Source organism: Terrapene carolina, unplaced genomic scaffold (genome assembly GCF_002925995.2).
Source record: "Terrapene carolina triunguis isolate 2854851 unplaced genomic scaffold, T_m_triunguis-2.0 Scaffold234, whole genome shotgun sequence".
In the NCBI taxonomy this organism is placed as follows: Eukaryota; Metazoa; Chordata; order Testudines; family Emydidae; genus Terrapene; species Terrapene triunguis.
Window position 1 is genome coordinate 18273213 of NW_020664585.1, and position 139781 is coordinate 18412993.

Here is a 139781-nt window from a genome sequence, read left to right on the forward strand (position 1 = left end):
TAATAGTCTCTTACTATACTAGTGTGTTCTTTGGCTAACTCAGTATTAGTCAGGGCTTATATCTGTCTTACCTGAGGAAAAGCCCTTCTACCCATGCAGCACTAACAGCTGACTCGAATCTAGTTCTTGGTAAAAGACTCAGCCCCATAATTTTGGGTCTCAGGAGCGTTCTTTTTAGCCAGGCCCTAGTGACACACTGAGGTGTGTGTATGTATATATAGCCTGTTAAGACCACCTCGTATTAGGTTCACAGTGTATGACGTTGACTTTTTCATAGTTTGTTGAGGGGGAAGGGAGCGTCCTGTTTAGAAATCATCATTTTACAGCTTGTGAAGGTTGAGAGGGGCACAAATGTGTTGGTGGTGGTGTCTTCTATGGCCTTGGAAACAGCTGTAATGAGAAAAAAAAAAAGGTTAAAATGCTTTTCTTCAATCAGTCACTGCAAGCACTAACAAACCAGCCTGTGTCCAACAGCCAGGCAGGAACATTCACTAGGGACCAGGACTTAATTTTTAAGCTTCTACGAGGTTGTTTACAAGCAGCAGTCAGAAAAACAAATGCCTAAAAAAAATAAAAAATGAATGCCTGGATGCTTGCAGGTGCCTCTTTTGTTTAATTTACGGACAAATATAACTCAGTGCAGTTTTCATCAAGGAGCTCTAGTGCTGACATTAAACCCCATGAGCTAAGTTGAGTGGCTTAATAACAACCCTGAGCTGGAATTAAACTGCTCTCAAACTTCCATAAATGAAGGTAGTAACATACTGGTAAAAAAAGTTAGTGAGAGGAAGATGACACACTCCCTGGCAGAGGTGGGGTATGTGTGTGCAAGGTAGCTGTACACAATCTCTAATGTCCTAATCCTACAGCTACTTAGAGGCGTGCTTAACTTGAACTATGTCCTTTAGGATGAAAGTTGCAATATAAATCAATTATAGATAAGACACCTGCCTCTCTATTACCAAACAACTTCATGCAACAGTGCCATGGCCCCTTATCTAGACCCCCTCAAAACGCTGTCTCATCTACGGTCCTTGGCAGATGGCATCTTAATAAAGTTGCAAAAGCCTGGATCAGCTTGCCCTAGGTGTCTATTTCTAATAATTATTTACAGTGCTTTACAGAGGAAGTTGCTATCATTCTCCGCATTTCATAGCTGCAGAAATGGGGGGATAAAGGGACTTGCTAAGTAGCAGACACAGGGATTCTTAAGTCCTAGGGCCCTGTTCGATCTACTAGGCCACTATACCCTCCCGTTAGGGCACGGATGTTACCGGGCTCATGGCTTCTTCCCCTGAGGGCAGTGATTGTGGTTTCAGGGTTTCATCCCTACTGCCCCCCACATGTGATTCCACAGCTGGGAAGCAGCAGGTGCTGAGCCAAGCCGCTGCAGTAAGGCCAGGGCTTAATTTGGGCCAGGGCTTGCTGAGTCCCGGCACCCCTGGGCTGGGCCGTTCCTGACCCCGGCACCCCTGGGCTGGGCCGTTCGTGGCCCCGGCACCCCTGGGCTGCCTTCCTCAGTTATGAAAGTAAAAAACTGCTTGAGCCCTGGGGCTGGTTGAGTGAGGGGAGCCCCTGGGCTGCTGGAGCTGAGGCTGCACCGGGGCAGGGGCAGAGCGGAGCCCCCGAGGGAAGGATTTCATAGCCCCCCCGAACAGCAGCCGCCTGTCGCCCCGCAGGACCCTGCCCCCCACTTTCTCCCGGCGGGCGAGGAGCAGGCGGCGGAGCTGCCGCCTGAGTCCCGCCCCCGCGGGCTGCCCGGGCCCGCCCCGCCCCGCGTGTTCCCGAGGATGTGACGCCGCCGGCCCCACCCCTGCTGCGGGCGGGGACCGGCTGCCGACCAGCCGCTCCAGCGCGTAGCCAGCCCGGGCGTCCGCGGGGGGCGCCGTGCCCTGCTGCCCGCCCCCTGCCCGGGGACCCGCCCCGAGCCCAGCCCCGCACCGCTTAAACGGGGCCAGTCCGCCGGCCTCTCCCGCCGCCGCAGTCATGTCCGCCCGCCCCGCGTTCACCAGCCCCTTCCCCAGCCCCCGCCGCCTGGCTGCCGCGGCCCCGGCCGGCAGGGCGAAGCTCACCCACCCCGGCAAGGCGATCCTGGCAGGTGAGTGCTGGGCGGGGGCTGCCCCGGCCAAGCGCTCGCTGCACCCGGGGGTGGGGGCCGCGCCTCGCCTGGGGCAGGAGCGGCCGCCTGGGTGATGGGACAACAACCTCCCCTGTTCCCCGTCCCGGAATTCCCCTCTGCTGCTGCCCTGGGGGGACAGTCGCCCGGCCCCGCGAGTTGTCTGGCTCGGCACCCCCAGGTCTCCTGGGCTGCTTGGAAGAGTCTGTGCACAGTGCGTGCCCTGAACTCTGTCCCCCTGCGTGTGTCTGACAGCGGCCCTCGCTCGGCTGTTCGCGAGGAGCTGGGCATCCCTCCCTCCCGGGCAGTGTCGGGTTTCCATGGCCGTGCTCCCCGCTCGCTATTTTGCGGGCTGTTCGCAGGGCTGGTGACTGAGGTTTGGCAGCGGTGTCACTGTCTGATGCAATTGCAAATTGCAGCCCTGCTTTGAGAAGTGCCCGGCCCCTTCCTGGCATGTCCAGCTCGGGCCTTTCAAATTTCCCGGGGACTCAGGGCAGTGCGAGTGGTGATCGCTTTTCTACCCGGGGGAGGTGAGGGGAGATCTGGGTACAGAGCTGAGGGGAGTGTCTGGGCCAAACATCACCCATAGCTGTGAGCACACCCTGGGATTGACTGTGGCACCTTGGCTGCTGTGGGACCTTCCTGTGCTGAATTGCAAGACTCTGTCCTGGTTCTAGATTATGGCTTGGATCTGGGCTGAGCCAGACTTTAGTTTGGGATTTCCTCACCAGGCAAGAGAGCTCCCTGTTTACCCCCTTTGGGGATCTGTCACACTATGGCCTATGTATCTTGAGGTTTAGCACTGCCCCTGGGGGGCAGAAAGGGTCACTGCAGAGCTCTTCACTCAACTCCTGGTGTCTGTGCAATCATGAGTCTGTGTATTTGATACACTGCAGGCCCTTTCAGTTTCCAAGTCATGGGTGCTGACTTTTGTTTTTGCTGGTGAATGCTTTTGAAGAGGGGTGGGTGTGTGTGTTTGGGGAGGGAGGGGGCACTCTGCCAGTTTTGGGGGAAGGCTATTTTCAACCTATTTATACACTTCTTTCATATTCTAGTTATTGAATGTGTCTGTCATTGGTATCTTTACTATTTTAATAATGATTAAATTGTTGTGAACTACATAATTACATTATCATGAATTACACTACATTAAAATCATTGCAGTCACCTACAAGCTGTCTTCACAAACATCCCTGTTGAAAGACATTATGCCGAACTGTAGCTTTCTGGATGAAACGGTCAGCAATCTTATTTACATCTAGTTCCCTGGTATTGTTTTGATGGACATTAAGGACAGTTTGGTTATTCAGTTGCGTCTGTCCCATTGGTGACAGGAGATCACTTTTAAATCTTCTGAAGCTTGAGAATGAGTTCAGGATGATACAGGCACCGTGAGAAGGATTCTTATAAATCTGCAGTACTCTGGAAACAGTACTGCAAATGACTCCAAGATCTCTTTCTGGATGGGAAACAGCTAATTTAGGCACCATCATTTTGTATATATAGTTGGGATTATATTTTGCCATGTGCATTACTTTGCATTTAACATTGAATTTCATCTGCCATTTTGTTGCCTACTCACCCAGTTTTGTGAGATCCCTTTGTAACATTAAGTCCAAAGCTGACTGCAAAATACTGAGTAATTTTGTATCCTCTGCAAACGTTGCCACCTCACTGTTCACCCCTTTTTGCAGATCATTTATGAATAGGTTGAACAGCACTGGTCCAGTACAAGCCCCTGGAGGACACCACTATTTACCTCTCTTCATTTTGAAAATGGACCATTTATTCCTACCATTTGTTTCCTATCTTTTAACTGGAGTGCCTGGCAATGCTTTCAGGATCATCTAACGATCCTTAATTTAATTTAATTTAATTTATTATCTTAATCAGCCTGCCTCTGTTTATAAACAAACTCCCTCATCACATTCCACACACTCAAGCTCTGGGTGCTGAATACCCACTATTTTTTTCCATGGGTGCTTGAGCCCCGGAGCACCCACGCAGTCAGTGCCTATGTTCCAAGTACAAAGTTTTCCCCACTGATTATCTAAATTCACAATCTGCCGATAATCGGGTGAGAGGGATGCAAGGACGTGTAAACACACTGAAATGTTCCGAAATGGGAACAGGAGTGGGGCTCTCCCCACTGAAGTAATGACCACAAAAATGTGACTTCAGAGCCTGAAAGTGCTGCCTAGATTCAACCCCCAAGCTGGTTCTTTCCATGCCCTCCTTGATCCATCTCTGACTTACACAGCGTTGCTGCCTTTAGAGGAAATGGGAGTGCTCATGTTTTTCATTCCTCCGTGCCTCTGGGGGTTCTCTTGGTGACAGAGAATACGGGAAAGGTGTTCTTGGTGGAAGCTATGCAGCTCCCTTTGAACGGGAATTATGCGTGATTATACCAGAGCTGAGTTTGGCACTCAGTGTCTTGGAGAGGTGGATGTTCAGTTTCAAGTGAGTAGCTGCACAGCCCCAGGCAAATGTATGATCAGTACATTACTCTGTGCCCCTCTTCCCCTCCCCCCCCCCCAAAAAAGGTGTGTAGGTGGGGTGGCATGTTAACAATCTCAGTCTCCTCCTCCCCAATGTAATCTACTGATGCCATGTTCCCTTCAAACCTGTGTGGTGATAATGAGCCGAAGAGAGAGATTCTGATTTCTCTTTCATTTTGAATTCCAGGATGCAACAGGTACATCCAGGAAGTGTGCTAGCTCTGTATGGCTGGATGTAACCAACAGCCAGACATTCCATCCACGGGGATGTTCCATTTAAACCCGTTGCATAGACACGTTGGTGGTCCAGCAGCAGCAGGGGTGTTGGGCAGGGATTCTTAGTTTACTTTGCACGTAACCGGGGCATTCTAAATGAATGCGTCAATCAGATGCCCACTCCCCATGGACCATTATAAGTCGACGATACTGACATATGTTTCCAAGTACTTTAGCTGTAAGGTCTTGACTATGAACTGTCACTTTGATATCACAATGTTAGTGATCTCTGTTCAGGTAAACATACCGGCTTTGGATAGGTTTGCTAGAATTATTTCATCTACAAGAACAAACTTAGCAGAGTGTATCAGTGATTAGAAATTAATTTATTTGCAGGGAAAAAGGGACCAAACCCTCTGATGAGGAGCGCAAGGAGCTTATCACATGGAGGGTGAAAAGGAGTGTCGGGGAACAGATTAACACTGTTGTTCTCCTCATAGCTCATTCCTACTCTGCTGCCTTATTGCTCCCTGGTGCGATGGAACAGCTTTTGGGTTCTCGCAACAGCTCCACAGCTGCCCCTCATCTCTTGTGGGATGAAATTACTTCCACAGATCAGCTTGGTTTTGGATCAAAGTCTCTCTAGTTTAACTCCACTGACCTCAGTGGAGCTACTCCAGGGATAAACTTGGCCCATTACATCTGTATCTGTTGAAAAGTGGGAGCCCAGCCAAGGGAAGGCTCGTAGAACTCACTTGCAGTGGCACATTAGCTCACGTTTCCTCTGCCCAACCACAGGGAAATTCCTAGAATGGAGATGGAAGTCTTTCCTCTTAAATGAAATAAATAGAGAGACAGAGAGCGAGAGAGAGAGAGAGAGCCATTTTGATGTGATCTGCATCCTTAGAGCTTTTGTGTTTCCCAGCTAATTCCCTTCCTCCATGATCACGTCCACCTCTTTGTTCTTCCAGCCGACTGTCCACCTTTCCTTGGGGTCTGACAGCGAAGCGCTGGCTTAGCTTAACAGAGACCTCAGAGGGAGCCTTACCTGTCTATTGCTCTTCCTGCATGGCTGCTGGAGCCATTGCCTGCTGCCAGTCAAGTTCTGTTTGCCATCTGTGACCTCTGGTTTTGCTGTCAGTTGAGATGCATTTGTTAACGTCACACTCTCTGATGCTTGCATGGGCCTGTCAAAAAGAAAAACCACTGGAGAAGTTGCAAGGTTGACTCGAAATCAATACTCGAGCTGCATGAAATGTATGCAGCTCCCGCAGTACAAAGGGAGCCTTCTTTGTGAGGTGTGACAAGGAGCTGGGGTCTCAAATTAACTGGATAGTCTGAAAGCTTGTGACTAAACTGTTCACCCCAGGTTATCTGCAGAAGGACTGGTGGTGATATCCACATTACACATTTTGTCTGGGACATAAACCCGTATGCATCAGGGCATACGCCAGCAACTGTTTGCCAGGGGATTGGAAGACATTTCTGTCTCACTGGCAGGCTGTTCCATAGCTGTCCATTGTTCGGTTTATTGAATCTTCCCTTGAAGCTTCTGGCACTGGTCCCTACTGCTGGAGTAGGTCTCTGGTCTGCTCTGCTCTGCCAGTTCTTATGTGCGTATCATAGTTTGGTTTGTCTTGTCTTTTAAAAATGGAGCTTAATCCAACCTTTGGGGGAGAGGGAAGCGGATCCCACCAGCTTGTTCTTGTGAAAAGTAACTGTGCCATACACGGTGGGCCGATTTATCTCCTGCCCCTGGATAGCCACACCCAGCTTGATTGGGAGTGGCTGTGTACACAGCTCATCGGCTGTGCCCAGACTGCAAAGCTCCAGGCATGGGTGAAACGGCTGTAGGGTTATGAGTCGGGCTGGGGAAGCCTGCGGGTCTTCCACAATCAGTCCAAAGATTATGAAAGGTTGCATGGCACATTGAATGTGCCCCTGCCAAAGGCCTTTGCCATTCCCTGGGTCCTTGGGAGCTCGCTGATCACTGGGGAATCAGTGGCTTTCCATTGTTTATCAAGGTGTAGTGGATCCTGGGTCCGCAGGAAAGCAGGAATTACATGGCATAGGTGTGCATAGAACTTTACAGGTGGGGGGGGGCGGTCCCTGTCTTGACTGGCTTCCAGCCTAGGTCGGGGTAGGTCTCTGTAACATAGCCCTAAGTTATATATTGCTTGGTCTGGAGGAGCTCCCAGTTTCCTGATCATGAAGCAAATGAGATGAAAGAAAGGCCCTGTTGAAATGCTGGCCCCTTCCTCACATGCAGTAAATTAAAATGATCTGTAATGTACAGGCAGCGCTGGCCAGCCTCGTCCTGGACATAATTGTGTTAAATAAGCTGATCCATCAGGATGGTACCTGGTACTAACTGCTCTGTTCCTGCCAGCGCAGCGTCATCCGTTCCTTTAGACAGGGAACACAAGGAGACCCATGTATGCCTATTAGATTAAAGGTGCTAGCTGATATTTACAGGGTTTGTCAACGGATCAGGTACCGATCAACTACTTCATTGCATTCCAGACCCTCAAACCCCTTTAAATTGGGGGTGTTAAAGATGGGAAGAAACCTACTTAGACCTTGTTATCATTCGGAAGGTATAGTTCAAACTGTACAACCCCCCTTTGACCAACATAGTTATACCAGCACACGAGCTGGATAGCCCAGGCCTCTCTGCCAATGCAGGGCAGGTCCCTATTCACTAGGGCTTTGTTCATGTCCAAAGGATTGGGGCTTCCAGTACTGCCTGAAGAAAGTGTAGCTCTCCCTATCCGCTCGCTCCTTATAGTCCTCGCACAATGAAGAATTACAACGTTGTGGAAGCAGAGAAAGAACTGACAGGAAGGGGATGCAATGCATGACAGTTCGTTAGCAAGAGTTAGGCTAACTGTAACCCTAATAACGCGAGATTTGTAGAAGCGAGGAATGTGTGAGGCGAGTGGGAAAGAACTGTGTAAGAAGTTGTTGCGACCTTGTGTAGATAATATGGAATGTAGACTAAGAGTCTACATTAGTGAGCAAAACAAGATATCAGAATGACCTATGTATAAACAAAATGCAGCTATTGCTCATTATTGTCTGTAACAAAAGGTATAAATGCTTGCTGTAATTGTTTACCTGTTGAGAGACCTGCTTAGCTCTCTCCCTCTATGCAATTGATATAGAGAGAGAAAATAAGGTATCTGATTTGCTGTACCCAAACAAAAAGTGAGAACTCTGTTATTCTCCGACAATTTGGGGGCTCGTCCGGGATGGCAACGCCCGCAGAGGCACCGGCAGCTGCTACGGATCATTCCCCTTTGAACCCCATGGCGCCACAATAGAGGTAGGAGACCTTTTGAAATCTCTATTGGGGTGTCAGAGGAGGACTGTCTGTGGGGCCGTCTGTCCCTGTTGGGCTCACGCCATCCGAACTTATTGACTGTGCAGCAAGGTCAGATGCTGAGCGGCTTAGGGGAATTGTTGCCGCCCCCTGTATGCATAGGCGAGGTGCATAGGTATGCACCGGTGTTGAGGGGTTGTTACCGCCTCAGGAGGGGTTGTTACCGCCTCGAGTGATGCATCGAGGTACTTGGGAATAGTACCTGGAGGTACTTGGGAATAGTACCTGGAATAAGGCCTTGGGGGGGGTGTGTGTGTGTGTGTGTGTGTGTGTGTGTGTGTGTACACCAGTGTGAATTGAGTGTTACCGGAAGACGCCCAGAGTACTCTGCGAAGTCTTTTGGCTCGTGACCAGAACTACTCTAACGCAAGCCCAGTAACTAGAGGATCTTTTAGGAGATCCGACCCACGGTGGGCTAACTCGGCCTGGCATCGTCCGGCAAGGAGGCTACCTGGGTCTAGGAGTGTGTGAACCCATCTTCCCTCCCCTTTTCCTCTCCGTGTGAGCCACTGACAGTCTGATCATCTCACTGGATGCAACAGAGTAAGCGGCGCCGTCTCTCTGAGACTAGCCGACGCTCTTTACTGAAGGGAGGTGTAGGAGGGTCATGGCCATCCTCGTTAGCCTCTCCTGTGTGAGTACCCTGTAGGGAGAGATCCTTAGTTTATGTGCCGCTAGAGCGGACAGGGCATCCTCCCTGTTTGTGTGATTGGAAAATGGGTGGGGGACAGTCTAAGGATTCCCTCTCACCCCCTAAGGGTACCCCAGCTTATTTCCACAACACCGATCTGCCAACAGACCAGTACTGATGAGAACAAGATCCTGGACTGGCTTCTCTGGCTGGGCATTCAGTGCCACTGTGCTGTATAACAGTAACTCCCCATAGCGTCTCCTCCTCACAGAGAGCTTCGCTCCCAAGGAGCGTAGTATCCAAGGGCCCTATCGCCACAGTATCTCAGTGCCTGCTGTGAATTGCAAAGAGATTCCCAACACGCTCTCAAGCAATATTTTTTTTTTTTATTTATTTTTATTTAAATGGTGTGATTTTTAGCCAGCTCCCACTTCTCTCTCACCCTTTGTCCCAATTCCTTCCCCCCCTGGCTGTGGATTGTGGGGGTGTTTGTGCCTAAAGCAGAGGGTTCACCCTTTAGAACTAACCTCTTCCTTCTGCTGGATTCACTCAGTAGCATCCCTCGGTTGTTTTTTTCACCCCCTGGAACCGCTTTTCACATGTCATTGGCTTGAGGCGTAACTGAAGAAATTGGGCTGGAAATGAAGGAGCATGGCTGCTGATGCACAGATGGCTGGGGTCCCGGGGGGGGGGGGGGAGAGTGTGTGTGTAAAATCCAGGCACCTGATATGACCATCAGCTAAAATGATACTCCTTTTTAAGGAAACAATCTACTCTTTCAGGCTCCATGTCCCATATCACTTGCCCGTTGCTTCTAGCTGACGCTGAAGCCAGCCCCAGTTGATCGGACATCTGGCCGCATGGGGTTCTTCTTTTGTGTGGAATAGTTCTGGCCTTCGTCTGGTTCTAGAGCCGACAGGTGCCTTTGTCAGCTTCACTCCCGGCAGTGGAGGCTCCTCGGGGAGGCTTTCCTGCCCTATACCGGATCCGATGCAATGTGATATTTTACTTGCTGTTCTCAAACCGCCTTTGAGGGCACCTTTGGGTTGGTTTTGCCTACCCACTTGCAGATGTTACCAGCTGCCTTTGATCTTTGGGTACTAACTGGCTCCCTTGCTGGCCATCTCAGCAGAGAGGGCAAAGACTGGATGTGCCAGGGAGCATGAGCCCTAGAAGTGATCATCCCAGGTCTGGAGGGAGGCGCGTTGCTGAGGATGTTCTCCTGGATGCTGCCTTAGGTTCCCATTTATCCTCTTTTGTGTTTGGGACTCTGTCTGGTACTTCTCACCAATGCTAAACTCCTCTGGGAGATTGAAATCTCCTCTCTAGTGATGTGTATGGACAGGCCCCCTCTGAACAACACTGGGGACACCTCTGCTGCGGGAGGAGGCAGGGGCTCCAGCTCAGGGCCTCTCATTGGTGAAGCATATTCCCTTTGCCTGGGATGAACAGTAATGCACAGGGAGTCGCGGGCTGATGAGCTCTCACACCGCTTTGTTGTCTTTTAGTATAAAAAGGTAATTAAGCGTCCTGCCCGTCACTAAGATTCCCAAATCATTCCCTTCAGAAAGCCCTGTCTCTGCTGAGCACGGCGGCACGTCCCACCTTAGAGCAGTAAAACATACGGCTAGCGGCGTTTCTAGAGTAGGTTTCCCAGCGCTCGGCTAGCGTGTGGGACTCCTCTCGGTGTGCTGGGGGATGGCGTGAGACCCTGTGGCGCTCAGTGGAGGTTGAGGTCGTTCTCTGCCTGTCTGTAGGGCACTGCGAACATCCTGCCCATGATCCGCACAACGTGTCTGTGAGGAAAGGGAGCCTTCTCCCCAGATTACAGGTGGGGAAACAGAGTCCCAGACATTCTAGCTGCCAGAGTCAAAGCCAGGCTTTGTACGACATGCGCCATCAGTCGTTTCTGGGCTCATTCGTGCTGTTCAACACTATACAACCATAACTGGCAACACCCTGCTTAAAATGGCCCGGCCCACCCCACGTGGGAGAGTCACTAGCACCAAATCACGGCTAAGGAGAGGCATGGGCTACTCCTCAGCTGTGCAGTTCTGGGGGTGGCTTTCAATTGCATTTCCTGAGAAGCTGTGTTGAGTTGTGGGGAAGGAGGTGGGTGAGGCGTTGAGGGACTGCGGAGGGCAGGGGAAGGAACAGTATTTTATGAGCAAATCTAATCAGGCCAGATTCTCCCCCACACTTGTGATTGACATCAGGCGGCTGTAAGGCCAGGGTCTCTGCTTGGCTGGGGATTCCCTTAGCGTGCGGGAGTCCCCAGCTGGTGTAGCAGCCTCCACTTTCAGACCCCTCTCCATTGTTTATGGATGTGGCCAGGAGGAAGGGGCTTGGCTACTGAGTTTTGATGATCCCTGGCTGATGGGCTGGGCCTTAAGGGCCATAACTAGGTAGTGTAGCTTAGAGCAGCCCTGAGGCTGCAACAAACTATGCTGTGGATTACGCTGGCAGAAAATTCCCAGGATGGGAAGCTGCAACTGGCTGCTTAGCTGCACCCAACCTAACTTCCTGGTGCTTCAGTTCCATATTGATTCAGGTGTGTCTGTGTGTTGTGAAGAAGGGGAGGTTGGGTGGGGTTTGGAACCAACCATTTAAATATCGGGGGTAGCCGTGTTAGTCTGTATCTACAAAAACAACAAGGAGTCTGGTGGCACCTTAAAGACTAACAGATTTATTTGGGCATAAGCTTTCGTAGGTAAAAACCTCATTTCTTCAGATGCATAGAGTGAAAGTTACAGATGCAGGCATTATATACTGACACATGGAGAGCAGGGAGTTACTTCGCAAGTGGAGAACCAGTGTTGACAGGGCCAATTCAATCAGGGTGGATGTAGTCCACTCCCAATAATAGATGAGGAGGTGTCAATTCCAGGAGAGGAAAAGCTGCTTCTGTAATGAGCCAGCCACTCCCAGTCCCTATTCAAGCCCAGATTAATGGTGTTAAATTTGCAAATGAATTTTAGTTCTGCTGTTTCTCTTTGAAGTCTGTTTCTGAGGCCTGGTCTACACTACGGGATTAATTCGGATTTAGCAGCGTTAATTCGAATTAACCCTTCACCCGTCCACACAACAGAGCCATTTAGTTCGAATTAAAGGGCGCTTTAAATCGATTTCTGTACTCCACCTCGACGAGCGGAGTAGCGCCAAAATCGATTTTGTTAATTCGAATTAGGGTTAGTGTGGCCGCCACCACCGAATTAATGTGGTTAAAATTAATGGGGTAGTGTGGCCGCACACCACCGAATTAATGTGGTTAAAAACCGAATTAATGTGCTTAGTGTGGCCGCGCACAATCGAATTTATACAACCTGTTTCCCAAATTCGAATTATCTAAATTCGGATTAATCCCGTAGTGTAGACATACCCTGAAGTTTTTTTTGTTCAATGATAGTGACTTTTAAATCTGTAATAGAATGACCAGGGAGATTGAAGTGTTCACTTACTGGCTTATGTATGTTACCATTCCTGATGTCCGATTTGTGTCCATTTATTCTTTTGCGGAGAGACTGTCCGGTTTGGCCAATGTACATGGCAGAGGGGCATTGCTGGCACATGATGGCATATATAACATTAGTAGATGTGCAGGTGAATGAGCCCTTGATGGTGTGGCTGATGTGGTTGGGTCCTCTGATGGTGTCGCCAGAGTAGATATGGGGACAGAGTAGGCAACGAGGTTTGCTACAGGGATTGGTTCCTGGGTTGGTGTTTCTGTGGTGTGGTGTGTAGTTGCTGGTGAGTATTTGCTTCAGGTTGGGGGGTTGTCTGTAAGCGAGGACTGGCCTGCCTCCCAAGGTCTGTGAGAGTGAGGGATCATTTTCCAGGATAGGTTGTAGATCGTGGATAATGCGCTGGAGAGGTTTTAGCTGGGGGCTGTATGTGATGGCCAGTGGTGTTCTGTTATTGTCCTTGTTGGGCCTGTCCTTTAAAGGTAGTTATTATTGTGTTGTAGTTTATACTCCCTATGGATGCTTGGATTTGTATTCCACAGGGCGCTTCTCTCTGTGTTTATGTAAGCATCTGGAACAAGCCATCACTCTTCCTTGAGTTAATCAGTACCTCTAGCTGACAGTTGAGTGATGTTACAAGCTTCTCTCTCTCTCTCTCTCTGTCTCTCTCTTTTCCCCCCCCCCCCCCCCCGCCTTCCCTCAGAAAGGCTTTGCATTGTGAATGTAAATGATATAATTCTCACCTCTGCCTGGAGACTAGTGACCCTGGATTTACAGTGCAGTGTAGCTTGGGCTCATCCTGTCAGCTGGAGTTCATTTTGGAGCCTCTTTTCTACCACTGTGCGCCAGCTATTAGCAAAGCCCAAAACCCAGCCGTTGGACTCCCTTGATCTTTAGCTTCCACAGTTGCTCTCTGTCCAGGACATAAAAGCAAGGAGCTTTGGAGAGAGTCTCTTGTTGGAAACAACTGGAAAATCAATTTAAAATGAGGGACGAATCAGAGCTGCTGGCTCTGCATGAGTGAATTAGCCAAGGCTCTAGGTAATGTTGTATTCTCTTTCTGCACTGACTTTCCGAGCTGTGCTTTGCAGGAAACACCAGCTAAAGCAGTCTTGCCTGGTAAATTGCATTGTGGTGATGAGTGAATGGATGCCTGGATAGTTAGTAGATCAGTTCATGGCCAAATGCCACTGTATAAATTCAAGGTATATCATTAGCTGTTTGCTTACAGATGCTGGGATTCGGTACCTTTCGTTGGCTGCTGGGTGAACAAAGAATATCTCCTGCAAAGTCTTACTCAACCCTTTCAGTGCTTTTATTAAATCCAGTTTCTGGGTCATTCTTACTAACAGTATTAACCTCTTCCTGTGCACTTAGTAAATTCATGGTGGTTCAGTCTGGCTCCCAGTGCGTGTGTGAGAGCATCACAAAACTGGCCACGTTAATACAATGCCTTTCCTGGTGGTCAGTCCAGGACAGAGTGGGCCATGGAGACTGAACTGCCCTCTGGCCTTTAAAGATGGTGCCCACCAGGTCAGTGTTGAGGCACATTGGCAGGGCGGTTGGGAGGAAGCTTGCCCTGCTGAGGCCCATGCTCTCCCAGCTCTGTAAAGAGCCGCACAGCTGTCCACCTGGCAGCTTGCACCAGCACTGCAGCTCACTCACTCGTGTAAAATAAATGGGGCCCTCGGCTCACGCTCTCTCCTGCTGCTCTGGCTTAAAGAACACACGGAGGGAACCACTCAGATCCTCCAGGCTTGAACCTAAACTACTTTCCATGCTGCTTAGAAATTTTCTTGACAGGTTAAAGTAAGGTAACCATTCGATTCCTTCATGCCCTGCCTCTCCACTCGTTGATCCGTGTTGATGTCATTGGAGCACTGGCAGCATCACAAACGCTTCCAAGGCGACGGAGTGATGTCGTAGTCACTGGAGTACAACTTTACCGTGGAAACCAGCAGAGAGGCACTGGGCTAGATGGGCTGTGAAGGAGAAATCTGCACTGAAGGCAGATGGAACGAAGAGACCGTAACTACTGGCCCAGGAAGTGTCCTTTGAACAAGTCATCCCTGTCTTACTAAGTCTGTCCTGGTTTGAGAGCCGGTTCTTAAGCCTGGAACACGACTGTCTAGAAAGCATCTTCGCTTGCTTTTGTTCTTGTAAAGCGCTCTTGAGCAGATGCCACTCAAACACAGAGATTCTGGAATCCCAGTGCAGCAGCCTGTGCTGTTCTTCCTCTTACTGAGGCTATGTCTACACTGTGCACCTTACAATGGCACGGCCGTGCCGCTGCAGCCGCGCCGTTGTAAGGTGCGCTGTGTGGCCACTCTTTATCGCTGGGCGAGAGCGCTCCTGGCAACATAATAAAACCACCTCCAACGAGGGGCAGTAGCTTTGTCACCCAGAGCGTGTGTTCCGCCGGCAAAGCACTGTCCACACCGACGCTTTTCGTCAAAACTTTGGCTTTCGGGTGTGGGGGGGGGATTTACACTCCAGAGCAACAAAAGTTTTAATGAGGAAAGTGCCAGTGTAGACGGAGCCTGAGGAGCTGCGGAGAATGAAAGTCCTCTCCTTTCTGTTGTTTTTATAAACAACAAAAGCTTCAGCAAATCAGGCCTTTGAGGGCTTTAGATTTTATGTGGCTGTTCAGTTTCGTGTTTATCCCTTTTCTTGCCAGTGAAGTCTATACAATGACGTACATTCTCAGCCGACTATTTTTTCGTTGAAGTTTGTACAGGAGGAAGTTGGGAAATGGCGGAGAGCTGAGGCAACAGAATGATTCCAGTGAAGTTAGGGACAAATTACTCCATCCCGTTCCGTAGTGTTATCGACAGCTCTGTTTACACAGGGCTATTTACCAGTCTGACAACATAGTGTGCAGAATAGTGAAGTCAAATATTTGCAGTTCTGTGTATTCCCCACCTACGGAGTATGAGGATGTTGCTGTCACAACTATATGGTTTTGTGTGTGTGGCTGTGTTTGTAGTGCTGTTTACCACCGGTGAAAGTGATGAAATGTAACACACAGCGCCATCCTTGCTTGCTATTAAATACAAAATGTTCCACCTAATCATGACACAGCAAACAGGATGGACACTTTGCTGAGGGAGGCTGTGGTACGGTAGTAAGTTATTCCCTCCCCCAAGCACTAGCTACATCTTATTCACTTGGCGATCTGTTTTTAAGGGAATGGATGCCATCGCTACATGGATACAATCCTTCCTGTCTTTAAGGCCCCCCCTCATTCATTTTCAGGGAATGGCCCAATGTTAGTTTCCTAGTTTGATCTCAAAGCTTTAAAAAAAAAAATTCCTCTTGTGTGAAAAGCCAGAGCGGGGGTGTGTGTGTGTGTGTGTGTCAAAATTAGACAGTTTACACTCTAAACCAGGGGTGGGCAAACTTTTTGGCCTGAGGGCCACATTGGGGTTGCAAAACTGTATGGAGGGCCGGGTAGGGAAGGCTGTGCCTCCCCAAACAGCCTGGCCCCCACTCCCTGACAATCCCCCTCAGAACCTCCAGTCCATCCAACCCCCCCCCTTCTCCTTGTCCCCTAACTGCCCCCTCCCGGGACCCCCCGCCCCTAACCGCCCCCCAGGACCACACCCCCTATCTAACCCCCCTGTTCCCAGGCCCCCTGGAACCCCAAGCCTATCCAACCCCCCCATTCCCTGTCCCCTAACCGCCCCCCAGGACCCCACCCCCTATCTAACCCCCCTGTTCCTAGTCCCCTGACGGCCCCCTGGGATCCCAAGCCTATCCAACCCCCCCCCATTCCCCGTCCCCTGACCGCCCCCTCCCGAACCTCTGCCCCATCCAACCACTCCCTGCCCCTTATCCAACCCCCCCGGCCTCCTTACCATGCCACTCAGAGCAGCATGTCTGGCAGCCGCGCCGCCTGGCCGGAGCTAGACACGCTGCCGCTCTGCTCGGCCCAGAGCGCTGCCCGCGCAGTGGCGTGGCCGCGGGGGAGAGGTGACAGCAGGGGAGGGGCCGGGGGCTAGCCTCCCTGGCTGGGAGCTCAAGGGCCGGGCAGGACGGTCCCGTGGGCCGGATGTGGCCCGTGGGCTGTAGTTTGCCCACCTCTGCTTTAAGCCTTACAGCCTGAAGTCTAGAGTTGCTACCTTGGTTTTTCAGCTGATCTCCGACCTGTCCTGCAAATCACCTTGCCTGAATGGACTTTCTGAGGGGAACTTGCTGATCCCCAAGGAGGAGAGAACGTGTGTGGAACGAGATGGCCCAGAGGATTGTGGTAACAGCAGAGAGTCGTCCTATCTGCACTTTCCCAAGGGGCATAGTTGTCTGTTCCACACAGAGCCCTGTGATTAGCTGATGTGATTGCAAACCACGTCTAGAACTCAAAACACTCATACTAGTGTCACACTGCTAGCGGTGTATTTCATTCATGAGTGCTCAACCTCTCCATAGCTAGACGTAAGGAAGAAGCATGACGCCAACTGTACGGATGGTTTGGTTTGTCTGTCGGCCCACAAGGCAATGTTGCGTTAAGTGCTAGGTTCAGTGTCTGCTGTGAGGGCCCCTGACTTGGGAATCCCATGAGTAGAAGATGTCACTGCATGTCACACACTTCTCCTGTGCGTAGGACCCCAGCTTGTCTTGCCCCAGCCTGGGTCAAACAAACGTTTTCTCTGTGGAGCATCATTAGGGAGGTTCTCATGGACTGGGACAGGCCTGGTGGAGGGGCTAGTGGTGGTGAAGTCTCAAGCAGGCAGTTTAACAAGTTGCTCATTCTTAATTTGCTTCATGTGCCCAGAGGTGACAGTGTTGGGCACATTAAAATCACTAATTAAAAACAAATGGGAAACCTACTGTGTGCATGCACTGTTGTGTGTGTTACGTGAGTCACAGCTGGATTAAAGCTCTAACCCTGGCAAAAATGCCACTGTCCTGCCAACGCGCTAGAAACGTCAGAGCTTTGTCTGAAGACTTGTCATAGAACGGTTGTCTCGATATTTCGGCCTATAGAGAAATTAAACCCACTTTTGGGTTTGTCAACAACAATTCTAAATTTTCCTGGGGAGAGGGAGGACCCTACTTTTCCCAGCAAGCTCTAGTTCCATGGTGGCCGTGGGGGCTTGTTCACTGACCCTTTCAGTCAAGGAGTTTGCATGCTAACTGGAGACGTGCTGCAAGTGATCCTTCTGCTGGTGCCCGCTCCCCTCCTACCCATGGCCTTGAACTGGGAGATGTCATTGCTTGGCCAACTGGGGGAGCGGGAATCCCTTCGATTGCCAGAGATAAAGGGCGACGACTGTCCCTGCTTCTGACGGATGCTTGCCAGAGTGGGTGAGCTGTGACCTTCACTGAAGGGCATGATCTTTCTCTCCTTTGGCTCCGGGGTGTCCAGCTAATGATTGAGAGCCTTGGTGCAGAGTCCAAGCTGCTCACCCTCCCTCCCTCTCGCTTGCTCTTTCAGCTCCCAAGTAATTAGAGAAGAGTTGACGACTGCTGCTGCTGCTGATTCTGCAGTGTTGCAAGAACTGGCTCTAGGGGTTAAAGTCCTGGTAAACAGGTTACAGAGCCCTCTGCAACCTCACTGGCCATTGGCAGCCCAAGGGAGGGGGAGGTCTGGAAATAAGCCGGTGCTTAGCCTACAGGCTGTCGTAGGCATTGGGGCGCTTCATGCACATAGAATTAATTGTCCTGCATGAATAAAGCGCCACGTGCTGAAGGGGTTGAGGCCATGGTGGGGAGGGCACTGTAAAGAGCGTTATAAATCGTTACCTTATTTTTAGCCTTCCCAATGAATACATCGGACTCTAAGGACCGGAGCGTGAGAGAAAATGGTGGTGTCTGTACCACAGCATGATTACTGCCTCCCAGATCACAATGCATGTCCCCTCTTCCCATCGCGCTCTGTCGCGCTGGTAGTCATTCGGGGGAACCGTTCCCTGGAACTCAAGAGCCACTTCTAAGGCTGCAGATCTGCTCTCCCCACCTGCTAGGATCCAGGATTCAGTGCTAAATCAGCCAGTGAAAACCAAACACCGCTAAGCAAACCTCCCTGACCAGACAGGCCTTGGGGAGGGAGCCTCAGCCGGTTCAGACAGAGCAAAGGGGCTGTGCTAACAGACCCCAGAAATAAATCCAGTGGGTAAGAAGCAAAAGGCCTCCCTGGCATCATCCCCCATATATTGCCCATGCGGGTGTATGCCTATAAAAGGCTTCCATGTGTACCTGGTACATACAACCATCCATAATAAGAGTGTCAGATAAGCAGTAAGTTTATATGTGAGACTCTCATTTCACCAAGCCATTCCAGAGATGACTGAAACCACAAGGGAGGAGTTTGCATCCCTGGAACAACCACACGGCTGAATTGTCTCCTCCTTCTGTATTCTAAAAGTGAGCATAATGATTGCTTACTGCTTTGCACTTCCATAGCAGCGTGGGGTTGATTGTGAAGCAGCAATCTGGCTCTGATGGCCCACTAAGAGCAACGTGGCACTTGGACACCTGTTGCTCTGTAGGAGTTTCAGATCCCGTGTGCTGTAGCTAGAGGAGAATAAAACCATCTGCAACTAACGTTGGGTATCAGAATGGCTTATCCCAGTGGGTGACTGTTAATGGAATATGGAGCCTTTTGCATCTTGCTCGACAGTTTGAATCCAGCCAAGGGCAGTAGTGACTCATTCATTACCACATGGTGGCTGTATAGTGGACTCTGTGAAATAAGCTGGTGGCCTTGGTCCAGTTCCTAGTGGATGGGTGTTTTTAGCAGACCTCCACCTGTCATGTCCTGAGTTAGCCCTGATCATCTCTTTGGCACGCCACGTGCTAGCCGGCACTGGGTGTGTTGTCTGTGCTGCATAGATAAGGGGGAGGTTTGAGGATGGCTCTCTGAGGGAAGCTTGCATTGCAGCGACCCATGCGGTATCTGTTCTGGATGGTAGGTAGCAACCCAGACTGCAGGGCTGTCAATCCAGTACTTGGCCACAGCAAGAAGAGTCACCTCTCTGCTTACCCCTGTAGTATACACAGGGTAGGGCACGGCATTCAGAGCTGCTGGGCATGGGTATGCATAACCCGCTTCAGCTCCCCCATTCTCTATGCTCCCTATTTCCACCTGCAGTAAAGAAGGTCTGACACTTCCCCTCCACCCACCACCTTCCTGTGCATTCTCCAGATGTGGGTGTGGACGCCTCTTTCTCTGTAGTGTGGCTCACTTGTGCACCTGGGAAAATCCTCAGGCCAGTGCCCAGCCTGAGTACTTAGGCTGCTGCCGCCGCCTCCTCCCTGTGTGGGGAGTGGCTACAGAACTGCACCAAGGCACTTAGGATTTGCCATATTTGATCACACCCCTGGCCCAATGGGGCTGACGTCCTTTCTCCCGCAGGCAGCCGTCGGTAGCAGATGTTCCAGAGGAAGGTGTTTTAGAATCCCAGTAAAGGACAATTCTGGAGTAACCTGCTCGTAGTAGTAATTTCTTCCTAACCTGTCCACCCCTCTCCTCCCACCCCCCTGTGAGTTAGCGGGTGGATTTTTACAGGGAGCACATGGGTTTATATGCCTTGTTCTTTATCCTGTCCAACGTAATTGTGGATGATCTCGCTAGCCATAGAAATGGCGAGTGCTTCTGGGAATCCTGTTAAACTCTCAAACTCCCTCTGGTGGTCATGGATGAAGGAGCCCTGTGTACCCCAAATAAGGCTCCACCCTTTGGGTGTTAGGCCTGGAAGCCCTAACCTCACGGTGCCCCACTCCCAACCACCTCCTGGTGTCCAGCCCAACCCATGTGCAGCAGTTCCTCTCATCGGGGGGGGGGACCTTTGTGGCCATGGAGGTGAGGAGTGGCTTTGCGTGAGTGAGAGAGAGCGAGCGAAGTTCCCTGTTATTAACCTCTATGCTTCATCTTAAAGGGGCAGGGATGCCTAAATAGTGGTTCACCGGCTTTGTGCGGGCTGGCACAGGGGCATACATGTACAGCGCGCTAGACTGCCGCAGCCTGCTCCTGTCAGCCAGACTTGCCTGCTGCCACTGCAGGGCAGTGGCCCGTGTCCAGGCTCGGTGGAGTGATTCGCAGCGTGGTTTGTCAGAATAACCATCCCAGCCCACAGGGGCAGGGCAGACATGCTTGGCAGCCCTCCTGGATCCCAGTCGATGCTGGCACAGTTTGGCGGGTAGGGCTCAAACGGGGCCCTAGGAAGCTCTGAGCATGGGCGGCAGCAGTACAGTATCCGTAGGGGCTCTGCCTCTGTGGGTTTGGCTGCTTTGACCTCGGTGCTGGTTTCCCTCTGGGGCTCGGTTTGTTTTTCAGATCAGCTCCTGGAAGTGCCAAGTCAGCAGCTGCTGCTCAGCAGGACGGAGCTGGAGGAGGAGCTGGGAGCCAGCAGCCCGGCCTTGATATTTCAGCTCATCCCCTGGTGGTTCTCCTCAGGCCTCTGTAAACAGTGGAGGGGGGTTGGGTAATGAAGTGAGGGGCCAGTGTTGGGTGGGATGATGCCAGCAGAGAGGGATGCAGGGCTCCAAGGGCCCCCTGGCCCAGCCGCTGAGCTCTGACCCTGAGGGGGGTGGGTGGTAGTCCAGGGACGCTGGGTGGTAGCCTGGTCCCAGTACACACAGCTGTGCCCTTCACCTGTCAGGCCTCCCGAGCTCAACTGGGGCTGGCGGCCTTGGGAGTGGTTGTCATTTGGGGCTGAATTGATGGGGACGGATGAAGTTCTGCAACCTGCTGCCTGAGGGGAGAAGCAGCTTTTCACCCACTGAGCGCTCTCGTCCCCCCCCCCCCCCCCCCCCCCCCCCCCCCGGCCCCTACAGAGCAGGCCTGCAATTAGCTGAGCTGTTCGCTTCCTGCTGTTTCACGTGGCCCTCTGGATTCCATCCATCGCGTCTAGTCTCAAATCCCTGTTACATGGAGGTTTGCCTGCTGCCTGTAATACTTTCCTGTATTCTGCTTTATCGTGCTTTTGTCTGTTGGCTGCAGCGGGCTGAAATATAGTGAAACGTGGGTGCAAGAACATTAGGGTGACCAGATGTCCCGATTTTATAGGGACAGTCTTGATTTTTGGGTCTTTTTCTTATATAGACTCCTATTGCCCCCCCACCCCCTGTCCTGATTTTTCACATTTGCTGTCTGGTCACCCTAAAGAACATGCACTGTGGCTAGGTGTATCGGTGTTCTCTTTAAGGGGGGTCACAGAAGGCTGAAAGGAACCAGATCAGTAATTGCCCCATTTGCTTCTTCTCTTGCTGCTTTCATTGAAAGAAAGCAGAGTGTCCTATCTGTCCAGATGCTAACACCAGCCCTTAGTTTGCCCGGTGCTGGGAGCAGAAAGAGCCACGGGCTGGGGTGAGCCCACCTGGCTGTCGAGAGTCCCATCCTAATAGCATGGGATTGATACTGAGAAACATTGAGTGCATCCCCCAAATCCTAGAGAAGCTCTCAGCTCAGTAAGGGGGTTCTGCTACCTGCTGGAGACTTGCCGGGCACGGGGCTAAGTTCTGCTCCGTTACACCAGTGTAAATCCAGAGTAACTGCATTGACTCCAGGTTGTGTCACTCCGGATTTACACTGGTGTAACTGAAACCAGAATCTAGCCCACATGCTTTGTTCTCTTCAGAGTTAAGACCTCAATCTTTACTCCATAGTAGAGTTTGATGTAAGAAGTTCTGTAGCAAGTGTCATTCCCTTCCTGATGGTGCCAGAGGCTGGCTGGAAATGCTGAAAATCCAGCAAGGAACTGGCAAAACGCACCTCTCCTGCAAGCCTCAAAAAGCCTGCTCCTCTTGCCAGCTCGGTCAGGCCGCAGTGCTCTCATCCTCTGGCTTGGCATTTTAATGTCGCTCCGGCAGCTCAGAAGGAATCGCGACAGCCGAGTGTCTGGGAACTGATGACTCACAGCTCTTAAAATGTACAAGACGAAATCATTGGCTCACGGGGAAGGGTTGGAGAGTGACTTTGGCTGTGCAGAGCTGCATTGTTGCCAGTGTAGGGTGAGATGTGAAGCACAGTCAGTCTGTGCATGGAGCAGTGAAACTCCATTAGCTACTCTCCTTGTTGGCCACTAAGGCTAGGTCTACACTACGGGGGGGGGGAGTCGACCTAAGATACACAACTTCAGCTACGTGAATAGCGTAGCTGAAGTTGCGTATTTTAGGTCGACTTACCTGGCTGTGAGGACGGCAGCGAGTCGACCGCTGCCGCGCCGCCGTCGACTCTGCTTCCGCCTCTTGCTGCGGTGGATTTCCGGAGTCGACTGCAGAGCCATCGGGGATCGATTTTATCGCGTCTTCACTAGACGCGATAAGTCGATCCCCAATAGATCGATTGCTATCCGGCGGGTAGTGAAGACGTGCCCTAAGCTAATCAGCGTCTGTAGGACGGACTCTGCTGTTCTCTTCCTTGCAGTGGGAGCTACTTACCAGGGACCAGTTAGAGCTGGCCCTGACCCAATCTATTGAAAGCCCAGGCTGGACTTGACTAACGCCATTGAAAGCCAAGGCTCTTTGCACGACAGTGCAAACCGCTGTGTTGGGTGCGGTGACCGTGCTGCTGGGTCTTGTGACCCAAGTGTTTGCATCCTCAGACGGTGGACATCTGGGAGTGGGAATCAGTGCCTTCCCCGAGAGGCAGCAGAGCCTAGTGGACGAGGCGTGGCACTGGGCAGCCGGAGAGTTGGGGATCAATTCCTGGCTCTTCCACTAACTCGCTAGGTGACCGTGGATAAGAGACATCACTTTGGTGCCCCATGTGTAAATGGGAATCCTGATGTGCTTGGAGTACATTGGGTGAAAGGCACTGGGTAACTACGAGTATGTGTTCCCGTGACTGTAAAGCCATAGTGGATGAAGCAATCCTACAAGCCAAGTGGACTTCTGCTCCTCAGCACGCTTTGTAGCTGCACCATGATGGACGTGGATGGAGGGGGGATTGAAGGGAAAACAAGCTGCCTTTGTGTCTGTTGCAGCCTCTTGCAGTTGGAGCAGAGTTCTCCAGCAATGTGATTTGCAGGGCTATGCAGTGCTGTTGTAGCTGCGTTGGTCCCAGGATGGCAGAGGGACAAGGTGGGAGAGGCAATCTCTTAGATTGCACCAGAAGACGAGCTCTGTGTAAGCTCAAAAGCTTGTCTCTCCTCAACAGAAGTTGGTCCAGTAAAAGCTGTCACCTCACCCACTTGTCTCTTTATAGGGTTAGGAAGCCTCCTGGTCAGTACGGCTAGGTGGGGGACTTGCTGCAGCAGTGTTGCCACAGCTCAAGGCAGGAGTTCCTAGGGCACTTGGATTTCCATGGACTTCCCAGAGGAGGATGAAAAGAAGCCTTTGTCTGGCCCTGTCAGGCAAACCAGTGTGTGTTTGTGAAGTCAGCGGCAGTGTCTGCAAACAGCAGCCATGGGAGAAAGGAGCGTGGTTTGCAAGGCTGTAGGATTACAGGCTTAAACCTGGCAGGTTGCCGTCTTATGCTAGGGTATTTTTAACGCTGTCTGTGCCCAATTCATCCCCAGAGTAACGTGAGTGGAGTTACACTGGGGAGGAGTCTGTGGGCTGGCCCCATTGTGCTGTCCAAGGAATGTGTCCCCATGACTTTCTAATAAAATAATAGATGCAATGGGCCAAATGCAGTAGAGACAGGCAGCTCTGCAGGGTACACATCCGGGATGGGGTGGTCTGGAAACAGGGGCAAGTGGGAAGACCGTGTTGGTTGCACTGATCTGCCATCCAGCAGGGGCACAAAAGAGTGGGCGGACTGGGCAGCGTGCATGAATAGACACTGGGGATGATGATCATGGGAACCCCACTTAACAGCTGAAGGTCTAAGCAGCTCTGCAAAGGTTCCGAATGGTACCAACACTTTTCTGGATACCTGTCCTGCTTCATCAAGGGAGGTTCTGGGTGGCTGTGGTCCATGTTAAACCACACTAGCCAGCTTCTCCCCTTGCAGATGAGATCCAGTGGAGGATCTGGCTGTTCTGACTTCCGGAGCAGCTGCACTTCTTAGCGCAGGTTTTGCCTGGCCGAGGGAAGAGACTGTGTGAGACTAGTTCTCCAGGAGATAGCTGTGCTGCATTCCTCCCACTGTTCGAAAGGCAGCTGCCTGCCATTTTCCTCTTGGCTGAGTGGAAAAGAAGCTTGTGCTTTGAGGGTGTGAGCGTGAAACCAGTTTCGCCAGTAATTAAGAAGGTGGCGAGTTTGAGCCTGCAGGAAGGTGTGACTGTCAGTATCTCTGGGAGGGGGCCAGCCCCCTTGTTCTAGTTACTCTAGAGTGGAAGAGCTACAAGATAAGGTAACCTGCTTTAAGCTCTCAGTTATCTTTGGCTACATAACAGACTAAGTGACAGCACAGTGTGTAGGAACTGAGATTTGGCATACACTTAGGGCTCTTGCGGGTATTGCCAAGTCAAGAACCCCATGACATTTGATTTTCTGAGAGCTCCACCTCCTGGAGTCATGTGATGACTCCCTGAGAGTCTCCCCTTTCCATTCAAAATAAATGTGTTTCTAGCTCTCATAATTGCAGAGAGGGGCATGGAAAGATGAGCACAAGAGGCCCAAAATCAGAAGGTCCCTCCCAAATTATTTTTAAAAAGCTCAGAATTTTTCAGGGGCTGACTCCTGGTTTTTGAATGTTTGGGATTGGTAGTGTTGCTCCGAGACTGGCAGAGCTCCATTGAGTTAGGGCTGTGATGATTTGGGGTTGTGGGGGTGGGTTGGGGGATGGTGGGTGTGGAGGGACCCCTGAATGAAAGGGCAGTTGAGGGGTGTGCTGCAAGACCAGGAGACCTTGGAAGGGTAGGCTGTGAAAGGAAGTATTAAATGTTGGGCTAAGCATGACACACACACACACACTCTCAGCAAGGAAGGGCAGAAGTTGTTCTACTAGAGAAGTCACGGCTCGTTATCCATCCTGCTCCCTACACTTCCTCAAAAAAAAAAAAAAAAAAGGCATTGATTTTTAGATAGAATGCTTTTTGAGGAAAAAAGCATTTTATCTAAAGATAGTTTTAATTAAGATACATTATAGTGCAAAGATATCTTGTCATGGAATAGGGATTATAAATTCTAATTCTATAGTATGAGACAATATATTCATGTAATGTTTAAGAAAAGTTTTGCACATGAGTTCCAATAGTTCATGGATTAGGGACCCATCTTATGGGGTTCCACAGGCTTCTGTATAGATTATTTAGGTTAATCTTTCTATCTACCCAATGGGTCTCAGTGCTCAGTCTAGAAGATACCATCAGAGATGCTTAGTTTTGCAGTTCTCAAACTGTGTATTTGGGTCTCCAGAGGTAACATGCTTGTTAACAGCAAAAATGTTTTAAAATAAATAGAGGTGAGAAATAACAGACCTCAACTCTATTGTCCCTCTGCAAATTTGTGTACAGAGTCAATCCCTTACCTCTCTAAAAGTGCATAGTTTCAAAAAGTTCAATGAATAGAAGATTGTTGACCGCTCGTGGGGAATATCCTGAGTAATACAAATACATTGACAGATCAACTTCCTTCTGAGGTTTCTGAAGTGCTTTGCCACTATGAACAGGCAGTTTGCCAGCCCAAAGCACCCCAAACTCATGAGTCACAGCCTCAGACACCATGAAATTGACTTTTAAAAAAACAAACAAAAAGACCCCCAAGATTTTAAAATAGTCCTTCAGGGGTTTTATCTGCCTTCTGGGCTTTGAACCTTTTGGGATTGTGAGGGCTAGAAATCTACATCTTCTTTTAATAATAATAATAATAATAATAATAAAAAAAAAAAAAAGCTGAGCTGCTTCTCCCGTAATCCCATGCCTCCAGGAGCTGGGGCATTAAGAAAAACACCAGATGTCACCAGAGTGGGAAAAGCTGAATAGGTTAAGCCAGTCAGTGAGGGAGGCAGTAACTGCAACGCTGGTGAGGTTGGGGCTGAATTTTCAAAAGTTGTCTCTAATTTAGAACTACAGTCTAGGGGAAGGAGGCCTATGAAACGTGCAGTGATGGCCAGACGGATGGAGGAATTATGCTGCACATGGAATACTGAACCCTTCAAGCACTGCGCTCTCTATGCGCCGCTGGTTGGGAACCACAATTCCAGTATTGGTGCTTCCCTTCCCTGACTCTTATGGGGAGTCTGTGTGCTGGGCCCCAGTGCAGTGCACATGCTCCGGGCTCAGCGGTGCAGACTCCGTCCTAGGGAAGGCCTAGTGGCTAGAACACGGGACAGAAGACTTGGTTCTACTCCCAACTCTGCTACTGGCCTGTGGGGTGACCTTGGACAAATCACGGCACTGCTCCATGCCTCTGTTTCCCCATCTGTGAAATGGGGATAATGATCCTGACCTCCTTTGTAAAGTGCTTTGAGATCTAAAGATGACAAGCGTTGTATCCGAGCTAGATATTGTTGTTTTGTTATAGAGCTTGGCCTGCTCTAAACTCCTGTCTTGGAGCAAACCAAGCACACACGTCCAAATGGCAGACTCAGGGCACTGTCTGCTACAGTGGCCCCAAAAGGCTCAGAGTTGCTGCTCTGCTATAGGCAGTGACTTGAAGCGGTGGTGGGTGCCTTCTGAACCCTGTAACACCCACCCCGCCTCCCCTCCCCCTGCAGTTTCTTTAGACTTCCTGTTAGTACTGGGTGTCTGCCTTGCGTTTGCCTCTCCTCCAAGTCAGCAGAGTAAGCACAGACAGAACCTCAAGTTCCTTATTCTTGTTGCAGAGCGGAATGTAATCTCCAAGTGGGCCGGCTCTCGTGGTAAAAGTTTCTCTTTGTTCTTCCTCTGGGCCATTCATAGCTCTGTCCATTATGAGCTGTTCCACATCCCTGCTGACGCTGCAGCCCCGGCAGATCCTGTTCCTTTCATGGGGTGTTTGTCTGTGAGCCAATGACGGGCAGAGGATCTCTCTGCTAAGTCATGCTGAGTAGCTGTTCTCTGTGAATGAGAGCAGCATGGAAAGGGAGCTGGCCGGGGCACTAAGGGGGATTAGGTTCGTTCTTCTTCCCTGACAGTGGGGAGGGAGAGGCTGTGAGAATGAGCTGTGTAGGTGCATCACAGCCTCCTCCACTGCCACAAACCTCACATCACCTCCTGTGCCTGGGGCGGAGAATGGGCACCTGGGACCACGCCCATCTCTGGGACAGCCCCATGAAAATCACTGGACTCTGCGAGCTTGAATTTGGGCCCTTCTTTGAGTCTTGTGACACTAGTCAAAGATCAGGGGAGGAGTCCAGGAGCAGGCCTGCTCTCCACCTGAAGGGTCCATGCCCCACTGGCTGGGGCAGGGGTGAGAGCCAGGCAGGGTTAACACGCGCCCACGTGATGGAGACAATCCCCATGGATCCCCAGGGCTGAAAGATCTGAGTGTTTAACTTGTCCTAGTACTGGTCCCAAGCGCTCTCGTTAGCGTGAGCGTCGCTAGGGGCCACAGCTGCAGGGCTCCATAATGCTCTTGAAGGTTTCTCCTCCTCCTCCTCCAGGGAAGGAATCTGAACTGGGCGGGACACAGAGTGGCAGGAGATGAAGCTCATATGGTCAGTATGTGCCTCCAATGCTGGTAGAAACCAAGGGCTGACACTGACCCTTTCATCGATCACAGGCACAGGAGACTGCAGTTTCAATAAGGCACGATCCAGTGTCTCATCTCTCAAAAGGCAATAGTGTGCACAAGCCTTTGACGGAAATGGGGCTTTTAGGTTGGGCACTTGTTAGCATCCCTTTCTCTGCTCACTGATTGTAGCCCACTGCTCCAACACTAGGAAAGTTCTCGTGTGGATCCAGACTTCACCACTAGGCCAAACCAAAACCCTGGAGCCAAACCATGCTAGAGACCTCCTGAGCTCTGGGAAAGCTCAGATCCAAGCTTGGTAGGCTTCGCTCAAATGTTTGGCTCCTTTGACCTCCAGGATTGGGTTGGGGATCTCATGGGAACAGGCTTTCTACTATGCTCCTGAGCACTGCTCATTTCTACCAGGGCCAGAAATCCAGCGAGAACAGCCTTGCTTGGTCTGATCAGCACTTCCAGATCCTGAGTAAATTCAGAAGCCGCAACTTGAAGGCGCACAAAACATTAGCTCAGACACCACAGATTTAACCTAACTCTTGCCAGAACTGCATATAAGCTTAGGGCTACCGGAGAGGGTAACAAGGCTGGGTCAGGCTAACAGGGTTATGGGTAGGGCCAGTTCCTTTTATTCTATGAAGGCTGATTTGCCCAGTCTGGGTTGAAGTGCATCACGAGTGATCGGTCTGGTTGCATTAATTTCAGAGCTGGAATGTGACTAGGGATCTCTAATTCAGTGCTAAGGGAGTTGGGAGACGAGTTCTGCTCCTTGCTTGTCTATGCTATGGGCACTACAGTGGCACAGCCATAGTGCTGTAGCTACACTGCATAGCGGCCTTAGCGTGGGCACTTCCGATGACAATGGAAAGCGTTTTTTTCTGTTCCTGTAGGTGATCCATTTCCCCAAGCAGCAGTAACTAGGTCAATGGAAGCATTCTTCCATTTCAGTAGCTGTGTCCACACTGTGAGTTAGTTTGCCATAGCTAGGGTGGGGATTAGTTTCACCCCAAACGACATAGCTACGTCGATCTACATTTTAAGTCTAGACCAGGCCTTTTGAAAAGAACCAAATTAGAGAGCGGCAGGGAGTGCATGTGGGTGCAGGCTCGGTTCTGCGCAGGCGTCTTGGGCTGCCTTTTTAATGTAGCTGGAGGGAAATGGCGCAGTCAGAATGCGAAACATGCAGTCGCTTAGCCAGCTACAGGAGTCCTTGTGTCTCGAGGCAGTCTCGTTCTTAAGGTTGTTTTGTTGGAGAATCACTATTACAGGGCAGGAACTGCGGATGCTTTTTATACTTCTGCTGCTGCCCATGGGCAGTTCTGAAAGGGTTTCTTCTTCTTCCCATCCTTTTCCCCCCTGCTACTCTGGGGTGTTTCTTCAGCCATTTCATAGCTATTTTAATATCCCTCCGTACTAAAAGAGCTGTTCCGGTTGCAACACAAAGCACCAGCATCCAGTGAATTCAGGGTCAAATCTGACACTTTATCCTACTTCGCCCTACTGAAATCTGCCTGTGCAAATACGGGTATGGTGCCAAGGAACTGGATCTGCTGACTCTTGAGAAAAGTTTAGGGGTCTGTGGAAAACACATCTTGGCCCCAAATACTCCCGTCGCAAGCTGCCTGGATGCCAGGGACTCTTCACACCGAAGTCTGGAATTTCTTGAAAGGGAAACTCTTTTTCAAACGACTCTAATAAAAGCACATGAACTTCCCACTGCTCTCGACACCAGCTCACCCTAGAATGTCTCTGCAGGCTTATTTACAATTACACGGACGTTCTGGCACTGAGTAGCTGCCTGTCCGCCACAGCACTTGGCTGCCAAACCCGAGTGCCAGGTAGGTTCCTGTTGCTGTTCTCTCTGACGCTAAAAACGTAGCAGCAGGGAGCTGCACTTCTCCAAATCCTGCCCTCTGTCACATACTGACAACTGCCCCTGACTTCAGTGAGAGCTGCACAGGCGTTCCATAGGCAGCCTTGGCCCTCTAGCCATTGGCGGGGGCTGTGGTGTTTGATCATTTCTATAGCTAGACAGGGTGTGCAGGGCACTCTGTGATTGGCCAGCGTGAGTTCTCGACACCTTGCAGTCTAGGAAGGGAAGCGGGGTTGTGACCCCTGTGTTGGGAGCCTGTGGTACAAGGAATACCCAGTCTGCGCCGTAAGGGATGCACAAGCTAAAAATTGCAGTGGGAATGGTGTAAACACAAAGAGCCGAGACATCGCTGTAGACAGGACAGTCAGATGCCTGTGTGAAACTGTGGCTTTGTTTTTGAAGTCGCTGCTAATATTCTATTGGCATCTGGGATCTTCAACACCATCCTTGGGGTGTTTTAATCTTTGTGGTGTTTAAAAGGTGAAAAGGGCTTTTCCAAGTGGAAGCTGTTTTGAGTAATCCTACTAGCTCATCCCTGATGAATGTGACATTTTGTCTGGGCATAAGCTTTTGTGGGTAAAAACCTCACTTCAGATGCATCTGAAGTGAGGTTTTTACCCACGAAAGCTTATGCCCAAATAAATCAGTTAGTCTTTAAGGTGCCACCAGACTCCTTGTTGTTTTTGTAGATACAGACTAACACGGCTACCCCCTGATACTTGACATTTTGTCTGTACTCCTCTTCTTGTTCTTTGCCTTTGCCTCTGCACTACCAGCTTCCCTTTGTATCCTTCCGCCTCACTCACTCTATCTCCTTGCAGATCTGAGCTGCGAACATTCTTCCCCTTTGTCTAATTCCTCCCCCGCTATTTATCAGTTAATACTGGAGTTCTGCATGTGACTCCCTCAGGCCAGTCTGAGCTGCAGTTGGTGTGGAAATTGCTGCCTGGACTTAAGTTGTTTTGTGAAACCGTTACACTCTCTTCACGTTTACGGAGTACCAGGCTGTGTGGGTTGGCGTGGTATCTGAGAGCAAACTGGCCTGTCCCAGCATGGCTCGTGATTGCCATAAGGATTTCACGGTCACGTGGGCCCCATTGTGTTGAGTATGGTGAGAATTCTAGGTAGGGCATTGAGCGGGACAATCTGGCCTCTTTTCTGTTCTCTTAACCCCCCTGCTCGCCCCCCGCAATGGGCTGGAGCAAGGGCTGGCCAGCATTCAGGGCTTTACTGCAGCGATGACGCGTTCAGAGGAGAGCTCTCTGCGCCACTCTTGTTTCATTTTTTTCTGGCGTGGTGCTTCTCTTGCTCTTGTCCTGGTTAGTCATTCTGCAATTATTTGGCAGTTAGCAGTAATGATTTGTTGCTTTCCAACTAAACAGGAGTATTGCAGCCACTAGTTACCTACCTCACGGGACACTCAGATTAAGATATTATTCTCTTCGCACATATAGAGAAACTGAGGCACAGAAAAGGATGTGACTGGGTGGAAGAGGCAGTGTGGCCTAGTGGATAGGGCACCAAACTGGGAGTCAAGAGACCCGGGTTCTGTCCCTGGTTCGGTGGCTGACCTGCTGTGCAACCCAGTGTGGGTCCCTTCACTTCCCGTCTCTATTTCTTCTTCTGCCCTTTGTCTGTCTTGTCTATATAGATTGCAAGCTCTTCAGGGCAGGCACTAGGTCTCCCTGTGTTTGTACAGTGCCTAGCACAATGGGTGGAACCTCTGAGCATCACCCTCAGAGACACAAATAAGAACATTGGCCACCCAACGGGTCCGTACCAGAGCTGGAATTAGCACTTTGGACTTCCTGGCTTCAGTGTCTATATTACAACAGATGTGGCAGGTTTTTCCCATGGAGCATTTATTGTGCACCTGTGGAATCTCGGCATTCCCAGGCTGACTTCCTAAGGCAGGGGGATGCTCAGTAGCCCTTTGGGGGGCGGGGGGTCACTGCAGGCCGACAGGGATGGATGTTTGCTTAGGGCAAGAAAATCCCTAGAGCTAGTTGTGCAGGCAGCTCTGTGCCTGTGAGCTCTGGGGGCGGGGGGGCCTTGCTCAGGTAGCCCTCTTTAAGAGGAGGCAGCCCTGCTTTAGAACCAAGGAGGGGGGGAGATTTTGTCATTAACTTGCTGCCTTTAGGGGGGAGTGCTGGCTTAGGGGCTGTTAACCTATTAACTCCAGGCACTAAAGGGGACAAAGGCAGAACAAGACCCAATGGCTGAAAGCTGCAGCCAGACAAATTCCCATTAGAAATTAGGGCCCAGTTTTTAACAGTGAGGCATGGGATTAACCCCTGGAAGGAAGAGCCGAGGGAAGTGGTGGATTCTCCATGACGGCAGATCAAGTCTGGATGCCTTTCTGGAAGCTCTGCCTTAGTCACTGGGCACAGCGCATGGGTAACTGGGTGAAGAGCTGTGGCTGTGTTACACGGGAGGTCAGACGAGATGATCTAAAGGTCCCTTGTGGCCTGAATCTATATCCTTGGCCCTGTCCCTTCAGGCTTGGGCACTGGGGTGCTAGAGACGGGGGGGTCTAACTTTAAACTACTGTAATAGGAACCAGATGGGAAAAATCCAAGCAGTTCTGTGCTGCTTCTAACTTAGTGTGTAACCCTGGGTGATGCTGGTGTCTGAGCCTTGTGAAATTGCTATGGAAATGTACCAGTCCAGACACTAAATCTACTTGCCCAGCCTCAGCATACCGATTAAAACACAAAGCAGCTTTTACTTGCCCACCTAATATAGCTACTGGCCTGGGGATCAGACAGTGACCAGAATTTCCTGGTGCTGGTTTGTGTCTCCACGTATGGATAGAAACTCCTGACACAGGGAGTGCGGTAAGCACACAGTGCTGTATACCTGGTGAGCTGTGCTGCGCAAACAGATCCTTGGCCTGAGGATTTCACAATCTGAAGGCACAGGCTGGTGCAAGCACAGAGCAGGATGTGTGCTTTACAGCTGGATTGCTTCACACGCGTGTCTGCTGGAGGAGCAGAGGGTTCTTGGGGTGAAAGGAGAGCAATTGGGACAGGGCTTTGGCAGGAACGTGAGGAGCGTTGGAGGAGGGGGGACAGGTGTCTGTCTCTGCTGCAGCTACTGCATACCCAGCACCGTATCTTTAAAGTACTTTATTGACATTAGTGAATTTTCATGCTAACACCGTGAGGCAGATAATTACCATTATCCCCATCTTGCAGGCTGTGGGGGAGCGGGGAGGCAGAGCAAGATTACATGACGTGCCTTTGGCACTGACTGCCTCTGTGGCCAGAGCTGGGACCAGAATTTGGGAGTTCCTGGTTCCCAGATCATAATTTAGGCCTTTAGTTTGTATCTGTGCACGTCTGTCCCCTGCCTGAACTGTCTGTGGTCTGCACTGAAAGCTCATCTGGTGCTATGAAATGATGGCATTAAATCAGGGCTTAAATTCTCCCTGAGTATTTCCCGGAGCCCCGGGGTTCAGGGCTTCAGCCCTGCGGAGCACACGGGGGCTGCTGCAGGTTGGAAAATATTTACTGGAGCTCTGCTCAGGACAGCTCTGGCTGAATTTAAGTCCTGCATTAAATGCTCCTCTGCCGGCAAAATTATTATGATATGAGAGTAGCAGCAAGGGGCCCCAAGTGAGACCAGGGTCCCATGGCGCTCGGCGTTGTACAAACACACAGTAAGGGCTAGTCCCTGCCCTGTCTAACCAGACCACACAGAAGAGGAGGGCAGAATATGTCTCCCTTGCTCTGCTGAAAGCGAGGGCCAGATTTTCAAAGGAGCAATTGTTCAAAAGTGCTCCCATGTAGGCACCAAAATAAGTGACGAGATGCTCAAAAGAGCTCATGAGTTGCTGAGCACTTCTGCAAATCTGGCCCTTACCCAAGTGCCTACCTGGGAGGTGACCCCACTCCCGGCTCTGGCTCCAAGTGCTGAAAGGTGGGGCTTGGGCAATTAGAAACGGGCATCAGGGAGCTGCTACTGAGATGCTGTGCAGTTCCCGGTTCTATCTCCCCCTCCTTGTTCTCCCCAGGTGGTATTGCCGGTGGCATTGAGATCTGCATTACATTCCCTACGGAGTATGTGAAGACTCAGCTACAGCTGGATGAGAAAGCTAACCCGCCCCGGTACAAAGGCATCGGTAAGTCCAGAGCCTGGCAGCCGTGAGCACAGAGAGACTGGAGTAGGGATCAAACAAGGGGACTGGCGATTGTCAGGGGCTATTGGAGCTGCTGCAGCCAGTAGTGGGCTGAGATGCTAGGCAGAGACTGGCACCGGTGGGTGGGGTGGGAGTGAGCTGGGTATTCAGGTGCCCCTCACAGAAGGACCCTCCCTTGGAACTTGAGGGCCTACCTCCTTCCTGTCCCACAAAGGGGGGGGAGTAGGGAAAGGGGGGGGAAGCCATTTCAGGGTACAGTGCGTGGCTCAGCGCGCTGGGCCATCGGGTCTGATGTCCTGCCCCCACCAGTCCCCAGAAGCTGAGGCGTCGCAGTTAGATGAGCGCTCCCTTCTAACAGACCTGGCCAGTTGCGCAGTGCAGCACACCTGTTGTCACTGAGGGAGACGGCATGTGCATTAGAGCCCTGTTGGCGGTAGCCTGGTTGGGTGCCCAGGCTGGAGGAGTTCCAGGGATGACGGCCTCATTCCAGCCCGGGACGACTGGCAGGCGTCCCTCACTGGCAGGATCATAACCTTCTACTTATGTACAGGCTGCATTGCGGCGTGCTGTACTGTATCACCACTGCCCTCTGCTGCTTACGCTGTCAGCTGGGGCCAGGCTGGAGGGCAACAGTCACTGGGGTGAGAGAGAACCCAGCTGGCTGGGGGAGAGACGGCAGGGAGCATGGCTACAGAGCCCCCGGCTTAGTGTCTGGCTTGGAACCGGGTCCTGAGGATCTGCAGCAACATGGCTTCTGACTTGCTGAGTCCAGGGCTGAACAGTGCCCTGTGCCATTCTCCCTTCCTGGAGCAGCTCTGCAAAGGGCTTGGCATTGCCCTGTTCTAGCTAGGGAGCCTGAGTCGTGTAGCCAGGCACCTGCTGCATGTGACTTGAACTTCACTCGGGGGGGGGGACATGAATCAGGACTTCACGTTCCACAGCCGCAGCATGCTGGAGGGGGAGGGGAAATCCATTAACTGCAGCAGTGTTGGGGTCCTGGCCTCCTTGGCTTTAGCGACAAGACAAACACGTCCGCTCGGACAGGGCCGGCGTTCTCTCCGATGGTGCGTTTTCAGCCTGGCGTTGGTTACCCGAGCTGTTCCGTCCTGGCACTCACCCACCCTGCCCTGAGTGCTCTGGCTGTTACCCAAGGACAGCAGGGAGTGCGCGGCGCAGGGAGTGCGCGGCCCAGGGAGAGCCTGAATGGTGGAAGGTGATGCCATGCCGGCTTGGGGGGCTGGCTAAACCCCTCTTTCCGTGCCTTCTCCCCAGCGGACTGCGTGAAGCAGACTGTCCAGGGCCATGGAGTGAAGGGGCTCTATCGAGGCCTCAGCTCGCTGGTGTATGGCTCCATCCCAAAGGCTGCCGTGAGGTAAGGCGCTCCGGCTGTGACTTCTGGCCTTGCCCCTGAGGCGTTTGTGACTTGCAGTTGCCACAATCTGAGCCCAGGTGATCCTCCTGCTCTCCTTGACACCCACCAGGCCCCCAAACAAGCGGATGAGAAACCCCATAGGAGTCCCTTGGAGTGGCCCCTCCTCCTCATCTCGCTGCTGAGGGAGTCTGAGGCCGGGGGTCCGTCTCGCACAGCCTCTCCGCAGAACAGCCCTGCCCTAAAAGCCAGGCATGCAGGGATAAGCTGGTGAGGGCCCCAGGCTAGCAGGCCGGAGGGCCATGGACGTGCCTCCTGCAAAGGAGCACAGTGCAGGGTCTGTCCAAGGAGCCCTGAGTGACCCTTCCTGAGGGCTGCCTGCCATGGAGCGATTGGCATCGCTTGTCTGTGTCCGGAGGTGGCCTCATGTTTGGAGAAGTGCTGAGGCAGCTCGGTCCTGCTGCGGGGAGGGGAGGGAATGACTCAGGGTAGTTTGGGATCTATCCGCAGACTGTCTCCGTCAAGGTGGGTCTGGCCAATCGTTACTGGACAGCGTGCTCAGTTCCCTGGCAGGGGTGGGATTGCCTCCCTGGATGGTCGTTCCCTTTGGGATGGATTGAGAAAACCATCCTGCTCTTAGCAGGACCAGCCTGAGTGGAGGCTGCCGGAGGGCTGGCTCCAGGGATCGCCCTGTCTGCCAGCAGGCCTTGCTGTGGGGAGCTCCCCCAAGGCACTGCTAGCAGTGTGCTCTTTGGGAAGCTCCCAGCTCCTCCAGGCTGAGCCTTTCCCAGCAGCAGGTACTGTAGGGAGTGGGGAGACGTTGCTGGCCCTGGCTGCTGCAGTCGTAGCCTCCCCAGGGAGGAGATGCTGCAGGGGAAAGCGTGTGATTTCTGAGCAGTTCGGGCCCCACCCTCAGCGCCAGCCCAGGCGGGTCAGGGCGGTGGAGTTCTGGCAGATCAGCTTCACTCTTCTCTGGAGCGTGAGGGCATGACTCGGAGACGAGCAGGATGGATGGGCCGGCAGGGCCAGCAAGAGCAGCTTTGCAGGAGCTGCTCTGCTGCCTTCTCTCTACCCGCTGCCAATGAAGAACCAATAGCTAATAGCTGTCAGCAATCCCAGCCTGCTCGGATGGGGGAGTCGAGCGCACTGCCACCCCCCTTCCCCTGGGCTTTCTGGCTTACGATGTTTGCAGGTGCCTGCCTTGCCAGGAGAAGAGTGTGGGCATCTGTGCTTCGCCCAGTGGGAGGCATGAGATGGGCGTAGGGCGGCTGGGTGTTTGGAGCCAAGGAGCTACGGAGGGGCTCGGCCAGGGAGTCACTTCCTGCAGCAGCCTCCCCCCCAGGTCCAGGCAAGGGGAAAGAAGAGTGAGTCCTATTCAGAGGGCTCCTAAGGCACCTTCCCCCTCCTGGGGGTCCCTGGCTCTCTCCCTCACAGCCAGAACCGCCTCAGCCTCTGCAGCTGTGGTGTGGCAGGAGGGAGTGCAGCTAGTCTTCTCTGGGTTATGCAGCCCCCTAACCAGCCTCTGGGGGGCACAAAATATCAGCCCCCAGCATCCCTGGTCTGTTCTCTCCGCTCCCCCGGAGGCGATCCAAAGGCCAGACCTGTGGCTCCATAGCGAGATGCCCCCGGGGCACGGTGGGAGCTTCCAGCCAAGCTGGTTGGCCCAGCTGCACTAGAAGCTGGCTAGCCCTGGCCCCATCTCTGTGCCCAGCAGCTGTGTCTGCCCAGGCCGGTGGGGTTTGCATTGGCTGCCTTTCTCCCCGGCCAGGTTCGGCATGTTCGAGTTCCTCAGCAACCACATGAGAGACGAGAAGGGCAACCTGGACAGCAAGCGCGGGCTGCTGTGCGGCTTGGGAGCTGGGGTGGCCGAGGCTGTGGTGGTGGTGTGTCCCATGGAGACCATAAAGGTACAGCACAGGCCCTCTGATCCCTGGTCTGAGAATAGGGGGGAGACCAGAGACGACGACTTCGGAGGGGATGGCGGAAGCCAAGCAGGGAGCACCATTGCCCTGTGAGCGCCTCCTGCTGTCGGCCCCAGAGCTAGCCTGCTTGTTGGAGCAGGGTATTAACCCAGCAGAGCCTCTGCTCTGCTCCCCGCCTGGCGTCACACAGGGAGCTGTTCTGTGCATTGGTGCTCCTGCCCAGACGAAATGTCCATGGGCTTCAGGTGCCCACTAGTGGTGAACGGTCAGAGGTGCAGAGAAAGTCTGTGTGTGGGCGTTCCCTCTAGTCTCTCCTGTTGATGGGAAATGTTAGCAAGAGCTCAGACAGGATCTGATTTTCCTGGGGCCTGCAGTGAATGGCGGCTCTTCTCTCCAAGGCCAGCCTTTGTGGCCTGACCCCAGAATCTGTCAGGTATCAATGCAATGAAATATCCGCTTAGCCACACCAATACACTTGCTGGCAGAAGTAAATGCAGCACACTGCAAGAAATACCTAGCCAAGGCTCCATAGCAGCAAAAGGCATTTTGCATCGTTGTTGCTTCTAATTCATTGCCAGGCTGCCCCACGCCATGAGGCCATTTCGCTATCTCTGCTCTTTCTCCCCGTGTTATACTCAGGTTTTTTTTCTACTTGCTTTGTAACTCCCGGGCCCAGATTCAAAAATGATGCATTGTCTGGAAATCCTGTTCAGTTCTCAGTAAAATGTGCCCTTCTCAGTGATATCTGGATACAAACGCTTCCTACACTGTGTAACATGAGAGCCAGGGACTGGGCTGGAAAACTGGCCTCTGCTTGCATGACTCTCTTCAGCGTAATCCTGAGAAGAGACTGAGAGCTGTGAGCAGCAGGACTGGGACTCAGCAGTCTGTCCCCAGCTCTGCCACTGATGTGCTGTGTGACCCCAGGCACGTCCCTTCACCTCTCTGCTCCTCAAAGCTCCCATCTGCAAAGTGGGGCTAAATAGATGGACCCTCCTTTGCAAAGTGCTTAGAGATCCTTGGATGAAAGCTGCTCGATAAGGGTGAAGGGACTGTTATTTACTGACATGTTATACGCTCTCATGGGTGACCAATAGGTTAAGCATTGGGGAGAATGCACTGCTGGCCTGAGCTAGCAATAGCTACCCTTCTTCCCATCCTGGGACTTCCAGACTCTCCCCTTCCAGGTGCCGACCCTTGTGTGTTTCAAGTATTCCAGACCTAGCGGCAGTCCTTTTATCCTAGGCTGATCCCTAGGCTGCATGGGTCCCTTCCCTTTCTGACTGCATGTGGAGTGCATTAGAAAACACTTATGCAGTTGCAGGTAAATGCCGGACAGGGGTTTCATTCCGCTCTGGAATGGCATCAGTATGGTGCTGCCCCAGATTAGCAAAGACCCTCGGTGCTGAATCCCTGAGCAGAGCTCGGCTGCCAGGCATCTGACTGGGATGTTTGGGCTCCTATAGCTTGAGGGATGGGGGGTGTCTCTTCACATGCAGATTGGGATTAACAAGTCCTAACCTTCTCTCCCCCCAGGTGAAGTTTATCCATGACCAGTGCTCCCCCAGACCGAAGTACCGCGGCTTCTTCCACGGCGTGCGGGAGATCATCCGCGAGCAGGGTGAGGGCCCTGGCGTGGCCTCAGCTCCGCGTTACCCTGGCGTGCAGCGTGCAAGGCCCCGCAACGCTGGCACTGGGGGCTGGGTTGTGAGCTGCCTCCTCCCACCAGAGTGGCAGACTGGTCTGTGAGCTGCCAAGGCAGCCAGCACTGTAGGGCCTCGAAAAACACTGGCTTCCAACTGTCTGCTCATCCCTCAGGCAGTCTGGTTCTTGGGGGACTTGCTTCCCAGGCCCGAGCGCCTTTCCTCTCCCGGCCCGGCCAGGGGAAAGCAGTGCGGCCCTGTCAGCATGTCCATGGGAGGGCAGGGGAAGCCAAACGACAGGTGGGTTTAGCTTTCTGACAGGCCACCAAAGCCACGCAGAGCCGGCCTCACCCCACTGCCAATGAGAGGAAATGCCTCTCTCCCCCCCACCCTCCTATTAAGAGGGCTGGTCAGGGGTGGGATTCGAACCCATGCCTCCGGAGGAGACTGTGACCTGAACGCAGCGCCTTAGCCCGCTCGGCCATCCTGACGGCAGGGCCAAGTGGGTGGGGCATGAGGAAGAGCTGGGGAGGAGCTGGGCTCTGTGCTGTGGGCCCCGCGGGGTGGGTGTATGAATGGGGGAAAGGGGAGCTGGTGTTGTGGGCCACAAGAAGGCCTGGGGTCGGTGGTGTTCCTGGGGAGACCAGTGTCATGCTGCTTCCCCTCCTTGAACGCTGCCCCTTCTCCCTGCCGCAGGTCTGAAGGGAACCTACCAGGGTTTAACTGCTACTGTCCTCAAACAAGGATCAAACCAGGCCATTCGCTTCTTCGTCATGACGGCGCTCAGGAACTGGTACAAAGGTACCCGCGCTCTGCCTCCCTCCCGCTGCCTCACCCCCACGTCTCCACACCGGGCCCTGCCTCTTCCAGGGGGCGCTGCAGGCGGAGAGCCACACAGCACGGTGACCTGCTGCAGCCAGGGCAGGCTCTGGCTTCTCCAGCCTCAGCTGAGCTCCCGCGCCTCCCTCCGAGTGAAACGCGCCCACCACCAGTTTCTTGTGGGGTCACTTTGACAAGATGGAGGAAGGGCCCAGGGCAGGGCAGAGCTGGGGAGAAGGGAAGCCTGGGTTAAAAGCCCAGGGGGATGCAGACGGCGAGTAAGTGGGTACTCTAATGGGATCTGTTCACAGCCTCTCCTCCACTCTGCCCCTGCTCGCACCTGCCTGCTGCAGTATACGTATCTCCTTTTCCTGTGCACACTCAACGCCCCTACCCCTGCCCACACACACTGGGCCTGGGCCCCTTTTGACAGTCTGTTCAGAACTAAGCCAGCAGGGGGTGCTTTCCCGCCCACTCACTGCTAGGCCAGCCCTGGCCTAGGCTTGCACGTTCCCTGCCTTACCACCTGTGGGGTCTGAGGGCTCTTGTTTGCTTTAAATTCTCCCCAAATGACTCTTGGCGGCAAACAGGCAGCCAGGCCCCTCTGCTCACTGCGCACAGCTGGAGAGAGAGAGCATCTCTGACCCTCTTGGCCCCTCTCCCTCTTCTCCAGCTGCATTGGGGGCTCCCACTTGCAGGGCCCCCGTTCCTTTCACCGCCCCTCATTGTGCCCCCTGCCTGTCGGGGCCTTTGCAGCTCTCACGTGCAGCGTCACTCAGTGATGTCTCTGCGTGCTCCCACCTCTTGGTGCTCATGAGCTCTGTCCTTGTGTCTCTCTCCACCCTTTTCCCCGCCTCCTGCCCCCTTTGTGTCGCTCTCCTTCTTCCCAGGGGATGATCCCAACAAGGTCATAAACCCCCTCGTCACCGGGGTATTTGGGGCCATTGCCGGAGCGGCTAGCGTCTTTGGCAACACCCCCCTGGATGTGGTGAAAACCAGAATGCAGGTACAGCATGTGGTCATGTGGCTCCTGGGCTTCTGCTGAGACCCCTTAATTCGCCTCTAGGTGCTCCATGTCTACTGCTCTCATCCAGACCATAGCTGCTGGGCCAAGCGCCGGAATGGGGACATGGCTACGTGCCCTACGGCGCCTCCCGCTGGAGGAGCAGGAGCTGGAACTGAGACTGCTCTCCACCAAGGCCCTGTCTGCCCTAGAGAATGACAGCTGGGGTGCCTGGCCCGATGAGAGAGCGAGACACACTGCTGCCCTGGGCCCACACTAGCCATGCAGTGCTCTGTGGCTGTGGTCACGCTGCCCTCTGGGGACCTGAATTAATGGCCAGCGATTCGCTCCTAGGCAGACCAGACCCAGGGCTCCCCTGTGCTAGAGGAATTTGGCGTGTTCCTCTCCTGGTGGTCCCGTAGCCCAGTGATGCTCAGACCTCAGTGGTTCAGGAGCCAAATCAGCGTTGCCCGAAAGAGCCACAGTCGTGTGAATTCATTGCTTCGTTTACCAGTTGTATATTATTCTCCCAGCAAAGTGACTGACTACGTATTATTGTTTTGTCAGCCGCAATTGGTTAATCACATAGTAAAAGCATCCTGATTGGTTAATAAATTGGCGAATACTTAAATCACACAGTGTTTTAATAACATGGGCTGCAAAGAGCCACTTGCAGCTTGCAAGCCTCAGTCTGAGCATCACTGCCGTAGCCCGTCTCAACACACCTTGCATCCACCCAAAAACGCCTGCAGTGGGGCATAGGCATGGCCATTGCTATTGGGGTTAGACCCCGTCTAAGCTCCACGCGGCCCTCCTCGGGGCCAGGCTCTCGCACAACCAGGCTGGTGAGGATGGAGGTCACTGCTGTGACCGCTCTGGCTGTGCAAACAGAAGCCCCCCCCGAGCCTTTCCAGAATCTTCCAGTACAGCACCATGGCTTGTGGGAGCTGTGCTGGGAACTGTGGCATAGATCCCACCATTACAGGTCTCTGACCCTTCTCTCTGCTTCCTCTAGGGGCTTGAAGCGCACAAGTACAAGAGCACCTGGGACTGCGCCTACCAAATCATGAAATACGAAGGGCCCATCGCGTGAGTCTGGCATCTCGTTTCCATGCAGGGCGCTCAGGGCTGGGTGACAGTAGAGAAACAGGGACAATCCCTCCCCTGCAGCCGAGTGCTGGCGAAGCAGTTCAGACACGTATGGTGAAACGGGAAATAGTGCCATAGGAGGCAAAGGGATCTGTCACCGTCATGGTTGAAAGGCACCTTACAGTGGGATTTGCAGAAGGGGGAGCAGGTCTCTGGCACACGAGAAGAGGGAGCCTGTCCCTAAGGCGTAGGGGACGAGATGGGAAAGGCAAGGGCCTGGTGAATGGTAGGAGTAGCAGTGAGCCCTGGCTGTGAAGGAGGAGCGGAGATGCACAGAAGAGGGAGGGGAGAGAGACTTGTATGGATTTTATTAGCCTCTCTACACATGCCACAGAAGCACAGGCCCAGAGCCTCAGCTATGTAAAATCAGGGAAGCCAACGGTGACCCACCCCCCAAGGAGCTGGCCTGGAATCTGAAGAAGCGGGTGGTGTGGGGAGCGGATCCTGTGACAGGAGTGGGGCAGTTGGCCAGAAAGCCCTGACTGGGAATCTTAAAAAGTTGGGGTCTCTGGGTGGGGTTTGCTGGGCGGGAAGCAGCCCTTCCCCAAACCCCTTTCATTCCAGCGGACTGGGCCGGTCCCTGCTCATGTTGAGTGTGAAGGTGGAGGGGGGCGGGAGGCTGAGCTGGAGAGCAGGGTGATTCTCACAAAGTGTGGTTGCAGGGCATTGGCACCACTTTCCACCAGGCTGCCTGCTCTGCCAGAGATCGCTGGGAGCGGGTGGGCTAGGCCTGCTCCCACGCCTGGCCAAGCTGTGCCTTGCCCAGGCCTGCATGGGGCTCTCTGCTTACCCCTCACCTCTCCTCTCCTGGCAGGTTTTACAAGGGCACTGTGCCTCGCCTGGGCCGGGTCTGTCTGGATGTGGCCATCGTCTTTGTCATCTACGACGAAGTGGTCAAGGTCCTCAACAAGGTGTGGAAAACCGACTGAGCCTGCCCGCAGCCCAGGGCAGCAGCACCGTCTCCTCCACCACCGCGAGGCAACAGCTGGAGAAAGATGACCAACCCGGGAGGAATCATATGGACATTTCACCAGGAGCGGTGCCAAGGTTCAAGTCCCCCACTTGTGTGAAAGCAAGGGAGCTAGCCCTGTGCTCAGCCAGTCGGGCTCATATCAAACCCTGACCACCTTTATTTATAGGAACGAACTGTGGAGTAGTTTAAATTATTGATCATGTGCTAAAATGATGGTGGGGGGACGGGAATCTATCTGCAAACTTTGCAAAGGCCAGCTCTGCCAGCCTGGGGGCGGAGGGGGCAGGGGAATAGGTCAGTGCCCAAAAGTGAGAAGAGAGGCCACGATTCTCCAGCCAGATTAGAATTCAGTCCACGTTTCCTTTTGCCTTTGAGAAAACAGAGCCAAGCTACCAAAGGTTTCCACTGAGCTCACTGCCATCTCCTGCCTCTCCCAGCAGGAGGCGCTGGAGCGCTGGCTGCAGGGGAGCGATTGCAATGGTGTGATGTCCCTGGCTATGGGGAGCTTGCTGCTACTCCAGTCCCATCCTCTACCTGTAGGAGGCGCTCTAGGGAATGGTGTGGGACCCCTGGCTGCGAACCACGCATGGCTAGTCCAGACCCAGTCTCGAGAAGCAGGAGTCGCTAGCGGGGGAACCCCTGGTTGTGGGGGAGCTCCAGCTGCCCCTACCAGAGCTGCCAAGTGCCTCAGTCACAGCATTTTCCAATGGGAGTCACTAGGGCCAAAGAGGATTGCTCGTGAAGTGAGCTGCGTGACCCACACTGGCCCTTTAGCCTCTCGTTTAAGCCAGAAAGCTGAGTGGAGGTCCCCTGGGGCAGGCAATGTCCCTGCCTCCGTGAGTCAGATAGTGTGATCCAGACCGGTGGCTCTACACTCGCGCGCCTTCCTGTGGGAGCTTTGCCTGCCCAGCCATCTCCACTGGAGGAGAGAGGAAATCCACCCTGTACCGCCTCCTGGGAGCACTGGGGAGCTTTGCTATGGAATCTGCAAGGGACCCAGTGCCCAGAACATGTCCTCTACCATCCCAGCCACTCGCACAGGCTCCTGGCGGTGCGGCAGCTGGTGCGGTAGAGACCCTGCACTGCGCGGTGGTGCCTTCATTTTCATTTTCCTCGCTGAGGAAACTCATTCCTAGGGCGTGAAATTCCTGCCTAGAATGACCAGGTTCCTCACCCCTCTGACAGAGGCACCTTGTTTACATGTGAGATGAGTGAGAAAGGTGAAGTGCTCGCCTGCCACTTGACCTTCTCTGATTAAACTGCCTCCTTCCCCTCTGCCTCACCACCCTCACCCCCTCCGCTCGATATTCCAGTGCTGAGAGCCAGGCAAGTACCTAGCTAGGCTAAATGAACTTCACACTTCATTATTAACACTTGTACTGTATCCCCCGGGGGGACAGTGACCCTGTCCTTGCCCAGTGCCAAGAACTTATAATGGTTCCAGTGCAGATCTGTGCCAAAATCGTGTGTCTGTCTACAATTGTTATGCAGGGGTTTGTCTGTTTGTACTGTCAGTGACAAATGCAGCCTTAACACTATCGTATGCGCAGGCGAAGAAGGAAAGCATAGGGAAGAGTCACTTTCCGGCTCTCTACTCGCAAGCCATTGAGGTTTTTTTGCATTTGCAACTTGAATAAAATAAGAGCCTCGCTTTAGAACACACTTCAGAATTGAACCAGGATCGGTAAAGCCAGCAATCAACCCTTACATGGCGTGTGTGCTCACACCCTGCTGCATATAATATTGCATTTACAGTCATGTTCCTGGCAGCCCCCAGTGATCTCACTGTAGCATCTGCAGTCCCTATTGTACCAGGCTGACTAGGCAGTGGTTACCACGCTGGCAGCCGAGACAGGTGCTTCGTTTTCGTTCCTGCTAATATTTTAGAGTCCAAAGGTTTCTTTTCAAGCTGACTTGAGTAAAACATGTTAATGTTGCGCTTGCAGCTGCATGCTGGAGTGACTCTTGCCATTGTCAAGGCCAAATGGGGGCGCTCTGGCGAGCACCCCGACAATAAACCAAAGTTGCCTGTTAACAAAGTCTCCATTGCTCTGTGTGGGTCAAAGGCAGCCCCGGGTCTGTTGCAATTTAAGCCTTTTGCTCCCATCCCTTCAGCCACTGAGAGCTCCCCACCCCACCCTTGCGTTCTGGATGAGCAAAGGGATCCGGGGGGGGCCCAGGCCCCAAATCACTGGTGAATGCATTTTGCCAATGCAGCTAGCTACACTGCAGCGACACGGGAATGATGATGTGTTCTGTTACACTGGCTGCAGATCATTTGACACGTTAGCCCATGTATGCTGCAGTCTCCTTTGCCAAGTGTCTCCCCTCCTAATTCCAGGGTACTTACCCTGGGATTGCACTGGTCACCATGAGGTTCCGAAAAGGCTGGGAACTCTTTCTCCTCCCCCCTGTTTTGTGTTTACCGTCCAATTCAGTCCATTTCCTCAGCGCTGTGCTGATAAGGGAATGAGATTTGATGTCCTGTCTGGGCCCTGACTCTTCTCAGATGCTCCCGTAGCACATTAAGAATGAGATTCTGAATGACTAAAAACTAAACTGGACTGTTTCTTGGGCTCAATAGAAATGTCCAAGGCGCTGATCCTGTAAAATCCTTGCTCGGGTGAGTAGATCCCTTGACTGTGGTGCTGCTAGTGAGGGGATCTGGAAGCCAAGCTGGGTTCTTCATGCTGGCTGACTTCAATGATGGGAACAAAGATTGTGCCCTAAATCCAATCCAATGAAAATCGGAGGGTGGGGGTGGGTGGGTGCTGAGTGGAAGAGGAGGACATTTGGGAAAGGCTCTTCCTACTGGAGACTAGTTCGGGTCGTCTCCGCCAGGACCAAGGAATTATTTCCTGTGTTGCTTCTCGTTGTTTGGCTTCTTCAGGCTTCAGAGGAGCTGCTCCCTCCCAAAGCTGCCTTTGGGCTAGAAAGAGATACTACCAGACAGCTGCCTAGTGCAGGGCCGAGAACTGCTGCCACTCGGGAGGTGGGAGCCACTGTTTCCTTTAGTCACATGCTCTAGGGCAGACTCTCTACCTGGAGTGACGTTTTATGGGTGCAGGCCATTGCCTGACACCCATCCCTCGGGGTGGGTGCCAGAGCCAGGAGAAAGCTCGGCATAGGAGTGTGTGCACTGTGTGGTCTCTGCCTTGGCAGAGTTTGTGTGCTCTGCTCTCTGCAAGGCTGTGTCTTCTACACATGTTGTGTCAGCCCCTGCTGCTTTCTCAGGTTTTACTGCATTCAGAGATTATGTAATAAACTGAAACCTGCTGCAAGCTGGATGTGTCTGTCTCTCTTTCTCTCCTTTTTTTTCTGGTGTGTCTGTGTATCTGCTTTTTTGTCATGGATGCCTCTGAATCACATGGCATCGAAGCGCTGGTTAATTTCAAGAATGGAGTATGTGTAGTATCAAAGTTCAGAATTCAAAGGAATTCTCTTAATGAGCACACCCTGATGGAGTGGGAAATGTGCTGACTCAGTAGTCTGGTGTGCTGATCGGAGTTCCATGCTGCAGCCATCTGCTGTACTGGTGAGCACTCACTTTTATCTGGGGAATCACTAGACACGGTACCAGTTAGCTAACCGAAGGGCTAATGCCTTCGGCATCTGGAGCAGAGCAGGGATGCGGCATGAAATGAACAAAGGCACGGTGGTGAATGTGATGCTTACTGCAGTTGCCTGTTCTTCCAAGAGATGCAAATTCCCCCCAGAAGTTTGTGGGAGAGACACAGCCGTCTCTCTGCTGCTGTGTGCATCTCTAAGAGCCATGGTCTGAAATGTTCCAGTGTGTACCGGTTCATAGAAGAGTTTTGGCGTGGGTACAAATCTTTGTAAGGTAAAACAGGGTGGAGTCCAGGGAAGCTCTGCTCTGCCAAGTGTATACAAATGGACGGGAAGGGGAGGGGGGCAGGGAATCTGTTTTGTTTACAAATGTTTTTTCCCCCCCAAACTGCCAGCCCTGCAAACTCCCCTGGGGATCTGAAAGTAAAGCTGGGTTCTTTCTATCTTAGTGCATCACCTCCACTAAAGACTCTGCAGGACAATTTTTATCACTACTGCAGCCCCCTGTACTCCAAATATACAGGGGTTCTGTTATCCAGGGGACTGCCTAAGTTCTTTGTGGCTTTGAAATCCTGCCTGATCTTTGTAGTTTCAGACTCGGGTTCCCTATTGGCCAAGGGTAGGAGAGCGTCTTGGCTTGTCAGGTACCTGAGCGGCCTTGTGTTGAGCGATGCAAGTCGGCAGGACAGTGTGTGCTTTCTTTGGTTGTATGATGCTGGCTCTCTCTCTCTGCAACCTCTTGGGCAGCCAACCAGGGAGCCTGTTTTAAATTGTCAGCAAATCAAGCTTCACAGGGGGAACTGGCATAGGGTTCAAAGCACCTAGCCTCTCTCACATCTGAACTTGGTTTCTGCCTTTGCTTTGGGAATAGCTGGGAACTGGTCCAGGCTGCATTTGAAATCCTGGGCAGTGCTCTCTCACAGTGGAAACAATACGACTAAGGAAACTGCTGAATGGGCCGCGTAGGACTTTCCAGCTGCACAGAGGCCACGCTGAGCAGAGATGCATGTACCAGTACCAGACACCACCTCACTAAGCATCTCAGGTCTGGGGCTGGTCCCTGAACCACCCTAAGCTATCTTTGTTCTGCTAGGGTTTAATAGCAGCAGGAGGGTCCTGACTCAACCCCCAGGCTTGCAGTTAGGAAACCATGTAAGGGTCTGAGAGCTGAAACTTGCCCTCTGAACAGCAAGGCAGCTTGGGAGGAACATACAGGTACAGAGCCTGAACCCATCCCCATTGCAACACACAAGTAACTTCTCGCTGTTCCTTAATGCCCCTTGCACAGAGCGCTTCTCAGGGTATGTCTACACTACGAGAGTAGTTCGATTTTAGTTAAATCGAATATGTGCAATCGATATTAGAAAGTCGAACGTGTGTGTCCACACTAAGGACAGTAATTCGACTTTGTCAGTCCACACTACCAGGGAAAGTGTCGACATTGGAAGCAGTGCACTGTGGGCAGCTATCCCACAGTTCCCGCAGTCCCCGCTGCCCATTGGAATTCTGGGTCGAGCCCCCAATGCCTTCTGGGGGAAAAAAAATGTCTCGAGGGTGCTTTTGGGTAACTGTCGTCATCCAATCGTCACTCCCGCCCTCCCTCCCTCCTTGAAAGCGCCGGCGGGAAATCAGTTCGCGCACTTTTCTGGTCAGTGACAGCGCGGACGCCACAGCACTGCGAGCATGGATCCCGCTGCGACCATCGCTGCAGTTGTGGCCGTTGTCAACGCCTCGCAGCTCATCATCCACCTTTCACAGAGGCAGATAGAGAGAAATCAGGCGAGGAGGCTACGGCAGCGGAGTGAGGACCTGAACTCCGAGAGTAGCACACGCCTGTCAGAAACCACGACACCCAGCGCCGAGGACATCACGTTTGCAATGGGGCATGTGGATTTTGTTGAACGGCGATTCTGGGCCCGGGAAACAAGCACGGACTGGTGGGACCGCATAGTGCTTCAGGTCTGGGATGAATCCCAGTGGCTGCGAAACTTTCGCATGCGGAAGGGGACTTTCCGGGGACTTTGTGAGTTGCTGTCCCCTGCCCTGAAGCGCAAGGACACCCGCATGCGAGCAGCCCTGACTGGTATTTACTTCCCGGACCACAAGATAACTGTTGGGGATGTGGAGATGCCTACAGTGATCCTCGGGGACCCATCCTACCCGCTAATGCCCTGGCTCATGAAGCCCTATACTGGCGCCCTGGACAGTGAAAAAGAACTCTTCAACTACCGGCTGAGCAAGTGCAGAATGGTGGTGGAGTGTGCTTTTGGCTGTCTCAAGGGGAGATGGCGAAGCTTACTGACTCGCTGTGATCTCAGCGAAACCAATATCCCCATCGTTATAGCTGCTTGCTGCGTGCTCCACAATCTCTGTGAGAGCAAGGGGGAGACCTTTATGGCGGGGTGGGAGGTTGAGGCAAATAGCCTGGCTGCTGATTACGCCCAGCCAGACAGCCGGGCGATTAGAAGATCCCAGCGGGACGCGCTGTGCATCCGGGAGGCTTTGAAAGCCAGTTTCAAGACTGAGCAGGGTACCCAGTGACTTTTAAGTTTGTGGACACAGAGGCTGAACTTGCCCCCGTTTCTTTACCCAGTTACCCCCTTCACCCCCTTCCCAAAAAATAAAATCTGTTCTGTTTTGCTAATGAACACCGTTGTCTTCATTACTGTTTTCGCGGGAATGTTTTAAACCTGGGTTTAGTGTTGTGATGCTAATGATGCTTCTAAACTGCCCTCCCCTGCCACAAAGTCACAGAGCAACCCCGCCACCTCCCAGACTGACCAGGGTAACTAGTCACTGCACTGTGTATCTACACATCCCGTTTCTACGAGGCACTGCATTCCATCCTAGGTGCGGCCGCCACCACTACCCCACCAGTGACCATGGACTCTGAGGATGGGATATTGTCCACAGCCGGTTCCTCCGACATGTTAGCTGACGGGGAAGATGAGGAAGGAGATCAAGAGGACGATGCAGGGTATGTCTACACTACGAGAGTAGTTCGATTTTAGTTAAATCAGCCGCACTGAAAAGCTCCTGTCATTGTTCTAGTTGGAACTCTCCTTCCCATCTTCACACAATATTCTGTCTGAGATTGACTGAAACGCATGTCCAGGGCATGAGTATTGCTGCATGCCCCAAAACCTGGCCTGCAGTACTGAGAAGAAGGCCTCATTCTGCCACTGCCCAGCACCGTCACCTCACCACCATCATCATGGCTCTAATTAGAAGAGATGCTTCTAGGCTCCTAATCGGCATTCAGCACCTGTTAGAACAGGAACAGTCCTGTTCCTTGTAGTTTAGCGAGCCTACTTCCCCTCTCACGTCTGCGTCAGGCGGGAGTCAGCCAGTAGAGTTGTACTGGTGTCCAAGTTGTGAAATTGACACATGAGGCCAGATTCTGCTGTGGGACAAGCAAGATCAACTCTTCTGACATGAGTAGAACTCAGTCCCTTGACACCAGGACTGTATGTGGCTCAGTGCGTTTAGAAGAAACGGTTCATGTTCTAGAAAAGGGAGGTGTGTTATAATAGTCTGTTGCTGGGCTGGAGTGCTTCTTAGGTGTAGGGCTGGCAATGCTTTACAAACAGCAATTAAACCTCCCAACACCCTTGCCAGGTGAGTGATTGCTGGATCCATTTTATAGGTGAGCATGCTGAGGCAGAGACCCCCTCAAGGCTATGTCCACAGCAAAACCAAAGCAGAGATTAAAACCGACATCTCCTGACTTCCATTCCAGTACTTTAACCTCTGAACAACTGTCTCCTGTCAGTCACCATGTTACGGGTAAGAGGTTTCTGTGCAGTTGGGCTCTTTGCTCTCTTGTTTACCTGCACCACTGCTCTCTACAGGATGGAATAATTCAAACCGTCCTATTCGCTGCCTTCCAGGATACAATCCCCTATTCTGTAGGTATGGCCAGCCATTCCTTGTTCCTAGATCTAGAACTTCGCATTTGCCTGTATTAAAACACATTTTGGCTGGATGGGCCTGGCTTACCAAGTGACCCAGATTGCTTTGTATAACTGCCTGTCCTCATTTTTTATCATGCTGGTAACGTGTATCATCCACAAATGTTATCTGCAGTGATTTTATATTTACTGCCAGGTCATTGATTAAAATGTTGAATAGTGGTGGGCCTAGGACCAGTCCCTGAGGAACCCTATTAGAAACACCCCCATTCAATGATGGTTCCCCATTGACAACTACTTTTTGAGATCAATCAGTTAGCCAGGTCTTAATCCATTGCATGGGTGCCTGATTGATAGTGCATAGTAGTAATTTTTAAATCAGAATAACATGCAGTATTAAATCAAACACCTTACAAAAGTGTATATTACCTCCCTGCAGTTACCTTTATCATCCACCTTTATCATCTCATTGTCCTATTTTCCATAAAACAATGTGAGCAAAGCATCCTTACTGGCCAAAACAGTCAAGCTTGGGTGTCAAACAATGGGCTCCTAACTCCATATTTAGGCACCTAAATGAAAGTGGCTTGAATTTCTGAAGTGCTCAGCCCTCCAAATCTGATTGAAGCCAAGGAGGGGTGCAAATGCTCAACACCTGGGAAAACTGGGCCACTTTATTCGGGGACCTATGGATTTAGGAACTTATTATTTTAGGCACCTAGCTTTGAAAGTTTGGGCCAAAGTTGTTTATTCTCATGTGACCTCTACTCTTGAAACCCTGCACCTGTAGTGCTTCAGTGTAGATACTTCCACAGTGATGGGAGAGGTTCTCCCGGGGATGTAGGAAATCCACCTCCCCATGAGGCAGTAACTAGATAGAGGGAAGAATTCTTCTGTTGACCAAGTGCTGTCTACACCAGGCATTCAGTGGATTTTTCACTCCCTCAGCCATGGAGCTGGGCTGACCTGTTTTAGTGCCGACCCAGCCTTAGCCACTGAATGACTTCTTCCTTTTGTATTAATTCCTTTGCTCCCTGGCTCAGAGGACTGAGTCAGAGGTGAGCTCCTGCCAAAGCAGATCTGTGCAAGGCGCGTCGCGTGCTGGCTTTAAGACCCGGGAGCAACCTTCGCACTGGGCTTGTGTGGGAGAAAGTAGGTGGAACGGAGAGAAAAGTTTGTTCCCTAATGTCCGGCCACTGGGCGTGTGCAGCCGGGGGATCTCGCTGCTCCTATAAAGGACAGTCCATGAGGAGCCCAGCTTGTCACCCCAGCGGGCTGCGCCGGGCCGGGCCAGCATGCGGCGGCTGGGAGTGGTCGCTGTTCCCCCGCTGGGACTGGGAGGCGAGCGGGCTCCGGGGCAGCGCTAAGCGGGCGGCGAGTATGGGAGGAGCGGGCGCTAGTCCGGGCTGCTGGCTGCTCTGCTGGGGCTGGCTCCTGGCGGCCGGGCACCTGCGAGGGGCAGAGGCGGGCTGCGGCCGGCGGGGGAGCCCCCGCTGCTGCCCCGGGCGGAATAACGCCTGCGCTGACCTCAGCGGGTCCCAGGCCCCCTGCTACTGCGACACTTACTGCGAGAAGACGGGCGACTGCTGCGAGGATTACCCGGGCGTGTGCCAGCGAGCGGGTGAGTGCCGGGCTGGGACGGGCCCCACCGCTCCATCCGGAGTGACTCCAGAGTGACTCCGCCGGAGCCGGGGGAGCAACAGCTCCGCATTGGTGAGCTGCGAGGCCGGTCCCTGGAAGGGCTAGTTCGGATTCAGCCGGGCTGGGCTGCTAGCCCCGTTAGCAGTGCCGCGCTGTGCGTATTGCTGGGGGGCTAAGGAGGCTGGTTTTTCAATGGGGCTTCCCAGCACTTTTTTGCCATCTGTTTCTGCCGGGCTTCTGCTGCCTGTGGGCCGATGCTGCTGCCGGCTGAAGTCGGTAGCTCCGCTCCCATTGGAGCCGGCTGTACCCCTGATTCTGCGCGGGGCTTTTCCTCTCTTCTTCCTGCCTAGGGCCGTGGGGGGGTCACCTTGCAGCGGCTTGGTGTCTGCGGCCCCCCAGGCAGAGACGAGCCTGGCAATGTCTCTTGGGCTCTGCGGAGGAGAACCGACGGGGACACTGGTAGGTGTGAACACGGGGCCCAGCTTTCAGAGGGAGTTAAGGACTGGTCTTGTGCCCCTGGTGGTGACAGTCTGTACCTGGGCGCTGGTGGGAGGTGTGGCCCGGCCCAAGGCAGGAGGTGTGGTGGATACAGGCCAGCCGGCTTTTCAGGTGAAGAATCTGCCTGTTAGGAAAGGCAGGGGGCGATTGAAAGTTCTGGGGTCTTGGTTCTGTTGGGGTGACGGCCCGGAGAGACATTCGTGGCACATACAGCAGTGCTGTCCCAGGCCCAAGACTGCGTTCAAACTCCGCTGGTTCTGGTTTCATCACAGTGGGGTCACTGGAATATCCCCTTGCACCAACTGCTCTCTGCCTTTGACTGTGTGGCTTATTTCATCATGGGATTTCTTCCACTGAAGAATCTGGTGCTGGCACCAGTTGAGGACAGGATATTGGGTGGGCCATGGGTTGGATCCAGTACCGGATAGTGTGTTTAAAGCAGAATTAATGGATCTACTGTGTTTTTAAACTGAAATATTAAAAGAATCCAGTTTTAAAATGGAAAAAGTGGAAATGCATTTATAGCTTGAATTTTATCCCCTTACTACTCAAAATACACCTTACTCTGCTAATGGTCCTGTTGATTTCAGTTACGCTAGTGGTGCAAGGTACTATTTGTTGCTATGTAGGTATATGTAAATAGTTACTATATAGCAGCATGAGTGAAGGAATCGGGGTTTCGCCTGTAGTAGTTGTTCTTATACCATGTGCTGCTCTTTTTCTGTTTTGTTTATTTCACACATCTCAGCAAGAGTAACCTCGTCTCAGTTAGGTGATGTCTCACTTTGTTTGGTTTTCCCTTGAATTTTAATCTTCGTAATCAAGAGTTTAAAAAAACTCAGGAGAATTTCACTAAGGTTCTTTTTGCATGTCCTGCTGGTGTTCAGTGCATTGGATTCTGTGAATCACGCAGGACATGAATGACAGTAGTTTAGTAACTCTAGTTGTATAAAATTTAATACTATGGTCAAGGGGTCTCTAATAAAACGGTATTGTTAGCTATCATCTAGCATAATAAGTTATTTACAGTCAGTGTGTTGTATCTAACGTCGTATAGTAAATATTAAACCCAAATATTTGCCATGAAGAATTTACAGTCTGTGAAGTAGACGGATGCTAATCAAAGCCTTGTACCTTAGTAGCATTAAATTGTGTGACCTTATGTCGCATGTAATCATGCTGTTAACTGGGCTTCACTGCAAGCTAGTTCCGGTGACCTCTGGGTCCTAAACTCCGAGGCAGAAGCTATAGATTCACAATGGTATTTTAATTGCTTTCTCTAAGGCAAAGTTTGCCCCAGTGGAGCTGGGTCAGGTTCAGCAGTGAGCCAAGGTGGGCGGAGGTGAGAGGGGACATCTGAGGCTATGGGTAGGAAGCATGCAAAAGGAAATGTGTGCTAGTGCAGTGGTTGCGACCCAGTACTGGGTCGTGGATTGGAAGGCACTGGGCCGCGGCGGCTCTGGTCAGCACCACCGACTGGGCTGTTAAAAGTCCCGTTGGTGGTGCTGCCCGGCTAAGACAGGCTAGTCCCTACCTGACACCGCGCTGTGCCCCAGAAGCGGCCAGCAGCAGATCCGGCTCCTAGGCGGGGGGGCCCACAGGGCTCTGTGCACTATGCCCACCCCAAGCACCAGCTCTGCACTCCCATTGGCTGGGAATTGGCCAATGGAAGCTGAGGGGGGCGGTGCTTGTGGGTGAGAGTGGCATGGAGCTGCTTGCGCGCGCCTCTGCCTAGGAGCCAGACTTGCTGCTGGCCGCTTCCAGGGTGCAGAGTGGTCCGCGGTGCCAGGACAGGCAGGAAGCCTGCCTTAGCACCCGCACTGTGCCGCTGACCGGGAGCCGCTCAAGGTAACCCCGCACCCCAGTCCCCAGCCCTGAGCCTCCCCAAACCTCTCATCCCCAGCCCCACCTCAGAGCCTGCACCCCCAGCCCAGAGCCCTGACCCCCTCCTGCACCCAGACCCCCATGCCAGCCCAGAGCCCCTCCCATGCCCCAAACCCCTCATCCCCAGCTCTGTTGGGTCGCGGGCATCAACAATTTTCTTCTACTGGGTTGCCAGAAAAAAAGTTTGAAAACCACTGTGCTAGTGGATCAAACAGGGGAATGGAAGCCTGTTCTGGGTTCTAAGCCTGGCTGTACCTCAGTTTCTCCGCTTAGGGATGTTTGTAAGGCTCAAAGTTTGCAAAGCAATCTGAGATCTCTCGATGGACGGTGATGGTGTAGGGCAAAGTAGTATTACTAAGAAGGAGTCCAGAAACAAACCCATCTGGAATACAGGGCAGGAACAAAATTTGCGGGCCTTATTTTTAGTTGGGTTCCATTGTCTCCACCCTGTGGTGGGGAGGGTAGGCAGCGTTCAACTGCAGCTTGGGGAGGCACTGGGCCAGCCACCTTTGCAATGCCTCCACCAGAGGGCAGGTGCTCAGAACCCCAGCTGCTGCTCCAGCGAAGGGAAGCCAAAGTCAGGGAACACCGAACAATGGAATAACCCAGTGTAAAAGATAAGCGCCTTGCCCCATGACAGATGTAGATCCCATCATCTAACGCAGTGTGTGTATGCCAACAGGCTTCATGCCTGCTCCATTTCCCCCTGTTAGGCCCTCTGCTGCCAGCGGGGTGGCAGTTCTCAATGGGCCACCCATTCCAATGAACAGAATGGAAGCCCAGGATTGGCACGTTCATGAGATGCAGCTGGTATGGCAGGTGCATGGTGGGTTTTACTGTGTAGTGCAGGGTGCCCATCCTAGTGAGATCCATGCCCCAGAACAACTCTTCTGCGAGCTGAGGGTGACTGTAGCTGGAACTGGACTTGGTGCAATGAAATATATTGGGACTTGGAGACTGCCCTCTATCCCAGCTCACTCTGAGCAGCTCCCACTGTAGCGGGGCGTCTCTCTGGGGCTGAGGTTCTGTTCCCTATGGGCAGAGTGAGAGGCACTCCTTGATGGTTCTGGCTGCATTCGATGGCACTGTTCTGTTGGCCTGAGGACGGATGGACCCTGAGCACAGGTGACAATGTTGCACACTGTCCAGGAGGCTTGAGAGGGATTTGGGGCGGGGAGAGAGAATGTCTCAGGCCCGTTTCCCCAGTCTGAAGGCTGCCAAGATCATGGTTAAATAGCAACGCCCTGGATTCCAGGCACCAGAGCCTTAGCCCTAAACCTGTTTGATATGTGCTGGCATAGTCGGGGGTGTGACCTGCTGCCCTTTCTCATGTAAGTAGTGCCCTGTTGGTTTGCTCACAGGAGTAAGGGCAGCAGGACCCAGCCCCAGGAAGGTGACGGCCTGGGCGGCCGCTCTGTCCTTGTAGATGTGTTAGAGGAAGGGAGACGCTCTGATTCTTCTCACACGCTGGTGTAAACCAGGACTAATTCTCCATCAGAGTCAATGGCATCACACTGGCGTGAGAGCAGAGTGGAGATCAGTGAGACTGTGTGAGGAAAAGAGAGGGGAGGAGGAAAGAGAATGAATGAATGGGGGTGCGGGAACTTGTTGTGTTCATTGAATTAAGCACAGTGGGATCCTAAACTGAACTGCAGGGGGAGGCTATTGATGGGGGTTTGAAAAGATCTATCTGGGGCTGAAGTTCAAGCTATTTTCTCTTGTCAGAGACTTGCCAACAATAGTCTTTCTCTGTGACTTTTTCGATGGCTGAACTGGCCAATGGCTTTCTTGGTGTTGTAACCAAAGAGCAGGAGAGACTCTTAGTTTTGTTTTTTTTGAAGTCCTGGAATGAGCAGAGTAGCCTGCACCTGCCAGCAGCTCTCTTTGGTGGTAGGTGCTAACATTCCCATTCTAGCATAGATGTCACATAGGTGTAACACGTATGATGAGCATGCATGTGCAGTGTAGTGTTGGGGTACCTGAATCTGTGTAAAGTATTCGCATGGCCACCACAATCTGCACTGTGTGTTTATCCTCCCCTTGCCGGGTGAGGTAGGAAGTGCTATTATCTCCAGGTGACAGAGGCATGTAGGGTAAAACTTGCAGAAGTGACTGAGTGACCTAGGAGCCTAAATCACTTTTGAAAATTGGACTTCGTAATTGAGGTGCTTTTGAAAATGTGACCCCAAGAGATGAAGTGACTTGCCTGGGGTCACACTGCAAGTCTGTGGCAGAATCCTCCATGTCTCCAGAGTCCCTGGCTAGCACCCCAACCACTGGACCCTCCTGCCTGTCATCTGAATGAAGGAGATGAGACCACGTCCTCTTAAAAACCCAGCAGTTCTGTAATGCAGCCAGAGTTTTCACACAACAGTGCCCTGGACTGGTGGGAGACAGCACCACATTGGAGAAGAGTCCCTTGTTTCATTTCCCACTCCCGCTCTCAAACAGCCCTGTCTGCAATCCAGCGAATGGGGAAGGGCAATCCATTCCTGTGTAGAGAATGTGTATCTATCTCAGGCTTGGTCTACACTTACCCCCCAAGTCGAAGTAAGGTACGCAAATTCAGCTACATGAATAACGTAGCTGAATTCGACATACCTTACTTCGAACTTACCGCGGTTCAGACGCGGTCCACAAGCGGCAGGCAGGCTCCCCGTCGACTCCACGGTACTCCTCTCGTTGAGCTGGAGTACCGCAGTCGACGGCGAGCACTTCCTGGTTCGATTTATCGCGTCCAGACCAGACGCGATAAATCGAACCCGGAACTTCGATTGCCAGCCGTCGAACTACCCGGTAAGTGTAGACCAGCCCTCAGAGAGCTGGAAGGGACCCCGAAAGGTCATAGAGTCCAGCCCCCTGCCTTCACTAGCAGGACCAAGTACTGATTTTTGCCCGAGTTCCCTAAATGGCCCCCTCAAGGACTGAACTCACAACCCTGGGTTTAGCAGGCCAATGCTCAAACCACTGAGCTATCCCTTCCAGATTCCTGCAATAATATGAACTGTGTCCTGCCTTCCTGTGTCTGTCCTGTACAGGACTGCAGCTCTGGGCCTGGTTTCACACACCTGTATGACCGCATAGCTACAAGTACCAAGTGAGCCGTGTGCTCAGAGTTGCACGTCTTGTGAGCAGCCTAGCTGTGAGGACAGTGGGATTAACGCACGGTGTGTGGCTTAGGGGAAGGAAAGGGAGCTAATGGTGTGTGTTAAAACTGGAATGTCAGCGCAGCCTTCCAGGCTTAACTTGGAATCTGCTGGTTTTCCTTGGTCTGAATGAGACTCTCTTAGAGCCAAATAGCCTCAAATGCACCTTGGGCATTGCTGCCTATTTTAAAAAATCTATCTCTTGCCTCTTGTTGCCTCAGCACCATGTAGAGTTTGTGTCCCAGGGGCTGTGGTGTTGTCGTCTCATGGGGGTAAGGGCTCTGCTGTTGTAGGTCATTTGAGGCTTTGCTGTGGGTGTCTGGGTGATCTGGGCCCTTTGGAGCTCCGTTGTGGGTGTCAAGGCCTTGCTAGCTGCCAGCAGTCACTCCCGGTGGAGTCTGCTGAAGGGCAGTTGGATGAGGAAGCTGGGGGTGGCTGAGGCACAAGCTTCAGGAGAATCCATTGGTCTTGACACCCGCGTGTTTAAGAGCAGAATTGCCCAGTGTCTGTGACCGGCTGGTGGAGGGCGCACTGCACGGAGAGCGGGTGTGGAGAGTAGGAAAAGCGCCAATAGGCCTGTGCATGTCACCGCTCGTCGCCCAGGGACTTGGTGATCCTGTGACAGGGCCACAGCCAGCCACTCCTGATACCTTCCCAGCCTTGCTGAGCCAGCAAAGCGAAGAGCCAGTGGGGCTAGCGGGAGGCCGGCGGGTGCTCCTTGTCTAGCCGAGTCGCTGCTGGAGGAAGTCGGGACGCACCTTGGCCACTGCTGTAGCGTTCTCCCCTTGCATTGAGCGCAGTGATGCTCCCATCCTAGTGACGCAGAGAAAGGGAAAGAGACACAGGGAAGAGGCTGTAAAAGAGAGACGAGGGGAAGACAAAAGGGGAGCAAGAGGGAGGAATTGAAGAGGGGCCGTCTGCGGGAGCATTTCCTTGGCGTTTGCTAAATCGCTTTGCGCTTCCCCTTTATTTCTATTTCTTTCCCTTCTGCGTAGAAGTTCAGTCAGTCGAACCCTCTCCTGTGAGTTTGTGCCAGCGTAGGGTGACCTCAGGAGAGCGAGACAGGTCCTGTGCAGGAGGCTGAAATGCCAAGAGCTGGGGCGCCTTGGGAGGGAGACAGCTCCTAGCTTTGAAATGACAGGGCACCATCTCTGAGCCAGTTAGCCAAGGCCCATGCCACAGGTTGTCACATGTGAACAAAGGCAGCAGGGAGCTCTGAAATACTTTGTCTCATCTGCTTTGTTTCCTTTCTGGGCCGGACAGGAGAACGGTCAGCTGGGCCATAGAGTGCTGCCCTGTTCCCACAGAGCCAGTGGGCTGGGCTAGCTTGGCCCATCTACCATTGATCCCTATGGATACCTCATCTGCTGTTTCCTAGCAATGCTGGGGTTTGTACATCCATCTCTCTCTCTCATTCCTCTTCTCCCCCCCCCCCCCTCCACCCCCAGCCATTTCTGTGGCTGCCTCTGGTCTTCCTGCTTTTGGCCAGAAAACCCAGGACTCTGAGACTCTTGATCAGGACAATGAAGTCCTGGAAATCTTACAAGAGAGCCGTTGTCAGGACACTACAGAGATTGGGAGAAGCACCAAACTTCTGGGGGTTTGTCTGAAGCGAACAGGAACGTGGGACTTGCCAGATCGGAGCAGACCAGCGACCCACCCAGCCCGGTGTCCAGTCACTGACCAGCTGCCTCAGAAGAAGGTGCCAGCAGCCCTGCAGAAGGCAAGGATGGGAGAACCTGTCAATGCCGTTCACACATTTTGGTCTTGTCTTTATCCGGTCTAATATGAAGCCCCCAGGCACTTGGAGGATATTGACCAGCACAAGTTTACTCCATCCAGCAAGTTGTCTTCATTTGGGAACTGCAGTAGTGTTTTGGGTGCTGTGTCCCAGGTTGGCTAACATGCCCAGTGGTAGCCTGTAGCCATGGATAGCACCTGTTACAGGAGGATTGTGTTCCTACTCTGACAGTATACATCCAGAACAGCTCCATCCAGTTCCTTTGGCCCGATCCTCCTTTCTTTGTTCCTCATCTCTTTAGCAGTTCCAGACGTCATTTGGGTAGGATGGTTCCTGCATGAAACCATAACGTCGTCTTTGCCAAACCAAGACAGCTGCTTGCTAGGGCCTTGCGGTGCTTGGAATGCTTGTTGTTTGGTCTCTGTGAGTGACCTTTCCTTAAATGACAGCAACTTCTTGTTGTTGGCACAGGTCTAGAGTCCAGATGTTGAGGGTTTGGCTGCACCCGTACGCAGATGTTTCTTTTCATAGGTCTCCCAGAGCCCTGGAGTTTACAGAGAGGACACCGCTCCTAATGCTGTGGGGATTCACAATGGATTACACAGAGTACACCTCTACCTCGATATAATGCTGTCTTCGGGAGTCAAAAAAATCTTACCGCGTTATAGGTGAAACTGCGTTCTATCGAACGTGCTTTGATCCACCGGAGTGCGCAGCCCCCCCATCCCCAGAGCACTGCGTTACCACGTTATATCCGAATTCGTGTTATATCGGGTCGCGTTATATCGGGGTAGAGGTGTACATTGAAATCCACTAAATTGGCACCTCGTCTTTACCTTTTTTGCCTTTGATGTACTGGACGGGTTCTTAAATCACTTTCTATATGGAGTTGCTAGTGCACGGTTCTGCATTTGCATGTGTAATGACTAGGAGCAATTCTTCCATGCATGAATTTTACTTTGCTCTTTGGAATATCCCTAAGCCCCTTCTTTTTCAGTTTAAACTGATTGATTTTTACTGAAAAAATCCCGGGTATTACAAAAAGTAGTACTTGATTTTTTTTTTCTGATTTCCACCTTACTTTTGTATCATTTAAATATATAACAAATAACTTTGTTTTTATTAGGAAAATACAATCCATTGCGTGAGATCTATGTATTACGACAATACATTAGTCTGTCTGTTGAAATAAGGCTGTGTGTTTATTGTGTGTATCTTCTAGATTAATAAAGTGCATGCACATCTGAATCTCAGTCCCACCAAGTACACATTTCAAGCTGTTAGCGGATAACGGGTTAACGATCTGACCCACGAAAATGGGAAGAAAACAAAAACCGGTCTCAGAATACATTTCAGAGCATCAGGAAGTATTCAAAAGGGTTAAAAAAAACAAACTGGAGGAAAGGATGAAATTGGGTGTATGTGCTGCAAATAGCGTGGCCCAATTATTAAATGTAAATATTTATAGGCAAATAGTTCTAAATCTAAACAGTTTACCAAATGAAAGGTTTTATTTGGGGATTAGAGATGTATTGTTTTTTTAAACTCAGAGGTGACGTTGTGTTTGGAGTTCTGTTTTAATTCTGCAGCAAACCACATTGAATTCCATTAATCAAAGCATTGCTCTACTGAATACTTCTCCCCCCCCCCTCCCCCGTCCTTCCATCTGCCAAAATAAACTGGAACCTGGGGTCTGAGAACTTCCCCCCTTGCTGGGTTTCAGAGCCCAGGCTCTAGCCTGAGTCTACACTGTTCTTTTTAGCCCCGTAGTGCAAGCCCAAGTCAGTTGACCCTGGCTCTGAGACGGGCTCCTACAGATCTTTCTTGGCGGTGCAGACACACTGGCACGCTACTCCATGGTGCACGAACGTCAGGACACTTGCTGCAATCTCCTTAGCTTAACTGAAGAATGAACTAGGAAGTGGAAAGCTCTAGCATCAATGAATAAGAGAACCTCCTAAATGACTGCAATGAGAACGTCCCCTACCCCTTCCTTTCTCCCAAGCCCCCTTGCATAGTGAGAGCTGAGCGAGGATTTCTTGCCCTGGAGCAGTGCCTGTAGGCAAGAACTGATGTCTGCAATGTGCCAGCCACTGGGGAGGGGGACCCTCATCTCCCCAGTGTGGAAATGAGAACAAACACGGAGTGAAACTTGCGCTGCAGGTCTGAAGAGCTGCTAGCAATTAGAAGTTCTTTCTGTCTGTTCTTCCCTCTGTGACATCACTCGCTCTTGATGCTTATTCTCTGTCTCTGTTTCACAGCTGTATAAAGAGCCTGAGCTCACTTTGCAGTTGGCTTGGGTGGGACCAAAGATGGTAGAAGGTCTCCTGGAGGCAGGCAGGCCCTGTGGTTGGGGAATGTCTAATGTCTAAGGAGCCACCAATTAGATGTTCCAACGCGACAGATTGACCAGGAGGCTGACAGCCCCAGGCCGAGGGCTCCAGGCGACTCACATGTTTCATGTTCCAAGCAAGTTCTAAAAACCCCACCCTGGCCACATCCACATTGCTGCCTTCTTGGGCCATGAGCATTTGAACCCTAATGTGTCCTTCATGCCGTGCTTTGTGGCAGTCAGCCATGCGCTTCCCATGAGGGGACAGCCTGGTGCTGTTTGGTTGGCATGGAAGGCAGCTGATCCACAATGAGATAACAAATGCTGGGAATAAGTCAGGTCCGGGCACCACGAAAAGGCCCAGGATGTTCCAGAGAGTTCAAAAGGCAAGAATAGGCCCCAAGCCAGAAGCTCCTGGTTGCAATCTGCAGGTTTATGATGAAGCAGCACACACACCGTTCTCCTCCTTGGGCACTCCACTCCCGTGGCCACATAAAGGGCTGCAGCAGGCAGGTGCTGCAACTTCTCCAGGTGGCCGGGCTGGGAGTTGGCATCTCTGGAGGGTGGCGGTGGATGTGACCTCACAATCCGATGTGGGGTTGCCTGGAGTGACAAAGGCACAGATGATGGTAGGGCCCGTAGCTAGAATAAGTCAAGGGCACTTCCGCTAGCCGCTCCCCTCTGGGTCTGTGTGTGTGAGATCAAGACTGAGGCTATGGGTAGCAGTGAGGCATAGGCTTGGCCCCATATTGAAGAGCTACTCCAGGGAGTTCACCTTTCACGCAGTGTGGAATGCCTCTGGGTATCCAGGGAGCCTGGCCGGGGGTTCAGAATAATCCCCCACCAACGCTGCCTGCTACTTGTGGGTCCCTCTGCTGAAACCCGATATTCCAGCCTGCCCCACTCAACTGTGGAAATCCTCCTCCCCACAACCTGCCTTCTTTCCCAAGACCCACCCTCCTGTCCGCTCCTCCCTTCCCCAGCCCTTCCCTGGTCTGCAGAGCTGGTGAATGGCATTCAGTGGGATAGCAGCTCGGTTCTCACACATGGTTCCTGTGTTGACACGGACGTTGTCAAGTGTGGAACAGGCAGTCTGGGCAAACGCTGTCTCTCCCCTCCCCCCAAGGGGAACAGTGGGAGAGAAGGCAAAAATGCGCTCGACGTGGAGGGGAACTGTGGCGAGTAGTTTGCTACAGTTGCTTTTGATTCCAAATGCATCAAGTTAGGTGCAAACACAGACTGATGTGTCCATTCCTATGCCACCTGTATTCTGAGGGGGGTATAGATATTAACAAGGGGGGTAAATATTAGAAAGATGGGGTGTGATTCCCTCCCTCTGGCCCCCAATGAAGCCCACAGGAGCTGTATGATCCTCAGCCTGCGCAGTGTTTTGACCAGTGTGTCCAAGTCTGGGTGACGGCGGGAAGGATTTGCGGGCTGAGTTCCTGTGAGGGAAGCTACATTTGTGGTTCGCTGGATAGAAGTGTCGGGGTGGAGGGGAGACTTTAGTTCATCCCCGCACTGGAAGTAAAGAGCCGCTGCTGATTTCTTCCCTTATACCCCCCCAAGGAACTTACACTGTCAGTCCTTCTCTGCTCCTTGGGTGCACCAGAATGGGAGCCGAGGGAACAGCGGTGAAGCCCAGCTGGTCCTGGCACTGTGGGTGTTTCAGAGCGACCCTGTGTGATGGCTGGTGCGCCAGGCGTGTGATCTGACCCGGCGTGGGCAGGTGTGATGGAATAAATATGGTTGGTGGTGGGCGTCTCGCACCTCATTCGTGCCCTGCAGTGGTCCCTCTTCTGTCGCAGTCCCATTAGTCTGCTGAGCAGAGACCAGAACTGTGCCAGGCCTTGGGCAGGGAATATGATCTGCCTGGAGGCTTGGCCTGTCAGTCTGGGGGATTTAAGCAGAGGCCTGCAGAGGTGAACGGTTAATGCAGCGTTTTGCGGTGATGCACAACTCCCCCTCCCCCCACTGCAAAGGGGGCCCCCCCACACGCATGCAAAGCTGTTTGGGGGCAGAGCAAGTGCCCATGCTGGGCATGTCAGTCACCGTGCTCATGGGAGAAAACAGTGCCAATAAGCCCTCCCTATTCTCCACGGAGATTAGCCCAGTCACAACTCAGCTGGATTACTGAGCAATGGCCTCTGCCCAAGAATAAAAGGGTCAGGAAACTGTGAACAATGTAACCGCACCTTGTTGGGTTAGAAACAGATTCGCTGTCAAAAGGTTTGGCGAGTTCAGCTGTGAGCCGCTGAGCTTGGGCTCCGCTGGTTTCAGGGAAACGGTCCCCTTGGCGGAGAGGGAGAGCTCCTGGAAATGCTCCTCAGGCTGGGGGCCTCCCGTCTCAGGAGAGACCCCTCTGCTTGCGTGGACCCCCAGTGAAGTCATTGGGGCACCGTACAGGCTTAAGATGCTAGAGAATCCCATTGCAAGACGGGGGTCTAAGTCCACAGCATCCCTTTGAAAGGAAGTTTGTTTGTGGTGGACCCCTCCTTTGGAGGAGGAGCTGGAGAGTCTCTGATCAATGTGCTGGGGGAAGTAGCGAGTTGTCCGGTCACCATGACGCCAGCCCTGCTTGGTGCAAGTCAGCAATGAACTCCTAGGGTGTTGGACACTCTCTCTCTCTCTCTCTCTCTCTCTCTGACTCTGCAACTCTTCCTCTGCATCTCCACATTTGAGAAGAATCAGGAATGGGTTCTGTTGGCTGGGTGGGTGGGTAGGGTTGACTGGCCCAACCGGGTCCTGGGGTCTGTAGGTCCGACTGGAACACAATACAGTAATTCCATTGCAGGCCCCAGTGAGTGCATCCCCTTTCCTTTTGGAAGGGAAAGGCTCCCAAAGAGATCCAGTTGGAAATGAAGCCAGGAGAGTTGGTTTTTCAGCAGTTACAACAGCCAAGTGATGTCAGGGCCTGGTTCCCTGCTCTGGGCATTGTGACATGACACGCGGGGCCAGGTGGCGTGGTCATGTTGTAATGCCACTCACTCAAGTTTGGCTCAGCCACCCCTCCTTCCATCCTGGCCAAACCTGAATGGTACTGTGACCCCATGCACCAGCTTGCAACGCCCAGAGCGGGGAGCCGGACTCGGTCCTGCAGGACAGGAGCTGCTGCTGCTTCCAGGTGTGGGGCAGACTCACTCTCCAGCCTTCTCTCTTCTCCCCCACTTCCCTCCCCCCGGGGGCCTCCCCTCTGCGCCAGGCCAGGATTAGAGTTGTGGTGCAGGGCAGGTGGCTGGTGCCATCTCAGTGGGGGCGGAGGAGGAGGCACCCAGTGAATAGTTGCTGCACTACTGTGTGTGTTTGGTGATAATACACAGGTATGGTAACGTGTAAAATTAGCAGGCCAGTGGGTATAATTGAAGGTGGCACCATCGTGTCCCCCCCTCTCCCCCCCGCCCGGCTGGTTCCACCACTGCTCCCCATAGGACACCGTGCCCTCTCTAAGCAGTCATGGCAGCATAGGCCGTTCACCACAAGTCAATTCCTAAGAGCCCTCCCTTGTTACTGGTAGAGACCATATGTTAAATTGTTCTCCTCCGATTTCTGTCCAAGTTGTAAAGGTTGTTAGGAACCCCTTTAACCTGCAGATAAGTCAGGTATCTAAGCACCTGGGCTTTTATTTGCCATTGGGGGCCACCTGTTTTGATAAGTGAAATGATACCAAATCAAGGTGGTGGGGGGGTTGCTACTCCCATTTCAAAGTTCACCTAATGGGTGTTTTTGTGCCTGTCCATCTCAAGGCTCCAGAGGAACCAAAGTAACATCCACGTTTGCTCAGGACGGTCATTTTATATGTTTGTACAGCACCTAGCACGATGCGACTCTGACCGCTTTGGCCTCTAGACAGTCCCATGGTATAAATGTTCAATAATAATCATTTAATGAAGTTGCATTGGTAGGGCCTGACTTGGACAAATGCGTGCATACAACTGCATGTGTGAAGACGTATGTGAAATCGGATGCCCAGTTAGAGTGCACAGTTCTCATGGAAAGTGGGTGCAAGTTGAGTGTTTATAATTGCAAAGGGACATTTATGTATCTAACCATTCTCTTGCAGATGTGTGTGTATATTAGAAATACACCCTTGCTAACATGATATCACCAGCCTTGATACTCGTGATAACCTGATATAGAATCAGATGGTCTTAGCCATTCTTTAATTGTTAATTTATGTTTTTGATTGACAAGATTCAAAGGTCAGACAATGGCTCTTTCATCTTAAAGGGTTTTTAAAGGTTTAAACTCACTTGTGTGTGATTTAATTTGCAGTTAATTGCTGGTTAGTTGGAATTGAGATTCAAGACTTCATGAGTAGGCACAAGTAATTCCCATGTCCAAGCGAGCCGAATAAAGACCAAGTCTCAGACTGTCGGAAGTGTTTTACAAGTGAGATTGCTATTTGCTATTAATGGCTTAAAATGAGCATCATCGAGTATTAAACAGAGAGCTGACTCCAAAGGGAGAGCATGTTTCAAAATTACAGTTCAAGGCTTCAGCAAATAGGCTGAAAATGTCAGAGAAAGGACAGGGAGGGGGGGAGAGAGGGTGGATTCTTGCTCTTCCTAACGTCTGATTATGGGCTGTATGCACCTGCCTTTATCTTGGTTTGGCACGAATGGATGAATCTCTAGGATTAGAGTTAATATGAACTAGTACTTCTGGATTGGGGATATGTTCTGGTCTCCTTGCATCTTGTTACAATCAGAGGGAATCTGGGTGACTTGAGTTACCTGTTTGTTGTCACATTTGTACATACATCCAGATTACTTTTTGCAACATTCTGTGTGCCTGACTGTTTTCTAACACAAGAGATTGACTGAACCACAGAACTCTTGGAGGCCTACCCATAACCATTCCATCTCTTCTTCAATGTTTAATGTTGTAACTAGCATTTCATTCAATTATCGTTTGAGACATTATCCTCATTAACATTTGAGATGATACAGTTGTCATTGAATGTCTGCTTCAGCACTATCATGAGTGTTTGACAGTTTGCATGAGATGCATTTAATAACATGAACCCTAGTTTGTCTATTGTTCATCTGCTGCATACCAGTTTCATGCTGCATGTTGTCTGGAACCATCCAAATGCACCACACTTGCTTAATTCAGTGTTTCTGCAGATTGGGAGACCAATTCTCTGCTGGGGTAAATGGGCACAACTGAACTGGGATCAGCGGAGCATGGCGCTGTGCCCACTTATGCCCGTAGAGAATCTGGTGCAGTTTTTAATGCAATAAACAACAACAAATATAGGGCTTGATTCACCACCATAGTTTTACACCAGTATATTTCAGCTGCATTCACAGGGAAAACTAGAGTAATGCAGTGCTGAGTTAGGCCTCTTCTCTCTTCCTAAAATCAGTGTCACTAACCCCAAGCATTCAAAGCCATGAGTCAGCCTCTCCCTCCCCTCCCCCCCATGAGATTATTAGAAATAACAGCTTTTGGGTTCTTTTTATTTGCCTTCTGGCATTGTATCCTGCCAGGGTCACATTTTCAAGCTTTTCTTCGCAGCCATGAGAATTAGATGTTGTCTCCTTTTTAAATTTTTTTTTTTTAAATGAAAGTTGCTATTCTCATGTGATCACAGGACTCCAGGTGCTGGGGCTTTCAGAAAAGCCCCAGATATGAGACTTGAGGGTAAAATCATGAGAGCTGGTAGCACTGTATTTTAAACCTTTCCCTCCTCCCAATTGCATGATAGATCTGAATTTTAGGAGGCTCCTGTGCTGTAGGGGCTGTGTAGATATAGTACATCCATTCCCATCTGGGAGTAGACCTTGTATTTACTGCTGACTGCCCCCTGGGCCTTGCTGCATTGTGTGTGACTATCTCAGGATTTCTGGTTCTCCTGCCGTCGCCTGCCACCCTTGGTACTGCTGGCAGGTCACATGCCCGCCCGCTGAATAGCGTGAACTGACAAGCCCTGGGATTGAGCTGCCCTGCAAGGCCCTGCTAAGAGGGGAACATTTCCTGAGTTTCCATTTCACACAGCTGGGCGCTCTACAGAGGCGGGCTCTGCTGGCAAAGGTTACCTGCCATGTGGGACCCGATGGGAAGTCTAGGCAGGAGGGCCGAGCGCGGTGGGAACAGTCAGAGGGAGTGGGAGAGATGCAGAGAGATGGATGCACTGAGTCAGAAGGAAGGAAAGTTAGAATGTTTTGCCAGTGGAGACAGGAGGCTTTATTGATCGACTGGGTTCCTGGTCTGTTTGGCCTCCTCTAAATCCGCAGGGTTTTCGTTGTTCTGTCTCTGTACACTGCTGTCTGACTCAGAAATGAGCTGGTCATCAAGGGTGCTGCTAAGAAGGTCGGGCTCTTACTCTCTGTTAGACGGGGAATGGGAAATGTTTGGTGTCTGCTTTTATTGCCTTACTGATCTCTCGTCCTCCCTCTTTGTTCCTCTTTCTCACACTCCTTCATTCCCCCTCTCGTGTTCTCTTCCTGTCACTCATTCTTTTTCTCTGGTTCAATCTGTTCCTATTTCATACCTCTCGCTTTCGTTCCCTCCATCTGTCTCTCATTCTCCGTCCCCTCCCCCTGCTTCCCCGCCTTTTTATCTCATTATCTAGCAGCCATCCACTGCGTGGTGCGGCCCTGGGGCCCTTGGAGCGAGTGCAGCTCCCTGTGTGGGGTCGGTAGCCAAGACCGGACTCGGCAAGTCGCTGTCCCACCCCGAAATGGAGGGACCCCCTGTCCGGACCTCAAGCAGCGGAGAGGGTGCTTTGGGGAGAACCCAGCCTGTGATACGGCTAAAGGTAAAGTGAAGCGTGTGGGGAAAGGTCTCTGCGCCCGTCTGCACGTGTACAAACGCTCCCACGACCCATTGTGATATTCAGCACAGCTCGGATGTGACGGGAGCTGCTTTGCCCTGTGCGATCCCAGCGCTGTCCCTGCGATGGAGCTGGAAGATGAAGGGACGGCAAAGAGTTTTAGCTGCAAGAGGGCGCTGTTTTTAACATGCGGCAAAAAATGGTCTCTGTTAGCACCAGGTTAAACGCAGCTTGCCTGGCCATTGCACGTGGCAAACTTGGGTTAAAACAGAACTGGAAAACCATAGGCTATGGCTCACCTACCCTCTGAATTACAGATCAGTCATGACACTTGACGACAACAACAACAACACAGCAGATTAGTTCCCCGACATGGTTACAGTTGTTCCAATTTGCAGTGTGGATGGACCTTTAATTGTGTTCCTTCTAACTGGATTAAAAAGACGTTAGTAGTAATTAATAATATCTAGCTCTTCTATAGCACTTTGCATCAGTAGGTCTCAAAGTACTTTACAAAGGAGGTCAGTACATTATCCCCATTTTATAGATGGAGAAACTGAGGCACAGAGCGGTGGAGTGACTTGCCTCTGGTCACCAAGAAGGTCAGTGGCATAATGGGGAATATAGCCCAGTTTGCCTGAGTCCCAGTGCTCTATCCACTAGGCAAAACTGCCTCCGCTATAGACAGCTTCCCTCTACACTTCTAATTGAAACTGTGCAGTAACCAGGTTCCCTGAGTAGGGTGGCAATTGTAGCGTAGACAGGTAACTGAGGTATAAAGCCCTACATGGTGTCAACAGGTTCTCATGACACGTTGCTACCCACAGTGAGAATGAAGTTAAACTATCATGAGAAACTCGCCCTGTGTGGATAGTTTTCCTGTGTTGCACTTTAAAAAGCTGAAGATGTTTTATTGTATGTACTTTTATGGTCCACATCTGAGCATCTCACAAGCTTTAATGTACCTATCCTCACAATCCCCCTGGGAAGCAGGGCTGTGCTGTTAGGGATGGGGAACGGAGGCAGAGACTAAGTGCCTTGCCCCTGCCCCGGGTCACATGGAGAGCCTGTGGAGGAGCAGGGAATCGACCCTGTGTCCTCTGAGTCCTATGCTAGTGCTCTAGCCACTGGACTATTGTTCCTCTCAAGATAACACCCGATTTCAGCAAGAAAATCCTGATTGTTATTAAAACCTTCTACAATCCCTCCCTTTGTCTCTTTCCAGATTTCACTTTCTCTAAAGAATTTGTGGGTCACATTTAAAGATTAAGATGCTAGGCTAAACTGGCCCAAATCGGGCCAAACACTAGTGCAACTGCAAATTTTGCATTCATGTTTTCCACCCCAGTTCATCCGTGGGCACAAAGCTGAGAGCCTGCACCTCCAGCTGCAGGTAGGCAGAGGCTCTGTTGTATCCACGGTGATCCTGTGTTTGTATCGTATTGCCGTATATTGACATGGGAGTAATCATGATATCCCACATGCAGGAATGTGGCAAAGGTGACCTCTGTTGGAGACCATCCAGCCTTTGCTTCAGCACCATGCAAAATACACCAGGGGTAAATGGATACATGTTTGAACAGCATCCATTTCCCCCCCCCCCGTCCCCCTGTTTGGAATTCCCATCTTTGAGACCAGTTCCTTTTGGCTGGTCTGTTGAGAATTTGTCTTTAAACTAGGGCTGTGGCATGTGAATTAGTGGTTAGAGCAGGGATGTTGGAGTCAGGAGAGATGGGTTCAAGCCCTGACTCTGCCACTGATTAGCTGTGTGACATTGGGCTAGACTTGAATTCTCCATGTGCCTCAGTTTCCCCATCTGTAGAACGGGGTTAATGATACTTGGCCACTTTGTAACGTGCTTTGAGATTTGCCATACTGTGTAAGTTGTTAACAGTAACAAAAATGGGCCTGATCTAAATTCAGTCAAGGAAGTCTGTGGAAAGACTCCCATTGACATGTGTGAGCTTTGAATCGTGCCCCGTATTCGCATTAATATCACTAATTGCAATGAACGTTATTCCCTTCCCTGCTGGTCTGGGTCCCCCACTTTCCCAGAGGGCCAAGCAGGCCATGCTCCTAATAATTCACTTTCTGTGCCCTCTTAGCTCTGTCTCTGTGATTGAACCCCTCTGCCGGGCATTGTTTTCTAACCTTCTGCATCCCTCCTGTCCCCACCCCTTGTGCTCTTTTGACAGAGGTGGCTAAGATTTTGCCAGATTCCTTTAAAAGGGACTTTAAGGACCCCTGGAGAAGACCTCACATGCTGGTGAAGGAGAAGCAGCCAAGGTAGGTGAGGCACATCACGGAGCACACTGTCCCCTTCTCAAGGTGATTTTCTGTGACAAGCCCTGCTGAATTGGCTCAGCCTGACTCTTAAGTAAGAACTGCAGAATAAACGCCGCCCTCCTGTATGGAGAGGAGAAGACCGTGACCGATCCTGAAATCCTCCCCAAATACTCTGCAGGGAAATTAGCATTGTATCTTGGCTCTTCTCGGACACATTTAAAACCACCCTGGACAAGCACTGCTAAATGTGTCATAAGCACCAATCCTGCATCGGCCCCTGAGAGATGGACAGATGAGCTAATAGGTGTCTAACTTCTGTGATTCCAGCATGGTCATTAGCTGGGCCGAGTTTGGGGAGGGAACTAGAGCTGCATGAATTCTCCTGCCGTTAAAAGGGACGGCGCTCTCTGCTGAGGGGTGTCTTCAGAGACATTGCACACAGTCAGGTTGGAGAAGAGGGGCGATTCTTGCTCCTTCTCCGTGCCTCAAGTGAGGCTCCTAGATTCATATTTGGGCCCCAGACCAATGGTGAACCTCAGCATATGCCAAAGTCCTTTCTATTTCGGTGCCATGTACTTAACTGCTTTGCTAAATTGGGGCCTTGCACAGCTCCGTTAGTAGCCTGTTTGTCAAAGGCTCTGAACTCCCAACAGCCTCCAGGGAAGTCCATGAGAGTCAAAAGTCCTCGGTATCTCTGAAAACTAGGCCACGTATTTAAGCAGCTAAAGATGATGACTGTGGAAGCCTCACTTTAGGTATGTTGGTGATGGAGATTGCTCAAACCTCCATCCCTGTTTCTACTGAGAGTCCAGAGTAGAGCAACAAAAATAAACCTGATCTACGAGGGGAGGTTACAAAACCTGGGGAATGTTTAGTCTTGAGAAAAGCGGAGTGAAGTCTTCAGATATGTAAAGGCTGTTTATAAAGGGGACGGGGCTCGTTGGCTCTTCATAGCCACGTCGGGTAGGACAAGCAGTAATGGGCTTAATCTGCAGCAAGGGAGATTTAGGTTGGATGTTAGGAAAAACGTCCGTACTGGAGCAGGTTACCTAAGGAGGTTGTGGACTCCCTGACACTGGAGGTTTTTCAGAACAGGTTAGACAAACACCTGGAGGGGATGATCTATGTTTCTTTGGTCCTGCCTCAGCAGAGGGCCATGGACTAGCTGACCTCTCAAGGTCCCTTCCACCCTACGTTTCTGAGATTCTATGCAGCAGGGCTAGGACAGCTCATCTAACCTATCTACAGCCTGGATCCCTGAAGACCGGCATAGACCACAGGTGTGTGCTTCTAAAGCCTTCGTTCTTCCCTTCCGAACCTTTGGGAGCACCGTCCAGCTCCCTTCCATACCGGGGCGGCTGCCGTATGCGTATGCCCTTGGCATCCTCGTCCTGGCAGCTCCTCCGCTCCTTTCCAGAGACGCTGCTCGCGGCATAACTTGTTCTGTTTCCTGTTCTCCATTAATAATAGGGAGGTGCTGTGGCTAGTGGCAAGATCTCCAGATTAGGACTCAGGAGACCTGTGTCCTACCCCCAGCTCTGCCACTGGTCTGCTGTGTGACCTTCGAGTCACTTCTGCGTTCTGCCCGAGTTCCCCACCTGTAAAATCGGGCTAAAGATGCTCCTGTGTAGAGTGCTAGATAAGAGTTCTTATTAACACAGAGACATTTTGCTGGCATTGAGGGTTCAGCCAGGGGGGTTAATAGTACGTTGTGCTTGTAATTCTGCGACGTTCACGTCTGCAAAGCACTGCACAAATGTTAGTTAATCCTCCCAGCCCCCTGTTATCCTCATCCAGATCGGGAAACCGAGGCACTGCTAAGCGAGTTCACCAAGACTCAACGGGAGACAGCGTCTGAGCTGGGAGCAGAAACCTAGTGTCCCTGGCTCCCAGTGCTGTGGTCAGTTCACACTGCCTCGCTGGGGACCTAAGAACAGCCCAGTTATAACAATAGCCCAGCAGAGCTCAGATTATACTCCTGACAGAGCTCTTCATAGCTGGGGCCCTGCTCAGGTCCCCTTTCTCCCTTGGTCAGGAGAGAAGAGGCTGTCTGGAATGAATGAATAAGAGCAAACTAGCGGGTCCTTTTTGAATGGCGCTGAGCCCTCAGGGCTGGAAACAGCACATGGAACAAAAACCCTCCTTATTTACAAATCGCCTCCGGTCCAATGACTGTGTTCTCGGCCCCCTCTGTTGCAGAGCTGTAGCGAGGCGTCCTGCCCTCGGCCAGGGAAGTTCTCTCTGGTGCCAGCCCAGGAGACAGATCTGGGATTCCGAAATGGGGGAACGGCTGGCTAGGGTAGGAGGAAAGCTGGAAAGAATTGGGAAGGGTTTTATGGGGGAGGGGGAGAACGGCTGAGTGGGAATGGGGAGCCCCTGGGGGATGATTGGGGAAGTTTCTTAGCAGGCGGGAGAAGATCTGAGGCCTCATCTGCCACTGGGATCTTTTTTGTGACGCATCAGGAAGTGTGTTTGCATGAAAGACCCTGCAAAACTCAGCTGCAATTGTTTGTTCGTTAGAGACAGGCCCACGTCTCCAGGTCTGGATCTAGAATGTGAACCAGCCAAAGGTTCGGGGTGTTTATAGCCAGAGTTTGGGATCAGCCTGGTATGTAGAAAGGGGCCAGTTCTGGATCTGAACCTCCCCGAAGTTCGTGAGTGCTTAGGTCTCAGGAGAGATGGGCCTGAAGCAGAGTCTGTTTGGGGGTGATAGACTCAACCCCACCAAGGTTTATCCCAATGCAGGGACCCCATACAGGCCTGTTCCCGGGTGTTGGGGCGGCTGCGCTGGAAGAAGCTCACAGCCAGGGGAAGATAAGTTCTTCCTGTTCGCTCTTAGACATTTCTTCATGGGATGCCCTTGCTGCAGAAACATTGGCGGCCAGCCAGGGTTGGCCTGAGGGGGTCCCACCCCTCCCATGGCACCGAAGTGGGTGGTGTCAGCTGCCCCATGTATGGTATGACTGTGCTGTGTCCTCGCTTGGGACCCCAGGAGCGCGAGGACTGGCTTTGTGGCCATCTCCTGGTGACCTGAATTGTTCCTCCTTTGAAGGACTGTGGATTAGTGTGTGCTGGGTACAGGACACTGCACGCTCAGGAGAACTTGTGCAGCTTGTCAGGAGTCCATGCAGACATGTTCCTGCACCAAGGCACCCCCAGGCCCATTGGGCTGTGACCCTCGTAGCTTCCTGGACTCTCCTTTGATCTGGTCCTAGGGCAAGGGTAATACTGGGCAATGGAAGGGCATCAGGCAGACTTGCCTCCTGGCTAAAGAAATCAGCTCACAGGAGTTCTCTGAGAGCGGTGGAAAGACGTGTTGGGCATCAAGTCCCTTTCCCTGCCAGGGCGGGACTGGCCCTCCCGGGACGTTTCCTAGCGTAGGTTAATTTTCAGTTGCATTCTGATTGCCAGCAGCCCAGCAGCAGAGGGGTGGAAAGGCAGACGCTGGGAGAGCCAGGTCGAGTTAAGAACGAGGCTGGACAAGACCCTGCTCCCCACCGAGTGTTGCTCTTCAGCTCGGCTTCTCCTCACCCAGCCCCCTGGCAGCTGCTGCAGCCTGTGCTGCTAACTCAACAGGGAGACTCTTCTCTGAGGGGCTCTGTGCTGTTGTCTCAGGAATCCAGTTCCAGCACTGAAGAAAGCCCTGTCCCTTCGGCCTCGCTGGGGCTCTGCCGTACCACAGGCTGCTAGGGACTTTCCGCACAGTCCCTACCAAGCTTGCTTGCCCCTCACCTCTAGTCTTGCTGCCACAGCTACCTTGCAGGTTCTCCTGGGGGGTGTTAAATTCTGACAGTAGCTTGTGGCACTTTTGATAAATCTATAGAATTGCCAGCATATCCAGAGCCACCCGTGTTTGGAAGCAGGCGAGCCCGTGACTCCCCCACGTGTCCTTGTGGGCATTTCCGATGATCACGCAATCCCATCAGCCGTGGCATTGAGTGCGCGGTGCTGCTACCGGGCTTCGAGGCGAGTCTATCCGGAAACCGCGCTTTAAATACTCAAGTGCTAGAATTTGCACTGGTAGTCGCCCCTTCAGTCCGCGCCTGGAAACTGTGCCATGTGATCTGGCTGACCAATCGAAACTAAAGAGCAAATAGCGACCAGTCACGGAGGAGTGTTCACGGTCGATCCAGAGAGCTAAAACGAGATGTGCAAACATTGGTCAAGTCATTTCGGATCTCGACTAGACCGTGACCTGCTTGTAAATGTTCCAGGAGGATAAGGGATTAAATTTGTCCTGTTAATTTATTTGCTCTGTATGATTTGCTCATCTGCAAACTGCAACGGACTGGCAGGGAGAAGAGAGAACTGTAGTAGTGGGTGTCACATCGGGGTAGAAGTGCCTGGGCGGAGTCGTGTGGGAGAAGCCAGCTGGTACCTGCTGCTGTGATGTTGCTCTGTTCCGCCCGCATGGAACCGATTGCAGGATCGGGGCTTATGCTTGGTTCTGATGAACGCGATCCTCCTTTACTTCCGGAAGTACAGAGATCACACACACAGGGGAAAAAACGATTTAACCAGTGAGACTTATTTGTGTATCTCGACATTCTCAGTGGTGGTGGCCAATGGATGTAGGCAGCCGTCTAGTACTGTCGCAGCATGTGAGCTGCAAATGCCCCTTCTGAAAGCCTCTTCAAGGCGTGGGTGAGAAGCACAGTCACAAACCCATCATGCTGCTGAAAAACCATTGTTACCAATGTTTGTTCCCAAAAGCACATCTGCTGTTAATTAGGAAACGCTGAACTGCTGCCTTGGGGACCGCGTTACACAAGGTGGGTCTGAAATGCATCATTTGCATGCTAAGCTTCTGAGCGTGTCCATGCTGAGCATGCCATGACCATTGGAAAACAATCTTGGGGCTAGAGCGGAGTGTCACAAACAGCAGAGACCTGACTTCTGGAGTGCAGGGGCGAGGCGGCCCTGGGACCCCTGCGTTCAAACCAGCTCCAGTGCAGACTGGCTCAAGGGGCTGACTTCATGCTCCATCTCCACAGAGAATGCAAGGGGGGGACACCAGCCCAGATTGCCAGCTGGTGTCAATTGGTCTTGCTTCAGTCAAGCTATGCTGACTTATGCCAGTTGAACATCTGGCCCAGAGAGTGGTTTCAAACGGCTCAACTATTGACAGATGCTCCCTGATGGATTTGCAGGTGAGTCCCTTTAAGCAAAAGGATTGAGTTCCTCTTTAGAGCTAGTGTAGTCAGTTTGTCTGATGTGCTCTGTCTTGGGGGACTGTATCTTAAATTGGAAGCGAGATGGGCCAGGTTATCTTAATGGGCTTTTTCATCTCTCTTTTCTTTTATCTGTCTAGGATTTTCCTAGTTAGCTGTAAGCCTCCCCCCTTGTAACTGATAAGCCGCAGGGTAGCTGATTAACTAGCCCCCGGGCTGTAAATCCCCTTGTCACAAGCAGCGCTGCGCTCGGGCGAGTTGGGTTTGTGAAGCGTGTGCAGGGCGAGGGGCAGAGGGCTGGGATCGTTACATGAGGCGGGGCTCAGCACAGCTTGCACGGATCCGATTGGCGAGGTGCTTGGAAGGGTTTTAGCGCTGCCTGGAGGAGGAGATGGCTGTGTGGATGAGGGAATGAGAACAGAAGTGCGTTCTGCCGCCTCTGCATCCTGCTGGCTGCTGGGTGTGGGGAGTGGGGTGGGTCTGCACCTACAGAGGAGGCTGCCAGCCTGAAACGAGAAACACATGACCTTTGTGTATCAGGCTGTTTGGAGTCGTTCGCCCCTCAATCCTGGGGACTCAAATTCCCATCTCTGCTTCTTTTTCATCCTGTCCGGCCTCTTCTTTCCCATGCTAAGCAGCCCTGTCCACCCCCTTTCTACTCTCACGGCCAGGTCTTCTTCCAGCCTCCTCCTGAAGGTTAGAACAAGCCCCCAGCTCTCCAGCCACAAACTCCGGCGCATCTTGGTCAGAAGTATGGAAATGGAGGAAAGCGTGAGACCAATACGAGGAAGAATAGGTGGGCAGAGCTGTGTCTTTACTGAGGTTATTGCCACGAGGGCTGACCCACTCCCTGGTCCTGGGAGCATGCTTCCCAGCGTGAATGGGCGGACGCACTAGCTGTGGTCCAGCTAGTGAGCAGCGTAGCCAGGGGAAGCGTGGCCAGTGGCTTGGTCTAGCTGTCCAAATACAAACCCACCTGCACCCCCTTGGCATGTATTCAGGCAGCTAATCGAGTCCCTGCTTGCCCATGCTCCTCCCAGCTATAGCTCGAGCCGAGCTAGCGTGTGTCTACCTGGGCTGGGAAGCGCGCTCCCAGCTGCATGCAGACGTATCCTGAGTGGCAATCCGCACACGTGCTTGTGTGCTGTCCTAGGAAGCCAGCCCATAAGGAGGAGGCGCAGAGGCCTTATGGGTGGCTGCCTGCTCCAGCCGCAAGGAAGGGCTTAGGAGTTCGTAAGGGGGAAGTGTGGTAGTGGCTGGGGCATGGCTTGGAAGGGAGTTGGGGCATTCCTTGGAGCGGCATAGTAGCCCCAGGGCCCGGTGTGGTAATGCCAGGGCCTCCTGCTGCTGTTCCATTGACTGTCTGGATGCCGAGTTCTCACAGCTCCGTGCCAAGTAGCGCCTTTGGGCTAATTAAGGGATGCAATCAAAGCTGTAGCTTGGAGCAATGGGGCTGGAAGACAGCAGAACCCTCTGCACCTCCACCCTTGGCCTCCGCTCCCGTCACACAACGGCTGCAGCGGTTGTCGCACCCAATCTGTGCTACCTTATCGCTCACTGGAGCAGTTGCCGTTCCAATACTTCTTAAAGGCGTTCTGTTTCCCTTTGGTTTCACCCCAGCGGGAGCTCCCAGAATGGAATTGTTCGCATCCCGCAGGTCACTCTGAGAGCCACGCGTCCAAGCCCAAGAGAACAGAGGCGTTTGCATTTTGATTGATGTCAGAAGTGGTTTAAATGTGCAAAAACACCCTCACAACAAAGCTCCTGTGAAATTTGGGGGAAGACGGTTGCATTCAAAACGATCATTTTGGGGAGCAGTTTCCCAACCCTCATGCAGTGAAAACCACCTTGCTGTCCTCCATGGCGCCGTCCCCGCCGTGGGAGCTGCGTTGCTGCACTGTCTCCTTCCTGAAATTCCCTCGGACGAGTGTTTTGAAACCGTCAGCTGGAGCAGAAAGTGGGAATCCGCGCAGGGCACGGCGGCTGCTTTCCTGTTCCAGCCAGGCCTAGGCAACGGCAGCTGTCGCTTGCACCTCCTCGCAGGTGTGCACGTCTCCGATATTTTTACCCGCAGAATCTCATGGCACTTTCTTTGCAGCCGTGGCAGCTGGTGTGCTGTGAAGGGAGAACACTCCGGGTGCTGACACACAGAAATCCAGCAGCTCTGTGTACATGGGTGCCTGGGCTGCCACTCTGCGCGGAGAGAGATGTCAGAAACGTTTGCCATCGTTCTGCCCCTCGACTGGCTGCGGTTGCTTGTCTGCCTTATGTTCCTTTCCTGGCCATCCCCAGCAGCTGAGTTTATTTGAGCCTTAATCACCTCTTCAGACAGAAGTGGTGGGGAGGGGGGAACAAAACCCTGAAGGCCCCTTGGAGGAGGAGGAGGAGGCTTGGCAAGCTGACAGCTGTAAAGCAACCAGAATGCACTGGCTGACTTAAGGGGATTGCTTCAGATCAGAGCTTCCCCTCCCCCTGCCTTTGGGAAAGCGCAGGCCCTGATCTCCCCAGCGGTGCAGGCAGCTTTGCTTTGCAGTGTGTAGCCTCTCTGCCTGCATCCCTTCTTCCCCTCCTCCGCAACACTGGCAGTGCCAGGGAGCCAGCCTGCAAGGGGCACCTGGAGCAGCTTCTAGCTTGTCTCTACCTGGGGTCATCGTCCTTCCAGGGAAGGAGAAATCCGCAGCAGGGGCCCGTCTGGACAAGAGCACGTTGTGGAGGTTCCTCTTGCTGTGCAGCGTGGCGGTGGGGTCACCTGACTGGTTGGGGGAGGCCCTGCTGATCAGAATGTGTCCCCCGCTCCTCGGGGGCGACTGGGATGATTTCCTGCTTGCAGGGGGAGTGGGAAAGTCAGAGGGGCTGGCCGACCTCTCAGCCAGTGCTCCTAACTCTCCTGCATGCTAGGCTGCCTCTTCCCTGTGGCCCTGCAGCAGGCAGCCTGTTCTTTCTGCAAATGGCTGCTGGGCCAGGTAGGTGGGGAGGGGAGGTGACCAGCTGGGAGCATTTTTCATCTGCTACATTTAAAATACCTGGGGTACATTTGGGATTCATAACCCATTGGCTCCCTGCTGTCACCAGCACGCATACCCAGTTTCTTGGGCAGAGGGACCGCCCAGGTTGCATGCTGCCTTCTTCCCTCACTGGCTCCATCTCTGGGACTGGTGTGAAAAGAAGCCATCTGATTTTCAGCCCATCCTGCCCATGTTCTATGGCTTGTCCTGGCAGCATCTACCCGTGTAGCCCTGACTGCAAGGGCGCCCTGAGTCTCCTGTTCAGCATCAGCTCGTCTGCGCTCCTCAGGCCTGATCTCCGTGCTCCTCCTCCAGCTTTGGTGTCCGGCTTTGTCCAGAAACCCCTCTACCGTTTGTGGGCGTGTCCAGTTCTCCCATCCATCTCTCACCACTTATCCTGGGCTGGTCAACACTGGACGATTAGGTCGGCTTAACTACATCACTCGAGGCTGTGAAAAAGTTCACGCTCTTGCGATGTAATTAAGCCGATGGAAGAATGATTCCGTCAACTGAGCTACTCCCTCTCGGGGAGGTGGATTTACTACAGGGACGGAAGAACCCCTCCCGTTGCCGTGGTACGTGTTCACACTACAGCGGCTGTGTCGACGTACCCTCGGAGACAGAGACCCAGGCACAACGCAGTGTCTTGGGAACAGTGGCCCCTGTTTCCCTTGCCACGTGGAGTGCGCTGGGAGGCTGACATACCTCTCTTCCTGCCTGGAACCTTCTCTGGACAATGCTCCGCATTATTGACCTCCATGATAGCATCAAGAGCAAAACTCATCCTGCTGCCTGCCCAGGGCAGGGGATCGGACTTCTGCCTTGACGCGCCATTGGGGAATGAGGGATGAGCAGCATCCAGGTCCCATGCGGGCTCTGTCTCGTCCCCTGAACAGAACTTTTGTCATCCCCCCCGCCCCTCGTCCCCTCCTCGGCCCGCTGAGACCATTCTCGTGGGGCAAAGACTGGCCTATGCTCCCCTTTCCCTCCCTCAAACCAAATCAAACCAGGAATCCGGTGTCTGCCCAGCCTGAAGGGGCACTTTCCCCCTCTGAACCTTGCTTGGGAGTTATGAGACGTGCAGTAAAGACAAACCCCAAACTGCATCTCCAAAGGCAGCAGCTGGAGCGAGCTGTGTGGATGAGGAGTTTGAAGGGGGCAGGCTGTAGGTAGAACCCGCCCCTCCCTCCTTGGGATGCAGGTGCTGCAGAAGGTGGGCGTGTGCCTGGCTACTGGGTCGGCCAGCAGCGTGGCAGCCTTGGAGAGCTCTGCCTGGGATTCGTGAGTAAACAGGAAACCACAAAAGCAGATGGAACCCAAATAAGAGGCCTTGGATTATGAATCCCACGGGGAAGGATGAATCTCTAATAGTTGTCCCCCTCCACCACCTGCCCCTAAGCAGCTCTCTGCTGAAGCAGTTACTTATAGAGACAGTAGCTAAACTAGGGCATCTCTCTAGACCCATTTTACATAAGGAAACTCGGCCTTGTAGGGGCTTTAGGCAACATTTATGTTTTCCCCAATTCAGGGGTTGCTTTGGCCCGGGGCACAAGTTTAGAGCAACTGGTCAGCTGTTCTGGGGGTGGCTGTCCCTGGCCACCCCTCCTCCCGCATGGCACTGAAAGCGGCAATGAGTCGGCCGTGCCCCATTGCTGTGCCATCTCATCGCCAGCAGAGGGGAGCTGGCAATTTCGGCATCTCCTTATGGTAATTCGGCATCCTAGGCATGACTGTGGGACGTCTGACTGGGGAAGGTCATGCCAGATACAACCCCAGGGCAGAACCTCTCTAGAATCCAGTTGTCTTCGCTCGGGCAGCAGCCAGTATCCACTCCCCTTAGCAATGGGAGAGGCGGGCAGGTGTGATTCTTCTAGGGTTGAACTGGAGATCCTTTGGCAGGGACGTGGTGAGGTTCAGAGGTGGCAGCAGGATTTGGGTGACCATCCTGCCTCGGGATTTCTCATTCAGTGCCAAGGCTGCTACCAGGTTGCTTTTAGCATCAAGCCGTTGCTAGTGGAGGATTTGTGTGAGTGCCTCTTGGAGTCTGTGCCCATGGAGTACTGATCCTGGTCGGGTTATTCAAGCAGCGGGTGGTTTAAAGTCTGGGGATTTCAGGGAGGTCAGCTAGCGCTAGGAAAGTATGCACTGGGCCTGTCTCTAGGCAAATGGAGCATTTCCCCAGCAAACGCAAGCCTCTCTTCTCACCACAGGCCACCCCCGCCCCTGCGGGAGCAGAAACCCATTGCAGAGGGGGGTTGGCATCCTGGCTAATTCTCTCCCTCTCCCTTTCCAGTTACTGCGTCTACTTCCGCCTGAAGCAGGTGGGAGCCGCCTGCCGCCTGCACTTGTGGAGCAGCCAGCTGATGAGAGAGAGGCGGGTCTGCGTGGAGTGCCGGCCGGACGCTGTGGCCAGCAGGGCCCGATGCGAGGGGGATGGGCTGGAGGGAGCCAGGTAAGTGGCTGAGGAGTGATGATCAGGGCTGTTACCCAGCCAGCTTAGCCCAAGGGACTGTCAGTGTTGCTGAGGAAGGATTTTGTCCTTATTTGGTTTATTTCCTGCCCCACTTTGTGTCTGGCCGGGAAGCCCCCAAGCCTGGTGCCAGAATCGCAAAGCAGCTCCGGGGAGAGCGGGCAGACACATCCCCTGTGTCCTGTGCCTGCCCCAGTCCTGCCCACTGGGTTTGGGCAGCGTTGGACTCCTTGCAGCGTGGCCAGCTGCACTGTCCTGGCAAAGGGGTAGCATGTGCTCCCTGCATGCCCCAGCTTCTCCTGCCAGGGCTACGTTTCCAGCGGTGTGTGCCCGAGCCACATACAAAGGATGGGCCGCTGGCAGGAGGTGGGATGCATAGGCAGAGGGAAGGCTTGTGAAGTGAGGAGGGATCCTCTGGAGGCAGGGCGACGCTATACAGGACCTGGGAGACTAGGACAAGAAGCTAAGCTGGACCTGGAGAGCAGCAGGGAGCCAATGGGGCATTTGAAGAGGGGGACAATGACCTAGACTGAGCAGCATGCGAGGACAGTGCTGCTCTCAACAGCCCAGGGCATGGGGTGGGAGAGTCTTCATAGACCTTCCCTTTTTGACTTCCCTTCCCTACACAGAACTGAGGCAGCGCTGCCCCGGCCAAGTAGGGCTGAATGCAGCTTGTGCCCCCTGGAGCCTGTCCGTGCCGCTCAGCGCCCCCAGGGTTTTGATAGCTGGAATCCCAGCGGCTGTTCTGGCCCGTGTTGTGCTGTGTGGGAATCAGTGTTGCCAGGTCTAGTGGTTTAAATCATGAGTTTTATGCTATCTGGTGGTTTCCTCAAAACCTGGAGTCATGTGATCACACGAGACCCTTGGCTTTCACCCAGAAAAATACGCTTCTGACCTTCATTTTTGCAGAGAAAAGCTTGAAAATGTGACGTGCTCGAAAATCAGAAGGCAAATAAAAAGAACTGTAAACGTATTAATTTTTACAAGCTTCTTATTTTTAAGCCAGTGATTTTTTTTGGGGGGGGGGGGGGGGGGCTGGCTCATGATTTTCGAACACCTGGGGTTGGCAATGCTGGGAGCTCCACTCACGGGCCACCCTTGCTCATGGAGCTGTGGTGGATTCTGCAAGATGAAAGATTAACCCAGTCCTGCTCCTGGGCTGTGCTTCCAATTTCAGGACATTCTGGACTGCCACCTCCATCGCTGGGTGCCAGGGCTCATGGATCCAGGAGTCTCGGCATGAGAACTGTATGTGTCCTCCGCTGTCGCTCATCTTTGTGTAACCTTCTGTCAACCTGGGTCGTGAACTTTCAAGGAGAAGGGGAGAGTGACCGATTGAAGCTGATGACCCAGCCTTTTCTGGCTATCACTAGAAAACAGGCAGAAGAAGTGAAGGGTAGACCGCCTCTGAATGAAGTCCTTGCTACACTTTTTACCTCGTATCACTTTCATTAGAAACTCTCACTTCCTATGAAATTTATATTTTTGGCCACATACCTATGTGTTGTTTGAAAGCACAAGACTGTCTTTGTTCTTTTGAACTTTATATTGCTGAAACCTTGCTACCTACCTCCAGCACTGCAGCTAGAATGGAAGACCACTCTTTTTTTGTGTGTTCCATTATTTTGCAGATTTTAACAACAAAAGAAAAGAAAATTGCAATAACCCTATTTAAAAAAACATTTTTTTTTTTAAAAGAGAAGAAATTTGCTAGAACCCCAGCACCAAAGTTAATGATGGACAAACATTGGAATGAGGCCAAATCTGAGCGAGGAAGTGATGTCATGGTTATTTGGGATGACATGGGAAATGATGTCCCAGTTAGCTGTGGAACTGTTTCCAAAAAAACCAAAGTCCTTCGACTGTTTTTTGAGAGGAATGTGTGAAAGAAATAAGAATGTTTAAGATTGGCCAAAGTCTTAAAAGATGCAACTTTTCTTCTCTGTGCTTCCGAGCTTTTAAAGTTGATTGTGTTGCTTTTCTCTTGATACTTGAGTCATTCAAACAGGATGGTGTATTACATGTCATTTAATCTCCTCAAGATCAGAGTAAAGGCAGTGACAAATCTGCACTTCTGTCTTGGGAAAAGTCCAGAAAATAGCATGAGTTTTTTTTTTCTCTACTTATTTGTAATGCTTTAACATGAGTGATATAATATATCTAAATATATATGAGCTCTCTCGCACTCTCTATCTCCCAGTAAAATATCTCAGCCACACCCCCTGCTTGCACCCCATTTTTCAGCTGACAGTATCGCACGGTTTAGGACCTTCAAGCTTTCTATTTATTGAATAAGGTTAGACCTAAGTGCACTTTGGTCTTGAGTTTTCCGAAGCCCTTGGAATCGCCACCCCCTAGTCTGAGGACTTTAAAAGCAAGAGGAAAATGGTTAATAGAGTATTCCAGTTGCTGCTTTTTTGATGGTGGATCATTATGTCCCAGAGCCCTGGGGACTTTGGAATAACTGCACCTGAGAACTGCCTTGGCTTAATGTCTGGAAAAACAGTCTAGGATATTTTTGGTTCCTAGGTTGTATGTGATCACATGATGACATACAGAATCCTGGGGCTACTCTCCCAGGTCAGACCACAGGTGACTTCCCCCTTCTACCCCGTGCTTCCTTGGGCCTCTTCCTGACGTGGTTCCCTCCGCTTTGTGGGCTTCTCCCATGGCACCGTTATTCCCCAGGACATGCTGTGCTTGCTCCTTACAAAAGAACTTAAGACCAAAAGGTGGCTTTTTGCAAATTACATTTAACATAAGTTATTAACTGAAAAATAAAACATCTCCCAGACGGGAAGAGGCCAGACAATCTGAAAAGCCGGAAGACTGACCATTATTCAGAGAGAATTCATTTATTAAACAAATTTGTTAGCCGCACCTTAGTGTATCCATAGAAACACAGTTGGCCTTTTACAACCTCTGGCTTGGCTGAGGAGCACAATAAGGACCTGATTCTGTGTGATGCTGAGCACCCGTAACTCTTATTAATATCACAGGATTGGACTCTACAGGGCCCACCCTGTGCTTACTGAAGTCATTATCAAGGCTTCAGGGGGCTTTGGAACAGGCCTTGTGTCTACTCCTTTGCTGTCCCTTCACTGCATCCATTCCACATCCGATAAAATGACCAGATCTCCACTGTTTTTTTGGTGTAACAGAAATAACACTATTGCGGTGGAATATTATGCAAGGATCAGTGGTTCCTGCGTTAACAATGTGTGCCTTGGCTTTGCCTTGCTATTTATGTGGCAGTGAGACCGTTATCTGATGGCAATGTTACCTTTGTCTGTCCACTGATGTTATCTCTTCAGCATCTTCTGGTCCATTTCAGTTGATGGCTCCTATATCCTCCTCTGTCATATTGTCCGTGTCCAATTCAGGGGCCATGTTCTCCTTTTTCTAATGGAGTTGTGTATGCTGGTCAAATCCATTCTTGTGAAATCAGGTTCAAATCTCAGGTAAAACAAAACAAACCCACCTAGACAGCACATATGTACGTGCTCCAACCTGCCAGTCAGCTCCTTCATGGGTCCTTCATAGGACCTCAGTCATATGGTCCAACTATCAAGCCGCTTTCCCGCGCTTCCGTGCCCTGACATGACAGAAACTGAGCCTTCATGGTTGTTATTCGTAGGCAGAATTTTTTTCCAATGGGGCCTAAGGGCATTAGACACCAGTCTCCTCTTGACTTTCAGTGGGAGTTGGGCTCCTAACTCACTTAGCTCCTTTGAAATCCCCAGCTATAGATGTTCAGGCCAAAGGGAAGATTCTGATCCAACCTCCTGCCTTATAAACAATCTCTACCAAATATCATGCTTTTTTTAAAGCACTGACCAATAGACTCCTTGTTCTTCTACTGGCTTTTCCTGTTGCTCTAAGCTCCACCGAGATCCATATAGCACAAGAGCATGTCACCATCTCTGTATGTACCAGAGAACTGGCATTTGGAATTCAGAGTGTTGTTCCCATGTCTTTTTAAATGAACACAATTCTGGAGTGAAACAAGCATGGCTTTTTCCAGTTTTTAATATTGTAGTAATTGTTCTGAACCTTATCACTTCATGTATCCACAGCCATATCCTACGCCAGGTCCAGTGTTGTACAAAAAACATGTACTTGAGTTACTTTGAATAAAGACAGTAAAAAACCCAAGGTCCTTGTGAAATGTATCCAACCATGATTAATATTCTTGACCATTCTAATCCCTTTTCTTTCTAGGATAAAGATGGATCATATGACTGAAGATGGTACAGATCCTAGAGGGCTCCGAGTTAGGAAAATCGTGTGTGTGAATTCGGGTTAACGTTGGATGTAAGGCAAATGGCAGTTTACTCCCATGACCCAACTATTCCATTATGTGGTTTTCTTAAAGACCATCTAACTAGTCACTTAGCTGGTTCCTCACAAGTTCTTGACTTGTTTCTAAAACATAAGTAATCCACTCAATCTGTAACCTCCTTTATTCCACAGCGTTCTACCGCTAGAGCAGAGCAGAGGTCTGCCTAGTCCAATAAATTGCCTCTAGTAATGGTTTCTGCCTGAATTAAACTCAACACCCATAAGGTTTTGATTAATCTAATTTGAAGGACACTTACCCCCTAGATCACCAAGTGACAGTGATGCCTTTCGATAATGCATTGTATTTCTCCGATGTTGCTTTGAGATGATGATTTCAAAGGGAGTGGCGATAGATACAAGGTATGTTTGTTACATTATAATTGAATTACTGTAACTGAAGTGTGTAATATAACCCACCCCCCCCAACCACCTTAAATGCAACATTGGTTAAATATCCCCCACCCCCTGCTTTAATTTCTCTTTAAAGGGGAAGGATGGGGGTGAGAGCTGCACATTTTATATACGGACAACACAAATGCTTTGCCATAAATATAGCTGTGTTACACCTTTTCTAGGTAATATTGCCGTGATGGCAGTGTTATGTATATAGACAGGATGTACATAACTCCTGGCTTATCACAAATGTTTTTCTAAATTGGCCTGTTTGCTTTGCCTTGGCACCCATCTGTGACAATCAAGCTCCATTATGTAGCATTATCTTTTTTGCAACAGCTGTTGCTCTTAAAAGGGCATTTTTATACAGATCATTCAGATTGTCAAGGTCTTGAAAATTTCCTAGTATCAGAAAATGAGTCATTAGGGGATGGCAGTTTCCAAAGCACATTTAATCTGTGTATTACTTCATCCCCAAATGGATTTACCCTCCAGTATGATCAAAGTGTGTGGAACCAATTACTGCCCAGACCCGTTACAGCTCTTTCTGAGCAACATTCTCTTGTAATCCAATCTCTTTTTCATCCATACTGGCATCCAGACAGTCCTAAGGTGACTCTTCTGTTGGATGACTTTGATCCTGGGATCATGCATGGTGTAGCAGGCTGTACCTCTCTAGTGCTCCCTTGGGGCGAGAAGAGACGCTGCTCCTGTCTGAGCCCGGAGCACAGCCCTCTGGCTATGCTGTTTAGGGCCTCTGCTCCTGTACAGGGGGGTTAAAGTCTAAGCCAAAAAGTTAGTATGCTTCTGCAGCCCATGAGAAGCACAGTCCTAGGCCTTCAGGAAAGGGGGGGAAGAAACATACCGACCCTTCTTTCTACAAGGGCCTGGGTGGTGAAAGCTCTTAAGCTGTTTCCCCCCTGTCAAAAACCTCTTTTTCCAGGGGCCAGGGAGCTCTGAGTTGTAGTCCTGCTCCTTCCGAGTGCATGTGCAGTAAGAAAACCATCTGCCCCCAGGGGTATCTGTGCAATGACTGCCCAGAGTGCCCTGCTCGCTGGACTCTGTGTGCCACTCAAACAGTATGTGGAACCCACCTGCTTTGGCCAGCTCAGCACAATGCTTTGTTGCCCTGAAATGGCCCATGGGAGAAAGGGATGTTAACAGCGCCCCTTGAACCCAGCTTAACCTTCACCATTGCTTTGTCTCGGGCTCTCCCTACCCCTCCCTGCTTCCTGCCCGTAGGGCTGGCCCAAGACCCCCCATCTCCCCCATGTGTGAGACCGGCATAAGCCCCCCACCCATTGCCTGCCCCTGCGGGGTCAGCCCGAGGCCCCCTGCTGCTGCTTGTGCTGGGCTGGCCTGGCCCAAGCTACTCTCCCAAGCCCTCCCTCCCGCACAGGGCTGGCGTTGCCACTTGTCCCCTCTTCTCCCCCCCCTCCAGGCCCTGCTCAGGGTCACACCCCACTTTTTAGGCAAAACTGTGCATTTGTCCTGTTTGCTCTTGCCAACTGAGCCTTAAAAACGGGACAGTCCTGGCCAAAACGGGACATACGATCACCCTAGTCTTTGGCTCAGTGTCTGATCGGCTCTGACAGCAGTGATGGCTGGGATTAGCAGCACTGAACAGGGGCAGGGGACAGGCCAGTTCTCAGGGCCATTGTCCTACAGTTGGCCCCTATACTTAGCCGTAGGAGAGAGCTGAGTTAGGCCCTTGTGTACCGCAGCTCCACCCAGCTCAGACCTGGGGGGATGTCAGACGGGGAGAGATGGGTAGCGGAGGGCACTGCTGAAGGGAGAAAGAGAGAGATGACTCCTAACAGAGGGAACAGTGAGGGAGGGGGATGTCCGAGAGAGGCCCAGTGTGAAGGGAGACCTTGGCACAAGGAAGCTGTATTGGAGAAGCGTGTTTGATTTCCAGGCAGCGAAGGCCCCTCCTAGGGACGGACCAGGAACGTGACGTTTGTTGGGGATTGGTGATCATGTGAGGTCCAAATGCAGACCCAGTCCCAGCTGCCGTCCCTTTTAGGGTTTCCCCCATCAGTGGTTCTCTCACCCGGGATGGTAGCTTTGCACAGGGGCGCATAGCTGCTTGCGCAAAGTTGCCGTGTCAGGCGAGACGTCACAGCGAGATGCAGATTGATGCTGCCATGGAGCAGGGCAGGTTTTTGCTTCTGGGTCCAGCAGGAAATATTTGCTCCCCAACCAAAAGCAGTTCCCTCAGAAGCGGGCCGTGTGACGGAGACGAGGGCTCACCAAACCTGGTGGGAGAGGAGGCGATGAAATATTCCCAACATCCCTCTGACGGCACAGTCACACAGGCTGGAGCTTGGCTTCTAGCCCTGCGGCCCCCTCCCAGTTCCACCCCCTGGCCAAGCCAGCATTCCAGACCGTTTAAACACTGCCATGTTCCCAGACAAAAATGAAAATGTCAACACAGCCGGGCCTGTGAACACAGTTCGTTAAGAGTAACATTATTCATACACGGCGGTTCCAGAAAGCCAGTGCGCTACGGCCAACGTTTTCAGCTGTGGGTGCACAGCTGTAGGCCCTTACATCCAAATGCAAAAATCAGACCCTTGCTCTACGTGAATTTTTGGGCCGAGAGGTGCGTATTTAAGTTTGAAAATGTTGGCTTCCACCTTTCTGCGCCTCAGGTTCCCCAGAATCACAGAGCTTGGAGATAGAAGCAACTGCCTGTCCGGTCATTTGGTCCAGCTCCGTAACTGTCGCTGGTACTGCAATAGCATGTAAAGCCCCCAACCAGCTCAGCACCCCCAGTACACGATGGTCCCTCAGAGCATGGCTAACCGGCACAAGACAGCCGAGCACAAGCAGGCTGGGAAGATAGAGCGAGGGGGTGGGTGTTGCCTGTAAGGGTTAGGGCTCGCCCTGGGGCTGTAGGAGTTCGCCCTGGGGCTGTAAAAGCTGCAGGTTTGAATCTCCACTCTGCACTTTGGAGCAGGGCTTGAGCCTGACTTCCCATGCTCCAGGGGAATGCCCTAGCCTCTGGCTCAATAAATATCTAACTAGTTATACAACGTCCAGCTCCCACAGGAGAGTTTGAGAGAGTAGCCAATTGCCTGCTGCTTAGGGACATGGCTTCTAGTCCCTGCTCCAAATCAGGCAGAGCAGTGGTTTGAATCCCAGCTGCATGTACTGGGCTATTGGCTATGATGGGGCGGATGTGTGTGGCTCCTATTTTCCCTGAAACAGGGTGCCCCTGGCTTAGGCGCCTCGCTCCAGGAGAGGGTACGCAGTTGAGAAAAAAAGCAGAGAGAGGTGCCGCCTTCTAGCCCATCCGTCAGGCTTGGAGGAGCTGGGTTTAAGCCCTGCCCCTCGCTGCAGCATGTCCTACTGCCTAACGTAGGTGGCTCCCCCCAACGCTGTGACGGGTGTGTGAGTGCAGCCCCTGAGCTAGCTTTGATCCCGCTCGATCACCGCTAGCTCAAGTGACATTAGCAGCGTAGCTGTGGCAGCGTGGGCTCGCAGCGCCTTCCGCGACCAACCCCGCCCAGGACCCTGAGTAGACGTGAGCGGCGAGCCCCTGCTGCGCTGCTGGGGTTACTCAAGCTAGGTTGGTGCAGGCTGGCTTGGGGAGGGCTATGCCTGCTGCAGTCACACCTCCCAGGGCCGTGCAGACGTACCCTCGCTTCGCTGGCTTCTGAGAATCCCTTCTTTCGGCACTTAACTCACCCCCGGCAATGCATGGGGAGGCTGGGCCCACCAGGGAGCAGAGCAGCCGGGAGCTGACAGTGACTCTACCCCAAAGGACCATCTCATCCCCAGGGCTTTCTGCAGCCCGCAGAGGGGAAGCATCCGAGAGAGTAACGGGGCTCGGCAACCAGCACACACATTGGGTGGCTGCGAAACGATCACGCCCCAATGCTTTGGCTGTGCTACGGACCTGGGGGGAGGGTATTAACTATGGCACTGACCCCTCCCAGGTGGCAGGCTGAGAAGGGATACAGGGCCTTTAAGAGGGGGGTTTAGAGACACTCAAGCCAGACTTAGCCCAGCACCTCGCTAGCATTCACAAATGGCAGCTCGCTCCCTGCCCGGGGCTGCCCCTGTCTCAGTGAATGACCCTGTTCGATGAGCAGCGCCGTGAACTCCACAGGCTGCTAAAGCAACCGGTCCTCCAGCGGGGTGGAGCAAGGCTTCTCCGTGACCGGGAGTCTGACGTGTATGAGGAGCCTGAGACTCACGGACTGGGGCTAGCAGGAGCGGGCCCAACCCGTTCACCAAGGGCACTCAGCTCCTATTGGCTTAACCTGAGGGGCTTAGGCCCGCACAGCATCAGGCCTTAAAGAGATGCCTACATAACATGCCTAGCTTACATGCTTGCACTTGCTGCAGCCTGTGTCCTGCGTCCGTCGGGGTCCCTGCAGCCGGCTACTCCAAGTCAGAAAATCCTTGTTCTCCCGCTCGGGGCTTAAACCATTGATGTTTGGCTGGGAAGTGCTTGTGACTTAACACCGTCGCTGCAAGGATGTACAAGCTCTGCCATAGCAACCTCGAGCCCCTCCCTTTGGGGCAGCCTGTCCCCTACTTCCTCTCTCCACTCTAGGGTTGCCCCCTTTCCCAGCAGGCCTTTCAAGGGCTGGCCCTTTAAATAGGGCAGAGCCAAGCAGCTGCAGCCCTACTGGAGCCATTTTGCGCTGGTCGCTGCCTTTCTGAGCTGGTAAGTCTCCTTAGCGCCTGCTGTGTGTTTGCTAAGAATGTGGTGTTTTCTCCCAGCTGCCTTGTGCTACTGACAAAGCATCTCCCTGGAGCTGCCAAAATTCCTTCTAAGATCCTTTCATTTTTCCTAAATGCTTTTCCTTGCCCAAACCCCACTGGGCTCAATGCAGCCCGGCTGCAGTGCCATTGACACCCCACCCCCGACTTACAGCCAGGATGACTTTAGCACACCTGTTTACACACCCACACCTTGTAGCGTAAATTGATTGCTCCCCTCCACTAGCACGGGCTGGCTAAAAGAGCAGGTCCAAAGCAGGCTGTCCGGGTCATCTTGTCTTGTAACAACCACCTAAAACCAAGTGAGTAATTTCTGCTTTGAAAAGCTGACCTAGAAATCCAGCAGGATGGGTTCTATCAATCACTTGTCAAAGGTAATATACCTTAGAGAGAGAACTTGTGCATGAGAGTTTCTTTCCCTCCTGTCTGATGCACTCATTCTGCTTGTCTAAAGCACTTCTTTGGTATGAATAACCTGTGCCAGGATTAGGCTGTGAATTAACTAGGCCAGAGGCTTTGAATGCTCATTTATCTCCCGCAGTTCTGGGTTGGCTTAGTAACTCTGACTGGTCCCAGCTGTTTGGTGAGTGGACAATATGGCTCAGCTCTGAGGGCTGTTCACACACACAGGCTAATCGCTGCCTGCAAAGAGCTGGCGTGTTTTTCACGATGCCCTGGTGGCATATGCAAGGAGTTCTTTGCACGGCCATTGCTCCTTGCTCAGCACAGACATGATTAAATGCGGATCTGAGCCAAAAGCCCTGAATGGTGAAAAATTCATAAGAAAGCAAATCTGGCTCTAAAGGTTCTGGCTGAGCCCTCTGTGTACTATGGGCTGATCTGAACTCCGGGGATGGTCAGATCCAGATTCTGAACCAGTAGTGCCAATTCAGGTATTTCAGGGGAGAAGGAAGCAAACTCCAGTCCCTTTACTCCCGGACAGCAGGCACCCCATTCCTGTCTTCACTCATTCCCTGCTCCCCCCAGGGCTCCTGGGTCTTCCTTGGCCAGGGAGCCTCCCTCTCTCCTACCCACACAGCACGTGAGCTGGTGCTGCCAGGACAGGAGTTGAGTTCTCGCCAGGCTCCCCTGCACTCCCCTGCCGTACAGAAAGAGAATCCGTGTGCTAGGTCACAGCACCATTTGGCCCAGCCACTTCTCTGTGTAGAGGAGTGGCCAGGCCAACTTGGCTTGGTGATGTGACCTCATGCACGAGATCACATCACCACGCTCTGAAATTTGGCCTGGCTGTCCCTCCGCCTGTACGCGCCAGACTGCTCGGGCAGCACCATATACGTTAGTATGGGATCACTGCTTAAAAGTGGTCAGGCAATGACCCCCCAGCTCCTGGGCCTATGGAGCTTTGAGCAAGTGCTAAGAACTTGGAGGGGCATTCACCCTCTACCCCCACCCCCACCAGCAGCCAATCTAACCCTCTCCCCAGATAGGTCTGTCTTCCCAAACAAGCAGCTCACATTACGTACCCACAGGGCCCATCAAAGAGAGGAAACTAACAGAGTCAGCAGGGTTTGATCAGGCAGGAAGTACAGCTGTTTGGTTGGCACTTGCAGGCTCCCCACAGACCCTTAACTATGCCCAGCTGCTTCTTACCAGACTCTAGAGAACAGCCCTGGCTGTCTGCATTGCCTAAGTCATGCCCGGGGAGTGCAGGTAGATTCATGGGAGTGCTGCTTCTGCAGAGATTCCTGCTAAGAACTCAGAGTAAGGCCTATGAGGGAGCAGGTAGCTAAGCACATTAGCCTGACAGGAACTGTGTACTTCAGTGCATTGATCCTCATGTCCCCTTCTCTACCCATCATCCCTTGGTACCTTACACACTGCAAGAGGAGCAGGGTGCTTGAGAATCCCTCCCACTCACTGCAGAGGACTGCACCTAGTGCTTAACGCTGGACTCCATGCTCTGCCTTCCCAGAAGCAAACATGCAACGCTGGCAGCTGAGCGGGCCACAGACATGGTGACAAGGACAAAGGTGTGAAGTGACATGGGATCCATTTCATGAACCTGCATAAAAAGGCTTCCACAGCTGCTGCTTTAAGCATGTACAGCGGAAATAAAAGTGGAACTCCAGGCATGTAATGGATGGGGCGGAGAGGGGCTGATGTTTGTGTGAACTGAGGCAGGCATGAAAGGTCTGCGGTGCCTATGAAATCCCTAATTCACTGACCAGCTGGGCCTCTGAATTCCAAGGGGACATGGAGGAAGGACTGGTGTTTTAATGAATCTAGTTCTATCATTTGTAGTAGTTTGTCAGTGGAGCCCTTTCCTCCCAAATATTTAAGGCACTGCCTCAGGGGGAACGGGTGTTGTCCATTTGTGCATGAAGGTTAGAGCAAACAGCTGGAGACTGTCCGTGGTGCCAAAAGGATGGATTCATAAACCATGCATCAATATTGCCACCTACAGATCTGTGGAGAACCACTGCTCTGCTTCTTCTGTTCTCTCCCACTAGTGTTGTATTGCCATCAAATGATGCCTTCAAAAACAGCCTGGCAGTGACATCTAGTGCCCTCAGCAGGGCAAAGGAGATACATGCTCTGTCACCCCTAGTTTCTGCAACTATATTACATGAAACTAAAAAATGTTTAGAGTATCGCAAAATGAATTTGCTTTGTGCAATTGGTCTTTTGCTTGGGGATGCTAACACTGGAGGAGATCCTCAGTGCAAGTCTGACTTAGGAAAATAATACTTCTGTGGATCTCGACAGTGAAGTATGATTTCAAATCCTTTCTTTAGTGAGTACCTATTAGCCTCAGTTTGCAGGTGAGGAAATGGAGATGCTGAGATTAGCTGGCTTGCTCAAGGTTCCTGTGTTAGCGCTCAGAGAGCACCCATCAGGATCCTAACTTCCAGCTAGGAAAGGCCTGGTCCTCACTTGTGCCATGTGAGAAGTCGCCAATTTTCAAACTTATTTAGTTCAACCACTTTAGTATTTCAAGCTGCCGAATGTAACCCTGAGCCATGCCGCCTCCGTTGTACGCTGGGGTCAGGGTCACTAGGGATGATGCCTACGAAGGAAAGAGCCCAGCTTGGCTGCAGGATCAAGGTTAATTTGGCAGTTACGAGTTGGAGTCACTGGCAGAGGAATAGTCATGGAACCCCAGGATACTGCGTTTGCTTGTCACGGCAATCATTTCATTGGGGTTCAAGGGTAAGACAAAGGGAAGTGAAATCAAGCGGCAGCTACCCATTCAAACTGGGTTATTTCCTGTGAGCAGAAGATGCCAATCTGAACGCCACCTGAAGCATTCGGTTACCTTTCAAATGTATCACGTTCCCTATGGACACCCACGTTCCCCCAAGAGAGACAGCCAGTCTGTACGCTTGTTATACTTGTCCCCACAAGACAAGCTAGTGTGCTGCAATCTGACAGGTGTCACCACCTTCTGGCTCCCAGATCCCACATCAGCTTTTTACTGTCCTGCTTTGTTTCACACAGTGATGGGCAATAACCTGACCTAACCCACACCAGACATCTCACAGGTTTTTTCTTTCTGAAGAGCTCAAGTTTATTTGGCTCGACATCCACGCCAGTTACTGGTACAGCTGCTCCTCAGAGCACTAGCTGAGCTTGCTAAAAACCTCAAATGCGACAGGCGTCGTCGGGCTTCCGAATGTCCAGGGAGCAGAATGCAACCAAACTCAATGGAACCTTATCCATCCCTAGCATTTAAAATACTCTCCCCACCACTCCCTTGGGCAAGAGCTGCATCAGAGCAACCCCCATCAATGCTGCTCTGGGTTCATCCAACCAATACAATGCTCACTCCCAGTTTCCTCTCCCAGGGTGGAGCATGCTGGCTGTACTGCTCCTCCAGCCAAATCCTGAGGTCTTGACTCAGGCAGCCCTCGGAATACGTCAGCAGGTGGGCCTCTGGGAATGGTTCTGTACCATGGAAGGGAGGAGTTCCCCAGGAGACTCACTTCCTCCCCATGCAAGGATCCCCACCAAAGAGAGGGCTGGAGATAAGATGGTAATGCAGGAAGATGATGCTTGCAGTAAACTAGTGCAGTGACCTTTCACTTCTGGATGCCTCGGTTCCCAGCTGAAAAGAGGTCATCTCTGATCAATCTAATCACTCTGACCTAGTTCTCTGTGGGCTTTTGCTTGCATCCCAAAACCACCACATGCTTTGGGACTAGCAGAAGTGATGGACCAGGACTGTCATGGCAAGGCTGATCCAGGTCACACTGGAGATTCTTTGGCCGAGTTGTGTGGGAAGCTTGTAGTGTCTGCTGGGGTCTTGTCTGGCTCTAGCCAGGGTCAATAGCAAGGCACTTTCCCAAGCACTAAAATTAACACTAAGAAAGTCGTATACAAACAAGGCCGTTCCTGAACGGTGGCCCGGCTGGACAGGACGAGGAAGTGGCTAGGAGTAGGTGTGCCCTCTAAGGTATTTGGGAGAAACTTAGACTATCCAGCTTAGGCATGAGATAGACAATCCTCAGAAGGGGAGGTCAAAGCAAGCAGACCCCTGTGTGCGCTCTGGTTCTTGTTGCCTCTGGCAATGAGAGGAGAGCAGAAAACCAGGCAGTGCCAGCAGGGAACGAGTCTGGCTGGGCTCACTTGTTTATTTTAACTTAATACTTAATCATTAAAGGCCAAACCCTAAGTTCTTACTCAGGTAAAACTCCTGCTCTCTTCACCAGGAGTTTGCCCTGGGAAAGACCCTTTGGCTTGGCCCCGTAGCTCCTTACACTGTAGTACAGGGCTGGATCCTGGCTTGGAAAGGGAGTGAGCTGCTATGCTGCTTCTCTACTTAGTGAGTTTATATCAAGGTGGAAAAAAGAAGATACTGGTTTAAATTCCCTGCTCGTGGCTTAGTGGCTAAAGGGGGAAGGCCCCGCAGGGGCAGGAAGCAATGGCGCAGCTACATGTTCAGTCTTCTCTGCAACGCGCGATGCAGCAGGTGAAGCCCGGGGTGACGCACTGTGCTGCTGTTCCATACACAGATACGGCCCGGCCCCTCTTCCCCGGCCCATGGACTGCTCTGGCACCCTGCTGAGGGAGGGGCCCCGCGTAGGCCCACGCAGAGTTATTTCCTTGGTGCTGTGGCTCTCCCAAACCTATGCGAGTTTTACGCTATGCCACCAAAGCCACAACGGGTGCCCCCCGATGTCCTGGGTGTGGCTCTCACTGCAGGTTAAGAGCATCAGTGGAGTGCTTTCTCTGGTCTTTTCTGCACAGGAAACAGAGTCCCTGCCATTCACGTCTGTGAGGTTCAGCACCAGCTCAGTCCTCTCCTGCTCAATTCTTTTTTCACTCAAGCACATGAAGCTCCAGGGAACAGGGAACTCCGGTCTGAACTGGGCTCTGAGCTCCACAGACTGTGGAGGGGCAGATCATTCCCCGGCAGCTGGTCATGTGTCCAGCTCTCGCCGCAGTTTGACAATTTCCAGTAAGAGTTTCTCTTTCTCCAGCACGATCTTTTCCTTCTGCAGCTGCAAGGTCTCTTTCTGCAGCTCCAGGATCTCGGTGTGCAGCCGGCTGTGCTTCTCCCAAAGCTCCTTGGCTGGCCCGACACAACCCCTCTGGCTGGGCAGCGAATCTTCGGTCACAGATGCGCTTGCTGAACAAACCAAACAACAACCCCCCCAAATGGTTAAAGCAAACGGAGTCAAGAGAATACAGAAACGGCGGTTCATCCCAGAAACCAGCCCCCGTGGGGCAACGTCGCACCCGCCACAAACAGCAGGATCCAACCTCCTCAAAATAAGGGTCATGCCCCAGTTCTGCCAGGACCAGTGACCTAATGCTGCTCTGTCTGCATCCAGGAAAGCTCGTCCAGGCTACAGGAAGCAGCTCTACAGAGATGCCCTTTCTGATCTAACACCCCCGTGTCTCTCTCTCCTATCTTCTCTCATCTTTCCCTGGTTACCTCTGGCCTCTTTTCCTCCCCCCCCACACCTTGATACTCCCCTCCTGTTACCCACATAATTTACCTAGATATGAGACGTGTGGTAGCTCTGATGTCCTAGAACCACTAGTCGTGCCAAGCATCAAATAGTGGTGAGGCCTGTAGTGCCTGGTGCTACGAACAGGCATTTAAAGCTGTACTGGCACCTTACGACTAATTTCACTTAGTGCTGCCAGTGAGCCAGGCCATGGGACAGCCTCCCATGCAATCCCAGGCGGATGACCAGCAAGCAAAGTCAGCATGGGCTTGTGTACTCAGGGTGTGACCCTGCCCCGAGAGCAGATGAAGGTTCTTTCAAGCTGCCCGAGCATACTTAAGGTGGAGGGTGGGGCTGTCTTAATGGCAATGGGAGATCTGCAGCTGCCCTTCCCAGGGGGGTAAGCCCTGCCCCTTCTGTCAGGTTTAACCATAGTGCCATGCGGAGGTTGTTAACACTGGCTGGGGCAGGCCACTGCCAACTTGTGCTGAAGTTCTAAGCAGCCTGTTTGGCAAGCTGGACAGAAGCAGAGCTGGAGACGCCCTCACTGCAGTGGGCTGAAGGGAGCGAGTGATACCTTAACGCCAACGTCCAATGCATTCTGGCTTCAGCAAGGAGCATGGTCACACAGACAGCAGAGTGGGGTGAAATGTGATTCATTGGAGAATGAGTGGGAATACGGGGCAGATCTGTGGCACGATTCTACGCATGATCCGGAGCTTCAGGACAGTTTAGCAACACTAAAAACGGACACAGGGAACTTCTCTCCAGCCTCATAATGTACATCCACTCTCTTAAAAGCAGCGGGTCTCAAACTGAGGGTTGTGACCCCTCAGGGAGTTGTGAGGTTATGACGTGGGGGGTCGTGAGCTGTCAGCTTCCACCCCCAAACCCCGCTTCACCTCCAGCATTTATAATAGCATTAAATATTAAAAAATGTGCTTTTAATTTATAACGGGGGGGTTGTACTCAGAGACTTGCTGTGTGAAAGGGGTCACCAATACAAAAGTTTGAGAACCGCTGCTTAAAAGCAAGGTGTCCCTTCTCGCTGGATTTGACCTGTTCCAGCTGACCCGCATTTCCTCTCTAGCTACCATAGTAAGGAACCAAGATGGTTCTAAGCCAGCGGTTCTCAAACTGTGGGTCAGGACTCCAATGTGGGCCGGGATCGCCAGGGCTGGCTTAGACATGCTGGGGTCTGGGGTTGAAGCCCGAGCCCCACTGCCCGGGGCCAAAGCCCAAGAGCTTCAGCCCTGGGCAGTGTGGTTCAGGTTACAGGACCTCAGCCTGGGGCTGAAGCCCTTTGGCTTGGGCTTTGCTTCCCCCCCACCTGGGGCGATGGGGCTTGGGCTTTGGCCCTCCCATCTGGGGTGTGTGGCTCGTGTGGGCTCAGACTTCAGTCCCTCCTCCTGGGGTCGTGTAGTAATTTTTGTTGTCAGAAGGGGGTCGCAGTGCAATGAAGTTTGAGAACCCCTGTTCTAAGCTGTTTACAACTCTGGACACTGGGATGGAAATAGTATTTGCCACTTGACTGTTATCACAGCTGGAGCAGGGGAGAACAGGGCTGTATTTCTGCAAAGGCATCTTAATAGTGGTAGTAGGAAAAATGCTCCCTGACGGACTGGAGACACAAACACACCCCTGGGGGCACTGCTCACTGACTCAGAGCCATTCTCAGGGAAGACGCATTTGGCCCAAGCACTTGGCAATGGGCTGGGAGGAAAGGTCCATTCTTGGGAATTCTGGGCATCTTAAAGTCTATTATAAATGGTCGCTTGATAGCAATGTGCTCCTCTCATGGCAAGCATGGCCTGCTTAGGAAGGGGTGGTGCCTATTAATGACACTCCATAACAGAGGGCAAAGCGGCACAGGCAGCTCTATCACCGGGGTAAGACCAAGTACAAATCCTGGCTCAGGTCACATGTGAAATGAGATTGGTGCCTCTTCCCACCCACCAGGTGACCTGTCACTGATGGAAACTTGTACTCCAGACAGGAGCAGGGCAGTGACTGGTCAGAGCTGAGAGATACTGGCAGAGCTCACATGGCTCCGGCTCAGAACAGGCTGAGTTCTGCTCTTGATGACACGGGTAAGTATCCAGAGTAGCTCTGCTGAACTGCATGTAGCATCTACAGCCATATGTGGCGTAACGAGAGGCAGGATTGGGCCCGTTTGCCAGGATGCTGCTAGTAACTAATAGCCTCTTCCTTTCACGCACCAATTAAAATACTGCTGGGAAGGAGGAGGAGGAGCCGGGCACTGTGTGGCCTGGCTAGCGGGCGTGGCTGTCTCACCATTATCATCCATTGCTGTGTGGATGCCTTCGGAGCTGGGGCTGTCAGTCCTGCTGCTGTGTGTGACTGGGCTTGAGATGACCCCTAGGCAAGGCCATTCGAATACAGGGCTCAAAGGGCACTTGATCTTATAGGCCAGTGCAAAGTCTGGGGAGCAGTTCAGAGGCCCCGGAGTCCTGCCAGGAGCAGGCACCTCAGGTCCACGGCTCGGTGGCGAGGTAGTCCTGGGAATTGGCACAGGGTGTGTCTCAGCTACGGGCGCACAAGTCAGCGGAGGATCCTTACTGGGGCCCAACAGTCTCTTTTCCACACTCTCTTGAGATCCACCCAAGCACAAATCGCTGGGCTGCGGGTCCCCTGGCGCACGGATGAAGCTCTTTCCTGGACAGCCAGTCCCTGGTGCCATTTCTTCGTCTGCGTCCAAAAGGACTTCCGTTTTGCAGAGCAGTTTGTTCCCCTGGCTCAGCTGAAGCCCATCATTCTGGCTCTGGAGGAATAAGTCTGACGAAGACTCCCGCATCCCCTCCGCTGCGCAGAGAGGCACTGCGGTTCCAGCCGGGCCGCTGGACGGCTTCGTTCTGAACCCAGGGCCCAGAAGCAATGGTTCTGCCAGCTCCGGCCCTGTCTTATTGAAGAGAGCAAAGATGTTGTGGAAGAGCCTCTCCTGGGGCCGCTGCCTCAACAAGGGGTGTTTCACCGTGGTCAGCTCCTTGCGGGCGTCAATAACCATGTTATGCCACTTCTTGCGGATCTCGTCAGGCGTGCGCTGCACGAGCGGGCTGAGGGAGTTGACGGCAGCAGTGATCTCTTCCCACGCTCGCTGACGGTCCATCGTGTTCCTGTAGCGCCCGCTCTTGGGGATCAGGATGTCCTTGCGCAGGCTGAATTCTTCAAGGATGAGGAACTTCTCTTCTTCGGAAAACTTGAGTCTTTTTGGCTTGGCTGTGGTCATGTTGCCCCTGCGATTCAATTACAAGTCACCATTATGGCACTATTTACCATGAGATCCCGCTTAACTGTAGTGCATGGATGGGGCTCCTACTGAGCCCAGGTGGTAGAAGAGGATATTGTACAAAGTGGATCATGACTCCATCCAAGTTTGGGGTTTTTGGGAGCAATCAATTGGTTGATAATTATGTTTCAACCATCAATACCCATAGGACCCTCTGCAGCTTTACGTTCAGGTGATTTAAGCTTGTAAATACGATTACCCTACGATTAGATAACCTGGCTTTAGCCACAGATCCAGCTGGGCGCCTCACAATCAGCGGTGGCTGAACTTTGCCTAACCAAGGGCCTCACTGACAAACTGCCACAGCCTGAGAGGTGCACAGGATCTGCGTCCAACTGAGCTGCCTGCCGCCACACTGGCCTTTAAGGCCAAAGCGAGGCCTGGCGGAGCACCGGTCCCCGCCTGCAACACAGCAGCTTCCTCCAGCAAGGCCCATCGTGGAGTCTGCATCTTAAAAGCACGACATCCTTCCTATTAAGCAGCTACCCTCTATAACCATATAGAATCTCACAGGGCTTTATGAAGGAAGGTAAATATCATTAATTACCCCATTAAATGCAGGGAAACTGAGGCAAAGGAAGGTGAAGCAACTGGTGTCACAGAGCAAGCCGAGGACTAGAACCCTGGACTCCTGACTCCCAATCCCGTTCTCCATGGAAGTATAGCCCACAAGGACTACAGCTTGCTGGGATCAACAAGCAGTAGCTCACATGGGCATCAGCTGTCCCTGAAGGCCGGACCTTTGTACTGAAAGTGCCACCTGTTACTTTGAGCTGGAGAATTACAAGCTGCATCCAGCCAGCTCTGCAGGGCCTGCAGCTCTCTATTGTTTTGTCAGATTTGTAGCATCTGCTCCTTGGGGCAGGGATCAGGAATTCAACGGCACCCATGTCAGAGAGAGAGACAGGAGGGTCATCACCTCCAGGCTGGGAACTTTGACCCACTAGGACACTTCCTGACACATGGTCCATCTAGCCCAGCATCCCGTCCCTGTGCAGGGGCCAGCACCGATGCCGCAGAAGAAGGTGTAAAAGCACCCCTCAAATGCACAATTACGCAATAACCCCCTGATAGGGGAAATTTCTTCCTAATCCTTAATTCCTAGTGCCTGGCTGATGCCCCGAAGCACTAGCGTTTAGCTCCCTGATGTTTTTTCTCCTGGTGCCTGAAACTCCAGATGCTTTTATGGCTGGTCTAAACCCTTAACGGTGCTGGGCCTTACTGAGCTCTTTCCCGCACCAGTATCCAGTGGGGGTGAGTTCCGCCGGCTAACGAACTGCGGGGCAGCGCGCGCCGGGGGCGGTCCCCTCGCTGGGGTGGCCCCGCACCTCTGAAGATGGGGCGCAGCGCAGGCCCATTGCACGCCGGGAGCGGCTTCCTGCGCAGGGGCTGCGCCTCGGGGCCGCAGGCGCGGCCGGCGGCTGGGCTGGGGCGAGCCGGCGGGGCCCGGCCCGGCCGCGGGGCGGCACCTACCTGCCTGCGGCGCTCGCATGCCGGCGGCCGGAAGCGGGAGCCGGGGGAGGCGGCGGCCGCCCCGGGCCCAGCTCGGCAGGAAGCGGGGGGTTGCCACGTATCCCGTGACACGCGGGGCCGCCGTGGCCACGCCCCGGCCTGGCTCCGGGATCCCGGCCGGGCCCTGCCCCGTCGCTGGGGCTCGCTCCCGGTCCCGCCGCCCAGCCCGAGCGCGGCCTTAGCCCCCTGCCCAGCCGGAGGGGCAGGGACCGGCCCCGGCCCGGGGGCTCTCTGGTTTCCTCGCCCAGCAGCCCGCTGCCGCCGGCTCCCCTTCCCCGGCCGGGTCTTTCCTCCCGGGCCGCTCACTGCTCCCCTGCCCCGCTCCCCCCGACCGGGGGCCGTGTTTCCTGGGGATGAGGCGGGTCTGGGCTGACGGCAGCGGGTGCGGGTGCTGGAGCCAGCCCGTAATGCGGCAGGAGCTGGGGGAGGGAAATCGGGGAGCCCTGGTGGGTAAGGGGGGGTGTCAGAGCCCAGGCACATGCCAGTCGGTGGTTAATGGGGTGGGGTGGGGTGGGGGGTGTACCTGTGATGGAGCAGAGATTATGAGGTCAGGGGGAACTCCTGCAAGTGTTCGAGCCTTTCAGGGATTGGCCTGGGACCGATAGTTAATATTTTCAGCCATGACTTTGGCGCAAAAAATAGGTGTGTGCTAATGAACTTTGCTGACCACACAGAGCTGGGCAGCATCGCCACTGCAGAGGACCATCAGAATATTCTACAGGAAGACTCGGATGACCTAGAGGACTGGAGCGATAGACGTGGGATGAAATTTAATGGTACAAAGTGTGAGGTCGGGCCGTGCACACAGGGGCGGGTAAGAATTTCTGCTGCAAGATGGGGGCTCATCAGTCGGAAACAACAGAGAAGGAGAAAGACCTGGGTGTGCTGGTTGATTACAGGTTGACTATGAGCCATCAAATGTACTGTGGGCCAGGGCTTAGGCCTGGGGGGGCCAGGGCCCACCCACTTAGCATCCAGGCCCAACTCCGGCTTGGCTCTGCCCCACTCCACCCAGGGAGCGGGGTTGGGGTGTGGGGGCTTGTCCCACTCTGCCTGCGTGCAAGCCCCCGCGCCCCGGCCCCGCTTCCCAGCTGGAGTGGAGCAGGTGGGGGTGCCCATTTTTCCAGGGCCCCTCAATTGGCTGAGGCCCCTGGGCATGGCCCTGTTGGCCCAGTGGCTAATCTGCAACTGGGAGGAGGGCGGGCGAGTGGCGGTGGCAGAGGAGATCCTCAAAAAAGGTAAGTCTGCTGCCTCTGGGAGCCGGGCCCGGTGTGGGGCAGTGGGATGGGGAGGGGTGCCTTGTGCGCTGGAGAGCGGCATCTCCTCCCAGAGCTGGGTTTGTGCCAGGGCCCTCAGGGTCCCTGGTCAGAGCATCCATTGCCCCCAAGGCCGGCTGGAGGGGGGAGGGCGGGCTCACCGATCCCTCCTGCCCTCCAGCCCCCCTGTCATTGCCCACCCACCTGAAGTTGGGGCCCACCCAAATGTCCCATCCTGGCTACGCCACTGCTCTGGGCATAAAAATGGCACGTGGTCCTAATGTGTAGCAAGTGAGGTATTTCCAGAAGAGATAGGATGTATTAATGCCATTGTGCCAGGCACTGGAAAGACCTCACCTGGAATACTATGCATAATTCTGATCACCCATGTTCAGGGAAGCTGAATTCAAACTGGAGCAGGTGCAGAGAAGGGCCGCTAGAAAGATCAGGGGACTGGAGAGCTGAATGTCGGTGAGGAGACTAAAAGAGCTTGTTTTGTTCAGCGTAGGAAAGTGAATGCTGAAAGGGGATATGATTGCTCCCTATAAGAACATCCATACTGGGTCAGACCAAAGATCCATCTAGCCCAGTATCCTGTCTTCTGAAAATGGCCAATACTAGGTGCTCTACAGGGAATGAACAGAACAGGTAATCATCAAGTGATCCATCCCCTGTGGCCCATTCCCAGCTTCTGGCAGAGGCTAGGGACACCATCCCTGCCCATCCTGGCTAATAGCCATTGATGCACCTATCCTCCATGAATTATCTAGTTCTTTTTTGAACCCTGTTATAGTCTTGGCCTTCACAACATCCTCTGGCGTGGAGTTCCACAGGTTGACTGTGAGTTATGTGAAAAAATACTGTTTTAAATCTGCTGCCTATTAATTTCATTTGGTGATCCCTAGCTCTTGTGTTATGAGGAGTAAATAACACTTCCTTATGTACTTTCTCCTCACCAGTCATGATTTTATAGACCTCAATTATATCCCCCCTTAGTCATCTCTTTTCCAAGCTGAAAAGTCCCAGTCTTATTAATCTTTCCTCATATGGCAGCTGTTCCATACCCCTAATCATTTTTGTTGCCCTTTTCTGAACCTTTTCCAATTCCAATATATATTTTTTGAGATGGGGCGACCACATCTGCACGCAGTATTCAAGATGTGGGCGTATCACGGATTTATATAGAGGCAATATGATATTTTCTGTCTTATCTATCCCTTTCTTAACGATTCCCAACATTTTGTTAGCTTTTTTGACTGCCTCTGCACATTGAGTGGATGTTTTCAGAGAACTATCCACAATGACTCCAAGGTCGCTTTCTTGAGTGGTAACAGCTAATTTAGACCACATCATTTTATATGTATAGTTGGGATTATGTTTTCCAATGTGCATTACTTTGCATTTATCAACACTGAATTTCAGGAATAAATACATGAGGAGGGTAAACACCAGGGACGGTGAAGAGCTATTTAAAGTAGAGAGCAATGTTGGCACAAGAACAAAAGGGTAGAAGCTGGCCATGAATAAACTTAGGCTGGCAATGAGACAAAGGTTTCTAACCATCAGAAGTGCGAAGTTCTGGAGTGGCCTCCCAATAGCTGGGGGGGGGGGGGGAACAAATCTAACTAGTTTTAAGATGGGGCTTGATCAGTTTATGACTGGGCTTGTATTTTATGAATGGAATTGTGGGCACATTGGACCCTTTATAAACAGGTAAAGGAGTTGGGAAGTGAAGTGATGGGGTTACCTGTGACAGCAGGAGACTGGACTTGACGACCCAGGAGGTTCCTTTGAGTTCTGTATCTTATTTCTCGTTTGAAATGGCCTAAAACTAAAATGTCAAGCTCTTAATCTGAATGCCAGGCTTTAAGAATGTTATTTCCAAAACATTTTGAAAATAACACTTTTCTGCCATGGCCGTTGCTTTGTGTGTTTTAAGTCCTGTAGGAGTGATTAGCACAGCTGAGTTCACTTCCCTAACGAGGCTTTAGATGTTTCATTGAAGTATCGGTGATAGACAGAGAGTCAGTCAGCTTGGGACTTTAGTTCCTACAAAGAGGGGAAGCGAAGGAAAGTTGTAGCAGCCCTGACTGTGTGTGTGTGATCTGCTCTCAGACGGGATCAGCTCCTGCGCATATTCCCCACCCTCTCACTACATCATACTGGAGAGTGACATGTGAAGGGTCTCTTCTGTACTCTAAGGACAGGAACTCTGGGACAGAGGCTGAATCAGTGAGGCATGTGCTCAACAGAGACGAGATGGAAGGCTCTGTTGGTATGGGATTGTTGTTGTACCAGCAGTTTGGACTAGAGTTAGACCATAAGTGAAGCAGCAACTAAGCTTTGAGAGTCAGAGACTAACATTTGAGGAATCAGAGGGCATTTGCTAACTGTATTTTCCATTTGAAAAGCCTTTCAATCAGACACCCAGATTGCTTTATAGCACTGAGTAATAGCAACACCCAATTAGGACTCTTTATTAGCGATGAAGTCCAAGCAACACTTTATTCAGCCAAAAGCATGTTTATTGACTCCTTATAACAGGAGCCACGAACCTTGATAAAAAACAGTGAAATAAGAGCAGGTGAGCAGGGGGATCGGAGTTTGAGATGTGACCTCTGTCCTTCGAGACGTGTTCTCTCTGGTCCTTCGGGGAGTAGTGCATCCAACCCTCCTCATTACAGGGAAGGCTGTCTTGACCTGAGAATATTGGGCATATCAAGGAGCCCATGCCTTTCAGGTAGAGAGGAGCAGAAACATGGGCTAAGACCATCACTGGTATTTTATGTTGGTAGTAATGTAATTTGTAAAGCTGCCCTCTGAATGAAGAGCTGGAAGCTGTCACCTCCTGGCCTGATCCAGAGAATGTGTGGTTGATAAAATAAGTCTGAGGAACCAAGCTAACCTGAGGGGGAAAGGGGCCTGGATCCCGGGTAGTAGGACAGTGTACCAATTCCCTTTCCTGGCTGGTGAATGGGGAGCACCTGAGTTACATCAATAACCAACCAGTTCTGGATGGCTCCCAGCAGAGGAGAAATCAGGAAGGTGAGCACAGAGATCCAGCAGTGTCTCAGAACAGACATCTAAAGCACAGTGTGAAGAGAGCACACTCTGCCCCTTGGCTAATGGCTCATGGTAACTCAGTACAACACAGTTCTGCCACCCAGGATGATCAGACAGCTCTTACTGAGAACCTTGTATCTGTGATCCCATAGTCTAAACTGAAGGTGGGGGCCATTCCATGCTGGGCCAGCAGTTCCTGAACCAGCACAAGCTCACTTCTCAGCTCCTGGGAAGTGCAGTGGATCTCTGAAGCACTGATGTGGGTCCTTTCCAGGCCATCCAGAGCGTGGGCCAGAAGTGTAGCCTTCACCAGTAGCGCTGTGACAGCAGCATGCACCTTTGCACACCCCAGAGCTTTCATATGCAAAGGTGCAATGGCCTCTAAAAGGGAGCAGAACAAGGCATTAATAGGGTGAGGGTGTGTAGAGGATATCAGTGGCCATCAAAAGTAATTTATAGAGACAGACGAGAGGGCAAATATTCCTGTTCTCACTGTCCCATTCTCTCCACGAGCCAAATTCCCATGTATGCCAGAGTGCAGATAAAGCACCACGCTGCTGCAACAGGAGTTGAGCTGTCACTGAAAAACCAATGCCGCCTTGACATGCACTCCCAGCAGCAGCATGACGGTGCAGAGCCATGAATACCCACCAGGGACTGCTGGCTTTTTTCTGTTCCTGGCACAGGTGAATTCCAAGAACACCTGACTTGGCCTGTCCGCACATGGCCCAGACATGGGCTTGTGCTTAAGCCTGTGGTAAGCTCTGTTTGTTATTTAGTTTTCTTCATTTACACAAGTGCCAGGCAGCTCCACTGGGCATTTGCCTCAGCTTACCTTGGCTGCATGGAGCACGGCCAGCCCCTCCCCAGCATGACCGCTCTAGTACAGAGACTCTACTGCAGTTTCCCTTGCCAAGGGCAAATAGCTTATTATGCAGGTAACATCAGGGGGTTTCTGGATGCAATTTCCAGTTATCCAAAACCTCCAAGCTGTTTCTCATTCTCCAGTTTCACCTCTAAGCGCTATTCGTGATACGCTACTAGGAGCTGGTTGAACTATGTGGTGTATTTGGCCAAGATACAGAAAACAAGTTAGGGTTGTCAGTCGATGGCACAGACCCTGCAAAGGGACAATTATGGAACATAGTGGCTGTTCCCTGGCTTTTCTGTTGCACTCTTCGTTTTGTTCATCTCAATCTTGCTGCTGTTTGAAGGGAGGCTGGTTTGTGGGGGGAAAACAAACCTAAATGTAGCAGGTTTCTCTGCATGTGGATCGTGGGCTAGAGTCCAGGTGAATTGTATTAACCTGACTGAGAACAACATTGAAAAAATGTAAAGAATTTTTCACTTGACCAGAGCTCAAAGAGCCCCAAGTTTAACGTAGCTTTGAAGTTGCAATATGGCAGGAAGTAATGTGCTACTTCTTCCATTTTACTTTATTTAAAGCAATTATTCTAGCACCACATAGTTAGTTAAAGAGATCGGCAATTAGTGCAGGTCCTACATATAAACAAATTTGTGCTTTATGAACAAGTGTCATATATGCAACCAGCTTTGCTTTGGTGTTAAGGCCGACACTGGGAAGGGATTAGATGCGATGCCAGTGCAGCTACGTACCTTGGCTCCACCAGTGCTTGCAGTGCTGAAGGTTGTGTAAGATGCTAGGTCCGGTGGCTTTCAGCCAGCGTTGAGTGAAGTCACAAAGCTGAGTCGAGGCGGGCACCCTGTCCAGCAGCTGAAGGAGGAAGGGGAGCAGCAGTCGGGATAAGACAGCTGGCTCTGCAAAAACATTGGGTTCGTCCTCTTTATACAGACTGACGGCTCTGAAAGGGAAGCCAAGTCAAACGATAAACCCCACGTTTTGTCTCATTCACTGATCTGTTCCTCCAAACACCTCTGCACAATGTCACGCTATGTACCAGCTGTGATAGCACAGTGATGGGTGTTGCATGAGCAAACGGGGCTTTCTGTATTGGTGACTAGAAAGGATGGGATTTCACATATTTGGTGTTTACAGATTGAAAGGCTCAAGGCCTCCCTCTGTGGGGGACAGTTCCCTTGGGATGCTGGCAACAATAATGTTTCCCATCTATGGAGCACAGTTTTACAGCACTGTACCCCCATTAACTCCTTAATCGACACGACTCCCCTGGGAGAGACTGAAGTGTCATCTCCACTGTACAGAGGGAGAAGCAGAGAGATTAAAGGCCTGATTTTCAAACTTGAGTGCCTAAAGCAAGGCACCTATGTAAGTGGCCTGATTTTGAGAGGTGCTGAGCACATGCAACCACCAGTGAAGTCAATGGGAGCTATGGGTGCTCAGAACCTCCAAAATAAATAAATAAAAAATCAGGCCACTTATTTAGGTGCTTGAATAGAGATTTAGATGCTTAAGTTTAGGCCAGGATTTTCAAACGTAGGTGGACTAAGTTACCTGCCCCAGATGTCACAGTGAGACTCTGGCAGAGATGGAGACAGAACTCACTAGGCCCTGCCTTCTATTTTCAGCCTCACTTGCATCCAGTCTGGACATTTTTATTTAAAAAACAAAAACAAAGAAACCCCTAAACAGATCATTTCTTTGCAGGGCCTAGTTTTTAATCTGCCCTTATAAAAACAAGTCGTCCCTATGGCTTTTATTCTGGAATACCACCTGGAGCGGCTTCCTCTGGAAGCAGAGACAAAGCCAGGCTGCATTTGCTCTTTTCACTCCTACGAGGAGACGGAGCATCCCCTCCTTGCCCTTTGCCGGCACACGGGGATCACTGTTTGCATGTCTGAGCTGTCCCTTTACAAGCTGGTCACTTGGGCTCCCTCCTAAGAGGCAACCGAATTCTTGTGATTTGCCTTTGTTCTTGAAGACAGGTTTCCCAATCCTAGTCTGCACTGTGGCTGCTTTGCAATACACTGCTGGCATAACCAGCCATGGCGGGATCTCTCTAGTGTATTGGTATACTCCTGTGGCATGAAACAACCATAGACACTCTTAAGCCATTTCTAGTGTCTGCAGCTAGTGTGGGGAGGACATGGCCGGGAGAAAACTAGGAGTGGCCAGATCTTCCTGCGCCACAACAATCCCTAGCTCTCCTCCCGGCCCCTTGGGGCTATTGCCAGGCAGCTGCTCTAATATACACTGGGATATTGGACCAGTGCAAAGTGGGATGTGGGAGCCTCAAAGCAATCTTTGTATCCCTTCTGGAGTTGCAGTGTGCCCTCCCCTTGGCCACAGCTGAAGATGGGTACTGAAATATTTCTGGTATATGTCTCCTTAACACCACTTTAGAATCTTGGCTGCTCACTTGTTGGCCTCCAGTTCTGTCAAGATGTTGCTGAGATCCAGTGTGGGGAGGTGCCGTAGCAAAAACTCAAAGGTTTCTTGGCAGCCCCAGAACTTTTCCAGCAGGACATGCAGCAGGCACACCAGCCCTCTGTTACCCTGGATGAAGACACAACTATCTTTAGGCTGCGCTCCCGACACGTGCTGAACAAGGCTAGCGAAGACAGAGGCTTCACGCCGTACTTCCTGATCCTCATCTTGTAGCAGGTAAATGCCCATGTCCATCACACTGAGTGGAAAAAGAAAGCAGACTTCATTTTAGTAGCATATGGTGCTATCCGGAGCATTTCTAAGCTATCTAACTACAATGCCAGGGGATAATCTTACACAGGTTGTAACTAACAGGAAACTTGGATGGTCAATATCATCATTACTTGTTTCTGGTAGTGCTTGCAATGTGTCAGGTGTTACATACATGAAAGGCCCTGCCCCCATGAGCTTACAGTTGAAAGAGACAAAGCTAATAGATGGAGGCTAGGGGAAAGGGGGAAATATACCAGCAGAATGGTCAGATGGAAACTAGCTACATCCTGGTAATGTTTAACAAAGATTCTCTTTTCTCTTTTGTAAAGTGACATACAAGGTTATGGAGTACTTGAGGATATTGTCACAGTCAGCCTGTCTCTGTTCATCAGTGCAAAGTGCCCCATCCAATATTATATTGAGGCTTTTCATGAGGACACTGTTGGGGAGAGCTGGACCCAACATTTACATTTTGTTTAAAAAAATATTGTTTTACAAACCCTTAGGTCAACAGAAACGTTTCCAGTATTTTTATTTAAACTCCAGCTTACAAGTCTTTTGTTTAAATTTAAATATTCCTATGTTGTGTCTGCAACTGGAATATTGCAGAGTTGAGTTATCCTGCATGAGGGCCAGAAAATGAAACTGACGAGTTCATTTTCATTGTCCAGGCTGAGTGAAATGCAGAGTAAATAAACAGTACTTATAGCGAGAAGGAGCTGAGGCGTTCAGGTGTTAGCAGCAGCAGCACAGGTAACAGCATCTTGTTTTTAAAAATGTGACTTGTAACTTGGCAATGTCCCCTTTAATATTCTTCAGTGCGGTTTTCCTAGTGCAAGTCTTCTATTCAATAGGCAAGTTATTAACCTTTAGGGCCAGAAACTGGGATTTTGGATGCTGGAGCAGTACTGGAAATGTGTATTGGCAATGACCATGAAGAAACCTGACTTTCATGCCACAAGTATTGCTCAAAGTCAAGCTGAATTAGCTCTTGCCAGGAAATGAATAAATAAATATGAGGTTTTTTAGTTATATAAACAACAAGAGAATAAGGATGGATGATATTTACCCCCACATACATGAGGGGGTAAATAGCAGGGAGGGTGAAGAGCTATTTAATCTACAGGACAATGTTGGCACAAGAACAAATGGATATAAACTGGCCATGAACAAATTCAGGCTGGAAATTAGAAGAAGGTTTCTAACCATCAGAGGGATGAGGTTCTGGAACAGCCTTCCCATAGGCGTTGTGGGGGCAAACAATTAGCTTCAAGAGAGAGCTGGATCCATTTTTTTAGTGTGACTGTATGACGGGGTCGCTTGTGCTGGTAGGGGTTAAGGCTCAGCAGCCCTGAAGCCCATTTCTGGTGTACGTCATACGGACCTAAAAGTTCATGCTTCAGGGTTTCAGCTGGCCACCTGCAGGGGTCAGGTAGAGATTTTCCCCTCCAGGGTATTCTGGGTTGGCAGAGTTTTCGCCTTCTTCTGCAGCGGATGGGTGCGGGTCAGTTACCAGGATTACGTGGGTGTATCTCATTGAATCATTTCCTGCTGTTGGGGGGGCCTCAGGCACTGGTGCACTGCAACCCCTCCTACTCTCTGCCTGTGGCACATAATACTCTAGTTCCCTGAGGGCTGGAATACTTTGGTCTCATTTCAGTGGTTGGGATCAGTGTGCGGGAGGCGGTGGTGGTGGCCTGTGATGCGAGGTGTGAGAGGTCTGACGAGATGATCTGCTGGGTCCCTTCTGGCCTCAACTTAAGTGTCAGCTACATACCGCACAGCCACCGACAGCAGGGATGGGCAGGAGGCTTCCAAGGCACTCAGAACCACGTCTGCTCCTGCCAGCTTGAGAGACCTTGCTGCCGCCAGTCTCAGCACCTCCGAAGAAATGGATCTGCTGCATCTTTCCAGCATCACACACCATCGCTCAAGCAGGGGATAATCCCGAAGCTTGGAACTGTCACAGGACGAGTGAGAGAGAAGGAATGTCAAAGTCAGGTCATTCCTTCTGGCTTCATCAGACACGGGCACTCAGCTGACTGCCCCAACACAGAATTCTCCCTTTTCAATAAGCCAGACCCATGTCACTGCACCAGACTAGTGAAGCTGCCATAAATCCTTTGACACTGGCGCATTTGTTGATGTCCAATGCAAAAACGAAATCAAGATGCACTAAAGTATACCAGGGCCTGCAGCGAAGGGTCATGGGTCTCTGCAGAACACGGGGGAGAAGCAGTAGCACCTCTGGTTCTGTCCCTCTCACAGCAGTTACATCCTATTATTCTCCATCCGTTCAAGCACAGGGTCTGGGCGTCGCAAGAAGCAGGGCCACTTGAGTTCAAATGCTACACCAGGCACAAAAGGATTACCGTAGCTGCCAGTATTTTAGGGTGGTACCTGCCCCAGGGCTCCTTGGACACACAGCCTACTGGACAATTATCTCCTGCATTGACACCTCTGTAACTGGCACCCCTACGTTTCTACGTGTCGCTGCAGGCATGTAACTCCAGCTCCTGTTCAGCTGCAAGTGATCTGTCTCCTCGCTTTCTCGGGGAGTGGAGTAAATTGGTATCAGACCACCTACCATGCAGGGCAGAGCTTGAATGCGGCGCCAGTTAAATCGGTATCGTGGAAGGGCACATGCCTCCAATAAAATTCAATGCCAACCAAGTAAGAGCAAGAGGAAAAAAGCCAGGACAGAAGCACAAACCTGAATATATTATATAGGCAATGCCAAAAAAGTGTCTGCTGTTGTAGGGCTCAGTGCTGCTCCTACCGAACCCAGGGCAAAACTCTTATTGACGTCTATGGCCCATCAGAGAATTAGAGGGAGGGTACAGGAGAATAAGACTCTACTTACCCCAGGACAAAGAGCAAGCTAATCACAGAGAGTGCCTGGAAGAGGAGGTCTGGGCCAGGAGACTCTGTTTCCACCATAGATAGCAGGACATCCACACATGCTGCTGCAGGACCCAAGAGTTTATGGAAAACATCCTGGGCCTGGGATGAAGGATTGCGGCACAGATGCACCAAAGCCTCCAGGTATAACTTCAAGAACTCTTTGTCCCTCCGACCTTGTAGCACTGACTTTAGGTTCTCCTGATGAAGAAAGGGAAAGTTCCCAGAGAAATAAGGAATCACTGTCCCTCTCGGGAAAAAGTCCTTTCAATTCGGGATGAGCAATGACACTTCTAAAGCTAAACTGCAGCTGTGGAAGTGTGGTGGATTAAACGCTCTAGCTACTCACCTCTAGAGACTTGGGTTCAAACTCCCATTAGGATGTGCGGGGAAAGGCATACGGTAAGTGAATGGCCTCAGCACAGTGATTTCTGGGAACACCTAACTAGCCAAGCTCATCCGAATGAGAGCTCAGAAAGGCACGATCTGTTTCACAATGTGGGGGTGTTAGGACTGGACAGCTCCTGAGCGTTCGCTCTGATTTAAAATCTCTATGGAGCCTTGCCTTACCAGTAACGTCAGCTGGAGACTCTTCTCTAAGTCCTTGCTTCTTTCTTCCTCCCCTTCAATCACCCACGTCAGGATGGCTGATTGTATATCAATATCTGCCCCTTGGAGGAGCAAGCAAACGGCACCAACTCTCTCAGCCCCAGCCAGGCTTGCTGCCTCCTTGCAGAGGAAGTGGGTGATAACTTGATGGAACACAGCGGAGCCCACCTGCAAGAAAACCAGAACAGCTGCTTATATGCTGCTCCATGAAAGGCTTTGCTTTCCAGACAGGGACAAGATCCCCTTGATGTGGGCCAAGTTTGGATGAGTGCCCGACACTACATGCCCACTGCTAGCACATTGAATAAAAGTGAAATAGCTGGAGAACTAAATTTAACCTACATTTTCCCCTTCAGCAGAGATGCTCGAGGTTAAAGGCCATTCACCATTTTTGTAAGAGCACCAGAGACTTTTTAAATCCGAGAGCATTCCTCTCCTGCTCCAAGCACTTTACAAACACCAACTGGTTAAGCCTCAAAGGATCCCACTGCGAGAATGACTGCTCCTCATCCCTATCCTGTCCTCCAGACCCAGCAGAGAGTTTACAATGGTCCATTGTGTTTGCAGCTTGACTGGTAGCATCTTCCTGCTGCATATTCCTTCTCCTTGAGCTGTTTGAGGCCCCAGTGAGCCACAATGAACACATCCTCAGGAGAGGCAAATACCTGGAGCTCGGAAGATCTTGCCTTCTGTCCTGGCCCGAGGCTGTCCAGTTCACTGCTCACAACCTCTCGAAAACGCTTTGCAAAACCCTGGGTGCAGCTCCCAACCAACAGGGAGATGACTTGGAGGTAGGCTGAGCGAATCAGAGGGCACTGCTGTGCAGGGGTGACCAACCAGAACTGGCCTTCCATCTGGTGAGCCACAGACAGCATGGCATCTGGTGACAAACTGAAAGGAAACGTCAGAGTTTACTTAGCGAGGTACCAGTAACAATAGTTATGGGTTAGCTGTTACTAGCCACCTTGGATGCAGGAGCGTTAGCTTGTCTCTTTGAAAGGTGCTGGCCCAGTTCCCTCTGCAGAGCCATGCATTACAATTCTGTTTCTTGGAAGGGGACAGGGTACTGCATTGATAAAGGCTGGGAAGGTCAGTCGCTATTAGACCACCCTGTATCCTGTCTTATGATGGCGTCATTGGGCTCTTTCCTCCTGTTTCTAGGGTGTGTGATGGAACCTTTCCCCCACCCCTGCAACCAAACAGAACATGAGGTCAGTGTACATCCTTCTGCATTGTCCCTGGCACTCCATGAAGCAGCCAGCAGGGCTCCATGCAGAGTCCTTATTTCTTGCCCCTTCGATAACAAAAGGCAGGATTGCCATAAGCACAGGAAGCGAGTCAGCTGGTGAGTCTGTGATGGAGCCACTGCTCTGCCACTCAGCTGGGAAGCAACATTCCTAGGTTAATTTCAGCGTTTGCCTCGGCATTCCTTGCCAGGCTGCTCACATTACACCCCTGGCTTTGGAGTTTGGCTCTGAGGTCATGCCTTGCTGCCGTGAAAACAGAAAGGGAGTAAGGGAACAGCACTTAGAAACCCACTCACCAGTTCGTGTCTGCAGCGTAAGCCAGCAGAGCCCGTATCTGCAGCAGACGCCCATGCAGTGTGTTGTGGGATAGGACACCGCCTTGCTTAGCTAAGTCCCCAGCCAGTCGCAGCAGGATCTTCCCGTATTCAGCTGTAGGGACAACAGGGACCAGGGCCTTGGCTGCCATGACTCGCACAGCGTAGATGGGGTTTCCTGCAAGCTGAAGCAAGGGCTCCAGGAAGCAAGTGGAGACACTGCAGAGCGAGCAGTGCAGAGCGGGAAACAAAGCAAAGATTATCCTGCTGCTGGTCTACGTCCCTGCTAAACGGAGCTGAACGGAAAGGGCTAGAAAAGGACCACGGCCGCTCGAGAGCATGTCTCGGCTCTGCATGTCAGCTCCACGGGGCCTCTGAGCCCTCAGGACCAGCAGTGCCACTGCAGCGTCCCACCATCGCGCAGCCCATCCTCTGCCAGGACGCGAGTGACCCAGATGAGGGCAGGGACCCTCCCCCTCTGCAGAAGGCGGCTGATGCCGTTGGCTCTGGCAGGCTGTCAGCCTCACGCAGGCCATAGGTAGCAGTGCCCCTGCGTGGACCCCCAGCCTACACCCTGCCACCTGCCCATGGGGTGGCCTCCTCCCCATTTTCTCTACCTGCTCAGTCCATCTGCCCCGGGTTGGAGTTTTGCCAAGAGCGTGAGGATGGCGTGGAGCGAGGGGCAGAGGTGAAACCTCCCTCCCTCCGGCTCTCCTGCCGTCTCCAGAGCTGAGTGCAGCTCTCCCAGCAGGATCTCCCTCAGCTGCGGGTAGCGGCTGAAGAACGCCTGAGGGCTCACCCCGTCCTGAGCGCAGCTATCGTCCCGGCTCCGCTTCGGACCCAGCACCCGAGCTGTGAGGGCGCCTGAAAGAAAACAAGTGGGGGAAGGGCATCAGGAACCACGGCCATTGGCACATGGCAGGGATGAACCAGCTACCCATGTACTCTGCCCTGCGCTTCAGCATGAACAGCAAGTCCACCAGAGCCGTGTTTAGGCAGAGGAAACATATTAGTGGTTTGAGCACGGAGACTTCCTGACGTCTCTCCTTGGACCCTGCCTCAAATCCTAGCAGAGCTGGCTCAGTCATTCGACCTTCCCAGGCAGGGAGATGGAGACCCATGCAATTTACTCGACGGGGGGGCGCTCTCAAAAGAGACTCCGAAAAGCAGGTCCTCCCTGCTCTGCAGGGCATTAAAGATGCTGTGGCCTGTTTGCTGGGGTTTGTCTCGGGCCCTTGTCCAGCATCTCCCACTCCACTCGCTCTCATGCTGAGCCACCCTCCACCCCAGAGTTGGCTGCATTTCATTGACGCTGTGTGTAATGGGAGAGATGGAGACAAGTCAGAATTTAGATCCTGACTGGGACTGCCCCAAAGGTCAGACCTGGGGTTTTGCTTGAGGCCATCCCTTGAGCGCAGTTTGGAAAATGCTTTGTGGGGGTGGGATTCTGTATAAAACATTCTTCTTAGACCCTTTAAGGAACAGCTACCCTAAATAGCAAAGGAAGCGGCTAGCAGACCTGGTAAGCGGAGCATTCCTGAAGTAGCCCAGCGCTGGCCTAATCTGGGACTCTAACAAATACAGGAATTAGCCTGTTAAGACTCACCACAGACTGGAGGACACGTTTTGCAAACCGTACAACACTGTCTCCTCCCTCCTCCCCACCGCTGTTATTCACAGCAGCGCTTCTGACGTGCTCGTCTTGCTTCCTGTTCCATTCCGAGGGCACTCAGGGCCGGACACTGAGCAGAGCAATGGCCTTGCTCCTATGGAGGTTGACGGATGGAAGGACACCCGTGTGTGCACCCCACGGCACTGCTAGGAATAAGCAGCTGTTACTCACTGAAGAGCTGGATGGCTGCGTTTCTCATGGCCCAGCTAGACGAGCCTAGTGCCTTCAGAAGCAGAGCCATCATAGGCGTGACATACTGCAGCAGCGCCGTTCCTAGGCCGGAGCCACGCACCAGTGTCTGCAGCACGTGCAAGGCGGAGACCTGCAGAGAACACACAACAAAGAGCACCGTGGTGGCCCAGGGACATCTTGGTGCCCACTGGCAGAAGGCAGTGCCCTGGGTCTGGTCTCCACAGAATCGTTCATCAAAGGGCGTCTGGTAAGGTCTCTAGTGAAAGCCTGTGTCACGCTGATCGTCATAATCACTGTGACGTGTTTGTACGGATAATATGTAAGGTTGTGTGTGTGTGTGTGTGTGTGTGTTTTTCTCTTCAGGTGGGAGCTGCTTCTCCACCTGTCCGGCTATATGTAAATTGAGTACTGTATACTTCACAACAGCTGTCTGTTTACAGACTGACCGCAGTGCTAATCAAGAGATTGTGAAATCTCCATGGGAGATTCTCTGCAGGAAAAAAACAAGCAGCAGGAGGTTCCCTGTTTACAAGTGATGACAATGGATGGCTGGAACTATATCTGGGGATACAAAGGTATGCCCAGGTATCCTTCACTGAGGGGTCAAGCTGCCAGCTGGCTTGTCGTATGAACGAAGGATCACAGCTGGTCTGGCTCTGATGAGAAGAGAGACTTTGGGTGAGTGACCTTATGAGACAGGGGAATGTCTTGTTAAGTTTAGGCTCTAGAAAGCATGTTATGATTTTATTTTATATGTAACCATTTGTTCCCATTAATTCTGTCTGCTTCTTCTCCGGTCTTTGTTAAATAAACTTTTACTTGGTTTCACTAATCCAAGTGCTGTCAGTTGAGTGGAGCGGTGGTTCTGAGGTGTGTACTGTGCCTTTGGGAGTGGTGGATCTGTGAATGCGGGGAGCGTGCAGTAGAATACGGGCTGGACTCTTCCGGGGGAAGCCTGGAGGGCTCAGGGGCTGCATGTGCCTATTCCTTACGTGGAGAGGGACCATGAAGCCTGCGTGGGCTGAGGGGGGGGAGTGCTTGTGTTGCCTGTGGCTGGTGGAGTTTGTGAACTGACCCCTCACAGATATGGCTTCCTCACGCTAAGGGCAGGTGGTAGCGAGGTGCCTTGCAGCCCTGGGTACCCCCCCCAGAAGTGTCGCAGTTATTTCCCACTCAGAGCAGCTTTCATTGCAAAGGAGCTTGACGTACTACACAGAATGCACATGGGTCACTTCTGGGGGGGCGGGGACACAGCAAACACTAGGCAATCGTTCGGGGCAGTGAAAAGAAAGCAGTCTTCCTCAATTGGATCGGCCAGGGAAGGTAAGTGGGTGTGACGCTGCGGCAAACAGCTCTACAATAGTGAAAACCAGCAGGACTCCTGGAGTGGGCACAAGTGGCTTGCTTGTGGGTTTGGTCTCCTCTGAGAGACGGCGCTGCAGGCAGCACGGTGACCCCAGCCGCGTTCGGAGGGCAGGGTGCTCGCTCAGCAGCACCACTGGCCGGGATTCAGGAGGCAGCCTGCCTGGCTAACCAGGAGGCAGGTCTCGTCTGCTGAATATCATCCACTAATGTGGGAGCTGAACTGCTCGGCGCTCAGGCCTCTTACCTGAGGGAGGTCCAGCGTCTGGTCCCAGTTCTGCGGGAGAGGCGTGTTGGCCAAGGCCAGTGAAGTCTGGATGCAATGTGCTAGCAGAGGGCGCGCCTTGGAGGGATCCTCCCCACCGACAATACACAGGAAGAGCATGGGGAAGCCGGCTGCCCTGCGGGTAATGGAGCTGCTCCTGGGGCCACTTAACAATTCCAAACCCTGAGAAACAAAACCAGCCCAGGAAGTTGTATGTGGCTGAGATTACACCTTGTGGTGGTCAGACTGGGATTGCAGTTTAGGAGCTCTTAGCTCCCGGGCCTGCACTCATACTGCTGGTAAACATCCAACGCCCATGTTTGTTCTATAAGTGCTGGGCGTGATACAGTAACTCCTCACTTAGTCGTCCCGGTTAACGTTGTTACCTTGCTGATCAATTAGGGAACATGCTCATTTAAAGTTGTGCAATGCTCCCTTCTAACCTCGTTTGGCAGCTGCCTGCTTTGTCTACTGCTTGCAGAAAGAGCAGCCCGTTGCAACTCGCTGGTGGGGGCTTGGAACCAGGGTGGACCAGCAGGCCCCCCCCCATCAGCTCCCCGCTCCCCTAAGTTCCCTGTGAAGCAGCTGCTCAGCAGGCTAGCAATTGCAGTTGTCCCTCCCCCCCACTGCCATGTGCTGCTCCTGCCCTCTGCCTTGGAACTGCTCCCCGAGACTCCTGCTTGCTGTGCGGGGGGGAGGGAAGAAAGAGGGGGGGGATAATGTCGGGAGGTGTCCCCCTCCCCCCTGCTCACCCCAGCTTCCATAGAGCAGGGGGGGACACCAAGGCTCAGGATGGCGGGAGCTTGCAGCAGCTTCGGTCTCAGCAAGCTGGCCCTGTACTTAAAGGGGAAATGCGCATATCTCCCTCCATTCCTGCTGCCTTGCAGAGTGAGAGAGTTAACCCTTGAGGGCTCAGCCAATTGCTAGTTCATCATTTAGCAGTAAGGGAAATATCCCACACTGACTCCTCCACCTCCATCATCACTGTGTACCAGTATTAAATTGTTTGTTTAAAACTTATACTGTGTGTGTGTGTGTATATATATATATATATATATATATATATAAATAATGTGGTCTTTTTGTCTGGTGAAAAAAATTTCCTTGGAAACTAACCCCCCCATTACATTAATTCTTATGGGGAAATTAGATTTGCTTAACATTGTTTCGCTTAAAGTCGCATTTTTCAAGAACATAAACTACAACCTTAAGTGAGGAGTTACTGTACAGGGTTGGTACACGGGGACTGAACAGCCGAGAGGGGAGAGCATGATCCAAGGGGCATTCTGCTTAGTCCTCGGCTGTCGGCTGGTTGGGAAGAGGGGTTCAGTGGAGTGATAGGGATGCTCAGACCTTTGGGGTGTACAAGGCCCCAGCAAGGGATTTGGGGGAATACAGCAATGATCTTTGGTCCTTAAATTTACAACTGTTCTAAACCTCTCTAAAAACAAACACACATGGGTGTGTGCTCAGAACAATACATGAGTCAGGGGTCAGAGGTCAATGATTTGCCAATCAGAACTCTGAATTGATTAAAGTTAATTAGTCTGTATCCCCTTACAGAAGGGGGCTGTTTTCTCCTGTGTTTGAACACGTACTGGTGCCCTGATCCTGACTGAGGTCTTCGGGTACCTTGGTAATATAAGTAACAGTTACCTTTAACTGAATGACCTTCTCCCCCCGCTGCCTAGAGCAAGAAATGGTTGCAATACCTGTGCTAGCATCGTTCTTGGCACTGCCTGCAGTTCTGCATGAGGATGGTTCAGCAAAGCACTGCAAAATTTGGTGAATCCCATGCTGCAACCTTCAACTGCTCCCTAGGACAGAAGAATACTCAGGGCTCTGCAGGTTCAAAGGGCTTTCCATCTGCTCTCTAATCAACCCCCACCGCAGCCCCATGAGGGAGACACTCGCCTCTTTTCACAGATGGGGAAGCAGAAGCAGATAAATGTAATGACTTGGTCAAAGCTGCAGCAGTTAAGTGTCAGCGCCAGGATTAGCAATCGGGCGCTCCTGACTCATAGTCCCATGCTTAAGCCAAAGCTCCTGCCCTACATGATAAAACATTAAAACGGAAGATTTTTGTGGAGCAGAGAAGTGGATTTTGTGGGTGAAGCTAATTATGAACCTCCACTCTCTGCTGTGTGGGTTCAAAAGGGACAGTCGAGCCACTCGCTTGTCTCACGTGATACATCAAACCCCCACTGGGGTTACCGCACATTGTCTAGTCCCTGCACTAGCCCAGAGGCTGAGTGACAGAGCCCATAGCGCTATCCAAGAAACAGTGACACGGCCAGTTGCATCCACCCAAAGGGATCCAGGTTCACTGCTGGGACACAAGGAAGGTAGGTCAGGAAGAAGAAGAGAGGGGATGTCGGACGCTGTTCTGGGGTCATTGCCACTGTCCAAAGCAGTAACGACTGGCTCCAAATGGAGCCCTGCCGTCTCCTTGGCCAGGAGTTGGCCCTTGTAAGGTTTAAATGGAGAAGTACTGGTGGGGACCCACACTCAGGAGGGAAAACATCTGCTGAGTAATGGACCAGCTGGAGCTTTCCTTTGCACTGCTGTAAGTCCCCAGTAGCCCCATGAAAGTCAGTGGAGTTGTTCCAGCGTCACGGGGTGTAACAGCAGAATCTGACCCAGGGACCTGACGAATGGCCCTTAAACAACAGACCTTGCTGCCCCCAAGGGACAGTGACATGAGCCCTGGGCCATTCAGAAGGGAGGGAGACTCCCCTGTCAGGCCTGAGATGGGACGGAGGGTGTGGCACAGCCTATCCATCCGGGCCGGACGCTGTTCTTACCCAGTGCCGGCACTTCAGCAGCACTTCCTGAAACACTCTAGCCGCCATCTTGAACACAGTGAGTGGCAGGAGTGGCTCAGGCCCTGCCGGTGGTGCCAGAGGGAGAATCTTCTCCACTAGGCCTCCCAAGAGCAGCCCTATTTCCTGCGGGGCCAAAGAAACAAACCAAATTAGGCGTGAGATCATGACCTCGCTGAATTGACGTGGCCTCTTCTCCTTGGCGCTAGTGAGGGATTTGGTGCATTGCTGGCTAAGAGCATCATTATGTTCCAGGGTGCTTTAAATTGCTGAGAGCACATGGCGCCCGGCAGACATGCCTCAGCCCGGGTTTCCACTGGCACAAACTGAAAAGTCCCCTCCAGCTGGTCTTTTGCTTTGCCCTCCCCTCCCCTCACTCCTGCCCCACCCCAGTCAATGCTTCAGTAAGGTGGGGAATTTTTACCTATGCAGTCTCCGGCAAGGATCAGTCTGAGCCAGGTTTGAGCCTGCTGCCATGGAAATGGTAAAAACTCCCACTGATTTCAGTGGGAGCAAGAGCAGGTCCCTGATTATCCCATCACCTTGATCACTGATGTTTGAGAGTACCCAGGAATCAACGAGCTTCCCAAACCAGACAGGCAGAGAGCAGCAAGTCTCTATCATGCAAGGACCCTGCAAGTTCTGGGAGGCATTTTAACGCCAAGGCAAATCAATGAGGTTGTCGTTTATTATTTCTAAAGGGCAATAGCTAAGACTAGTGCTTTGCAGACTAACGTAAGAAGCCCAGGTCCCTGCCCTGAGAAGTTGAGTTAAACAATGTACAGATAAAGGAGGTGGGGGGATGGCTAGAACAAAACCATCTGATTTTGTAATGCTGAGGCGTGGCACAAGCAAGCAGGAGAGGATAGGTAGCAGAAGGTGCTAACAGAAGTGAATGTTCAGGAGGGCCTTGAAGGAGGAGAGCAAGGTGGCTAAGAAACATGGCTCTAAGGGTATGTCTACACTACAGGATTAATCCGAATTTAGATAATTCGAATTTGGGAAACAGGTTGTATAAATTCGATTGTGCGCGGCCACACTAAGCACCTTAATTCGGTTTTTAACCACATTAATTCGGTGGTGTGCGGCCACACTACCCCATTAATTTAAACACAGTAATTCGGTGGTGTGCGGCCACACTAACCCTAATTCGAATGAACAAAATCGATTTAGGCTCTACTCCGCTCGTCGAGGTGGAGTACAGAAATCGATTTTAAGTGCCCTTTAATTCGAATTAACTGGCTCTGTAGTGTGGACGGGTGAAGGGTTAATTCGGATTAACGCAGCTAAATCCGAATTAAAGTCGTAGTGTAGACCAGGCCTAATTAATGCTCCCTCAAGCTGTTTACAATTCTTTACTGGTCTGGCAGCCAAGTGCAACGCAGAACGGTGCAAACCTCTCTCCTGCCTTTCCAAACATGCAAAAATAATTTCCTAGCTGAGCCTGGCACTCAAAACCCTGTGAGCAGTGTAGGAATTGGCTGATCCACCGAGTCAAATCATCACTAAGAGCAAAATTCTCCTGGAACAGGGGCAGTACTGCTGCAGCCAAGAGCTTCTGTCCTGCCGTGTTCCCTGTGACAATATGACTCAGCAGCAGAGTTATCATTCGTTTAAGTATCTTCATCTAGGCCTAGATCATCAGAGGTATTTAGGCTCCCCCACTTTCAGTGAAGTCAATGGGAGTTAGGTGCCTAAACAGCACTGTGGATCTGGGCCAGAGATTCTAGAGAATTACACAGAAGCCTCTAGTGATAGAGACACCAAACAGACAGCTGGCACATTGTTCCAAAGGCTCCATGGTGCTCTATCTTACTAGCCAACAGCAGGAAATGCTTGGAAGAACTGCCCGCATTTAAAAAGCCATCCTATTGCAAGACTATATAGGAAGGGATCCATTCCCCAGCTGGTGCCTGGGACTAGCAGTACAGGAGCTGCATCAAGAAGACTCAGGGTTTGGTGCAGAGAGGCGAGGGGAATGGGGCGGGACCTGAAGCAGCTGGAGCCCATTAGGGTCCCAGGAAACCAGTCAACTATTTAAAAGGAGGAGGCAGCAATGACATTGAGGCAGTAACTACTAGCGAGCCATCGTGAGGAAACCAGGTGAGTCGGATCTGTCCACACCAACCGGGAGTTTGTCTTGGCTTGTGTTTAACCCTGGGGTAAAGGAGTTTGGGCCTGTTATTTATCTGACAGAGGAAATCAGATTGAGGCCCGGGAAAAGGGCCCTTTTCGTTTGCCCTGAGTGTGAAAAGGGGGAATTCCAGCACTGGGGTTAGGGCAAGCTGTAAAGGGAATGCTTTAAAAAAACCAAACAAACACCTTAGTTGCCTGGGTTTTCTTTGGCAGAGGACCCAGTTCACTTCTCAGCTAGAGTGACAGAGAGGATGCAGGAGAGGAATATGTACCTTGCATACTTCCCCTGCTTCCCAAACCAAAGGTGTCCCCTGTCCTGGCTGCCTCCCCTGTCCCAAAGCCTCTTGATGACAGAACTCTGCGGGCAGGGTCTCAGCTCCCTTCAGGCTGCTTACGGAAGCTCCTTACCTTCACTGAGACCCAGCAGCAGGTCAGGATAAGGTTGTGCTCCTCGGACAGCAGGATGGAGTCCTCCCCATCCTGCTGCTCCAGGCCTTTCCCCAGCATGATAAGGGAGCCAATAGCATTTACCATGTCTGCAAATGAAGGAGCAGCAGCTGCAAAAAGACAAGCAGAAGGCAGATTTATTTTAGCCACAGCGTAGGTAATGGACGGGGAGGTAGAGCAGAGCCTGCTATGGGTATGAAATCCAGAGGAAAGGAGAATGGAAATGGCCTTACAAAGGTAGATGGTCACCTGAGGTCTTGCTTAAGTTTGAGAGAAGGATCAAATCCATGATCTTCTGATTTGTGGGGGGAGAGAGAAAAAGAGAGAGTGTGTGTGTGAGTGTGTGTGTAAAACTTCCATACTGTGGCCAGTAGCTAAAGAGAGGTGGTGATGTGGACCCCACCCTTCCAAACCATGATCCCGTGGACCCTCCCTGCTTTCCCGTTGTGACTGTACGACATCCCTGTTGTAACTGCAGTTGTGTGTTCAGGTTTTTGTTGTCTTTAAAGTGCCGTGTTCCTCCTTAAAGTCAATTGTTGTCTCCTTCTGCCCTTTATTTCACTTTTCCCCAACCCCCTGGCCTGCTCTTCTCTGCCACCTGGGCCCCTTCTCCACTGTCACTTGGTTGCCTTAACCCTTGCTGCCCTAGCCATTGTCTGGCTACCTGAGCCCCTTCTCCTGCTGGGCACCCTACCTTGTGTCATCCTGCCCTGGGCATTCCTCCTCTCCTTGGCCACTCCAGTCCCCTTTCCTCCTCTTATGGCGCAGCAGCCTCTTTTAGAGGCAGTTAGGTGGAAACAAGAGGAAGCAGGTGGTTTTCGCAGACCGGCTCTTTGGAAAGAAGAGCCTGAAGGGCTGCAGAGGCAGGTGGAAAGGAGACCACCTGTGACCAGCCGGCTCTCTGCAATCCACAATTTAAGAGCTCTTGGCACTTAAGGCAGGCGTAGTTGAAAGGGCACGACACCATGGGGTGGGTTGGCTGGGAACCCTTCCTCACCTGGCTGGTTGGCATTGGGCCCCTGCCTGCTCTGGAGCACCCCCAGGAGGAAGGTGCTGATGTCTCCCAGCAAGGTCACCAAATGGCTGAGGAGCTCCTGCCAGCTCTGCACATGCTCTCCCTTCAGCATAGAGGCTGCCCCCTCCGGTACCTCGAGCAGACACCTCCGCAGCGCCGCCATCACTCCTACACAGATAACACTCCAGTTATCACAGGGCCGGATGCTTGCATGTTCCCTTCCCATACAATCCCCCGAATGAGCTGGGTCACTGAAGTTTAGTGAGCGCTAGAGGCAGCCTGTGGCAAAGAACCGCTGTCCCTAGATGATATCCGCACAGTACCGACAGAGGGCCAGGTATAAAGTCAAGATCCCTTCCCGGAGACGTGGCGTACCAGATAGATAAGAGACCTAACCCCGACAGGAGCTGTTTAACAGCGTGCAGAAATGGGGCTGATGTTTGGGACAAGAAGGGAAACAATATTGTGCTGTGGGGGATCTGAGGCCAGGGTAAAGTCAATAGTCACTTGGAAATTTAGCCAGAGCAGCTGGAAAGAGTGCCATGGACAAGTAGCCAACACCTCAGCTCTCCATTCCACAGCAAGCTCGACCCCTTTGTCCCAGCCCATAAATACACAGCTTGTTTCATCTCCAACGCACGTCTCAAAACGCTCGCCAATCATCACTAGGCCTGTGTGACATAGCTAGGGCTGCCCCAAGCCCAGCTGGGGACATGGGCAGACAGGTGAAGCGACTTGCCCAAGGCCACCGGGAATCTCTTTGTCGTATCTGGGAGTGGAGTTAGTTGTGCTGTGCTCAGGCCAGTTACTGGCTGCATGATTTGCTGAATCACAGACCTGATCCATCACATGACACACAGCTGTAGTCCGACAGGACTGCAGGGGAGAGAAGGGGCATGGGAGCTCTGATGTCTCCTTCCCCATGATGCCTGGGGACGCACCATGCATTGGGTTAGTGCTCGCTGCCTGCAGCAGGTCTTGACAAGCCATGGCGTAGTGAGCTTGCAACATGCGGAGAAGATACTGAGCAAAGCACAGGCCTCGGTGCTGCAGAGTTGGCGCTGCTTTTCCCTCGGGGAATAGTCTCTTCAAGGTGCTGCCGTCTGACCTGGAGGAGGAGGAGGCAGATGCTAACACCATTGACAAAGCTCAGAGGGAGCCCTCGCCTAATCGCCATAGTGACAATCCTCATTGCCAAGGGCTGGAGGCCTTGTGTCCTAACACTGTAACGCACCAGCGCCTTCAAACTTTGTAAGGTTACTTCAGATCACGGGCCGCTGCTGTCTGGCCTCCAGTCCTGCTGAGGGGAATTATAAATAACCCCTCTGAATAGTAAGAAATATTAATAGTCTCGCTTCATAGCTACTTCTTGTTTTTTTTTTAATGCTACATCCTTAATGCTAAGGCAGATGTCAGTATTGTTCCCAAAGGAAGCAGGAGAAATCTATTTGGTCAGGGAGAGGGGGGTATGCTGAAGTGCTGAGAGAGCAAAATCAAGTAGTTCTATTTCAGGTGGGAATCATAGAATCATAGAATCACAGGGTTGGAAGGGACCTCAGGAGGTCATCTAGTCCAACCCCCTGCTCAAAGCAGGACCAATTCCCAACTAAATCATCCCAGCCAGGGCTTTGTCAAGCCTGACCTTAAAAACCTCTAAGGAAGGAGATTCCACCACCTCCCTAGGTAACCCATTCCAGTGCTTCACCACCCTCCTAGTGAAAAAGTTTTTCCTAATATCCAACCTAAACCTCCCCACTTCAGACTAACCCTAAGGGTTGTTACTTTGCTATTCTGTACTGATGTGGTGGTGGGAGGCTAGCGTCCCCAGCGCTGTCCCTGCCCGGTCTTGATAGGATCCTCTGCTTCCGTTCAGTTAAACAGACACTTCAGACAATATCTGGCATGAGGATCTGTCCTCTGGGATCACAGAGGCAGAGGATTAAACAAGCGGGTGGATGTTGATGCCCTGTCAGAGTCTGAGATCAGAGTAACTGGAAAGACATTTGAGTGCCATGTAAGTGATATCAAACTGGTTGGAATCGGGAGTCAGCTAAGCAAGTCATGGTGAGCCGTGTGTGTGGACAGACAGGATTATGTACACACTACCGGTTCTCCTGGTCTCCTTCCCACATGTCCCCTGTCTAAGTCCTTTCTAGAGTAAACGAGAGCGACAAGCCAGTCAGTACTTCTGGAGGATGGTTTTCATCAACACCGCTCCGGCTTCTGCCTCCTGCACTCTGGGGCTGCTCACCGCCTCCTGGGCACGCTCAAACAGAGCCACAGCAATGGGTTCTGGGAAAGCCGGTGGGAAGTAGCGGATGAGCAGCTCTGATGCCAGCTCTCGGACCTGCCAAGAGAGGAGGAGGTTGGAGAGAGGGGAAGGTTATGGCAGGACACAGGTGAGGAAGCAGAGAGGCTTTGGGGAGCAGGATGCTTGGGAATCCCGAGCCAATAGAGCCCATTCAGACCTCTAATTTTGGAAGCAAAAGGGGCACCCGTTGTTACTTGGCTATTCTGTACTGACGTGGTGGTGGGAGGCTACGGGGGTTCCGACAGAGCCTAAGAACACAGGCTCCCAGCAGCAGCATGCGCCAGGAAAGCTGGCAGCCAGATCTGGCTCTTTACAGAGGGGGACAGCGTCCCCACCGCTGTCCCTGCCCAATCTTGATAGAGTCCCCTGCTTCCGTTCAGGTCAACGGGCCACTCCTGCTGCTCAAGCCACGCAGCTTCTGTTACTAATTCCAGCTGTCCACAACATCGAGCTGTGGCAGTGTTGGGGACAGAGGGCTGCTTACCTCATTCGTACTGTCTTGCAAGCAGCTCAGCACTGCCAACAAGTTGCTTCTAGAGAAAAAGTCCCAGCAGCCCTTCTGCCTGGCCCAGCTCAACAATGCCGCCATGTTCTCTGTGGTGACAGAAAGGCAGGTCGGTGAGATGTAGGCAGTAAGTGTTGTCAGGGCTGACCTCCATCGAAAGGGTGGTGGCAAGCAGCAGGGAAAACGGGTCCTGCTTGTTCATAACGACTCTGGTTTATTCTCTGCGGTCAGTGCTGGGAAAGAAGGGCTTTTTATCCTGTACAGAGTCATGCAGCTGCAGCAGAACCTTTGTCCCCGACCTCAAGGGCTCCCCTGTGCTAGGGAATGCGGGACAGCAGAGTACCCAACACAGCTTCTGCTACACAGTGTATGGCTGCAACAATGCGCTGTCAGTGCTGGAAGTGCAAGTTAAAGTTAACTGGGCTGGGGGCTGCAAACTAGTTTCTATCAAATGAGCCCTTGGGTGGGTAAAGATTTGATTCCACTGAGCCTTGTGTCATCTCACACACATGGGAGCTTATCATAGGTAGGGCCCTAGCAAATTCACGGCCATGAAAAACGCGTCACAGACCATGAAATCTGGTCTTTTGTGTGCTTTTATCCTACACTATATAGATTTCATGGGGGAAACCAGCGTTTCTCAAACTGGGGAGTTCTCAAACTCCCTAAAGGGAGTTGCAGGAGTGTCGCAAGATTATTTTAGGGAGGTTGCGGTATTGCCACCCTTCTGCACTGTTGCCTTCAGAGTTGGGGGGCTGGAGAGCGGCAGCTGTTAGCCAGGCGTCCAGCGCTGAAGGCAGCGCCCCACCAGCAGCAGAGAGTACGGATAGCATGGTATGGTATTGTCCCCCTTACTTCTGCACTGCTGCCTTAAAGCCGGGTGGCCGGAGAGTGGCGGCGGCTGCTAAGGGCCCAGCTCTGCAGGCAGCAGCCTAGAAGTAAGGGTGGCAATCCCATAGCTGCCATCCTTACTTTTGCGCTGCTGCTGGCAGCGGCTCTGCCTTCAGAGCTGGGCTCCCGGCCAGCAGCCACTGCTCTCCAGCTGCCCAGCTCTGAAGGCAACACCTCTGCCAGCCGCAGTGCAGAAATACAGGTAGCAGTACCGCAACCGCCCCTACAATACCCTTGTGACCCTCCCCCAACTCCTTTTTGGGTCAGGACCCCAACAATTACAGCACTGTGAAATTTCAGATTTAAATAGCTGAAATCATGGAACTCGTGATTTTAAAAATCCCATGACTGTGAAATTGACCAAAATAGACCGTGAATTTGGTAGGGCCCTAATCATAGACAGGTCAATGCAGAGTCCCCAACATTCCTCATATAATGTCAGAGGCTCTTGATTTTTTTTCCCCACCCGAACCGCTCCAGGGACCTAGACTCCCATCTGCTCATCAGCAGCCCCCCGAGTTGAGGGCCAAAGCATGTAGGAGTTTGTTTGTAAAAGGCTGCAGGATATTTTTCTGGATTTGATACACACGCCCCCAAATCACTACAACCTCACATGACATGGAGAGGCCATTCCATGAGGGCATCTAAATGGGGCCACCCTGCTGACGGGGGTCAGAAGTAGACAGGCTGAGGAATCTACTCAGAGCTCATGCCGTTCTGCTACACAGTGTATAGGCCCCAGTGATGATCTTGCGACCCATGGCCTGCTGTTACCCACGTGGAGGCTGCCCCTTCTTCCTGGCGGGGCTCCAGGTGTCGGTGCAGGTCTCCAGCACCGCTGCCAGGAGCAGCAGGGCAGTCTTCTTCCTCTGGTAGTTTGACCCTGGGGTCAGAAAGGAAATGCTTAACTGCAGCAGCCACTCCACAAAATCTGCATGGGGGGGAAAAAGCACCTCTGGTTACTTGTGAGCAGTGCACAGAGGGAGGGCAGGGCTAGCCCTTTGGAGCATGAGGGTGCACTAGATTGACTATAGGGTGGGAAAGTGCATGGCTACCGAGGGGCTTCTCAGCATCTAATGGTCAACTGGTACTTTGTGACAACAGAGGGACTAGGACTTGGATCCACCTGCTCCAAAAGCACAGGCCCCTGCCACTGCGGCTAAAGGAAAAGCTGTCAGCTGTGCCAGCCCTGTGACACACAGCTGGTGGCTTTGATTTCTGTCCCACAGAAAGCACTGACATACGCGTTAGCCAGTTTATCTGCTTCAGATTAACTCCACGGAGGATTTTTTTTACTTGAAAATCCACTTTTCGCTCTTAATGGTGACTCTTTGCTCAGCCTGGGTAATGGAAAACCCACTCATGAGTTTCACGTTGGTTCACACTCTGTTTTGCTATGTTCAGAGAAAGTACCCCCCAGTCTAGACCACTTGTAGAAAGGAACTTTATTACTGGACATGCTGACATGTTCAGACACAGTTTGGTTTTGGGCCAGGAATGCCAAAATGTCCTATCGCCCCAGGCTGTTGCAATACGACCAACACCTTTCTCTTACATAGCACTTCTCAAAGCACGTTACACAGGAAGGTCAGTATTGTTCTTCCCATTTTTACAGATGGGGAAATTGAGGCACGGAGCGATGAAGTGACTTGCTCATGAGGCCTATGGAAGAACCAGGAATAAAACCCAGGTCTCTCAAGTCCGGGATTAACCCACTAGGCCTCGCTGCCTCTCCTCTGTAAGCTTTCCAGTTTTTCAGACTCTTGAAATGTGGAGAAGCATCCAAATTTCAGGGTGTTTATCCCAACTGAACCCAAGTGTTTGACCCACTGATGTTGGCCCAGCCTCATTACCTGTACTGCCAGCGCCAAACAGTCTAACATCAGGCGTCAAGCCCCCCAAATTTATGAAAGTAACAAAATGATTATAATCTCCCTCCCCCCAATCAATTTATTTGCCATCTGCTTTCTGAGCCTTTAGGGGGTCACATTTCCCAGCTTTTCTTCACAACCAGGGAGGCTAGAAAAAATAAATAAAAGCGGAGCGTCTCACAGTCACATGACTCCAGGAGCTGAGGCTTTAAGAAAAAACACCAAAGATTGTGAAATTCATGATCAAATCACAAGAGTTGGTATCGCTGAGTTACACGCCCGCTGGTCGGCTCGGCGGTAGCAGGACTGGAGCTCGGAAGAGAGCAGTCCTGGCAGATACTGTGGAATCACAAGGCCTGGTGCCAGAAGGCAGAATAAAACTTCCATTAAAGGTCCAAGTTGCCCCACCCCCACTGTCCAGGCCAAGTTGCACGACCCACCAGAGCTCCCTACGCGCATCCCAGCTCAAGTGGGCCACAAAAGGGTAGTGCCAGGTGGCGGCTTTATGTGTGAAAACCTAATGCTGGAGGCCGCTGAGGTGAGCAGAGAGGAAAAGTTAAGCAGCGATGGGAGCCTATGGGGACCAGAGGCTTGGAGTGAGATGTCAGGAACGACTCACTCACCTACTGCTTGTGCAAGTGCTCCTTCTGGATCCGTGCTGGCGGAGCGCTCAGTAGCTTTGCTCTGCATCTTGCTGCGCAGCTGAGAGAGGGCGCTGTCCCTCAGCCTGACCAGAGCCTTCTTCACTGCAGCCTGGAGCAGCTGCCGGAAAGAGGACGAGTCGCAGTTCAGGTTCAGTGGCAAGAACTCCTTCAGTAGACGGACCTCCACCTCTGACAGGGCCTGGTTGGTCCTGGGGCTGCAACACAGGAGACCCAGAGCTGCTAGGCGAATGTTCTCCTCCCTGGAGTGCAAGCAGCAGCAGAGCCTTTCCAAAGTCTCCCCATCCAGGGGCAAGGCCCCGGTGATGATCTTGCGGCCGTTCAGCAGGGCGACCCACGCCCGAAGGTGGGCAGAGTCCCCACCACTGCAGCTCTCAGCAAGCAAAGCGTAAGAGGCGGGGAAGAGCCGCAAAGTCCAGACAAGAAGGTAGTTGGAAGCGTTGCTCTGAAGGAAGGAGATGGGAGAGGTCAAAGCACTGGCCAAGGTGGGCAGCCAGTGCAGTGCCCACTTCTGAGCCAGCTCCTCCTCTGTGGCAGGTTCCTCTCCCGCAATCCAGTGCTTGCGCTGCTGTTGCAAAATGGTTTTATACACGTCTGATGCAGCTGGGCACAGGTGGTTAGTGGAAAGGCAGTTCAGAAGGTGCTGGGGAAGATCCTTGTAGGTATCCAGAACCTAGAAAACCCCAAATAACTTTACGGTCCTTGTTTGCTTCAGGCAGCCCCTGAACTCTCCTAACGCACCAAGGAAACAAGCCTTGCTCATCTTATTAGTAGCTAAAACAAAGGCTGTATTATGATAGTGGAGGACCAGCTGCCTTCCCCACCAAGGAGGGGTGGATCCCAACACAGGTGGTAATTTCTGGTCACTGGTGGCACTAAGCAATGCTGAGATACCACAGTGATCAGTGCTTTTGACTAAGGCTGCATTCAAATCAGTGACCCAGTGGTAAAAGGCTGCATGTTCCAGCCCCAATTTTCCCAAGCTACCTATTGCATTTGATGTATTGTTTCTGTCCTCTTTCATGAGCTGGCTATTCTCTGTGCAACAGCTAAAGAGCTAACCTGGGGCTCCCGGTTACCAGGTCAGAGAGACTGGGAACACCCTAACAGCAGTACTGGGTTGAAAACAGAAGACCCCCAGTAACCCAAAGACAATCGTAGCAAAATATTCTGTCCCCATCTCTAGTGAGACCACAATGGGGCAGGAAAATGCTGCTGTGATCTCTGCATTGACGTGTCTTGGCATCCAGAAAGGCAGGGTGGTTGGTAGGAGGGGCAGTGGCTCATGCCCTTGAGCACCTCCTTGTGGTGGATCTTGGGGGCTATGGGGGCAGAGATCCAACCATTTCTTTTCTGCCAATGCATAAGAGAGCTGGATATACGAGGTCCCACAGGGGAAGTAACAAAAACACAGGCTGCTACCACTTGAACCAGAAGAGATTCTCTATTAGCAGGATAGGGCCTATGACCCATGGCAGAGCGACCTACATCCCATCCCCTAGGGTGCAAGATGCACACACTATCAATCTTTCTGATTTTTTGATGGAGGCCGCAGGGAGACCCAAGTTATCCAAGCACAAGCTCTCTATGCAGATCCTCAACCCATAGTGTGTACCAATGTGCCCCTCCTTTCTTCAAGCAGTGACTGAGGACTCACAGGCCAGTACAAGTTCTGGTGTGTCTGGTTTTCATCTAGCCCTTTGTGGGATGTTTTGGCATCTGCATCACGCCCTCCATTCCTCTCTTAGCTGTGCCTGGCACACGCAAGACCTGTCTCTCTGTGGGCAGCACTCGCTCATCCCACCCACGCGGTAAGTGTCTTGGACACTGCATGTCCCCACCAGGTTTCCTTACTTTCTCTGTGCCCACGTAGGGGAGAATGGCGCACAGGGGGAAATATCTGGCTTTGACCTGCCAGGGCATTGTGAGGATTCTCTGCAGGAACTGTTCATAGAGGGGTCTCTCCAGGTCCTCGAAGCGATGGCACTCCAGGCAGTAGATCTCCAGGAGATGTTGAAAGGAGCTATGTATGAACTCTGACGCCCCTTCCACCTGAACAACCAGAAAAGAAACGCAAACTAAGAAGAGATTCTCCCTCATGTCTCACTGGCGGAAATTGTTAGAGGGGCTTTATAACATCCTCCACCCTCCTTTATCTGTCACTAGGGATTGCCTGTCCTGTGGCAAATGATAACCAATATTAAGTAGTCCCATTTTTGCCACCAGCAATGGGGGCAGGGGACCCAACACAGCAGCCTGACGGGGCTTGGTAAAATCGGCCCCACAGTGTCCCTGTTAGGGCTCCTTAACGGCATTTGCCAATGGAAAGCTGTCTTTATGAACCTGATGAGATGGCTTGCTCAGTACGGGACTGCTCAGTGGGAATATGGCTGTTGGAGTCTGGCTCTGCCAAGCTGCAAGACAGCTGGGCTCTCCTCACAAAGCACCAGCACTGACCAAACATTGCGTCAGCCAGGAGGAAAAGGCAATGCCAATGCGCCCAGCCCTATAATGCAAGGTCAGTCGTATCTTAGCAACCCTGCCTAGTAACTATGCGGTGTATTCTGCTCCCAGTGCATGTGAAATGAGGTAGGGACAGACTAAAATCTGGCCAGGCTCCACTGTGCACTTCTCTTCAAGTGAAAGACGGGGATGATGAGGGGGGAAGAAGGGAAGATTTCTGGATATTTTCTGGCTGCCCTGGAAGAGGGTGTGCCCCCCCAGGCTGGGTGCGTTACCGGGCTTTCTGCATTGTTCCAGATGAACTGGCTCAGTCTGTGGAGCAGTTCAGAGTTCTCAGCCAGCATGCGGCTCTCCTTGACTTTCCAGATCTCGGGCAGACACTCCAGGATACGTTGCAGCCAGAGGGAGAAAACTGAAAGCACAGAACAGACTAGTATAGAGTTCTTCCAGCAGGCAAAACAGCAAAGCCTCCCACAGCTCTTCCCAGCTGGAGTGGGCAACCAGGTAGTGGGCAAACGCCTGCCTCTCCGAACACCATTTCCCCTGAGATTTCTCTGTGAATGTACCTTACGCAGCAGGGGCTCAAAGCAAGATTAAGGCAAGCGTGTGGGTTACAGTACGATGGTACTAAGGGGCCCAGGCTGGATTTGATTGGGCTTTAATTTCAGAATTGAGGGAAAGATCACTGCTGGTGGTTCCCCTCCCCACCCCAAGGTGCCCTAGATCTCCTCAAGCAGCTGAGTCACTCTTAGAAATTCCCCTTCCCATACAGTATGTCTAAAAGCTATGGGGGTTTGGAGGTTCCTGCTGCAGTGGGTGGCAAACCTTTAAAACCCTCTTGGTGTATATTCGGGGGGGGCAGATCTTTATTACCTTGGAAACGGTAGTAATGATAATCCTTCTGCCCTTCGCTCACAGCCCAGACAGCTGGAAACAGCACGTCCAGCAATAGACAAGCCTGCAGGGCATACACCAGTGTTAAGCAATAGCTGTTAGCTGAGCTACCCCTGTATTTGTGGTGTTGGGCTTTTCTTGCTGATTGACAGAAGAGATTCCTAGACACCAGAACTTCAAAGAGGACCTACTAGGTCATAATTAAGGCTAAGCTTTGTGTCACGGATATTTTTAGTAAAAGTCAGTGACAGGTCACGGGTAATAAAGAACAATTCAAGGAAGCCTGTGACCTGTCCCTGACTTTTACTAAAACTATCCATGATAAAATGGGAAGGGGCTGGGCAGCTGTGGGATGGTGGAGAGCTGCGGGGGTCCCCCTGCTCCCCCATGGCAGCTGGGGAGCTGCAGGGGTCTCAAGCGAGGAAGCTTCCATCACCAGAGCCAGGCCGAGCTGCTACAGCAATGGGCACTATGTAAATACGCTGAGTCAGATAGCCTTTAGCCAGGGCGGTCTCCGCTGAAATCCACGGAGGTTTCCCCACCTGCCCCCTAGCTGGGCAGGTTCAGTTCTCTCTTGGACTCCTCCTGCAAAGCTCTTTGCCATGACACCAAGAAACACCGATCTGTTCACGTGCAGTTTTACTCTTTGGCTCTTGAGGCACTGAACTTTGCCTTCTTACAGCTGATGTGGCAGCAGCGGATTGACTAATTACATAGAACGTTCCCCCTCCATCCAGCTAAGGCCCTGGCCACAGTCATGGTGCTGCTAACAGACTCCTAGCATTCTTCTTCTCTTGATTACCCCGTGGTGTGTTCGTGCCTATATCCGCTACTGAAGGGGTTACTCACAGCAGGGCTTGACTTCCAAGATTCTCCTGGGGAAACAAATCTATCCATACTGATCAGGGAAACAAAGGCCCCCTGGCAACAACTACATTTAAACACAATGCCTGGCGGGAGTGTAAGGCCTTTGCCAACTATCAGGGCTAAACTCGCTGCTGGTGCACGTTGGTGCAGCTAGATCCAAGTAAATGGAACTGGCTTGCTCAGCAATGAATTAGCGTGCACCTCCCCCCCCCCCACCCCAGTATCTAAAGCTACCCCAAGTACTTGCTGAGCCAACACCCAGCAACAGGTGAAAGGTTTTTCTAAACCCTTCGCCCAAAGCCCAGTTTGCTTATCCTCTGCATTCCCCAACAGAATCTCGTTCTAACTTAGAGCTCTCCTACCTGGGGTGGGAAGCTGTCCAGCCGGCAGCTCAGGATCTCCTTCTTGCAGCAAGTTAATAAACCCCTAGTAAGCACCAGTCTCGCTAAGCCGTCTGAACTCAGGACAGACGTCTCCACCTTCAGTTCCCCAAATTTCAGCTCTCCTGGCCCTAGGGAAAATCACCAAGTTAGGACAGAGCAAAGACTTATCCAGACACTGACTTTCAAACCACAAATCAGCTTTTTGTTTCTCAGGTTAACTTTAGTCCTTCACACCCATTAGTATTAATTGTAGCACAGGTCAGAGCCAGGCACAGTGTGAGCAGACAGCACAGAAATATGGCCCATACAACACAGGGCCTTCCCTGAGCAGACTCTCCCAATCATGCTGAGCCTGCCAAACGCAGTGTACGCTGCCTGCTCCAGAGTGGGAGGGGCTCAATCTGCAGAAATAAAAGGTCAGTGCATGTAACCTACTGTGCCGCCTTGCCCCATGGTCCGAGAGCCCCATATCTAGGCTTTGCTGGAGACTTCCTCCCCTTCCTTCACCTGGGACGGCAGAATGGCCTCTAGGGAATTGTGATCTGTTCCTAGCTCAGCCACTGACTCTGTCACCTTGGGCAGGTCACTTCCCCACCTTTGGAAAGCACGTTGAGATCTAGTGCTAACAAGGATTGTTACTGAAGATCAAGCACGCACCTTGGTCAACTAGCTGGAAAAGAGTCAGCACGGCTCTGGCTCCTCTCTCTGGCTCAGCAGCAGTGTTCACCAACATGCTCACGGCAGTGCCGGCCAGCAGGCGGGCGTCCTTGTTAGCTGTCTGAGGAAACTCACCTTTTAAAAAGCTTGTCTTTACAAAGCCATTTAAACATCACTTACTGCCCTCCCCTCTCCCTGCAAACAAAAGGCACTTACAAAGCCACTGGGGGTATGCTGCACTTTTGCAGCACATAGAGTGGACTGGATCCCTCTCATCACAACTCCCCCCGCTCCACTGCATTCACACTTACACAGCAGTGTACAAGGACATACTGAAACACGTGTATTACACATGTACAGATGTATGTGTGGGTACGTCTCCAGCTGGAAAAGGTGGAGACACCCATTACCAGCAGCTGTCATCTAGCATGGCACTATCACTGCATTCTATCGTGGCTTCACTTTAGTGCAGTTATTGTTCCCCCTCCACTAACCTCACGGGAGCTGTGAATACTCAGCACCTCTCCGTAGCAGGCAACTTTTGTGTAGGTGCCTATATTTGAAAATGTTGGCCTTATGTTTTCTGCCTCAGTTTCCCCGAGGAAACCGTAAAGTGGGGATAATAAAACTTGCCTCCCTGGCAGGAGTGCCGAGAGGTGAAATTAGATAACGTTTGGAAAGTGCTTTGAACAGGTAAAGCATTATCCTTATTTCTCTAACCGGGGACAACTTCTCCCCTCAGATCCAGGCTGGCCTGGCTTCACGTGGGCTCAAACTCTCTGCAGCAGCTTGGCTGCTGTCTCATCTGGGCCATGGTTGGGTAGCTGCCTGGACTATAATCACCTGCCCCATGACGACTTGCAGCAGAGATCCCAAAATGCTCTGCAGGATTTCACTGTTCTCGGCTTCGCTCCACACCAGAGGCGACACTTCCTTTGACATCGCCTGGAAAAGCTGCAGGCAGGTCTGAGGAAGAAAAAAGGATAAAGCGCAACCCTCTGTCACCTGCTAGATCTTTTTCTTAAGAGTTCGACAATGCACCTCCCCCCCCAACATAGGGGGAACTTTTTCTTCCAACCCCTAAGTCCTGCTGTCTTACGGGGGAGGACACCAAATTCCAATGAATGTTTGGGTTTTTTAACCCCTTCTCTTCCCCTAGTGCTCGTGGGAGTTTCAGCATGTTACAGGCATCCAGAGGAGACTATAACCCCCAAGCGATGTGGATCTTACCTTGACCGTGATGTAGCTCCACTCCCCGCTCCTGGCCGTTGGGTCCTGCAGCACCAAATTCAACGTGGCAGCTACACGCAGCAGCAGTGGGGCTAGGCTGAGTCTCCAGTGGTGTCGGCCTAGGCTGCTTTCCTCTATGAATATGGAAACTGTGGATAGGGGGGAGAGGGGCACACAGTGCATCAGATGCCGGGAGAGGGGCACACAGTGCATCAGATGCCAGGCACTGCAGCCCGAGATGCTGGGTTAAACACCTCAAGAGGTGGCCATCAGCATCTACGTGCACACTGCAGCGAGTTATGATCAAACAAACTGATCCAGACGCCCACGCTCCAAAAGGGGGCCCTGCTCTTATGCAGGGCTGGGGAACCCCCTGCCAGTTGGTTTGGGTCCCAGGCTTTGAGGCCGTACGTTTGAGTTGAATCCCTCCCTGCAGGGGTGAATATCCCTGCTAACTCTCATGAGCGGAGATTCAGAGATGACTCTTCCCCGGCCGGTGTTGTTAACTCATGAAAAGAGACCGGGAAAGGACAAAGCAAACGAAGGGTCTAATCTCTCCATTCTTGGATGGTTATCTGGAGCTGGTGATTCCTAGTGCTCATACCACTTTTCATCATCAACTGCGTGTTCGCTAATTCATTCACCCCACCCTGGGGAGAGAGGCGAATATAAGGCTCCCTACTCTGTGTGGGGAAACTGAGGCACCGAAGTGACACGACTTGCAGAAGGCTGCACAGAGTGCGTGTCTTCACGCCCAGATCCTGCTCCTGACCATGCTGGGGATTTGCCCAGAAAAACTCAGTCCACAGACAGCACCTGGCTTTTGGCGTGGGAGAAGGGCCAGGACATCAGTGACACTTCTGCTCGGCTCGTTCCCCAGTCAGACTGAGTAGCGGACAAAGAGATTCAGGGACTCGTCTGAGGTGGGCCCCATGAATCGGTAGCTCAGCTCATGATGAGCGTCAGGATGGTCTCAGCTCAGTCTCTTATTAACCACCGAGGCCTCCATTGTGGATATTTGGATTTGTGTGGTTCTGTGGGTTAGTGTCACGGCAAGGGGAATCTTTGAGACTGACCTGTCTGGAGGTCTCCCGGAGACAGCACCTGCAGGGAGAAGGAAGCGCAGGCACGTTTAACACTCATGGAGGGCACAGCTGCTGCAGAATTGCAGCTAGAGGGACGCAGTGTGTGCTAGGAGAGGTCGTAATTAGAACCCGAGCAAAGTGTCTGCCAGCTGAGCTTAGAATCAAGCCTTCCCCCCAAACCACAGCGCACAGTTTCCCCTACCCAGGGCAGCACAGCCAGTGGGCCAGACAGATCAGCGGGGTAGGGCTGAGACCCTCCGTTTGTCTCTGCGGTCCCGGGCCAGTGCGGCTGGGTGTTCTGCAGGAGCAGAGCTGACATACTCACCCCTAAGGGAACAAACTAATACACTTCAGTCAACTCCCTGAACTGTCAGACTCTCTGCTTTCTCCCCTGCACTGATGATGAACAGGGGGTTGTTTGTAAACAGCTTCCTCCTTTAGAATCTGCCTCTTCTTCCTGCCAAGTTCTCTTTGGCGTGGTACAAATCACAAAGACTTGCCATGTTACAATTCACTACCTAGGGGACCACCAACCCAGCATTGGGCTGAAACACCGCCAGCTAGAAGAGCAGGAGGCTGACTGTACCGAAGGCTGTTTTTATTTACACACAAAGATCTGGTGAACCCACAATCCTAGCACAGGGAACAAAAAGAACCTCCAGGCCAGGTACCGTGGAATGTGCTAACACTGTCTCATTGTACAGGAGCTTTAAAATACTATGGGAGTAAATACAGGGGTCCTAGTCAGCCTGAACTGGGCCTTTCCTGCCATATCGCCATCCCCGGATCCAATGCTGCCCTTTGCACTAAGGCCCCAATCCTGCAATGCTATCTGCTAGCTCAGACCCGCTGACGTCAACAGGACTCCGCACAGGCCTAGGGGTCCAAGCTGATGGATCCTGACGCGGGATCAGGGCCTCCTTTTGTCTTCTGTGCTGCTCTAAAGAGAACTGAGTTCCTCTCACCTGTTTGTACTCGGTTAGGCTGCTCATTAACTTATTCACTTCCTCAGCAACCAGGGATTCTTTACCTTCCGACAACTTTGTAACAATCTGGGGGGAAAGGAAACCTCGAATGGTCCAGGTGTTCCAGGATCGTGCACAAATACCCAGACCAAGATGGGTCTGTCTACACTGCAGCTGGCAGAGAGCCTCCCAGCCTAGCTGGATGGACTCACGCTAGCTTAGCTGGAGCGAGCTCGCTAAAAATAGCAGTGTGGACATTGTGGCTCTGGCGGCGGGCTGGGCCACCTAACGCCCTGGACCGGAGACCAGGTGGCTATCCCGAGTCTCCAGAGAGCCACAGCATCCACCTTGATATTTTTAGTGAGCTAGCTAGTGCAAGTCTGTCTACCTGGTTGGCTCCCAGCTGCAGTGTAGACATACTCTGTGTGCTCTCAATTAGGTAGATAATATGCTATTGAACCCAGAATTAGGATTTAGACACAACAGACCTTTCCCAAAGAGACAAGTACAGCCTCTTGAGTAAATGATGTGTGATTAAAACTAGCTGTGAAAGTCTAAAAATGCACAACAAAAAAAGAATCCATTTAATAAACGCGTTCATGTTGTCAAGCACTGTGCCAGATATGGAAAGTTAACGCTAACAGTCTGTCTAATGTCAGCAGGTTTTTCTATTAAATAGCTAAAATCCGCTTTAGTGTTTATTTTCAGTCAAGGGCACAAGTTACAACATTTGGCTAGAGCTCCAAGCTTCCCCAGAGCTCAGGAGCACTGGGATCTGGGATTTTAGTTC

The 139781-nt window shown here is 51.9% G+C and overlaps 3 protein-coding genes and 1 pseudogene across 3 annotated transcripts in view; 2 read left to right on the top strand and 2 right to left on the bottom strand.

Moving 5' to 3' along the window:
- Positions 1-1855: 1855 nt before the first annotated feature.
- SLC25A1 (solute carrier family 25 member 1) lies at positions 1856-45972 on the top strand. The gene is made up of 9 exons (XM_026656887.2): positions 1856-2098; positions 33688-33795; positions 35086-35185; positions 36951-37089; positions 38641-38725; positions 39444-39548; positions 40457-40572; positions 41585-41658; positions 42533-45972. Exons 1-9 carry the CDS (start codon positions 1987-1989, stop codon positions 42645-42647), a joined length of 954 nt encoding a protein of 317 aa, XP_026512672.1. The 5' UTR covers positions 1856-1986; the 3' UTR covers positions 42648-45972.
- Positions 45973-51410: 5438 nt separating this feature from the next.
- LOC112120412 lies at positions 51411-82811 on the top strand (annotated as a pseudogene).
- Positions 82812-94052: 11241 nt separating this feature from the next.
- LOC112120406 lies at positions 94053-101463 on the bottom strand. Its single transcript, XM_024219467.2, has 3 exons — positions 101288-101463; positions 98803-99761; positions 94053-96182 (listed from the first exon to the last, which is right to left on the bottom strand). Exons 2-3 carry the CDS (start codon positions 99752-99754, stop codon positions 95974-95976), a joined length of 1161 nt encoding a protein of 386 aa, XP_024075235.1. The 5' UTR covers positions 99755-99761; positions 101288-101463; the 3' UTR covers positions 94053-95973.
- Positions 101464-104657: 3194 nt separating this feature from the next.
- Positions 104658-139781, bottom strand: part of LOC112120414 (thyroid adenoma-associated protein homolog) — a 40521-nt gene continuing 5397 nt past the window's right edge. Inside the window, exons 3-31 of the mRNA XM_026656916.2 lie at positions 138992-139078; positions 138018-138045; positions 136942-137090; positions 136555-136677; positions 135712-135832; positions 135034-135182; positions 133784-133868; positions 133186-133322; positions 132302-132499; positions 130409-131120; positions 128693-128845; positions 127003-127112; positions 126394-126554; positions 125149-125315; positions 124190-124375; positions 123154-123302; positions 120592-120735; positions 119500-119604; positions 117770-117970; positions 116140-116290; positions 114914-115160; positions 114279-114515; positions 113401-113626; positions 112697-112903; positions 112089-112327; positions 111003-111185; positions 108945-109211; positions 107263-107468; positions 104658-106026 (exon numbers count right to left, since the gene is read on the bottom strand). Coding sequence (XP_026512701.1) covers positions 105755-106026; positions 107263-107468; positions 108945-109211; positions 111003-111185; positions 112089-112327; positions 112697-112903; positions 113401-113626; positions 114279-114515; positions 114914-115160; positions 116140-116290; positions 117770-117970; positions 119500-119604; positions 120592-120735; positions 123154-123302; positions 124190-124375; positions 125149-125315; positions 126394-126554; positions 127003-127112; positions 128693-128845; positions 130409-131120; positions 132302-132499; positions 133186-133322; positions 133784-133868; positions 135034-135182; positions 135712-135832; positions 136555-136677; positions 136942-137090; positions 138018-138045; positions 138992-139078 — 5400 coding nt within the window. The 3' untranslated portion in view covers positions 104658-105754. The remainder of the gene's footprint in view (positions 106027-107262; positions 107469-108944; positions 109212-111002; positions 111186-112088; positions 112328-112696; positions 112904-113400; positions 113627-114278; positions 114516-114913; positions 115161-116139; positions 116291-117769; positions 117971-119499; positions 119605-120591; positions 120736-123153; positions 123303-124189; positions 124376-125148; positions 125316-126393; positions 126555-127002; positions 127113-128692; positions 128846-130408; positions 131121-132301; positions 132500-133185; positions 133323-133783; positions 133869-135033; positions 135183-135711; positions 135833-136554; positions 136678-136941; positions 137091-138017; positions 138046-138991; positions 139079-139781) is intronic.

Bases quoted from the DNA above. Each gene is read 5' to 3' on its own strand.
- SLC25A1 (XM_026656887.2), top strand. From the start codon at position 1,987: ATGTCCGCCCGCCCCGCGTTCACCAGCCCCTTCCCCAGCCCCCGCCGC. The intron at 33,796-35,085 runs GTAAGTCCAGAG...CCTTCTCCCCAG, and splicing joins GCCCCGGTACAAAGGCATCG to CGGACTGCGTGAAGCAGACT. The intron at 39,549-40,456 runs GTACCCGCGCTC...CCTTCTTCCCAG, and splicing joins GCTCAGGAACTGGTACAAAG to GGGATGATCCCAACAAGGTC.
- LOC112120406 (XM_024219467.2), bottom strand. From the start codon at position 99,754: ATGACCACAGCCAAGCCAAAAAGACTCAAGTTTTCCGAAGAAGAGAAG. The intron at 96,183-98,802 runs GTGAGACAGCCA...TGGTTTGTTCAG, and splicing joins CACAGCAATGGATGATAATG to CAAGCGCATCTGTGACCGAA.